The sequence below is a fragment of the Phoenix dactylifera genome, chromosome 11, assembly GCF_051530095.1.
Source record: "Phoenix dactylifera cultivar Ajwa chromosome 11, Ajwa_hap1_PhDact_Kaust_v1.1, whole genome shotgun sequence".
Classification (NCBI taxonomy): domain Eukaryota; kingdom Viridiplantae; phylum Streptophyta; class Magnoliopsida; order Arecales; family Arecaceae; genus Phoenix; species Phoenix dactylifera.
The window spans coordinates 20,129,202-20,251,425 of record NC_143200.1 but is presented as its reverse complement, the minus strand read 5'-3'; the positions used below and the strand labels follow the sequence as shown (position 1 = coordinate 20,251,425).

Sequence of the window (122,224 nt, the reverse complement as noted above, 5' to 3'; positions counted from 1 at the left end):
GAGCCCGAAATTTTTATGGATGGCAATTTATGATCTGATCCATCAACTCAACTCGATTCACTTTAAGTAGGTTTGGATTTGACATAAACGGATTAGACCGTATATGGATCAACTCATCTAAACTTGTCTATTAAAAGAGTTCGGTTCATACTTAAATCTTTGATCCGTTTAATAATTAGGTTGTGTTATGGGCCAATCCGTTTAATATATTTAAAATCTGTTTTATCTGTTAGAATCTGCTTAACATGTTTCTGACCAATTTAACCCGACCTGCTTGACTTGTTTAACCTATTTAAATCCACTTAACTCGTCTAACTCATTTATCTTGTTTAACAAATAGGTTACGTAGGTCGGATCAGGTTATTTGTTTAACAAATAGGTCAGATTTAGATTTAAAATTTTGATCTATTTAATAAATAGATGAAGTTGGGATTGATAAATTTTTGACCTGACCTACATCCAATCTTATCTGTATCCGACCTAATTCAATTGCCACTCCTAAGTATCTTGCACTCGCAGCCGGGAAATTCATATTTGGAATGCTATAATTCTATGAAGCAGGAAACTCTAACATGGCTCACGAGTCACGACAGAGGGCTCCACCCACGCATGACACTCACACGCCTTCCTTGCACCAATCTTTGATTGCCACGTAGGATGAGAGTAAGGGATGAAGCAAGGACCAATCAAAATACTGAAGTTCTTTCAAGAATAATAATTGTTGGGGGAATATGGTTTTTTTCCCCCAGTGACACAATTACCCCTAAGGAGTCGCACAACCGCCGACCTTGGACAGCCGAAGTCGGCGTCCGACCTCGGAACATCCGACCTCAGAGCCTCCGACCCGAAAAATTTCCGACACCCGAGGTCTATTCTTGTCAACCACCTACTACGGCCGTACCCCTCTGAGGTCCGGCCGAGGGCCATGCCCTGCCACTGCCCTGGCATTTATTACGCATGACCCCTGCAAACCCCCGGTTCACTCAATAATTAATGCGGATCTCCGGCTTACTCAACAATTAATGCGGATCTCCGGCTTACTCCACCATTAATGCGCATGGCTCCTGTTATCTACGGACCCGCAACTCTCCACGGCAAGTCAGCCCAGGAGAGTCCAATCAACGATGATAAGTCTCTGATCTCGGCCATACCTCCGACATCAATGCAATGATTCGCCCGATCGCATGCTACCTCGGGTCGTACGGCGACCTCACCTCCGACATCAATGCAATGATTCACCCGACCGTTCGTCAGTCCAAGCAGCATGCCGAGCTGTACGAACGGCCTCGCCCTATCACATCACAGGTACACCGACCCCCCTTATAAAAGGGAACCTCCGCTCCTCAGAGGGGGGTTGAACATAAAAAAACCCAAAAATATACTCCCTGCTTTCTCCTTTCAACACTGATTGCCTCCCTCTGACTTAAGCATCGGAGGGCCGGCGCCGGAAGACCCGGCCACCGGCTTTTTTGCAGGCACCCCGACGGAGGACGCCGCCCGCCGACGGACAGCCACTCGACCGCCGCTCCCCCTCTTTGACCGGCGATCGCCCCCGGGTCTAATTTCCAGCAACAGTTGGCGCTAGAGGAAGGGTCCGAGTCGCGATCATGAAGTTGAGAAGTAAGGGAGCCTCCAATGCTTCCCGGCGTCCCCCACAGAGTCCTGGACATTCCGTCCAGAATTCACCTACTCCGGCGGACCCGGCTCCCCAGGTTCAGCCGGAGCAATTCGATGCTTTGGTGCAGCAAGTTCAGGCCCTGGCTGCTGCTGTTCAAGGCCTGCGACGGTAGGAGGTCTTACCAACGCCTCCCCCGCAGGCCCAGGTTTTGCCGGAGCTTCCTCCCAGCGGCCCGATTCTTCCAGGCCAGAACCTCCATGGCTCCTCCAGGGCCAACAACGAAGGGCGGGCCTCGCCCCAGAGAGAACAGCCAGGGGAAGGTCCGAACGGAAGACCCCAACCCTCTGAAGCCGAGTCAGCCCCGGGCCGTCGTGAGCCGGAGCAAACCACGGTGACGATTCCTCGGGTCGGGGAGCTCGACAGGAAAGTCGAGCACTTGGAGCGCCAGATTGAAGCGCTCCACGGCAAAAAGGCAAGGCAAGAGGGGGATTTCGAATTTACCACCAAGTCCCCCTTTACCCGCCAAATCGACGATGAGCCAATCCCTGTGAGGTTCAAGATGCCTCATGTGGAGCCCTACAGTGGAGTCACCGACCCCCTCGACCACTTGGAGAGCTACCGGGCTCTCATGGCCCTACAAGGATCCTCGGAGGCCGTACTTTGCAAGGCCTTCCCGGCGACTCTTCGAGGGACAGCTCGGCTTTGGTTTTCTGGGCTAAAGCCGAGCACGGTGTCTTCCTTCGAGCAACTCGGCAGGCAGTTTGCTACCAATTTTGCCGCAAGCCCACGCCTAAGGCGGACGTCGGACTCCCTCCTGGATATCAAGCAGAAGGAGGGGGAATCCCTCAATGAGTACCTAGACCGCTTCACCGCCGCCACGTGGGAAGTCCGTGGGCTCGACCAGTCAATAGCCATGTCGGCTCTAAAGACTGGGGCCCGCTCTTATCGATTCCTCTTCTCCATCGAGAAGAATTTCCCGGCCGACTTCACCGAGATGTTGGCCCGAGCTCGGAAGTACGCTAAGGCTGAGGAGGCAATTGCCTCCAGGCGGGGTGCAATCGAGCCCGTCTCAAGGAAGCAGAAGAAACGCCGCGAGGAGCCCGGCCGACAAAGAAGCCGATCCCCCCGTCAGGAGAAGAGCCTCCCCCGACTGAGGAGTCCACCTTGGCAGCGGGGACAGCCACAACGGAGGACCTCGCCTCGCCCAAGGTCTCCACCCCGGCCTCGGGCGTTCCCAGGGAGGTACGAAAATTACACACCCATCAATGCTCCCCGGGCCGAGATTTTGATGGAGATTGAAGGCCGGGACTTTTTCCGACCTCCACCTCCCATGCGGGATACGGGATTCCCGCGCAATCCCAGGAAGTACTGCCGCTTCCATCGGGACCATGGGCACGACACGGAGGACTGTATTCAGCTCCGAGACGAGATCGAGGCGCTTATTCACCGTGGAGTGCTCAATCGGTTCATACGGAACCGACGCGAAGAGAGGAGGCCGGCAGAAAACACCACGCCCCCTGAGAATCCAAATGACAACAGGCCCATTGCCGGCACCATCAATGTCATTGGGGGAGGGACTTCCGCTGGAGGGCCAGCCCATGAAGCTCCCCCGAAGCGCCCACGCGCTTCCGAAGCCATCTCGTTCTCAGACGAGGACTTGGAAGGGGTTGAGACCCCTCATGATGATGCTGTGGTCATCTCCATGATTGTAAATAAGTTTGATGTAAAGCGTGTCTTAGTTGATAATGGGAGCTCGGCTAATGTTTTGTATTACCATGCCTACCAAAAAATGGGATTACCAGAAGGACATCTCCGAAAAATTAATACCCCACTAGTAGGGTTCACCGGAGATTCGGTCCCAGTTGAGGGTGAGGTCAGCTTTCTTATTACAGTCGGCCTCGCTCACCAGGAAAGCACCGTGAGGACGGACTTCCTTGTAGTCCGTCAATGCTCAGCCTATAACGCCATCCTTGGACGGCCAGGGCTAAATGCCCTCCGAGCCGTGGTCTCGACCCACCATCTACTCATGCGATTTTCCACCGCCCAAGGAGTAGGCGAGGCCCGCGGGGACCAGCTGGTCGCCAAGCAATGTTACATGGCGGCTCACAAAGCGAAACAACCAGCTGAGGCGCTGCCTCAGGCGACGGGCCCCTCGCTACCCATGGAAACCTTGGACGCAAGGGACGACCTTTGGAAGAAGCAAGTAGAGCCTGGTGAGCTCCTCGTTCGAGTTCCTCTACGAGAAAATTTTTCCGAGCTAACCGTGCAGGTCGGCTCCGGCCTTAGCGTCCGCGAAAGGGACCACCTCATCGGCTTCCTGCGGGACAACGCCGATTCTTCGCCTGGTCACCCGCCAACGTACCAGGAATTGACCCTGAGGTCATGACCCATCGACTCCAAGTAAAGCCGACCAGCAGGCCCGTGAAGCAGAAAAAGAGAGGCTCCATCCCAGAACGACAACGAGCTGCAGCTGAGGAAGTGGATAAACTCCTTGAAGCTGGCTTCATCCGGGAGGTCTCCTACCCAGACTGGCTCGCCAATATAGTCCTCGTGAAGAAGGCCAACGGGAAATGGCGCATGTGCGTGGACTACACCGACCTGAATAAGGCTTGCCCGAAAGACAGTTTCCCCCTTCCAAGCATCGACCAGCTCGTCGACTCCACCTCAGGACACCAACTGCTGACTTTTATGGATGCCTTTTCAGGGTACAATCAAATCCGAATGGCGCCAGAAGACGAAGAGAAGACGGCCTTCATCACCGACAAGGGCACCTATTGCTACAAGGTGATGCCCTTCGGCCTAAAGAATGCTGGAGCCACCTATCAGAGGCTGGTCAGCCAAATTTTTAAAGACCAGATCGGCCGAAATATGGAAGTTTACGTGAACGATATGCTGGTGAAGAGCCGAGCGGCGGAGCACCATGTAGCTGACCTCAACGAAACATTCTCCAAGCTCAGGAGGTACCGGATGAAGCTCAACCCAGCAAAGTGCGCGTTTGGAGTTACCTCAAGCAAGTTCCTGGGTTTCATAGTGACCCAGCGTGGGATTGAAGCAAACCCCGAGAAAATTCGAGCGCTGCAAGAGATGGCGCCTCCGAAGATAGTCAAAGAAGTGCAGCGGCTTACCGGACGAGTTGCCACCTTGGGGAGATTTGTCTCCCGATCGGCTGAGCGCTGCCTCCCATTCTTCAAGATCCTTAAGCGGCCAAAGGACTTCCTGTGGTCAGAAGAATGCCAGCAGGCCTTTGAAGAGCTCAGGCGCCTCCTGGCCTCTCCCCCGCTACTCACCAAGCCACAGCGGGGCGAAGTTCTTTATTTATATCTGGCCGTCTCCCCGGTTGCGGTGAGCTCGGTCCTTGTCCGGGAAGAGGACAAGCTCCAAAAGCCGGTCTACTACATCAGCCGAGTCCTCAGAGATGCCGAGACCCGGTATTCCAAACTGGAGAAGACAATTTTTGCCCTTGTCATCTCGGCGCGGAGACTCCGGCCTTACTTTCAAGCACATACAATAGTCATACTGACCGACCAGCCTATGAAGCAAATATTGCAAAGGTCGGATCGTGCGGGGAGGATCGCCAAGTCGGCGGTCGAGCTCGGGGAGTTCGACCTCGAATATCGGCCCAGGCCGGCCATTAAAGCTCAAATACTCGCCGACTTCCTCGTGGAATGCACCTTGCCAGACGACCCCGAGCCACCGTCTGCACCTATGGAGACAGCCCCAAGGCTGCCATGGGTCCTGTATTCAGACGGATCCTCAACTTCGGGGGGTAGCGGAGCTGGACTCATCCTCACCAGCCCGGACGGAGTGGTGGCCGAGCAAGCCTTGCGCCTCGAGTTCCCCGCCTCAAACAACGAGGCAGAGTATGAGGTGCTCATTGCTGGGCTCAAACTAGCGAAGGAACTGAAAGTAGAAGACCTGAAGGCCTACAGCGACTCCCAGCTAATAGTGAGCCAAGTATAGGGAGACTTTGAGGCAAAAGAGCCATCAATGCAAAAATACCTTCAAAAAGTGCGGGAACTTACGTCGGCCTTGGGCTCCTTCAACATCCAGCACATCCCCAGGGCGGAGAACCTCAGGGCCGACCAGTTGTCCAAACTGGCGACATCCCGCATGAGTGAGTTTTCCAAGGAGACAACGCTCGAATATCTTCGGACTCCCAGCACAGAGGAACCCGAACCTACCATGTGCATCGACTTCGAGCCGAGCTGGATCGACGGGTTCGTTTGCTATCTCTAGGACAGAACCCTCCCCCATGATGAGACAAAGGCTCGCCAGATCAAGCGCCAAGCTTCCCGGTATGTCCTATACGAAAACAAGCTCTACCGTCGATCATTTACTTCTCCTCTTCTCCGATGTCTCCGCCCCTCTGAGGCGGACTACGCCCTCCGAAAAGTCCATGAAGGAATTTGTGGGAATCACCTGGGAGGCCGGGCGTTAGCCTATAAGATCCTACGGCAAGGATAATATTGGCCCACGCTCCAAAAGGACGCGATGGACTTCGTTCGGAAGTGCGACCGGTGCCAACGGAACGCCAACATCCAGCGCCGGCCTTCGGCCCTGCTAACTTCGATCATCGCCCCCTGGCCGTTCGCCCAGTGGGGGATCGACATTTTGGGGCCTTTTCCCCTGGCCACCGGGCAGAGAAAATTTCTAGTCGTCTCCATCGACTACTTTACCAAATGGGTTGAAGCTGAATCCATAGCCCGGATCACCAAGCAAAAAATGCGGGATTTCGTGTGGAAGTCCATAATTTGCAGATTCGGACTCCCCCGGATCCTTATATCTGACAACGGTCGGCAATTCGACAATGTTCACTTCAGAGAATTTTGCTCCGAGCTCGGCATCGACCACCGCTTCACCTCGGTCGCTCATCCCCAGACAAACGGGAAAACTGAGGTAACAAATCGTACCATTTTGCAGGGACTCAAGGCTAGGCTTGATCGATCCAAAGGACAGTGGGTCGAGGACTCATACAACGTCCTCTGGGCATACCGGACTACGTTCCGATTGCCCACAGGAGGGACCCCCTTCAACCTAGCATATGGCACAGAGGCCGTCATCCCGCTGGAAGTCGGCCTCCCTTCTTCAAGGGTGGAACACTATGACCCCGACTCCAACTCTTCCCGACTCAGAAATAATCTGGATCTCGTTGAAGAGACACGAGAGATCGTCCGGGTCCGCATGGCGAGGTACCAGCAGAAGACGGCCCAATACTACAACTCCAGAGTCAAGCCCAAGCTCTTCAAAGTGGGGGACCTCGTCCTCAGGAGAGCCGAGGCTTCTCGGCCAACTGAGCAGGAAAAGCTTGCCCCAAACTAGGAAGGGCCATATCAAATCGCCCGAGTACAACGACCCGGGGCATACAAATTGAGATCTCTCGAAGGGATTCCAATTCCACGAAGCTGGAACTCCGAGAATCTACGGATGTATTACCAATGAAACCCCTAGGGGTTCTGTGCAACCAGGAACACGGACTCGATTCTCCTCTTTGCAATGATGTTGCCCAGAGATGGTCACCCAAGAGGGGGGTGAATTGGGTGTTTTAAAAGCTTTTGACTAATTAAAAATAAAACACACGAATATATGCACTAAAGTAAAGAAGGAGGAATAAGAAAGGTCAATCGCAAACACAAGGTTTTATAGTGGTTCGGAGCTTCCACTGCTCCTACATCCACTCCCCAAATCACCTTTGGAAATTTCCACTATAATCCAAGATTACAGTACGGTAGTTTTGCGAGTTCACTATCCAACTCGTTGTTTTACACCGGGCTCACAACAAACCCTAAAACCCCCAATTTCACTTAGGCTTGGGACGCCTTTCCCTTGTTCCAAGTCCCTTGACTGGAACAAGCACCACAATGAAAGAGTTTACAAAGGAAAAGTAAAGCTCTAAAAAGCAAATCTGACAATTATGAACAATAGAACCCGGAAGAATCCTTTTGCCGTTGGAAGCGTGAGAAATGTTGATTCTTCCGATGTGGACCGCGTAGGGTTGAGTGTGAGCTTTGAATCCCGAGCGTACGAGAGAGGTTGAGCTTGAAATCACTTGGGAAGCTTGAAAACACTTGATTTCTTCACTTGAATGCACTCACTCCCTTGAACTTTTCTTTCTTACTTTTCTCTTGAATGATCTAGCTTTGGGTTGGTGAAGAGTTGTTGAGAAGCACTTAAGAGGTCCCTTTTATAGCCCAAAAAAAAGCAAATATAGCCGTTAGAGACAAAGTAAAAAAGATTTGAAATTCAAACCAAACCTGAAAAGCTGTCAGTCGCGTCCCAGGCGCTCCGGGGACGTCTCCGCTTCAACGAGAGACGTCTCGGCTACAAGATTTTACTTTTTACGTTGTCTGGGGTCGACTCGGCACTTTAAGGGGACGTCTCGGCTTGTTTGTACTTTTTGAATGGGGACGACTCCGCTGCTTTGGGGACGACTCCGCTTCTTTATCTCTGAAAAACATGTCCTCTGGAATTCCCTGAGAGAGTCGACTCCGCTCCTTCAGGGGACGTCTCGGCTTGTTTGCACTTTATGCATGGGGACGACTCCGCTGTCTCAGGGTCGACTCCGCTTCCTTATCACCGAAAAAACCATTCTCTGGAAAACCCTGAGAGAGCCATCTCCGCTATCTTGGGGACGACTCGGGAAGTCTCCTTTTTACTTGCGAGGACGACTCCGCGTACAGTGGGGACGTCTCGCGCATATCTCTTGAAAATTGCCATTCTGCCGCAACTGAGAGAGTCGACTCCGCTACTGAGAGAGTCGACTCCGCTAGCGCGGGGACGACTCGGCAGGTGCCGGAGACGTCTCCAAGTGTCCCAGTTCTTTCTGTTTGTGCCAGAGACGTCTCTGAAACTATCCGGAGACGTCTCGGCTGTCCCTGATCTGTTTTCTTTAACTCAAAATATTCTTCAATAAATTCATAAAAATTATGGGAACTTGCCTAGACATTTCTTAACAATATTCTCAATTAATCACATGAATTCCTCAATTAAATTGTTAAGATAAATGGAATAGTGTTTTGTATTCATCAAAATCCATTAGGGGGTCAACAATCTCCCCCTTTTTGATGATGACAAAACACTGAGTATATGCAAAAATTTGAAGTTTAAACATATACACAGTATTTGATCAGATGTACAAGTATAATGTTTTGATTAGAGCTAGATACAGTGTGCATAATTGCATGGGATTGAACTTTATAGCTCTTAAGCAATTTTAGCATATCAACTGAATTTGAATCAAGTTAAAATGAAATATTGATGCTGAATTTGAATCAAGTCAATATTCTTCAATTTTATCTTTTCTAAATCAACTTTGGAGTATGATTATAAATTTTGCATTCCATATTCAATATCCATATTGGTTCTTTCTATATATCTACTCCCCCTTTCAATTATATCTACTCCCCCTTTCAATATCTCCAGATTCAATATCTACTCTCCCTTTTTTGTCATCAACAATGAAGGGGACAAATTATCATTAGGTGCTTAAAACTCAATTCATAGTATATTATAATTAACCACTCAAGGATATTCAAGTTATCTTTATTAAAGAGTTCAGCATTCATTTTACTCCCCCTTTGATATTCAGGTTGTGCTCCCCCTGTTTCATATGCTTTGATAAGTTGTGCCAAATTTGAATACATAATGTATGTTATGAGATTCTTATGACACATCAAGAGGCACATTCATATTTACATATACAGAGTTGGAAATGTACACAGGGTTGCAAAAGAAATTGTATGTCATTCATATGTCATTGTAAATCTTCGAAGTCAGTACATAGTCAAAAGAAGAAATCATTACAAGTATTGATTTCTAATACAAAAAGTGTTTCAAAATAGCCTAGGATTTACAAAAAGAAGAGCCTGCAAAATGTCCCTCATCGGCGACGTTGCTCATGGGCCCTACCAGCTGTATTTTGTTCATAAACCTTACAAGCTGCATCTATGAATGCATTGATGGAATCCATGAGGGTCTTAAATTGATCTCCCTGTGACTTGTGGAAACCTGCCACAAGTGCTTCAAACTCTATGGTTGCCATTTCAATTCTTCCTCTGAGTTGGGCAACCAAGGTGCCCACGTTGCCATCTGGTTTTGTCAGCTCTTTGAGACTCTTGGAAATGCTCCTCAAGCTGTCCTTGAGCTCTATTGATCTGATGGTTTGGGTGGCACCCACACCCATTATTTCTTGTGTTGTAGCTTCAATTTGACTTCTAATATCCTTCATCTCTTGTAGAAGCCCTTCATGTGAAGCTCTGATGGGGGCCAACTCTGTAGAGATCATGGATCTCATCTCCTCCCTCATCTGCTGGCAAATGGCAGATGCTAAGGTGCGCATCTGATCCTCTCACAGGAAGGAGGGCCCACTAACTGGAGGAGGTGGTGGCATGGATGTGGAAGGTCCAGCTGAGCTGGAGGGTATATCAGGGATATCCAAGTGGCTAGGTGGAGGAGAGTGATGGTCAGACTCATGATGTGGGTTCTCGGGCTCTAGGATTTGGGCTTTTCTCTTTGGTACCTTCACCCACGACCCATCTATCTTATGAAATTCCATTCTTCTCATTGTGCCCTCATTATAATAGTCGGTGTTTCTCAAGGGCTTTGCAGGTTCATTTGTTGGAATGAAAACTTTGAAGTATTTGAAAACTAAGGTAAAGATCATGCCGTAGGGTAAACTAAACCTAGAATACCTATGACATAGGGCAATGTAGTTTAGCATAAGTCTAGGGAGGTTTAGGGGTATCCCTAGTAGGATATGGTGCATTATAACTAAATCTCGCTCCGAAACAAAATCGAAGCGACCGGTTTTGGGAAATAGGACCCGGTTGACAATACTTAAAAGAAGTCTCATCTCTGCATTTAGGTCCTGGGAATTGACAACATCAAGAGGGCCGCAGTCCTCTCTTCCTAAAAGTAGATTTAGGGCTGATTCCCTTTGGGGATGTGAGGTTGGAGCCTCACCGTCCTTAGGGATTTGTAAGACAGTGGATAGGACATCTTCATTGACTTCTACTAATGTCCCTCGGACATATGCAGTGTACCCTATGTCCCCTAAGGCCATATTGCTAAAAAGTTCTCTAACTAGGCCGGGGTAGGTCGAGGTATTGAGGGTACAAAAGTGCTCCCACCCTTGGGCTCGGAGTCTCTCTCCAATAGAGAACCCCTCATGATCTAAAAATGAGAAATCTATGTACCTTCCGGTCGTGACTGTGCGATTTGCACAGAAAATAGTCGTGGTTGGCGGAGCAACCGGAGGAGACGGCGCGGAGGGTTCTTCCCGCCGTTCCTCACCGTCGGCCGCTGCCCTAGGTCGCCTTCCACGGGTCGTCCTAGCCTTCTTTGGTGCCATGGATGCTAGGGTTTGTGATGGAGAGCAAACGGAGGCTAGGGTTTGAGGTGGAGAGCAAATGGAGGCTAGGGTTTTTCGTTTTGGTCGGGGATGAAGGAGAAAGCTCGGGTCGGCTCGAGCTATTTCGACCTATTTTAAAAGCCCTCATTCGGTCCCCGAGACGTCTCCGCGACTAAGGCGAGACGTCTCCCCTGGGGGGACGTCTCTGCGATTTGCCAGAGACGTCTCCGGCACTGAAAAATTTCAGACTAAATTCTATCTTCTCCCAATTTTTGTTTAATCACCCTAATCAACATGATCTCTTTTGATAAACTTAGAGTGAATTTGTTTGTGATCCTCTCCCTTAATGATACATCCTATAATAATTTGATAATAATTTTTGAATTATTAATATTGAAATGAGGAATGTTTGACCAAATTTCGAATACCTATGAAATAGGCTCTGAAAATATCTCCATGAAGAGTCCAAGGGAGGGTAACCATCCTCCGGAAAGTCAAACAGTTCGTCATTTAGCTTACATGAATTCATGTTTTCACTTATGTTTACCTTGAGGTTGATTACTAGTTTGCGCAGCAAAACAATGCAATACAAGTTCAATTCATTTGCTAGGATCATACAAGCTCAAAGCATTCCTTAAGAAGTTGAATCTTTCTTTACAAAGGGGCTTTGTAAAGATATCAGCCAATTGATTTTCAGTACATACATATTCAATCATCACATCATTTTTCAGCACATGATCCCTAATAAAGTGATGCCTAATCTCTATATGCTTTGACTTAGAGTGTTGGACAGGATTTTTTGTTAAATTAATTGCACTTGTATTATCACATTTAATTGGTATATTATCCATTTTGATACCGAAATCTTCAAGTTGTTGCTTAATCCAAAGAACTTGGGCACAACAGCTTCCAGTTGCAATGTACTCAGCCTCAGCTGTGGACAAGGCAACTGAATTTTGTTTCTTGCGAAACCAAGAAACCAAATTGGCACCCAAGAATTGACATGTGCCACTTGTGCTTTTTCTGTCGAGTTTGCACCCAGCCAAATCAGCATCGGAATAAGCAATTAAATTTATGTCAGATTGTTTAGAATACCATAAGCCTACATTAGATGTCCCTACTAGATATCTAAAAATTCTCTTAACAGCTTGCAAGTGTGATTCCTTAGGACATGCTTGGTATCTAGCACACATACAAACACTGAATAATATATCTGGTCTACTAGCAGTAAGGTAAAGTAGAGAGCCTATCATACCTCTGTACAATTTGCAGTCTATACTTTTACCTTTTTCATCTTTGTCAAGCTTGCAACTTGAGCCCATGGGATGCCCCGAGGTTCGACCGTAGAGTCTCAAACTCCCTCGACCTCGAGAAGCGTCGCAGGTCGACAGTTGAGGATGATAGTGTTATTTTGATGATTAACAAGCAATTATGTAGAGCATGCTATAAGTTAAATTGATACTTCATTTATAAGTTCATTACTCTCAGTACATTTGTTTAATTGAGAATATATATATGGTCTTGTTCATTTGAATGAATCTAACCTTAAGAATGCAGCAAAGTGTGGATTGAGTCGACCCATAGGTTGATTGGGTCGACCCCGGCACATCGAGGAATCATCTGGCACACTCCTGCAAAAACAGCACAAATGAACAGTGAGTTGGGTCGACCCAAGGTAAGCAAGAGTCGACCCAACCTCCAAAGAACCTCAAAATGCAAAGGAAGAATGCTCTCTGGATTTACTGAGAGGGTCGACCCAAGAAGAAGTTGAGTCGACCCAAGTAAACCTTGAGTCGACCCAAAGAAAGGTTGAGTCGACCCAAGTGAAGAAAGGCTGAAATTCAAGGTTCTGATTTTCCTGAGTTTGGGTCGACCCAAGAAAAATGTTGAGCTGACCCAAGGTTTGAGTCGACCCAAAGAAAGGTTGGGTCGACCCAAGGCAACAGAAGGCTGAATTTCAAGTTTCTGTGTTTTCTGAGAGGGTCGACCCAAGAAATGGTTGAGTCGACCCAAGGCAAAGTTGGGTCGACCCAAGGACAGGTTGAGCCGACCCAAACACGGGCTGAACATAACGGCTAGTTGTGCAGAAATGCTTTTTGGACTCCCAACGGCTATAAACGGCTAGTTTCTTCAATCCAACGGTTAGAAAGGACTATTTGGAGGTTGGAGAAGTATTTAAGAGGGAGTATTCATCAGAGGAAGCAAGACTTGGGGAAAATACATCAAGTGCATTCAAGAGAGAACCCTAGCAAGGCAAGCTTCATTCAAGAGCTTCATTCAAGAATCAAAAGAAAGGGATTGAGCAGATTCAAAGAGGCATCAAGAGCTCCTTCCCCCATTGAAGAGTGAAGCTTCCTTGACAAAGAAGAGCAAAGCAACTTCAAAGCGATAATTTCTTTCTAAACTCTTCTTTGTTGTTCATATTGTCTTATATGCTCATTTAGGAGTTAAATCTTTTATTTTCATTTGCTTAAACACTTTGTAAAGGTTCGTTGGTAAGCCCGCAAAACCAACAAAGGTTTTTGGTGAACCCGTAAAACCAAAGTTGTATAGGTTCGTTGGTGAGCCCGCAAAACCAACAAGGTTCTTGGTGAGCCCGCAAAACCAAGTGTATAGGTTCGTTGGTGAGCCCGTAAAACCAACTAGGTTTTTGGATTGTGAGCCCGGAAAACAATCCAACTGTAATCCGTGTGATTATAGTGAAATCCCAAGGGTACGCTTGGGGAGTGGATGTAGGTGCTAAGGAGAGCACCGAACCACTATATATTGTGGTGTTTGTATTGTGCTTGTGTCTCTATTTTCTCTTGCTTTACCTTCTATTATTGCATTAGCGTAACTCACTAAAATAGCTTAAGAAAGCATCCACCACACTTAATTAAGAAAGTTTTTAAAAGCACCAAAAGTTTAAAAGAAACCAATTCACCCCCCCCTCTTGGATTGTCACCTTGGGCAACAACAGTGCTTTCCCAGACCCCTCGACCTTGCGCACGACACCTCGACAAAGTTCGGAATGCCCCGAGGTTCGACCGTAGAGTCTCAAACTCCCTCGACCTCGGGAAGCGTCGCAGGTCGACAGTGCGTTCCCAGACCCCTCGACCTTGCGCACGACACCTCGACAAAGTTCGGGATGCCCCGAGGTTCGACCGTAGAGTCTCAAACTCCCTCGACCTCGGAAAGCGTCGCAGGTCGACAGTGCGTTCCCAGACCCCTCGACCTTGCGCACGACACCTCGACAAAGTTCGGGATGCCCCGAGAGTTGACCGTAGAGTCTCTAACTCCCTCGACCTCGGGATGTACCACCGGACCAACTGTAAGCCCGAGCTCCAGGCATTGAACTCGATTCTCCGACTGAAGCCAGAATGCCCCGTGAGTCGACCGTAGAGTCTCAAACTCCCTCGACCTCGGAATGTACCACCGGACCAACTGTAAGCCCGAGCTACAGGCATTGAGCTCGACGCTCCAACTGAAGCCGGAATACCCCGAAAGCCGGTCCCAAGCTTCCTCGACCTTGGGACGACGGAATCTCCAACGGCAACCATTTCTCCTATTATGCCGGCGTCCCCGAAAAGTGAACCCCGAACAAAAGAGCGCCCACAAAAATTAGTCGAGGAGCAAAGCTGCCGACCTCGGCCTGGGAGAAGCGCGACGCGGAAGGTCTGTCGCGTCATCTCGACATTCTCGAGAGCTGAGTCGACCACGAGCCAAAGAAGGCTGCTGAGTCGACCTGGAGCGCTTAACTCCTACTGCACAAGGTACATCCTACATAATGATTGCCTCGCTATATTTATCTACGTATTGTCGGCAAAACCCCAGCTAAAATCTGGCCAAGGTCGGATTGCTCCTGCGAGTCGGCGAACAAGGGCCTAATTCGGCCCCCATATACGGACTCCGATGCCAATCTATGAAGGTAACCTCGACCATGAGCGTATTAATCGAGCTCAAGAGGGCCGAGATGTTTTCCATAGGTTTCGATCCTGCTCGCCGAAACCTCGGCAGGGACCAAGGGCGATAGCTGTGAAAGCCCTGGCGACGATCTGATTAGCGGCTCATGCTCCCCTTCGAGGGGACGGCGCTAACCCCTTTTATGAACCCACGGTCCGAAAGCCGAGCTCGAAAAACTCGGCTAGACCGCCAAGTAGTGGCCTGGGCAAATTTAGCACGGCCCCACTAGGCAGCGACAGGCCCGAACCCGGTGCCTCAAAAATCTAAGAACTAAACTCGGCGGCCTCCGCGATCCTCGGATCCGAGCTACAAGACTTGGCGAAATTTTCTAAAATCTAAGCTCGAAGCCTCCCTAGTCAGCATAATCGGAGTTCGGACACCCAAACAAGTTAGAGGAAAGGAAGGCAAAACATGGCCAAAAAACATGCCTTTATTAATAAGCAGCCCGAAGGCTCGGATACAAAGTCGAGAGTCGGCAAAAGTACCGACCTCGTTCACAAACAAAATAGACAAGGGGAGAAAGGTAAACACGGAGAGATGAAAGGAAATCTTTTCATTAACAATAAAGTGCCGAAAGGCTAAGTACAAAATTAGAGGTCGACCGATCAACAGTTTCGAAGGCCGACCTCATCTACAATAAGAAAAGAAGAAAGAGAGTCTGCGCCCTAAGAGGCGGCAGCAGCATCGGCGTCGCCCTCCGGGTCATCTATGGCAATGACCTGGGGGCCTTCAGCGGTCGCGGGCTCGGCGCCTGTGGCAGGGACCTCGGCAGCCACCCCAGGAGCATCCCCGGTAACTCCGCAAAGGGGAGACTCCGCCACTGCCAGCGTCGCTTAGTCCGCCTCAACTTCAGTAGACTCCTCCTCGGGCGCGAGGGCATCAGGAACGTCGTCGTCGGAGCCATAGCCCAACCTCATCCTCGGACGAATCGTGGAGAGGTCGAATTGGGGACAGAACCGAGCCATCTGTCTCCGGAAGTTCTCGAAGCCGCGGAGGAACCCATCCACGGTTTCCTCCTCTAACATGTCGCGGAACTCCTCCGACTCCTTGAAGAGCTCCACGGCATTCTCGGCTCGCTCGAGCGCCTTCTTCTCCCGGGCCTCAAGCTGCCCGATCTTGAGGCGGGAGACCCCGGCCTCGTACTTGAGGCCCGCGACCTCGGACTGGGCCTCCCCCAGTCGCGCCTCCGAGGTGCGCAAGGCCGACTTGGCCAGTGAATGGGCGGCCCTTTCCTCCTCGAGCACCTCGACCACTGCTAAGCGCCCGGCCTCAGTGGCCTCCCTCCGCGCTTCGGCCTCGGTCAGCGCTGCCTCCAACTCGGCGATTCTTTTCTTAGCTGGCTCCAATTGCCGGCTAACTCGCCGAGTCTCTGCTTGACACCCTTGGGCGATGAACACCAGGGTGTCGATCTCGTGAATGTGCTGCACGGGAAAAAGAGGAAAGCACTTATGAGCTGAAAGACCTACAATATGTTCGCCAATAGCTTAAGGAAAATTAGGAAAATAGCTTACCCGAGCGGTATTACGGTAGGTACCGTCGACGATCTCTTCCAGCGGTATGTTCGCGAACTCAGCCCGGTCCGCTGGAAGCATCGCACGCCGAAACACGGCACGTGCGACATCGGCATCATGAATGGCCGAGCTCCCCTCGAGAAGTGGGGATCCCGGCTCGGCCGACTCCTCCCGCCGGGCCCTTGAAGAGCTCGGCTCCTCCGAGCTGGGGACCTCGGAGCCTCTGGTCGGCGCGGGTCCCGGGCGCCGTAAATGAATGGGGGTCGGCCTCCCCCGCTGGGCGACGGGAGCGGGACAGAGAGGGGCAGTCGAGCCTGTGTTGCCGGCGTCCGGCGTCCGCCCCTGATCAGTCGCAGAGGCCCCCGCCTCCGTGCCTCTCGCCCCGGCCGATGTGGAAGCACCGACCGACCTCGACTTCTTCCGAGGCTGGGGAATTGCCCCCCCGGCCTCGGCCTCCCGCCTCTTCAGTCGAGAGAAGAGGGACGTGCTGCTGGTCAGCATGTGAGGGATGTCTGAAACCAAAAATTTTTCCAAGTATCAGACCGCTGTTAGAAAAAAGAGAGAACAGGTAAAAACAAAGCGATGCAACTACTCTTACCCTCGGGGCGCGCCGAACTTAAGCCCACGCTCGCCAAGGCGCCCTCCCGCAGGAGCTCGGTCAGGTTGAACCCCTTCCCGAGGGCTTGCAGGGAATCTAAAACCCTCAGCTCCCCCCCCCCCCCCCGAGGGATCGGAAAGCCTATTGAGAGCTTTCAGCCGCGGATGCCCCCACTGCGGGTTAAACCCCCATGGCACCTCGGACGCAAGAAAGAAAAATTTCCCCTTCCACTCATGAATAGAGGAAGGGGCGCCCTGGAAGAGTGACATAATGCCCCGAAAGGCAAAATATAGCCACCCCGCATCCGCCGGGTTTTTCTTTAATAAAAAACATCGGCGGAAAACACTCACCGAGATCGGGATCCCGTGCCCGAGACACAAGGACAAGAACCCGATTATGGTCCTCCACAAGTTCGGTGCAAGCTGTGCTGGAACGAGTTGGTACTCTACCAGCAAGTTGTTCACGAACTCGTGAACGGGGAACCGCAGGCCGGCCCAGAGCGTCTCGCGATAGACCGCGATCCGACCTGGGGGCGGCCGCGTCACCCTGTCCTCCGGCCCCGCGGTTTCGAAACGAAACCCAGGCTGGAAGAAGAACCGGGAGCAGATCAACTCCAGCTCCTCCCCCGACAGACTTGACCCAACTTCCTCTGGGCCAGAACCCATCTTACAGAAAAGCGAAATAAGCTAAAGGAAAGTGAAGAGGAGGAAGAAGAAGAACCCTAGCTGGTACAGGGTGGAAACCTATGGGAAAGTTGCCGAAAATCGCTCCGGGCACCGTCGGCAAGACTGGGTTAAGAGTGGGAGCGAGGGAGAAGACGGCAAAGACGAAGGGCAACCAAACGGAATTTTTAGGGCAGATTCGTGGGGTTTATATAGACCCCCCTAACGGCCCAGATCGGTGGGCTCGGTTCCCGCCCCCCGTCCTGATTGCGCCACGTGTCGGCCTCGGAAGCCGAAGCACCACATTGAATCCAGAGCAATAAATCGGGTACAAAATCGAAATGCTGTCCCATCGGATCTCGCGGCCTCATCATGGGTCCGCAGAATCGGATCACCTTGAAAGACGAGCGGACGTCACTCCCGCTCCCCTCATTTAATAAGACTCCGGGACACGTGGAGCACCGATGTAGCCTCCACCTCCCCAAATCAATGATCCACTAATACGAGATCGGGAACGTTCGACCTCAGATCACGCCGCGTGTTCATTTTGAAGCACGAAACCGCATACTCATTGATGAGGGGGGCCTCGACCACGAGATCGAGGCGCCGCCTCGTCGGGCCCGGGGACCCTCATCATGGGTCCGCCGCACGAAGCGACCTCGAAGCACCAAAGGGCGCGGGTTCCGTCATAAAGGCTCCAAGAAGCGTAAGGGTGCGAACGTGATTCCCTCCAACTTTGATAATAATCTCTACTTCCCGCGTCCGAGCCTGCAAGCCGCCCGAACTCGGAAGTCGGGGGGTAGTGTTGGGGGAATATGGTTTTTTCCCCCCAGTGACACAATTACCCCTAAGGAGTCGCACAACCGCCGACCTTGGACGGCCGAAGTCGGCATCCGACCTCGGAACATCCGACCTCAGAGCCTCCGACCCGGAAAATTTTCGACACCCGAGGTCTATTCTTGTCAACCACCTACTACGGCCGTACCCCTCTGAGGTTCGGCCGAGGGCCATGCCCTGCCACTGCCCTGGCATTTATTGCGCATGACCCCTGCAAACCCCCGGTTCACTCAACAATTAATGCGGATCTCCGGCTTACTCAACAATTAATGCGGATCTCCGGCTTACTCCACCATTAATGCGCATGGCTCCTGTTATCTACGGACCCGCAACTCTCCACGGCAAGTCAGCCCAGCAGAGTCCAATCAACGATGATAAGTCTCTGATCTCGGCCATACCTCCAACATCAATGCAATGATTCGCCCGATCACGTGCTACCTCAGGTCGTACGGCGACCTCACCTCCGACATCAATGCAATGATTCACCCGACCGTTCGCCAGTCCAAGCAGCATGCCGAGCTGTACGAACGGCCTCGCCCTATCACATCACAGGTACACCGACCCCCCTTATAAAAGGGAACCTCCGCTCCTCAGAGGGGGGTTGAACACAAAAAAACCCAAAAATATACTCCCTGCTTTCTCCTTTCAACACTGATTGCCCCCCTCTGACTTAAGCATCGGAGGGCCGGCGCCGGAAGACCCGGCCACCGGCTTTTTTGCAGGCACCCCGACGGAGGACGCCGCCCGCCGACGGACAGCCACTCGACCGCCGCTCCCCCTCCTTGACCGGCGATCGCCCCCGGGTCCAATTTCCAGCAACAATAATAATATTATCAGATATCCTTTAATGTCCTACTGACATTAGGCATCCAATGCTCCTCACAACTCATTCTACCGGTCGCTATGATTATAGTATGTCTGATATACATAATCAAACGAGGTACAGTGAAGAGCAATGATTTTATGATCTACTGTTTATTTATGTGAATAATGTGGTGCAGGACTTCATGAGTAGGTCTTGATCTCATGGTGTGCGATGCATTAAATTTAGAATTAGTAACTAAGATAAGCTTCCATGTTTTTTCCTGTCTTATTTAAAAAATGAGATAAAGGATCGCTGCAATCAAATGATGGAGTGATAATGATGCCTCGGTTTCGATGTTTGAAACTAAAAATGGCAGTTTATTGAGGGCATGTAGTTAGTATGACCAAATAATGATGCCTACCATATTGAGCCAACTTGTTTTGGACACAAAGCTAAGCTTAGTAATATCTCGTTGAAAGTGAGGGTTAGGCCATTGATGCTCCATCGCAAGTATGCTTAATGGTGAGGCATGAGATGAATGTTGTTAGAATTGTACTGCACTTGTTCATATTGCCAAGTATTTCATTTTAATACGACATGTTGCTAACATGAGGTACCCACTATTTGGAGTTGGTTATCATGATCTTTCCATTATTTTAGTTTCGACATCGGTATTTATAAAAAATATCTATGTAAATTGTATATAATATATTGTATTATTTATGTAAATGCATTATTGTTGTAGTATTTATGCAAATGCACAAATGTTCCTTCTCTATGTCTAATCTATATACTATAGAATTTTTGTATCAGGACTTGCATGATAATGTTGTGGTTTTCTATTTAACAAAATAGGCATACATTTCTCATCTATAAAGACATTTGAAGTCATTTGTTCTTTAGCATAGTTTATACTAGCAATTTACCATCCCACAACCAAACTAATGACATACCAGACCTTGTATCTAGACCATGCTAGTATAGAATCGGTACATCTAGTACAAAAAGTTGGTTTGGCATATCGAAACTTAATACATCTTCCGTATTGAGTCTTTCTTCGATATCGGTACAATATAGTATATGCCTGATGCAAGACAGTACACACTAAGATGCCAAACTATATTCCATACTACAACTCAATTAATTATTCCTACCAAACCTTCAGCATGAAAACTTTGATTTTTTTTTTTTGCTAAGAAAGGCAAAATTTGGGTTCAACCTTCAAAAGCATATAAACAAGCTTCCAAGACAAGTGACTTCTCCTTCTCACAGTCAACATACCCGAAACCTGTGAGGACTTGTTTGAATTTAAACTAGTACAGGGTTATGAACATATATAAAGCCTTTCCAAATTTAGACTTTTTTTCCCTTCCATTCTTCATCATATTCTAAGATTACTAGGATGATGAAAAGTTTCCAATTTCTAGTAATTCATGTAATATATATCGTACAAAGAGTGATACGATAGGTTACCAATACGACCGGACATATCCTATATAGTTTCCTCTCACCATATACTAGTAGTATATATTATTATGAAAATTATATGCTACTATATTTGTTTTCATCGCATCACATATAGCACATACAAGTTGCACTGATGGTGCACTTAAAATTACACAACCAATTTTATCCGCTTTCGACCTTGAGCATATCAATATTATAAAATTATGTGTTAATATATTTGTTTCCATCCCATTACATATAGCATGTATAAATTGTATTGATCATATACTTAGGAATTACACTTGGCCAATTTTATCCACATCCTACCTTCAACATACAGAAACTTGCTTACATACTTGCACAATATTTCAATTAATATATATGAGTGTAATATCTATCATGCATAAAATGATTGAATAAATTACCAATAACATTATAATAACATATCTTAAATTACAATATAATTTCCTGCTTTACAACTATAATATTTTAGTATTACATTTTAGTATTATTTCATGCTATCATAGCTTTTCTATCTTGCTATAAACCAATAAACTACATGTATAACCTCACATAAGCCTTGATTGGACATAGCCATTTTGCTATCAAATTCTAGTGGCATTTTACAACTAGCATGCACAAATACTATACGATATAATAATAACTAAAAAATTACAATCTAAATTTAAATTAAAATGCCATATAATTTATTGTACAATATTGTATATTAAATTATGTCGTAATTGATATAATTTACTGTAATACATATCATGCATAAAATGATTGAATAAATTATCAATAATATCATAACAATATATCTTAAATTACCTTATTATATTTATATGCTTCACTGGTATAATGTTCTAGCATTACATTTCAATAATATTCTATATTGTTATGCTTTTTCTATTATATTTATTTTATCATAGGACAGAGCTATTTTTTTCCTATCAAATTCTAATGGCACTTCACAACAAATTCACATAGGAAGGAATAATAATATTAATTTAAATTAAAAGACTACCATAACTTAATATAAAATACTATCTTATATTAAATTATATCGTATTACTATAATTAGAATAATGCAACATATAATATCAATATTATACTATACCACACTTCTCTGCAGCATAATTTATAATTTTTAATATTTAAATACCATATTACATCAATTGCATAATATACTACTAATCATATATTAGTTAATACTTTATTATATCATATTGTATTTTACTATATTCAATTTCAATAATCTATATTGTTGCAATATATAATAAAATGTTGATTTATACATAATATATCAATAATATAATATGATATCTTTATATTTATTATTTAATTCTATTGCTATAGAAATACCTCATTTCTCATGGAAATACCTCAACTTGATTTTTACACAATGGAGACTTTGAGGGTTTGCCCAATTTAAAAAAAAAATTATCTATTTCAATAACTAATCACCAAAAAACATTTCAAATAGCATTTCTCATTCTCGTCAGCATCGAAACGTTTGTTTTTTTTCAAAAAAATCTATCATTACTTGATATAACTCTATTTTTAAACAGAAAATAAATTATCAAAGCCGGTATAAAATAATATCTTTGCGGTAACTTTTTCCTTGTCCTCCAGAAAGATCCAAAAGATAGCGGTAGGTTCCAAGCTGCAAGCGAAAAATTTCTTCTGCTTCTGCTCCCACCGCCTCTTCTTCTCTTTTCTGTTCTTCCCTTTCGCTCGCTTGCTGTGGGCGCGATGGCGTCGTCGTCCAGCAGCGGGCTGACCTTCAAGCTCCACCCGTTGGTGATAGTCAACATCTCGGACCACTACACCCGCGTCAAGGTCCAGGACCAACACTCCTCCTCCGCCGCCTCCCCCGCCGCCGGCGCCGCCTCCAACGGCGGCGCTCCGGCTCCCTTGCCCCGCGTCTTTGGGTGCGTCATCGGCGTCCAGCGCGGCCGAACCGTCGAGATCTTCAACAGCTTCGAGCTTCTCTTCGACCCCGTAACCCACACCCTCGACCGCGCCTTCCTCGAGAAGAAGCAAGAGCTCTGTAATCACGCCTTCCTCTTTCTTCTTCTAGTGTTTTTCTTCTCTCTCGCGTTCCCCTCTTCTATTTTTTTTCCGTTCTTTCGGTCATAATCTTCTCAAGAAAAAAAAAGGAAGGAAAAAAGATCAAGATATGATACAAGTTAGGGCTTTCTCTTTTCTGATGCCAGGCTCCTTTTTAATTTTTTTCATAGAAAATATACTTTTTAAATTCTTGGATTTTTTGATGTAGACAAGAAGGTTTTCCCAAACTTTTTTATTCTGGGGTGGTATTCGACCGGGAGTGATGCCGAAGAATCAGATATGCAGATTCACAAAGCTGTAAGTTTGGCATTGCCTTTATATATATGTATAAAATATGCTGTTAAATTATTCGAGAGTTAATTTTATGTTGATGCTAGTTGAGTTTGGATTAATTAACGGGGTTATTTGTTTATTGTCGAGAATGATCATATATCAGGCTGAGTTTTGAATCCATGTGGTCATGCTTATACAATGTAGTAAATATCACTGTAGCAGAACAAATTTTCCTGGTCTCTGAAGATATTAACATGTTGAACACAAAGGTTCTTTGTAAGCTCTTATGATCCCTTCTAAATAAGATTTGATTAACCCATATCTATGAACTTACAAGGAAGGCATGAGATGGTTTGAGAATGCGAAAGGATGTTGGCTTGGGAAGATCATCTCTTGGAATGTGGTCAGCTTACCTGAAACTAGTCTCCTATTGCTTACGTTGTTGGATGAGGCATTGGCATCCCACTCCCTCTCTCCCTTGGGAGGAAATGGACAGGTTTCAATTCTTTGCAGAAGTGTAGTTGTCTTAACAAATTAAAAGCCATAAGGAGGAAGAAAGCAGCTAAAAATCTTGTGTATGTAGAGTGGAGTTGAATATTTTCCATTTCAAGAGTTTGATCACGAGCCGGTAAAAAGGACAATAAACATAAGGTTAGGATGTGATTTAGTCGTAAAAAGATATTAGTGTATGGTTCAGTTGAAATATGTTGGCTTTTTAGTTTTTTTTGTGTGGCACCAGTATGTTTTTATTCTTCAATAATGAAGGTGAAAATAATCATGTTTGATGTTTCATTTATGACTATTGTGTTTGTGGTGTTTTTGGCTACTTCAAGCCTAGATGACCCATGGTTAGGAAGCTGATTTAGATTTGACTGAGTTGAGACAAATTGAAATAGATTATCATTGAGGGTGATTTAGTTGTCCCCTACACATTATTGGAGAAGCATATCTGTGGAATGCTACCCGAAGCATGTAAGTCTTGAAACTCTGTTTGGAGTTTGATTGGGTGCTGGATTCCTAGACAGTTGCTTAATCCTTATGATGAACTTTTTTGAATAGATCAGAACAGGTTATTGCTACAATGTTTTTGCTTTTTATAATCAGAGTTTGTGTTCAAGTACTATCCTACATTTTTTTCTTGTACAGTAAAAATAGATAAGTTTCCTCTTTTTTTTTCTCTCTCTAAGGATTGTATAATTGTTATTCTATGTCTTGCCCCACATGATCGTGATAATTGTAGGGGGAATTAACCATGCTAATATTCTTATAGATTTGAGATAACATGACTTGAAAAGGTCGGATCACTCGAGTTTCTGAGATAATGTTGTAAAGGGGATGAGGAGACATTTAAACATGTTAGACAATTATCTTAGATGGTTTAGGAGTTCAACATATCTGGGTAGTCACCAGAGATACAGAAGTTGGGTATAAAAGGAGAGTCTACTTGTTAACTGAAAAGAGACCCAAGGGCTTGAAGTTATGATATGGGAACTGGTTTAAGAGCGAGAGAGGATTGCTTAGATGCAAAACGAAAAAAAAATTGTTTGGCTTGATACATAAATGTCAGAAACTAGAAATGCATTTATGGTAGTTTGGGTGGGGTGGGAATTGACCTCATGGTGTACCTACCAAAATCTTATGAGGTGCTTATATTTATGGTGTTGGCTTTACATGATTGAGTAGGTCACCCTGACTCAACACAACTTGGATATAAATTCTGTAGTTGGTGTATATTTAGATGACACAGTTCTAGAGAATGTGGGGTAGTTAACATAGAGAATAGATTTTCTGATTAGGTATTGGGCTTTACAATTGAGTAGTTGCAGTTCAAGTAGGCAGGGTTGCTATGCCACATGGAGTGCTTGCTTACTTGGATCAGCTAGCTTGCTGTTAATTGAACATAAAATGTCGTAAAAGCGAGAGAGCAAACAAGGACCAGCTTGAACTCATGAGGTTGTGGTAGATATTGAAATATTATTTTAGATGTTGCTGGCGTTGAAAGGAAAAAAAATCACAGGCTTACACAGTTTGAGTGAATTTCTTACCATGAATCTATGCTCATGCTTCTTATTAGGGTGACAAATTAATGAAGGAAGTATCCAAAATAATCTTCTTGAAGAGGGAGTAGGGTTGAGTATGATGGTCTGTAACGACGGAAGGACACTTCCGAGAGAAATTTGTGGAGGTGAAAACTTCAGAGACTAGGCAAACCTTCATGTTGGGATGTGGAACTATGGAGCAATGCCATTGTTACGGGTGATAAGATTCAACATAACTAACTAAAATGGAAAATGTTCCTCTGGAGGGGCTTGCAGTATGACGATGGATCAACCTTCTCATGGTTGCTGATGTAGTGACTCTCAATTAGAGTCCTGCTTAAATACTACGTTTGATTGCTGATTATAGATTTGAACTTTTGAGTTCTAGTGCTGAAAATCAACAGAAAAGGTTGCAACTATGTTTTGAAGGTGGCAAGTTAAGTCGCAATTGAAGATGGTCCACCAAAAGAGAGAGAGCCTAGGGAGAGAAGAAAAAATTTGACTGGCCATCCTAGTGATGACTTAAATAGGGAGGACCTTTAGACAAAAGGTCATCTAAAAGGTTCTTAAAAAAAATGCTAATATATAATATTTATTTCAATAAGATCCCTAAGACTCAAAAATTAATTTCTAAGATGCCAAAAACATTACAAAAGATATTTGAAATTTTGAAAATTTAAATATAAACCCTTAGAATGCATTATATGCATCTACTGCATGGATCATCTGTAAGACCTCTTTGATGATGTCTGATGGTGTGCTCCATCATTAGACCAAACTTTATCTCTTATCATGTTTTACTGGATGAACTCTAACTTTATTTCATGATTTGATTGATGAATAGATGCTCCTGAGGGGGTTTGTTTGATGACCTTGATCCTTCTCTTGTGAACTTTCACTGCTGAGTGTTTGAAGTTAAGATAAAAGAGATCATATATTGAGGACTTGAACAAATCAATCGGTTTCAAAATAATAGTTTGATTTTGATGACTATTTTACCTCTTTTGAATATCTGATGTTTGGACCTTTTGGTGCTCTGGTTGCAAATTAGTAAACACTTAAATCTTGCTGATCTCTGATTATGAGATCATTGGCTGTTGATCTTCAATCTTGAAATTTTCTTCAGTGAGATCTTCTGTCTCAAAACTTTGAAGCAAGGTTCACCGATTTGGTACCGGATCCCGTACCATTATCATGTTCGTATAGTGTCAGTATTGCCCGGTACGGGGATTGATTCGGCATATCGAGGCTCGCTATGTCTTCTATACCAAGTCTCGGTTCAGATACTGTTTGCCTAGTATGACGAACTATGCCTTGAAGCAATTGATTTGCAGGGGTTGGAACTTCATTTGATAATATGTGAAGGACATTGAGTTTTGATGCAACCATTCGCTTCCATATTTCATGTAATCACTTATCTATTTGCTCCTCCAACCTTGGCTTTTAATTCTTGTCGATTGGCAATGATTGTATGATCTAGATGTTTGAATCTTCTTTTGAGTTGTAGATGCCATTATTCAAATTGTCCACAACTTGTCCCATGATCTGTGTGCGACCACATGAAAAGATCTTGCAGCTTAGATAGTGAATTTCAGAACTTTGATACCAATTTAGTGTGGATGGATGTTTGGTTCCATCTACAAAGGATCCATCTGAATCTTTATGCATTCCAGATCAATCTTGCTAAAGATTCATAAGAGAGGAATGATGAACATCGCACAAGTGAATTTTCAAACCTCAGCTAAAAGGGATCAGAAGCAAAAAAGAAGAATAGAAGGGACAGAAGGAGAAAAAGTGAAGCATTTTTATTAAACTCATCAAAGTTACATTGGCTTCTTCTTTCTATAGCCTAAAGTTGACCCCAAGTACTAGTCAATGGGCAATCTGATAACACCAGTATTAGGGGGCTGTGCTTCAATTATAAAGGGGAGAAATAGGGGTTTTTGGTAGCTCAGGCGGCTGGCATGAAAATTTTGATATGTTCCTGAGAATTAAAATTTGAGTTTTTTGTAGACCAACTTGAAGGTTGTTCTGTTCCTGTGAGTCTTTTTTTCACTGCAGGAGTATGACCCTTCCATTTGAGATTTCATTTACGTGTGGAAAAGGGAGAAGAAGAAAATAACTTAGGGGCAATTCTGTTGTTTTTTCTAGTTCTTTTAGCCCTTAGTATCTTTAGTTATTTCAGAAATATATTTTGGCAAGGTTGTTAAGACTGCATCATGGGACTGTGACAGATCACTGGTCAGTATGGCATATACTATGGTAGGTTCCATACTAATGCATGGTTCATTCTGCACGGCTGGTAACCTGTATGGACACAGATTGGTGATAGGCTGGTCCTGGATTATGGTATTTGAATTGCTGGATCTATGGGTTTCTTTTTGGGCGTGAGACTGACGTGGATAGTGTTGAGGCTGGTATATCAATAATGATGTCACTTCAGATCTCTTATTAGTTGTGCTGGCGTTCCTCTATCAAACACTTGTGACAAATCATGCTTTTTGAGTATGTGATTCTGAAAGTCTTTCTCGTCTCATATGAGTACTTGATCTTGCCTTGGTCATACATGTTCATATTGTTTAGACTTTTTTTAGTTACTTGATTATTTGGCTGTAAACTTACATGTGTTATGGATCTTTTAACATTCATGTCATAAGTAGCATAATTCACAAAATTAGTGCTAGGGCAAAGAAAGTTAACTTTAGGAAAAGGAGATTGGTTGTGATAGTAATATTCTTGTATGTAACGGTATATCTGTTATTCTCCACCAACTGTTTGATGTGAGTCATAATAATATAATATACTTGTTCTATTATGGATTATAGAAGACCCTGTCCTTCTTGCTTCCTATTTACATATGCTATATTTTTAGAACTCTACTATTTCTCTTGCTGTTTGCATGAGGAGGTTATTACTATAGTAAGCAGTTGTTCTAAGTCTCATGCTCTTTGCTAACAAGACATTTTTTGAAACAGTTGATGGATGTTAATGAAAGTCCTATTTATGTCCTTCTGAATCCTTCGATCAACCATGCTCAAAAGGACCTTCCAGTAACCATCTTTGAAAGTGGTGTGTTCTTGCCCCTAAACCTTCTTTTGTTTTCCTCTTATTCTCATTTACAGTATGTGATGCTTTGTACAGCAAAGACTCAAATCTTGCCAATCTGTTTTTTGTTTTCTTCCCTGAAAGAAAAAACAGAGGCAAAATTTGTTAAAAATTCATTGTCCAGTTATCTATGATTATGCGCGTCTGTCTCTTTTGTTACTTCAAATAAGATTTTAAATCATGGCAATTTCATGCACTTTCATCCTTGCAAGTTGCAACATCAGTGGCCCCCTCCGCATCTCTGTCTTTCTCTATAGGGGGGGGGGGAGCCTTGTACTGTTAAATTTTACTGTGTAATGCCACTTGTGGGCACCTTTATTTAAAATTCTTCTCATTTCGTAGTGTCCAATAATTGCTAGGGAATATGCCTTAAAAGGAAACCTCTCTATTTACGCTTCCTTGGTATGTAAGAAGTTGTGGGTCGGACATGCTGAACGTGGTTGGGAAAAGTTGGTTTTGTCATGACGCAGATTATGAAGAGCAGCAGTGAGATGCATTTCTTCTACTCCTACACCTGTTAAATGTAACCTCCCACCTTAAAAATAAGAGAGGATTTTTTTTGGAATTGCTTCTCTTTTATAGGTTGTGAAATTTTGTGTCGTATCCTTGTTCCTTTTTCGGCCACAGGGCTGAAACCACTGATGGTCCCTCTATCTGCCTATTTTCATGCTTCTGCACATATGGTTAAGTTGTGAGTAGAGTGAAGGATTATAAAGAACTAGATGAAATAATGGTTATGCTCCAAGAGAACCCCAGCTTTTTTTAATGATGACTTCATGATTTTATCCTTCAAAGCACTAGTTTGCTAGTATTGGTAGGTACAAAATAAAACATAAAGGGGCATCCCACTGCACGATGTTCCCACCATTACGGGGTTTGGAGAGGGTCAGCTATATGCAGCTTACCCCATGTGTAGAGAGGTTGTTTCCATGTTTCAAATTGGTGACACCCAATTCGCAGTGAGCAACTTTGCCATAGCACCAAGGCCCACTGCCCCACCCTCTAGATAAAAAATATGTTTTATTTTTAGATAAAAATAAAAACATATTTTAAAATTTTCTTTTTTAAAAAAATCCACCTTTTTCCATATCTCATGATGATTTTGATGGTGGTTCAATCGTGAGCATATATGCGAATGAAGCAGCTCTAAGGCACTTACTTCTGTGTTATTTCGTAAATAATGTGACTATCTAGTATCGCTTGCCACATATTCATTTCAGTCCAAATCTACTAAAGCCTTTAGTGGACTATGTGATCTCCAAAATAATAGAACCATGATAAGACCAACATATGTTGCATGATAATCTGTAAGGATTTTTTTCTTTCAATATATGGCAACATAATTCAGCCCAGTGATGCATGATCAGGTCTTTGTAGTGTTGATGGTGATTTATGTGAAGGGGTATATTATGGGGCTTGTTGAATTATTGCTGGAGATGAGGACCTTGCCAATTTTGCAAAATGGTGTGAAGATTTTCTCTTTACCTTAGATTCTGCAAAACCCATCTACCTTTCAGGTTTATCTAACTTCATATTAGGGGGACCTGCCCAAATTTGATGCTAATTGATCAAACAAGATAGAAATTTGGTATTTTTTAAGGTTCAAGAGCATTTAAGTTAGGGTACATGAGAGCGAGCCATGATTAAGAAACATTTGTCTTATGCTTAGATGTTAATTCTTGTGGGACAAAATCATTTGTGATTTCAGCAATAGATGAGGCACTATAGAAAATAGATGAGGCACTATAGAAAAGATATGAGGCACTATAGGAGGAAACATCAATCTAGGTGTTAGTTTTGATGAAGCAATAGTAGGAATTAACAGTTCCTATGAAACATGAGAAGAAACTAGGGATTTTTTTGTAAAAAACTTAAAGACATAGGATAAAACTAGAACGAAGCAGCAAAATTGAAAAGGAGATAAAAAAGTAAGTTCTGTGGATTCATTATCACCATATAAACCTAGGACTCTTGGTTAAGTAATCATCACCAACAAGTATTGTGTATGATTTTTCATGCACTACAACATTGCTAGCTTGCAGTTCATGTAGCACACGTGGATGCAGCTTGGTAACTGCACTGCATCAAAACTGGTTGCATAGTGAGTTGCCAGGTGCTTGCATAATGCCCAAGTGGCTTGTGTGTTGGCCAAGACCATATGGATTGTTATCAAGGGTGGCAAATGGGTCGAGCCGGGCCTGATGTGGGGTGAGTTGGATACTGGTTGGGTTGGATGCAGATTGTGTCAAATATCTATCAACCCAAACCTGGTTTGTTTACTAAACCAGTCGCAGTCTAAACCAGAAACCAACCTTTTTATTAAACAGTTAACCCGACCCAACTTGCATAACTTGTTTAACAAACGGGACAAATTAGGTTAAATGGGTTTTAGGTTGGTTAAACAAGCCTTTAATGGGTTAAATGAGTCTTAAATGGGTCAAATCACAACTTGGCACAGCTATTAAATAGGTCAAAATTGGTTAAATGGGTCAAGACTCTAAACCTGAACCTGACACACTTAATAAATGGTTAGGTCAGGTCTACTTGCTTACAGCTTGGTCCCATTTATGCTTGATAGCAAACTTGAATTTGCTTAAATTGGGACTGTTGCAGGTCAGTTTGTGGGTCGGGTTGTAAATTGCCCCCCTTGATTGATGGCTCGTGATTTGACAAGCCATGCCACTTACCAACATAGGAAGATTTGATGGCCGGTGGAAGAGGGGGGGGGGGGGTGGCTGGAAAATTTTCATTATATACTTTCTATAACTGCACAAACTCTTCCATAGTTAACTCTCCCATGAAAAAAAAAAACCCACCCAAGCTTATGTTTCTACAAATACAATACATCCTCATATTTCAGAACTTGAGAAGAAAATCGAACCCCTATCCCATTAGCTTCCAAAAATCGAAATTCTCGATTGTTGGATCCAGGATAACCAAAATTGCTGCTGCCTTAAATTTTAAAAAGTAGAAACACATTCTAATATGGAAACCTAAGCCAAATCCTTGTAGATTTAAATTCTCATGAGTCAATTGATGGAACTCAGCTTACCATAGATACAGCCTCTCTTGAAACTTTTCCTTTTGTTTTTCCCACAATCTGCTTGCCTCCTTAGTGTTCTTACTTCAGTCGCACTTTATCATCTCCGCCATTGAATGCCCATCCATGTTAAATGAGAGCAAAAGAGAAGAACAGGGTTTTTTAGCGGAGTGAAGGATTTTATATGCTTAAAGTAAGTGATCTCTACTTTAAAAATTGATTTGATAATACAAAAAATTACTTTATCAAGTTTCATTTTCATTTAAATACGAGATTTATGTCTAGATAAATGCATTTGTTATTTGAGGAACTTTGTATGTATGTTGAAGTCATAGTAAATTCCCACTTTAAGCACTAAAATTGATTGGTGAGAAGGAACAAGTTTAGGGATTGAGTGACTAATAGAGTGTAACATGGACATCTAGCTTGCTCGACTGTTCTGGATTACACTAATGAAGCTGTATTGGTAGTTAATACCATTACGTTTGAAGCGCAAGAGGCCATTGGCATAGAGTTCTGACAGTTCTGATGCATTATGGTCTTATTGTTATATTGGAGATCTTGGAGGATCTGTTAGTCTTGGAGATCTGAATGGTTGATGGCTTGATGCTTTTTTTTTTTTTTTGGCAATTGCTAGCAAATACTTGATATGGATGTTGGATCAGAGATGAGAAGTTCTAATGTTGGTACTCTAATTCGGTATATTCAATTTAAGATCTAAAATCAGTAGCCTTCCAATACATTGCAGTTTTCCTAGGTCCATATTGGTAGAGATATAGGGATCTATACTATAAATTTCTAGTCCATGTTACGATCGTAGTCAGCATGATCACCTTCATTGGGCTATTGAAATAATGCTCCAAAATATTTGCTTCTGCAACCTGTGCTGTGTCATTTTTTTGTTATTTTCCTGTTTTACCATTTGTTTGGAACCATAATAATGTATGCAACCTTTTCCACATAAGCTTATGAAGAACTATATGTTTATTGATTCATAAGTTGTTTGATTCACTAGACCTTGTAAAAACTGATAATCCTTTTAATTCTTGAGGCTTTCTTTGGGAATTAATATTTGCCTATCCTATTTCTTGAATGTTTTACAACCCTTGTGTTTAAATGATAAAAGCATATTTGTGTTACTATATTTGCACATTGTCTTTTTATATATACCTTAGATCATGGTGCTATTCAATGCATATATCCAAGGTAACACATTCTTTCTTCCCTAATAAAAGTGCATTTTAGATTTCTTTGGCAAAATCAAAGTTTGATTCCTTGTTTAAACTTCAGTTTGATACCACCTTGTTTCTCATTTTGCGTGGGGGTCTGGTAAATCGACCTCTTTCCTGTTGTTATCTAAGTTTTATAAATAACACATTCCAACTTCTTAATCTTGTAAATTGCATTAATGCATTATATTAGTTGTGACTTATTCAGTTTACCGGACGTGTACCAAAACCATTGATGAAGTGCTTGAGATTTCTTTTTCAAAATGATGGTTTTTATATCAGTGATTCCGAAGTGCTTTTCTGGATTTAAACCTCTTTCCCAGAAAGCATGCCACACATGGCTCAAGTTTTAACTCATACTACCTTATTTAAAATCAGAAGTCACCTTACCCAGTAGATTCGAAGTGGAAATCTCTTACATAAAGCCTATGCAGATTAAACTGCTATATAACAGTTTTGAGGCCTATGACATTCTAAAATATTGGCATGACAACTTGCTTAAAAACAAGACGCTATAATTTACAGTATCTTGTTGAACTCAAACATAGACATCTTACCAGAAATCCATATGGTGGAAATAGTGAAGCTAATATGGTTTCCTTGATCTGTCACTGGAAAATGATCTTCCCATGATGAAACAGGGAGATTAACTTCACATCTTGTTAGCAGGCTGCATCTTAACTGTGTTTTAAGTTGGTCCTTAGTTCCCTCAATCTGGTTTGGTCAATCTATATCATTGAAACTTTAATTTAATTGTGTTCTATGGTTTTAATTTGATACACTGACCTGCATTTGTGCCACCTAATAAAACTGATTTGATTGCAGCAAGGAAATAATTATTATGATTTGGATTCTCTCTATTTATTTTTCTTAGTTTCAAAAGTATTTAATTCTGTAATTTTACTGACAATTGGCCTTCTATTCTGGAAATATGTCATTACTTTCAAGAGTTGCACGTCATTGATGGAATTCCTCAGCTCATATTTGTTAGATCAAACTACACCATTGAGGTTGGTCTTTTTCTTTCCATTTACTTACATTGCTATCTAGGTGAGGCAGCAAACGTTTATCAAAATTGACATTTTTCTCCCAAAATTAAGACAGTAGAGGCCGAGCGAATTTCAGTTGATCATGTAGCTCATCTTAAGCCATCTGATGGTGGCTCGGCTGCAACACAATGTGAGGTTTCTTTCTTCAACTGAATTTATTATTTCATTTTATATTTTCTATTGTCTTTTTCTTTTGTATTTATAAATGTATTATGTGAGCAGTGGCTGCCCATCTGACTGGCATGCATAGTGCCATCAAAATGCTAAATAGCAGAATTAGAGTTGTTCATCAATATCTGCAAGCAATGCAGAGAGGTACATTTTTATGACTTGAAATCACCTTTCAGACTTCTTAAATATTGCATTATTTTCAATTTCATTTGTGAGTTTCATGGACAATTTCCATTGGAGTAATGCTAGGGGGTGCCTGTTTCATGCATGCGAAAGGGCCTCCTGCCAAACATGGCAGGATGGGATTGGCGTGACTCATGGGAATTGGTGCAACACACGGGGGGAGGGTGGTTTGAATATGGAGTTGCCAGGCCAGTTTTTAGTTGGCCCAAGGAACTCTTCATGTGTGTTAGCATCAAAGCATTTTCGTTCTTATAATACTTGGTGGAGGTTCTTTATGCCATGCTGCTTCGAGTTTACATCAATTTTCTTTTGTATCCTTTCCATTGCATTCCATTTTTACAAAATCTTTATGCTGAATGCTGTTTTTTGCATTAAAGTGCACTTCTTGCCACTATGTCCTGAATAGTAGAATCCAGTCTTATTTATTTTTGTGATGAATGGCTTTAGTGTGAAACATTGAAAACTGGTGAATGGCTTTAGTGTGAAACATTGAAATCTTGCAACTTTAGAGCATGGAAAAAAAGATTGAAAATAATCAGAATTCCTTTTGCACTTCTTTCTACTTACTGTGCTGTAACTTTTAATTGTTGTTGATGGTGTGTTTCCTTGAATTTACAAGAATGCTCATAATTATAAAACATGCAGGTGATATTCCTCTTGACAATTCATTGCTTAGACAAGTCTCGAGCCTTCTGAGAAGATTGCCAGCCATGGAATCAGAGAAGTTCCAAGATGATTTTCTGATGGTATGTATTGAACAGATTGAGGCATGCCAACTTTGCTTTGTGCATTTGCTTGTTTTGATGCATTAGACTTCTATTCCACTAAGCTGGGCTACTTTGGCATAAATCCTACTTTTTGCATATAAGATCATGATCATGACAGTACTATTGGTTTCAAGCAATATAAGTTCATATTTCTTTTCCAGATGCTATCTTCTTATTATCCATCAGTAATTCAGTAACCATATTGATTTTTCATCTACAGGAATTTAACGACACACTTCTCATGACCTACCTAGCTATGTTCACAAACTGTTCAAGGTATGCAAAAAGTCTCTTTTACTTGTAAAGAAAGAGAAAATGGTTAAGAGTTTACATAAATGGAAGACTTAGATTTTGAGTCGCCCTTTTGTAATGCAATCGTGTTCTCCATTAAGTAGGATCACATAAATTAGAGGAGAAGAGAGAGGGAGGGTGAAGACAGCAATGCCATTTTATATTTGCACTAGATGATCTATTAAATAGTAGCACAGAGGATCTTGAAATGGGTACATGGCAGTTTTGCGTCAACCTAAGGACATATTTGGTTGCAAGAAATGTGCATCCAAGTGGTCCCTTGAAATTTTGATCCGTGATCCCCACCCTACAGTTAATAAGATGCTCGTTTATTTGTGTACAAATTCTTTTTTAAGAGGCCCATATGGGAACTAAAGTGACTGTCTGCTTGCTTCTCTGCCACTGCCAGTAAAATTAACATATGCATATATTTGTTCCAATGAAATCTGAAAGCCTATTGTCTTGTGAGATTTTATTCTTTTGCATTTGTTTGATAGACATGGAAATTTATAGATCTGGGGCTGTTGTCAAGTTATTTCAGGCATGTGATAACAACTTGTTCTTGAACTCTGCAGTACCATGAATGAGCTGGTTGATAAATTCAACACAACCTATGACAGGCAGAGTAGAAGGGGAGGCCGGACTGCTTTCATATAGCTGGTGTGCTTGTTTTACTGGCATTCTGTCTCGAAGTTTTTCCTTCATTAGTTGGTTCTAGAGTTAAATTTTCTTCTCAGTTATAGAAGGGGTGATCATGTGCTTCATACTTTTTGTAACTTCTCATTTTTGCTGTTGATGCCTCCAGATAGGAGGGTAAAGTTTTTAACCTTGTTTTTCAAATTTGTTTGTGCATCAAAGATCCATCGCATGGTTTGGGTCGTGCATTCTAGATTTCAGAATGTTTTGCAAACTCGAATTCCCTTTGTTCTTCTCAACAGGTGGTATTGAAGTTTGAAGAAATGAGAATGGAATTTGTCATGTGTTTGTTTATCTCCATAGCTCCTCGTACATGCAATGCGTGTGCCATGGACATCAAGTAATCATTTGCTATTTGTGGAGCACATATTGGGATTCTGAGTATATATTAGAAGGCTAGCAATGATGGATGATGAACTTATTGGTCAAATCAACCAAGTGCTGTCATGGGTTGATGTTTGCTTGGCGGCGGCGGCGGCGGCGGCGGCGGCGGCGGCTGCTGTTGTTCTTCTTCTTCTTTGTACTATGGCTGCTCACCCTACTCTAGTGCAAGACCGGCCAACAGAATCAAAGACTAGGACGTGGCTCAGGGTCGAGGGAGGGGCCCTCTGGTGTGGCCAAAGCACCTCTTCAGAGTGTTGCGTAGCATAGGATGCAATTTAGTCTGCAGCCCTGTTCGCCTTCCAGTATATATGCGTTATTTAGAAGGCGGTGCAATCTCTCAGCATGAGTCGATATCACAAAGTAGGGGACTACTCTTACCCCTCCATTTCTTCTCTCGTATTCAATCGATCGCTATAGCCGAGTCTTTTTCTAGAATGATGTGCTCAGTCTTTAACTTCTGTCTTGCATAGGAGATTTTTTTTCATGCTGCCCTGAGCTCCGCTTCTATAACTGAAGGTCCGTCAGTCCGCCGTCCATCAGCAACAATCAACTGTGAATCGTGGACTCTGGTTACAAAACCCACAACGCTCCTATTGCTAGCTCTTGGGCCACTACAATTGAAATTCATCTTTAGATACCCGCCGGGGGGGGGGGGGGGGGGTGACCTCCAAGACGCTTCTAGTGTGGGTCATGAGTACCATCCTTCCATTCAGTCTCGCTTAGACCAGCAGCATTTTATACCTTTGCAATGACGGCACCCACTGGAATAGCATTTATTTTGAAAAATACAATCCAAATCCTACTGTTCGCAATTGTGGTCTCCTATGCTTTGTGCTATCGTAGTGCCGCATGAACCAGTACTGGCTAAACCTGCTTTTGTGCAATCCAAGTAGCAACGGAAGCTGAACCTGTTTGAGCTATTGCTTTACGGACCAAATTACCAGCAAAAAAAAGGAGATAGGCGGCTCAATATCCCCAACCATAGCTCATACGGCCAATAGATTTTGCATGATCTACTTGGCCTAAAGCTATCATCAACAAACACGTGCCATGCTCGTTAATGTGTCCCCTTTTAATAGCAATAACTTGGCTCATAATTAGGCTAAAACAACTTCACTTAGGGCAAGTCCTTCGGTCTAAATTTTAATTCTTTCTTGCATTGTAAATTTTTTTATAACAGATGAATGCTATTGTTCTAGAGATGTGGGTGAAATTGGGTCACGTACTGACCTTTTTATCCAAAGAGTACCTTGTACCATATCAAATAATCTACAAATCGTATATATCAGATGAGGTGCGCTAAAACTGAAAAACCGTTGCGGATCAAGAGAGGAGATGAATAGTCTGGATCATTTTGTAAAGAGATACCACTATAAAATCTTTCCCTATAAGACACATTAATATGAAAATGAGACCCTCAGCATAAGTAGAATGGTAGCAAAGTTAGCTTCTCTAAATTCTTGGGTTAAATTCAGTCGGGGTTTCTTTTCAATAAAAGTTTCATGTCTTGTAATACTAAGTGAAGCTTAAACAGACACTAGTTCACATCGAGCATAGAAAAAATTCATTAATTCAAGCACAAAAACCTTTTCTCAAGTGGCCACAAGCACAAAACTGATAGCCTGCTTTGCAATGGCAGTTGGAATAGGTCTATTCTAGTCATGGTTTCTTTTTCGGTAACCATCCCTCAGCCTAATCTCGAATGCTCCACCTTTTTCATCTGGAATGAAAATCATCATGGGAGGTCTTAGTTAATAATCAACTGCCATCAGAGAAGAAGAAAAAAGAAAAGATAACTGCTTCCTTTTTCTGAACCTCGATACCAGGCATGGAAGCACCATTGTAGCATCAACTTCATACTTCGAGAAAAGAGTCTGGTCCTGAATGACTCCAAGATGATTTAGCCTTCTAAACTGGACCTTGCTAGAGTCCATTCTCTTCCTGCTTCACAAGATATAAAAGGAGATGAGAGAGAAATATCAAATCCTGCTCTTGATGTAGGAAATGCAAGTCGCTACAATTGTCGATGCTTCATGTCCGAAGGAACTTTTCAACATCAGCAGCACTTCCTCTCGCTAGCTATCCTGAGTAAGAGGGGGAGGAATTTAGGTCTGGCATGGAAAACACCATATTTTCAGATGCAAAGAGTCCATCAAATAGCCATCCATCATTTCATCTCCGCTGTACTTCTTGAACTTACACACAAATGGTCAATACCAAATTTATATTGTCAGATAAATTCATGTCAATGCATGAAATCCAGCCTTGCAACCCATCTCACAGCCCTTTGTGCAAATTGTTAGGCATGGTCGGTCTCTTGAAAGTTCCACAAATCTGTTTTCGCTTTCATCCAGCAACCTAGTGTTTCCCACACCAAGCCAGCGTAGGCCACGGAAGAAGGGAGGGGCAAGTAGCCAAAAAGAAGCGTTTGACAACCCACTACAGCTATAGAGATCAAGCTTTCGAAGTGGTCTTCTTTTGCCCTCAAATGCTTCCATTGAACCCAGAACTGTTATAGAAGCATCAGTGACATAGAAACAACTCCGGATGCTGAGGTTGGTGATTTCTCTACAGACCTCAGCAATAGTAGACATACCTTTATCCGACAATCCAGGCAGGTAACCCAGATCAAGAGTTGATAAAGTTCTCCTAATAATGCCATCCTGATACAACAAAAGCGCTATCCCTCTATCTGTGATCCTTTTGCAGCCCCTTAGACATAAAGAAGCAATCGGGCAACTCCCATGACCAAGGGCTGCTAAACCACTGTCAGTAATATCAGCTCCACCAAGATCCAATGTAGTCAATTTACAAAGTTTTGAAATTGAAATGAGCCCAACATCTGCAGTGCTTTTGCATCCTGAAAGGTCCAGAACCTCCAAATTTCTGCATAAGGATAGAGATTCTGCAGTTTCACTGGTTACAAGATTGCAGGACAACAATCTCACTTCAACAAGGGAGTTTGTGGCATCAGCAAGATTGTGAAATGCCAAATCTGACAAGAAAAAAGCATTGACGACCTCAAACCTTTTCAAGTTCTTGCAGGAGTGAAGAAAAGATACATAGCCTGCATCGGTCACTCGAGAAAATCCACCAAGTCTTACTGATTCAAGTCTTCTACATCCCTCAGATAGGAGGAGAATACCAACATCATTCACCCTTCTGAAAGTGGCTGGGTAATTTTGTCTACTCCGTGTAAGCGAAAGGCTAGTCAAATTTCTACAGGAGCCTAGAGACTGAAGCCCTCTGTTGGTCAAGTCATTGTGCAAAGAGGGCTCCCCCAGTGGTTTATCTTCAAGACACAGCCCAACCAATTGAGGAAGACTGCTTGCAATAGCTATAAGAAGTTCATCTTTTATTTTATTTAAAACAAGAGATAGCGACTGCAGTCCATTACTATTGGGCCTTAGAAAGGAACTGCCAGCACCAGCTAACGATGCGGTTGAATTCCTATCAGCTCCAGCTTTGAGGACAAGCAGCTTGGCTTGCCTATCAGATATAGGCTGCAACAGCAGAACTCTAATGGTTTTCGGAAGGATGAGCTGGCTGAATTCAACATAACATGTGTCACCATAATGGTCATGGAACTTTATAGACAGAGACTGCAAAGCAGCGGAAACAAATTAGAATATATGAATTTAACACATCACTTTCTGCTTCAAACAATATGTGAAAAGAAACTGAAAATTTGGAATCTTGTATTTATAAATTTTCACCTCCAAGTACAAGCATCCCTCGAGCATCTTTGCTATGGAATTGTTGCAGTCATCAGGTGATTCAACATCACATGGACATACCATTTCCAATGATAAAAGTCTGACATGGTAAAAAGATGACTTTTCAGGCTATTTTCAGTCCTTTCTCATATATGCAACTATGTAAGATCCTAACTAAAGGGAATACACTCATCAAATCAATGAAAATTATGTCAAAATAAAGTCACTGAACAACATTGAGTGATTCCATATCGCATTTTGTATAAAACTATAATTTTTTAAAAAAATCATAGCATTACTAATCTTCTGAAGTCAAATTTACCTTGCTGTATGTTTGGAATAACCTATGCCATGAGTTTTAACTTTTCAGTTCATTAAGAGAAGTTGATCATTTTTTCGTAGAAAATAGACAAGAAAGAGTTCACATTATGCATGTAAATAGCTTGTCATGCTTTACTAGTTACTGCAATATCAAAAGTGAACATCGAGTCAAGTATCAATGCTCTTGCTGATAAAACATTTCGTATTCGACAAAATTATTGCATTATATATCAGATGAACTGATCGTTGAAATATATAACAGAAATAGCAGGATTCTACAGAAGTTGACTGCAATATTTTTTTTCTTTTTCTCGATCATTTTTTTCTTTTTCTCCATTAGCATAAACCAAATCTCTTACAAACGGTCATTCTACAATGATTCGACAGGCATCAACATATGATATGGAGGGTTTCTTACTTTCTTTTATACCCTTCTTAATGCTTCAAGTCATCTATATCTTTGCATTTCAATTGTATTATGTGGTGGTGGACCTCTTTTCTTCATAATATCTATACTATGTTTAAAAAGGACAGTTTCAAAATTGGGGACCATTCTGTTTAGATTCAGTCTATCATTTTTTCAGAAAGTGCCTTGCCTTGCCACCATTGGTGAGCACAACTGTAGGTATGGATGGTGATCGCAGGGAATGCACATGTGACATGCTATGCGCCAGCCTTGCAATCACCGTCGCTCGAGATTGCACTTGCCTAGTGGCAAGTTAAACCTGTTTGCTTTTTTATACCAACAATAATCATTCTTTCTAGATTAGCAAAGCAATCTTCCATGTATATAAATAAGGAAAAAATTTAAAATCCTAGTTACAAATAAATAAGGAAAATTCACCTAGTTACAGTTCTGGAAGTAAACAAATAAAGAAACAAATCAAAAACCCTGGCTTCCAAAAAATAAGGGAAAAAATAAACAAATAAGCTGCAAACAACTAAGGAAAAGGCCATAATAAAAAAATGTGAAAGGAAACAAAAAGGGGAAAAATTGAAAATACTAGCCGCAAGGGAAAAAAACTAATAGAAGATATCCTTTTTGGTGACCATACAAAAAAGAAACTCCTTTCTCTCTGTTATTCTCTCACTTAAACACAGGGAGAAAATATATCATAATAAAAAATTGTAAGAGTAAACAAATTAGAAAAATTAAAAGAAGGCTGCAAACAGATAAGGACAAATCTAATTACAAAAAAACCTGATTATTTTTAATATTATTTTCATATTTTAATTTGGTATAATTTAAAATTTTATATTTTTCTTAAACGTGCATTGCATGTGTTCAGTTGCTAGTGAGCATGAATTCCTTTCCCCATATGGTGGAAAAGGCCCTTCATTTTGTCTTATTGCTTCCCATGACACAGAATCGTAATATATGCAACAAAAAAGTAAAAAAAAGTCTCTACTTGGAAGAGAGATTGTCATGTTATACAACAAAACTGAAATAAATTCAGCTAACTCTAAAGAAACATATCATTCAAAATATTAGACTTCATATTCTTTTGATCAAAATCTTTCGAATGCACTTCACATACATTTCTTCTACACTGATGACCGCTAACTCAATTGTGATTCTATAGAGCGCTTAATGTTCAGACAGAAACTGAGGCTGGTGAAAATTTTGAAAAGCCTGCAAACTACAATTTTCATATTTTGTTTTCGAAAACCCACAAGTTTTATGCATTTCTGAGTTGGAATATTTATTCTTTTAATTTTTTATAGCATTATTCTTTTTGATTTATGCTAGTTTGATCGGTCGAAGGAATATCGCATGAACCATGGGAAGTAATATGAGTAGGAAATAAACATGAGATTCATTGACTTCCCTACTTAATCACAAGTTTATATTATAAGAATCCATAGTGTCTACTTTTCTATTTACTAGACCTATTATAATAAAACTTGAGACAGAAGCACTTCATTTTGATAGCTTTGAACATAAGGAACAGCATAGCCCATCTTTAAAATGACAGAACTTCATAAAATCACCTCTATTTTTGTTCTCTACATCCGGAACCTTAACGGTTGCAGTCAAATATATACTTTCTTCATTTATTCCACTAAAATTTCCACATCCTGCTTACTTTAACCATGCACTATAGAAGGCTTAGTGATGCTTTAGGTCACCATTTCTATAGAGGGGAGGATTGAGTCCTCTGTGTATTGGCAGGGGCACATTTTTCTTTTCAGATGACATCTATTGACTTCCATTTAAGCTTTCCTAAAATCCTGAACTCACACTTTTTGAATGAATTATATCATAGGTGGCAAACAACCAAGCTATAGCATGTCCAGGAATCAATTTTGTTCTAACATATTAAATAATTGCAATTATATCTTTCAGGTAAGACAAAAACATCATATTTAGCTCTTCATTCAATGGTTTGATGTGGTCTATGGAAACTAAGATCCATACCTTAAATTGGGGCACTTTCTGCTGATGGCTGTGAGAATATACAAAGAGAACCTGAAGCACTTAAGCAAAACAAGTTCTTGGAGATGTTCCTTGCCAAAAACTTCAATTGAAGAATCATCTAGCTCAACACAATCAAGGGTAAGGCTTCGAAGCATTCTATTATTAGTCAGAACTCTATTCAGGATCTGGACAGTATGTGAAAACCCCTGCAATAACAACAACCAATATTTTAATAAGAAAGACGAAGGAATGTCTAGATTATACTCAAACATCTATTCAAAATCTCAGAGCTGCTAGAGCTGCACACATGCAACCAAACTCTGTCCACATGCTGAACAACCACAATAAAAGCACCCTCTTAATGTGGGCCCTACATATAATATATGTGAGGCCCATGATTCAAGGGCAGCAAGGTGTGCATGTAGGCAGTCTTAGTCTGGTCTATTCCTAAAATGCATAGGTAGGTTTAGCTTTTCCCGCATTCTTCAGCTCTACCTCATAAGATGAAGATTATATGCGAAGATTAAATTTTTGAATGATGAAAAGGAGAGAGCAAAGTGCAATTTGATAATCTACACTTGTTTCTAAGGAAAAATTATAAAGATAAGAGTAGTTGAAAGTGCTGAAGTAAGCAAACTGAAGTTACAAGGCACATCAAAAGGTCCAGCCACCTGAATGTCAAACCTGTCTTGCCACCAAAATAAAATAAAATGCCCAGAAACTATATCGTTCGCATGCCTTTCAATTTTCTAGCCAAACCCCACCTTTTAATTAACCGAGCTTTAATGTGCACGAATAAGTTAGGAATTTGATGAGAACCACTATGAAATTATTACCTACATAGTGGATAGGACATGTTTCTAACTAAACTAATTTCTAACACAGAACAGGCAAATCTGTTGCACACCAAACAACACCCATTTAATGTACCATGGACATTGGAAACCAAATTAATCCATTGTTCACACAATAGGGGAAAATCTTTCTTATTCAAAATTTTAAGAAGATACATCCTAAATAAAGAGTCAACAGGTCCAAAAAATTAAAAAAAAAACATTTTTCTTTTACCAGAAACATTATTGACCAGACACAATCAAGAGGGCATCTAAAATATCTGAAAAGCGTATGCAACTGTCTAAAATTGTAGACCCATTAAGTTGTGCAGAAGAATCACAAAACCAAAGATCCATCTCACATAGAAGCGAGAAATCTGCACAAAGATTACAACTTTACGACACCCAACTAGTTATTCTCGCAAGATGGGTGAAGAAAAGGAGCAAACGTGTCAAGAAAAAGGATTTGGGAGTACTCACAGAGAGGTCGATTGTGGAGATGGTTGAGAGAACCTGCGACACCGAGAACCGGAGAGCTTTGCAGGCGGGAGCCGCCGAGCACAGAGACTCCAAGTCGAGCCTCCCAAATATTTCCAGTACTAGGCTCTGTGGTAGCCTCTCTATCAGCCCCCCATCGCCGCCTCCTCGTACCACCTTCGCCATTTCCGACTGCGCTGAGAGACTCTTGGCGCACGGAGCTGCGGATTAATCTTGGATTAAGTCCGTATCCTGTTTAAAAAGTAAAAAATCGGGGTGAAATGAAGAGATGAAGCAAACCCTAGCAAAGATAACAATGATAACAAGTGGAATTGAGGAGAGCTAGATTTTGGGATCGGTTACCTGCTCTCAAGTAGTGCCCTTCGAGACGGCTCAGTATCTGGGGAACGAGTTGGTCGCCATCGTTATGGATTCGACTCGAAGTAGACGCGAGGGAGAGCGGACGAGGCGACGGCGCAAAAGTCGCCTGGAGGGCTCTCCCACAGGTCGCACGTAGGCCTGTTAGCGGGCCGGCCCGGCTCGTAGTCCAATAGGCCCGAATTCGACCTGAGCTCAAAATGAACCCGTTTAAACTCGAGCTCGAGCCCGAGCAACCCACGAACCCATTTGACTAACGAAGTACTAGCCATTGGGCAATCTGATAGCACCAGTATTAGGAGGTCGTGCTTCAATTAAAAGACATGTTAGCTAGATAAAGGGGAGAAATATGGGTTTTTTGTAGCCCAGGCGGCTGGCATGAAAATTTTGATATGTTCCCGAGAATTAAATTTTGAGTTTTTTGTAGACCAACTTGAAGGTTGTTCTGTTCCTGCGAATCTTTTTTTCACTGCAGGAGTATGGCGCTTCCATTTGAGATTTCATTTACGTGTGGAAAAGGGAGAAGAAGAAAATAACTTAGGGGCAATTCTGCTGTTTTTTCTAGTTCTTTTAGCCCTTAATATCTTTAGTTATTTCAGAAATATATTTTGGCAAGGTTGTTAAGACTGCGTCATGGGACTGTGACAGATCACTGGTCAGTATGGCATATACTATGGTAGGTTCCATACTAATGCATGGTTCATTCTGCACGGCTGGTAACCTGCATGGACACGGATTGGTGATAGGCTGGTCCGGGACCATGGTATTTGAATTGCTGGATCTATGGGTTTCTTTTTGGGCATGAGACTGATGTGGATAATGTTGAGGCTGGTATATCAACAATGATGTCACTTTAGATCTCTTATTAGTTGTGCTGGCATTCCTCTATCAAACACTTGGGACAAATCATGCTTTTTGAGTATGTGATTCTGGAGGTCTTTCTCGTCTCATATGGGTACTTGATCTTGCCTTGGTTATGCATGTTCATGTTGTTTAGACTTTTTTTTTAGTTATTTGATTATTTGGCTGTAAACTTACATGTGTTATGGATCTTTTAACATTTATGTCTTAAGTAGCATAATTCGCAAAATTAGTGCTAGGGCAAAGAAAGTAAACTTTAGGAAAAGGAGATTGGTTGTGATAGTAATGTTCTTGTATGTAACGGTATATCTGTTATTCTCCACCAACTGTTTGATGTGAGTCATAATTTACTTGTTCGATTATGGATTGTAGAAGACCCTGTCCTTCTTGCTTCCTATTTACATATGCTATATTTTTAGAACTCTAATATTTCTCTTGCTGTTTGCATGAGGAGGTTATTATTATAGTAAGCAGTTGTCCTAAGTCTCATGCTCTTTGCTAACAAAACATTTTTTGAAACAGTTGATGGATGTGAATGAAAGTCCTATTTATGTCCTTCTGAATCCTTCGATCAACCATGCTCAAAAGGACCTTCCAGTACCCATATTTGAAAGTGGTGCGTGCTTGCCCATAAAACCTTCTTTTGTTTTCCTCTTATTCTCATTTACAGTATGTGATGCTTTGTACAGCAAAGACTCAAATCTTGCCAATCTGTTTCTTGTTTTCTTCCCTGAAAGAACAAACAGAGGCAAAATTTGTTAAAAATCTTTGTCCAGTTATCTATGATTTTGTGCGTCTATCTCTTTTGTTACTTCAAATAAGATTTTAAATCATGGCAATTTCATGCACTTTCATCCTTGCAAGTGGCAACATCAGTGGCCTTTTCTCCCCCAACCCCCTCCGCATCTCTGTCTCTCTCTCGGTGGGGGGGTGGGGGTGGCTTGTACTGTTAATTTTTTACTGTGTAATGTCAGTTGTGGGCACCTTTATTTAAAGCGCTTCTCATTTTGTAGTGTCCAATAATTGCTGGGGAATATGTCTTAAAAGGAAACCTCTCTATTTACACTTCCATGGTATGTAAGAAGTTGTGGGTCGGACATGCTGAATGTGATTGGGAAAAGTTGGTTTTGTCGTGGCACAGATTATGAAGAGTAGCAGTGAGATGCATTTCTTCTACTCCTACACCTGTTAAATGTAACCTCCCACCCTAAAAATAAGCGAGGAATTTTTTTGGAATTGCTTCTCATTTATAAGTTGTGAAATTTTGTGTCATATCCTTGTTCCTTTTTCGGCCACAGGGCTGAAACCACTGATGGTCCCTTTATCTGCCTATTTTCATGCTTCTGCACATATGGTTAAGATGTGAGTAGAGTGAAGGATTATAAAGAACTAGATGAAATAATGGTTATGCTCCAAGAGAAGCCCAGCCTTTTTTAACGATGACTTCATGGTTTTAGCCTTCAAAGCACTAGTTTGCTAGTATTGGTAGATACAAAATAAAACATAAAGGGGCATCCCACTGCATGATGTTCTCACCATTACGGGGTTTGGAGAGGGTCAGATATACGCAGCTTACCCCATGTGTAGAGAGATTGTTTTCATGTTTCAAATTTGTGACACCCAAGTCACAGTGAGCAACTTTGCCATGGCACCAAGGTCCACCCTCTAGATAGAAAATATGTTTTATTTTTAGATAAAAATAAAAACATACTTTAAAATTTTCTTTTTAAAAAAATCCACCTTTTCCATAGCTCATAATGATTTTGATGGTGGTTCAATCGTGAGCATATAGGCAATGAAGCGGCTCTAAGGCACTTACTTCTGTGTTATTTCAGAAATAATGTGACTATCTAGTATTGCTTGCCACATATTCATTTCAGTTCAAATCTACTAAAGCCTTTAGTGGACTATGTGATCTCCAAAATAATAGAACCATGATAAGACCAACATATGATGCATGATAATCTGTAAGGATTTTTGTCTTTCAATATATTGCAACATAATTCAGCCTAGTGATGCATGATCAGGTCTTTGTAGTGTTGATGGTGATTTATGTGAAGAGGTATATTATGGGGCTTGTTGAATTATTGCTGGAGATGAGGACCTTGCCAATTTTGCAAAATGGTGTGAAGATTTTCTCTTTACCTTAGATTCTGCAAAACCCATCTACCTTTCAGGTTTCTCTAACTTCATATTAGAGGGACCTCCCCGAATTTGATGCTAGTTGATCAAACAAGATAGAAATTTGGTATTTTTTAAGGCTCAAGAGCATTTAAGTTAGGGTACATGAGAGCGAGCCATGATTAAGAAACATTTGTCTTATGCTTAGATGTTAATTCTTGCAGGACAAAATCATTTGTGATTTCAGCAATAGATGAGGCACTACAGAAAAGAGATTTAGAGGAGGAAACATCAATCTAGGTGTTTGTTTTGATGAAGCAATTGTAGGAATTAACAGTTCCTAAGAAACATGGGAAGAAACTAGGGAATTTTTTGTAAAAAACTTAAAGACATAGGATAAAACTAGAACGAAGCAGCAAAATTGAAAAGGAGATAAAAAAGTAAGTTCTATGGATTCATTATCACCATATAAACCTAGGACTCTTGGTTAAGTAATCATCACCAACAAGTATTGTGTATGATTTTTCATACACTACACCAACATTGTTAACTTGCAGTTCATGTTGCACACATGTGGATGCAGCTTGGTGACTGCACTGCATCAACACTCGTTGCATAGTGAGTTGCCAGGTGCTTGCATAATGCCCAAGTGGCTTGTGTGTTGGCCAAGACTATATGGATTGTTATCAAGGGTGGCAAATGGGTCGAGTCGGGCCGGATGTGGGGTGAGTTGGATACTGGTTGGGTTGGATGCAGATTGTGTCAAATATCTATCAACCTGGACCTGGTTTGTTTACTAAACCAGTCACAGTCTAAACCAGAAACCAACCTTTTTATTAAACAATTAACCCGACCCAACTTGCATAACTTGTTTAACAAATGGGACAAATTAGGTTAAATGGGTTTTAAGTTGGTTAAACAGGCCTTTAATGGGTAAAATGAGTCTTAAATGGGTCAAATCATGACTTGGCACAGCTATTAAACAGGTCAAAATTTGTTAAATGGGTCAAGACTCTAAACCTGAACTTGACGCACTGAATAAATGGTTAGGTTGGGTCTACTTGCTTACAGCTTGGTCCTGTTTATGCTTGATAGAAAACTTGAACTTGCTTAAATCGGGACTGTTGCGGGTCAGGTCCGCAGGTCAGGCGTAAATTGCCACCCTTGATTGATGGCTCGTGATTTGACAAGCCATGCCACTTACCAACATAGGAAGATTTGATGGCTGGTGGAAGGGGGCGGTGGCTGGAAAATTTTCATTATATATGCATTTCTATAACTACACAAACTCTTCCATAGTTAACTCTCCCATGAAAAAAAACTTACCCACCCAAGCTTATGTTTCTACAAATACAATACATCCTCTTATTTCAGAACTTCAGAAGAAAGTCCAACCCCTATACCATTAGTTTCCAAAAATCGAAATTCTCAATTGTTGGATCCAGGATAACCAAAATTGCTGCTGCTTTAAATTTTAAAAATTAGAAACACATTCTAATATGGAAACCTAAGCCAAATCCTTGTAGATTTAAATTCTCATGAGTCTAATTGATGGAACTCAGCTTACCATAGATACAGCCTCTTTGAAACTTTTCTTTTTGGTTTTGACACAATCTGCTTGCCTCCTTAGTGTTCTTACTTCAGTCGCACTTTATCATCTCCGCCATTGAATACCCATCCATGTTAAATGAGAGCAACAGAGAAGAACGGGGTTTTTTAGCGGAGTGAAGGACTTTCTATGCTTAAAGTAAGAGATCTCTACTTTAAAAATTGTTTTGATAATGCAAAAAATTAGTTTATCAAGTTTCATTTTCATTTAAAATACGAGATTTATGTCTAGATAAATGCATTTGTTATTTGAGGAACTTTGTATGTATGTTGAAGTCATAGTAAATTGCTACTTTAAGCACTAAAATTGATTGGTGAGAAGGAACAAGTTTAGGGATTGAGTGTAACATGGACATCTAGCTTGCTCGACTGTTCTGGATTACATTAATGAAGCTGTATTGGTAGTTAATACCATAACATTGGAAGCGTAAGAGGCCATTGGCATAGAGTTCTGACAGTTCTGATGCATTATGGTCCTACTATTATATTGGAGATCTTGGAGGATCTGTTGGTCTTGGAGATCTGAATGGTTGATGGCTTGATGCATTCTATATTTTTTTTGCAATTGCTAACGAATACTTGATATGGATGTTGGATCAGAGATGAGAAGTTCTAACGTTGGTACTCTAATTAGGTATGTTCAATTTAAGATCTAAAATCATTAGCCCTCCAATGCATTGCAGTTTTCCTAGGTCCATATTGGCAGAGATATAGGGATCGATACTATAAATTTCTAGTCCATGTTACAATCCTAGTCAGCATGATCGCCTTCATTGGGCTATTGAAATAATGCTCCAATATATTTGCTTCTGCAACACGTGTTGCGCCATTTTTTTGTTATTTTCCTGTTTTACTATTTGTTTGGAACCATAATAATGTATGCAACCTTTTCCACATAAGCTTATGAAGAACTATATGTTTATTGATTCATAAGTTGTTTGATTCACTTGACCTTTTAAAAACTGATAATCCTTTTAATTCTTGAGGCTTTTTTGGGAACTAATGTTTGCCTATCCTATTTCTTGAATGTTTTACAACCCTTGTGTTTGAATAATAAAAGCATATATAGTTCTGTTACTATATTTGCACAATTGTTTTATATATATACCTTAGATCATGGTGCTATTCAATGCATATATCCAAGGTAACATATTCTTTCTTACCTAATAAAAGTGCATTTTAGATTTCTTTGGCAAATTCAAGGTTTGATTCCTTGTTTAAACTTCAGTTTGATACCACCTTGTTTCTTATGTGGGGGTCTGGTAAATCAACCTCTTTCCTGTTGTTATATAAGTTTTATAAATAACACATTCCATCTTCTTAATCTTGTAAATTGCAGTAATGCATTATATTAATTGTGACTTATTCAGTTTACTGGACTTGTACCAAAACCATGGATGAAGTGCTTGAGATTTCTTTTCCAAAATGATGATTTTTATATCAGCGATTCAGAAGTGCTCTTCTGGATTTAAGCCTCTTTCCCAGAAAGCATGCCACACATGCCTCAAGTTTTAACTCATACTACCTTATTTAAAATCAGAAGTCACCTTACCCAGTAGATTCGAAGTGGAAATCTCTTACATAAAGCCTATACAGATTAAACTGGTATATAAAAGTTTTGAGGCCTATGACATTCTTAAAATATTGGCATGACAACTTGCTTAAAAACAAGACCCTATAATTTACAGTATTTTGTTGAACTCAAACACAGACATCTTACCAGAAATCCATATGGTGGAAGTAGTGAAGCCAATATGGTTTCCCTGATCTGTCGCTGGAAAATGATCTTCCCATGATCAAACAGGTAGATTAACTTCACATCTTGTTAGCAGGCCGCATCTTAACTGTGTTTTAAGTTGGTCCTTAGTTCCCTCAATCTGGTTTGGTCAATCTATATCATTGAAGCTTTAATTTAATCGTGTTTTATGGTTTTAATTTGATACACTGACCTGCATTTGTGCCACCTAATAAAACTGATTTGATTGTAGCAAGGGAATAATTATTATGATTTGGATTCTCTCTATGTAATTTTCTTAGTTGCAAAAGTATTTAATTCTGGAATTTAACTGACAATTGGCCTTCTATTCTGGAAATATGTCATTACTTTCAAGAGTTGCACGTCATTGATGGAATTCCTCAGCTCATATTTGTTAGATCAAACTACACCATTGAGGTTGGTCTTTTTCTTTCCATTTACTTACATTGCTATCTAGATGAGGCAGCAAACGTTTATCAAAATTGACATTTTTCTCCCAAAATTAAGACAGTAGAGGCCGAGCGAATTTCAGTTGATCATGTAGCTCATCTTAAGCCATCTGATGGTGGCTCGGCTGCAACACAATGTGAGGTTTCTTTCTTCAACTGAATTTATTATTTCATTTTATATTTTCTATTGTTTTCTTCTTTTGTATTTATAAATGTACTATGTGAACAGTGGCTGCCCATCTGACTGGCATGCATAGTGCCATCAAAATGCTAAATAGCAGAATTAGAGTTGTTCATCAATATCTGCAAGCAATGCAGAGAGGTACATTTTTATGACTTGAAATCACCTTTCAGACTTATTTAATATTGCATTGTTTTCAATTTCATTTGTGAGTTTCATGGACAATTTCCATTGGAGTAATGCTAGGGGGTGCCTGTTTCATGCACGCGAAAGGGCCTCCAGCCAAACATGGCAGGATGGGATTGGCGTGACTCATGGGAATTGATGCAACACATGGGGGGAGGGTGGTTTGAATATGGAGTTGCCAGGCCAGTTTTTAGTTGGCCCAAGGAACTCTTCATATGCGTTAGCAGGCACCTCGAAGCATTTTCGTTTTTCTAATACTTGGTGGAGGTTCTTTATGCCATGCTGCTTCGAGTTTACATCAACCTTTTCTTTTGTATCCTTTCCATTGCAATCCATTTTTACAAAATCTTTATGCTGAATGCTGTTTTTTGCATTAAAGTGCATTTCTTGCCACTATGTCCTGAATAGTAGAATCCAATCTTATTTATTTTAGTGATGAATGGCTTTAGTGTGAAACATCGAAAATTGGTGAATGGCTTTAGTGTGAAACATTGAAATCTTGCATCTTTGTAGCATGGGAAAAAAGATGGAAAATAATCAGAATTCCTCTTGCACTTCTTTCCACTTACAGTGCTGTAACTTTTAATTGTTGTTGATGGTGTGTTTCCTTGAATTTCCAAAAAATGCTCATAATTATAAAACATGCAGGTGATATTCCTCTTGACAATTCATTGCTTAGACAAGTCTTGAGCCTTCTGAGAAGATTGCCAGCCATGGAATCAGAGAAGTTCCAAGATGATTTTCTGATGGTATATATGTATTGAACAGATTGAGGCGTGCCAACTTTGCTTTGTGCATTTGCTCGTTTTGATGCATTAGACTTCTATTCTACTAAGCTGGGCTACATTGGCATAAAGCCTACTTTTTGCATATAAGATCATGATCATGACAGTACTGTTGGTTTCAAGCAATATAATCTTTTCCAGATGTTAGCTTCTTATATTATTCATCAGTAATTCAGTAACCATATTGATTTTTCATCTACAGGAATTTAACGACACACTTCTCATGACCTACCTCATGATGTTCACAAACTGTTCAAGGTATGCAAAAAGTCTCTTTTACTTGTAAAGAAAGAGAAAATGGTTAAGAGTTTACATAAATGGAAGGCTTAAATTTTGACTCAGGCCTTTTGTAATGCAATCGTGTCCTCCATTAAGTAGGATCATGTAAATTAGAGGAGGAGAAGAGAGAGGGAGGGTGAAGACAGCAATGCCATTTTATATTTGCACTAGATGATCTATTAAATAGTAGAACAGAGGGTCTTGAAATGGGTACATGGCAGTTTTGCATCAACCTAAGGACATATTTGGTTGCAAGAAATGTGCATCCAAGTGGTCCCTTGAAACTTTGATCCGTGATCCCCACCCTGCAGTTAATAAGATGCTCGTTTATTTGTTTACAAATTCTTTTTTAAGAGGCTTCTATAGGAACCAAAGTGACATTGTCTGCTTGCTTCTCTGCCACTGCCAGTAAAATTAACATATGCATATATTTGTTCCAATGAAATCTGAAAGCCTATTGTCTCGTGAGATTTTATTCTTGTGCATTTGTTTGATAGACATGGAAATTTATAGATCTGGGGCTGTTTGTCAAGTTATTTCAGGCATGTGATAACAACTTGTTCTTGAACTCTGCAGTACCATGAATGAGCTGGTTGATAAATTCAACACAACCTATGACAGGCAGAGTAGAAGGGGAGGCCGGACTGCTTTCATATAGCTGGTGTGCTTGTTTTACTGGCATTCTGTCTCGAAGTTTTTCCTTCATTAGTTGGTTCTAGAGTTAAATTTTCTTCTCAGTTATAGAAGGGGTGATCATATGCTTCATACTTTTTGTAACTTCTCATTTTTGCTGTTGATGCCTCCAGATAGGAGGGTAAAGTTTTTAACCTTGTTTTTGAAATTTGTTTGTGCATCAAAGATCTATCGCATGGTTTGGGTCATGCATTCTAGATTTCAGAATGTTTTGCAAACTCGAATTCCCTTTGTTCTTCTCAACAGGTGGTATTGAAGTTTTAAGAAATGAGAATGGAATTTGTCATGTGTTTGTTTATCTCCATAGCTCCTCGTACATGCAATGCGTGTGCCATGGACATCAAGTAATCATTTGCTATTTGTGGAGCACATATTGGGATTCTGAGTATATATTAGAAGGCTAGTAATGATGGCAGATGAACTTATTGGTCAAATCAACCAAGTGCTGTCGTGGGTTGATGTTTGCCTGGCAGTTCCGGTTAGGTTTAAATGGGATACCAAAGTATTGCGTAACAGGTCCAAACTCCCTACTACGGATTCTTGACATTATGGAGGGTCGAAAACTGTACCTGAAATGCCTGTTATCAATTGCAAAGTTCGGCGGAGAAACATCCAAAGTTTCAGAATTAGTTTAAACATTTCTACCTTTCTCATAATCCATCATAGGTGGCAGTCTGTATGGTTGTCAGATACCCCGTTGCAAGCTACTGCAGATTAAGTTCATGCTGTTTTGCGTCCAGGAAGATCTATGTTCTGACTTCAAATGGGCTTCGAGATGTATGGCACCTAATATCAGATCCCTTGGGTCGGATTCCTTCTTTATTGCAATCTTTTTAAAATTCTATGGGGTATTCTTCAAATTGAACCGGAACAGTTTTACGGTACAGAACAATAATGGTTTCTGTTATTGATTTTGGATCCATCGGCGAGGCAATCTGCCTCTGATTCTGAAGTATTCGCCTGAACATATACTGAAACTCGTCTGATCAGACAGCGTCACCGTTCAGATTTTCAACTGAAAAGTTGATGCCCAACTCCTCATCTGATCAGACAGCTTCACCGTTTAAACTGAAAATTGAAAATTGCAATCCCAACACCTGCCGCCGTGGAGAGTTGCTGATCCGCATAGAAAAGCTCATCGGACTGGATAGGGTATTGAGAACAGGGCAGAAAAAAAGAGCCTCGTGTAGAATAGAATAACCTGTCTTCTTTATGCCTGGGTTTTGAGCCCTCTGAGTTGGATTTCTCAGAGGCCGCCCATCTGAGTTAGACTTTTCAAAGTCCAAATCTGAGTAGGAGACTACTTCTTAGCTTTTCCTTACTGGATGGGGTGTTACAAAAATCTCTGACCGTAAGCAGTGCTACAGTTTGGACACTTGCACCATGGCCACCGTACGTTTCCTCTACATCTGAGTGACTACCTCTGAGTAGATCAGGTAGTTTTGTTGGGGAAGCCTTTTTTTAGAAGAACCGAGGTTGCAAGTAGCAATGAGGTTGCCAGTGACTTGCACCCCTTTGGGATACCAAGATGCTTCTAGTGTGGGTCATGAGTACCATCCTTCCACTCAGTCTTGCTTAGACCAGCAGCATATTTATACCTTTGCAATGACGGCACCTACTGGAATAGCATTTATTTTATGCTACTGTTCGCAATTGTGGTCTCCTATGTTTTATGCTCTCGTAGTGCCGCATGAACCAGTACTGGCTAAACCTGCTTTTGTGCAATGCGAATGGCAACGGAAGCTGAACCTGTTTGAGCTATTACTTTACGGAGCAAATTATCAGGAAATAAAAAAGGAGATATGCGGCTCAATATCACCAACCATAGCTCATACGGCCAATAGATTTTACATGATCTACTTGCCCTAAAGCTATCATCAATAAATACGTGCCATGCTCGTTAATGTGTCCCCTTTTAATAGCAATAACTTAGCTCATAATTAGGCTAAAACAACTTCACTTAGGGCAAGTCCTTCAGTCTAAATTTTAATTCTTTCTTGCATTGTAATTTTTTTATAATAGATGAATGCTATTGTTCTAGAGATGTGGGTGAAATTGGGTCACGTACTGACCTTTTTATCCAAAGAGTACCTTGTACCATATCAAATAATCTACAAATCGTATATATCAGATGAGGTGCGCTAAAACTGAAAAACCGTTGCGGATCAAGAGAGGAGATGAATAGTCTTGATCATTTTGTAAAGAGATACCACTTTAACATCTTTCCCTATAAGACACATAAATATGAAAATGAGACCCTCAGCATAAGTAGAATGGTAGCAAAGTTAGCTTCTGTAAATTCTTGGGTTAAATTCAGTCAGGGTTTATTTTCAATAAAAAGTTTCATGTCTTGTCATACTAAGTGAAGCTTAAACAGACTAGTTCATATCGAGCATAGAAAAAATTCATTAATTCAAGCACAAAAACCTTTTCTCGAGCGGCCGCAAGCACAAAACTGATAGAAGCCTGCTTTGCAATGGCAGCAGGAATAGGTCTATTCTAGTCATGGTTTCTTTTTCGGTAACCATCCCTCAGCCTAATCTCGAATGCTCCACCTTTTTCATCTGGGATGAAAATCATCATGGGAGGTCTTAGTTAATAATCAACTGCCATCAGAGAAGAAGAAAAAAGAAAAGATAACTGCTTCCTTTTTCTGAACCTCGATACCAGGCATGGAAGCACCATTGTAGCATCAACTTCATACTTCGAGAAAAGAGTCTGGTCCTGAATGACTCCAAGATGATTTAGCCTTCTAAACTGGACCTTGCTATAGTCCATTCTCTTCCTGCTTCCCAAGATATAAAAGGAGACGAGAGAGATATATCAAATCCTGTTCTTGATGTAGGAAATGCAAGTTGCTACAATTGTCAATGCTTCATGTCCAAAGGAACTTTTCAACATCAGCAGCACTCTTTAGGTCTGGCATGGAAAACACCATATTTTCAGATGCAAAGAGTCCATAAAATAGCCATCCATCATCTTCATCTCTGCTGTACTTCTTGAACTTACACACAAAGGGTCAATACCAAATTTATATTGTCAGATAAATTCATGGCACTGCCATCCATCCTTGCAACCCATCTCACAGCCATTTGCACAAATTGTGAGGCCCGGTCGATCTCTTGAAAGTTCCACAAATCTGTCTTTGCTTTTAGCCAGCAACCTAGTGTTTCCCACACCAAGCCAGCGTAGGCCACGGAAGAAAGGAGGGGCAAGTAGCCAAAAAGAAGCGTTTGACAACCCACTACAGCTATAGAGATCAAGCTTTCGAAGTGGTCTTCTTTTGCCCTCAAATGCTTCCATTGAACCCAGCACTGTTATAGAAGCATCAGTGACATAGAAACAACTCCGGATGCTGAGGTTGGTGATTTCTCTACAGACCTCAGCAATAGTAGACATACCTTTATCTGACAATCCAGGCAGGTAACCCAGATCAAGAGTTGATAAAGTTCTCCTAATAATGCCATCCTGATACAACAAAAGCGCTATCCCTCTATCTGTGATCCTTTTGCAGCCCCTTAGACATAAAGAAGCAATCGGGCAACTCCCATGACCAAGGGCTGCTAAACCACTGTCAGTAATATCAGCTCCACCAAGATCCAATGTAGTCAATTTACAAAGTTTTGAAATTGAAATGAGCCCAACATCTGCAGTGCTTTTGCATCCTGAAAGGTCCAGAACCTCCAAATTTCTGCATAAGGATAGAGATTCTGCAGTTTCACTGGTTACAAGATTGCAGGACAACAATCTCACTTCAACAAGGGAGTTTGTGGCATCGGCAAGATTGTGAAATGCCAAATCTGACAAGAAAAAAGCATTGACGACCTCAAACCTTTTCAAGTTCTTGCAGGAGTGAAGAAAAGATACATAGCCTGCATCGGTCACTCGGGAAAATCCACCAAGTCTTACTGATTCAAGTCTTCTACATCCCTCAGATAGGAGGAGAATACCAACATCATTCACCCTTCTGAAAGTGGCTGGGTAATTTTGTCTACTCCGTGTAAGCGAAAGGCTAGTCAAATTTCTACAGGAGCCTAGAGACTGAAGCCCTCTGTTGGTCAAGTCATTGTGCAAAGAAGGCTCCTCCAGTGGTTTATCTTCAAGACACAGCCCAACCAATTGAGGAAGACTGCTTGCAATAGCTATAAGAAGTTCATCTTTTATTTTATTTAAAACAAGAGATAGCGACTGCAGTCCATTACTATTGGGCCTTAGAAAGGAACTGCCAGCACCAGCTAACGACGCGGTTGAATTCCTATCAGCTCCAGCTTTAAGGACAAGCAGCTTGGCTTGCCAATCAGATATAGGCTGCAACAGCAGAACTCTAATGGTTTTCGGAAGGATGAGCTGGATGAATTCAAGATCACTTGGGCCATCATATTGGACATGGAACTTTATAGACAGAGACTGCAAAGCAGCGGAAACAAATTGAAATATATGAATTTAACTCATCACTTTCTGTTTCAAACAATATGTGAAAGGAAACTGAAAATTTGGAATCTTGTATTTATAAATTTTCACCTCCAAGTACAAGCATCCCTTGAGCATCTTTGCTATGGAATTGTTGCAGTCATCAGGTGATTCAAGCTCACATGGACGTACCATTTCCAATGATAAAAGTCTGACATGGTAAAAGGAAATTAACTGCAATCCAAAGAACATGGATGATAGTACAAAATGAAGTAATAACTTCACCATTCCCTCCACAACAGTCAATCAAATTAGATTCGACTGAAGCCACTGCTTATTTGAGCTTGAATAAAACAAGCATGGAATATGTAAGAGTTAAGGAGCTAAATGACTTAATTAAAGCTCAAAATTATACAAACACATATTTAGTATGTGTAAGAAGCCAATTAATGGAATTGGAACAAAAAATTGATAAAAATGCATAATTTCTTTAAGAAAGAAATTCAAACCTTGAGAAAACTTAAGGGAATAAAAATAGAAGAAAAACAGGAAGTAATAGAACTTCCAATGATACAACCACCAATTAAGGTAGAAGGTTTTAAATTACAAAACCAAAACTCTGAATTTCTAGAATTACTAGAAGACAGGTTGAAAAAATTACATATTGGAACAATAAAGGAGAATCAAATGGATGATTCTGAGTCTAGTAAATTGGAAGAAGTTTTCCAACAAAATGTTGATCTGAGTAATGATTCAAGTCTAGAAAAATTAGAACAATAATTAAAATGTTTTAAGATTAATAATCTAGATGAATTATCAGAAATTAATCAGGTTAAATATGAACCAGCAAGGTTGGACCATTATTATTATAATTGGCCAACACCGGCAGATGCTCTAATTGAAGAAAATCAGCCTCATTTTCAGAATTCCTATTCAGGAAGACACATCTATGAATGGAACATAGATGGAATGAATGACAAACAGATAATAGATATCATACACAAAATGATGATGTATGCAACTGTTTGCCAAATAAATGGTAACACAGATCATCAAATTGTTCAGTTTATGGTAACTGGATTTGTGGGACAACTAAGAGGATGGTGGCAAAATTATCTCACCAATGACCAAAGAACGAAATTTTAAGTCATCAAATTATAATAAAAATCGAGCCAAATCAGGCAGGAACCAGTAGTGTGGCTACTACTAAGCAAGATGCAGTGTATACACTAGGCCTTGCAATAGTACAAAATTGGTTAGGTCATGAAATATCAGTGACCGATAGCATCAAATCATTATTAATCAACTTAAAATGTCCAACTTTGACCCATTTTAGATGGTATAAAGATACTTTCCTTAGCAGAGTCATGCAACTTACAGACTCTAATTCAGAAAGATGGAAGACCAAATTTGTAGAAGGTCTACCTCATTTATTTGCAGAAAGAATCAAGAAGATTCTAAGAGATAGATATAATGAAACTTCTATTGACTATCAAAATTACACCTATGGACAATTAATAAATGTTTGTGTCCAACAAGGATTAGCTTTATGCAATGATTTAAAGCTAAAAAAAAAGCCTAAGAAGCAAAAGCTCACAGAAAAATATTAATTAGGAGAATTTTGTGACCAATTTGCCTATGACATGGGCGGCCAAGAAAATCCAATAAAAAAGAAGAAAAAACATGTTAGAAGAAAACCACATAATGATAAGTGGTATAAAACTCGAAGAAAGAAGCGTAAGGAAAAACTCCCTCCTAGAGAGAAAAGACCTAAAAATGAAATTAAATGTTTTAGGTGTGGGAGATTTGGTCATTTTGCAACTGATTGCAAATTAAGAGATAAAATCAATCAATTAAAGATTGATGATCATTTAAAAGATCAATTAGCAAAATTAATGCTAAACTCTTCATTAGAAGATCAAGAAAGAACTAATAATAGTTCCGCATCAGATGATGAGATAAACATCATCTCCTCAAGTTCTTCCTCTGAGTCAAATTCTGATTCAGACATCTGCTGTTGTAATAAATCAAATTGCAACAAGACTATTGGAACTGACTAATAGTCAAGAAGAAATTCTTAAGATATTAAATCATGCTACTAATAACGATACGAAAAGAAAGTTACTAGAGTTCTTAATTGAGAAGAACCCTAGCATTGACAATTCAGGGCCAAAGATACCCAGCCCAGGATATCAGTTAAGTGAAGTCCTGAATAGATTTTACTCCTCTCAAATGAAAGAGAAACCAGTTTCAATAAATGAATTAAAACAAAAGGTTAGCCAATTAGAAATAGAAATTACTCTATTAAAAAAGGATAACCAACATATTAGATCTAGACTTTTAGATCTAGAAACATCAAAAGAATCATCTTTAGATAGAAAAGGAAAGAAAATTATCTTTCAAGATACTGATGGCTTACCTGAATATTTAAATATGTTAAAACAGGCAGCCAGTCAAAAATGGTATATCAAAATTGATAATAAAATCAATCAAAATCATCTTTTGCAAAATATAATCTCTTATTGATTCTGGTGCAGATTTTAATTGTATCAAAGGAGTAGTTCCGAAAATCTATCTGGTTAAGACTACTCAATTAGCTACAATAGCTGAAGGCACTAGATTGCATATTTTTGATAAATTTCAGATGCATATATCAGTACAAATGATATGGACATTCAAACATCATTTGTCATAATCAAAAATTTGACCCATAATGTCTTTCTACGAACACCTTTCCTAGACAATATCATACCTATCAATAGGATAGACAAAACAGGAATCCTTATTGAAAAACAAGGCAAACAAATTAAGTTTTCTTTTGTAATTGACCCTCAGACAAAGGTCATTAACGAAGTAAAAGAACTTATTCAAAAGGAGAAACTATTAATCTCCTCTCCGCAAAGCAAACAAGACTTTAAATTAAAAAGTCTCGGATATATTCCTAACTATTATACAGCATCAGTCAATGACTATAATCAGTTAGAAAGAATTCCGCAATGGACACCACAGCAGGAGGCCATGGTGAGTATGAAAAAAGGAAAAATTGATAAGGTAAAAAATTTGCCTTGTAATCAAAATGCATCAACTATTGATGCTATCCTGAAACAGGTAAAGTATTATACATATTATAATACAAGTTTTGAGGATAATCCTCCCTAATATATGTGTTTTGCTAGAACATATAATCGAGGCAGAAAATTTACTGCTCGATATGTCAGGGGACGCAGTGCTAATGCACTTCCCATGAGTACAGAAAATGTTCTTGCTCATTATGATCGGGGACGCAGTGCCAATGCACTTCCCACAAGAATTTCACAAATTGTGAACTTGGTATTCTATTTGAAAAAGGATCAAAAGAATAACCAAAATAGCAAATTTCTATCCCACAATGAATCATGGTGTAACCAACTTCATTCTTTAAGCCATGTATTACAGGAATAATATCTCGATACTTAACTCCAGAGAAGTAATCTGGAAAGGTATATGAATCATTATTATAATGAAGATAATCTGAATAATTGATGATTCATCGAGTCAAGAATAATATTGACTCATTAGCAACAGAATGGTAATAACCAATTATGGTTAAAAGTCATAATTGCAACTGCCTCTATAAAAAGTAAGGCAGCCAAATTCAAAAAGACAGTCATGTGATCAGCCAAAATCGTAGCTGAGTCACCAACCATTGTCCCGAAGGAATCTACTTTCGGCAGAAACACATCAACTTTGTGTCTACATCAGCACAGCTTTTGGCAGAAGATATCCCCTCCAGCCAACAAAGAGAATCATCTTTATTAAAACTGCTTAATGTCAAAATAGCTTTGCCAGCATATCACTGCGGATGAAGCGATATCTTCTCCAGCAAGCAAAAGGAATCTACTTTTTCAAAAAGCTACTTTTATAAAAGAAGCTACAAGTCATATCAAGTCAATTTTGTCTTTTCTTCAGGCGGAAAGAATCGCTTCCGATCAGAGAAAATGGAAGATGCTTTTTGAAAAGCTACTTTGTAAAAAGCACGATGCCTTGCTTTATTTTGCTTTGAGTTTTTTCAGTCCTTCCTTTTCTTTTTTTAAGTCGAATCATTGTTTTATCTGTCGGCCATGAGCGACAGACTAACTTTCGGACTCCAAAATAGATTGGAATCCACCTTTATAACTCGGTCTATAAGAAGAGATGCCCTCGCACTTGCAAAGGCGGAAGCTTTCAGACCTTTGGAGTAATTGAATTTCTTTTCTCCAACTCTGAGCTTGCGTTCTTCCTCCTTCCGCTTTCTCCCCACTTTTGGTATTAGAGCCAAGTTGGCATTGTTCAGTTCATAGGCCTAAGCCCAAGAGGGAGGCTACTGGTAGTACCTCGAGCCAGACCGTAGTAGGCAACTATTCTTTGTGAGGGATCATAGGCCAAGGCATAAGCGCCGAAGAAAGGCCTTATTGAGCCAACCTCATGGGGGTAGGGAACTGGGCATAGCCAGAATGGCTGGCTAAGTGCATCTGACAGTGCTAGGTGCATTAAGGTATGGATGTTCAGACCTTAATCATTTTATGTTATGTTTTTTTATTATGATTCATAGACTAAGGACATGAACTGGTTGTCATAATCCATCGTATGTTGAATTATGTATCGTTCAAACTGAAGTTATTAGAATGACTAGCGGGTTACTAATCTCAAATATCTACTATACTGTTTGAGTTGAGGTTGAGGTTAGGAAGGCGTGTTTGCCCGTTGATGCCGGGGTGGCGAGTAGGGCATGTTGGGGCATTTTGTTGCCATGTTCCTGAAGACCACCTCAGAAACAGTACAGTATGAAAATAGATTGATTGGAGACCCAGGTTGTAGTTAATTCTGCGATTAAAGTTTGAAAGGTATATAGTTCAACTAGATTAAAGGATTTAGACACCATATCTTCATGGTGGTAGTATTTTGAGTCTTAGAATCAAAAGAAATGATCATAAGATGAAAAGGTTAAGATCCATAACATGATAGCTTTATGCATAGAGCACTAGCCAGTAAGCCAAAGTCATGGAAAATAAGCCCAGGTTCAACCTCTAATGATAATAATGAATATAATCTAGTAAAATATGCTGAATCAATAGAATATCCAAAATATTTGGATGAATTAAACAATTGGACAATTCCAAAGGTTAATCCAAGCCAAATCTATAGAAAAGAATGGCTTGAGATTAGTTCAAAAATGATAGTAAAAACTATTGAAAGAACTATCCCAGTGAAATAACAATCTGAAACATTTAAATTGTTAAATGAAGATGATATCAAAGCATACCGAAAGAAGTATAATTTTATACACATCGGTATGGTACAGGTTTCATTTAAACCTTTAATTTTTCTAGGAATTGATTCTAGTATCATGTCCATAATTAGGGACGGAAGAAGCAATGATTTCAAATCATCTTTGGCAGCAGTCGTAGAGACTAGTCTATGCCATGGACCAATTTATTTTAACTGTTTCCCAAACTTGAATTTGTCCTTAACAGATATAAATCTATTGAATGCCTTAGAACTTAAGGTAGTTACACATGGGTATAATTTCATACTTGGATCAAAGGTCATAGCTTTGAGCTATAGAATTTATTATAAAACTCTGACAACCCTAGCACCTAGAATCAGAGAGGTGAATGTTCAGAAAGGGCTAACAACTGTAGTCCAAACAAATCTTAAATTATCTCATGTGATAACAAATAAGTTGATCAAATGGGAAGATATACATTTTCCAGAATTTTGGAAAATAGAAGAGGTAGTAAACCCCAAGCCTATATTAAATGAAAATATAGACCAGATTATCCAACTGACAAATGGGTCGGTAGAAATTATGTTCCAAAACTCAAGTAGAAAAATACATCTACCAGAAGTAACAAGATCTTTATCAAGTAGATCTTATGAGCCATATCAGGCTAGTATTCCTACAAGAGCTTCAACTTCTCGAATGAGGAATGAAGAAATTGAGATAGTTGAAAGAATAGGAATAAGTAGGAATGATATTCCTTATGGAATTTACTCTAAGGAAAAGGGTAAGGAATCACCGACCCCATCAGAAATGAGTTTTGACTAAAAGGAATACACTTTAAGATCCTAACTGAAAAGTCATTTCTGATGACCAACCACATTAGAAATGATTTAAGATTTGTTTGGACTACAGTTGTTAGCCCTTTCTGAACATTCACCTCTCTGATTCTAGATGCTAGGGTTATCAGGTTTTATAATAAATTCTATAGCTCAAAGCTATGACCTCTAATATAGGTATGAAATTATACCTATGTGTAGCTACCTTAAGTTCTAAGGCATTCAACAGATTTATATCTGTTAAGGACAAATTCAATTTTGGGGAACAGTTAAAATAAACTGGTCCATGGCATAGGCTAGTCTCTACAACTGCTGCCAAAGATGATTTGAAATCATTGTTTCTTCCGTCCCTAATTATGGACATAATACTAGAATCAATTCCCAGAAAAGTCAAAGGTTTAAATAAAACCTGAACCATACTGATACTTCTTTCGGTATGCTTTAATGTCATCTTCATTTAACAATTTAAATGTCTGAGATTATTGTTTCACTGGGATAGTTCTTTCGATAGTTTTTACTATCATTTTTGAACTTATCTCAAGCCATCCTCTTCTATAGATTTGGCTTGGATTTACCTTTGGAATTGTCCAATTGTTTAATTCATCCAAATATTTTGGATATTCTATTGATTCAGCATATTTTATTAAATTATATTCATTATTATCATTAGATATTGAACCTGGGCTTATTTTCCATAACTTTGGCTTACTGGCCAGTGCTCTATGCATGAAGCTATCATGTTATGGATCTTAACTTTTTTATCTTATGATCATTTCTTATGATTCTAAGACTCAAAACACTACCACCATGAAGATATGGTGTCTAAATCCTTTAATCTGGTTGAACTATATACCTTTCAAACTTTAATCATAGAATTAACTACAATCTGGGTCTCCAATCAATCTGATTTCATACTGTGCTGTTTCTGAGGTCGTCTTCAGGAACATGGCAACAAAATGCCCCAACACGTCCTACTCGCCACCCCGGCATCAACGAGCAAACACGCCTTCCTAACCTCGACCTCAACTCAGACAATACAGTAGATATCTGAGACTAGTAACCCGCTAGTCATTCTAATAACTTCAGTTTGAACGATACATAATTCAACACACGATGGATTATGACAACCAATTCATGTCCTTAGTCTATGAATCATAATAAAAAACATAACATAAAATAATTAAGCTCTGAACATCCATATCTTCACGCACCTAGCACTGCCAAATGCACTTAGCCAGTCATTCTGGCTATGCCCAGTTCTCTACCCCCATGAGATTGGCTCAACAAGGCCTTTCCCCGGCGCTTATGCCTTGGCCTATGATCCCTCACAAAGAATAGTTGCCTACTACGATTTGGCCTGAGGTACTATCAGTAGCCTCCCTCTTGGGCTTAGGGCTATGAACTGAACAATGCTAACCTGGCTCTGATACCAAAAGTGGGAAGAAAGCGGAAACGGAAAGAACGCAAGCTCAGAGTTGGAGAAAAAAATTCAATTACTCCAAAGGTCTGAAAGGTTCTGCCTTTGCAAGTGCGAGGGCATCTTCTCTTATAGACCGAGTTCCCAAGGTGGATTCCAATCTATTTTGGAGTCCGAAAGTTAGTCTGTCGCTCATGGCCGACAGATAAAACAATGACTCGACTTAAAGAAAGAAAAAGAAGGACCGAAAGACTCAAAGTAAAATAAAGCAAGGCATCTTGCTTTTTACAAAGTAGCTTTTCAAAAAGCATCTTCCTCTTTCGCTGATCAGGAGCGATTCCTTCCGCCTGAAGAAAAGGCAAAATTGACTTGATGTGACTTAAAACTTCTTTTATAAAAGTAGCTTTTTCAAAAAGTAGATTTCTTTTGCTTGCTGAAAAAGATATTGCTTCATCTGTAGTGATGTGCTGGCAAAGCTGATTTGATATTAAGCAGCTTTAATCAAGATGATTCTCTTTGTTGGCTGGAGGGGATATCTTCCGCCGAAAGCTATGTGCTGATGTAGACACAAAGTTGATGTGTTTCTGCTGAAAGTAAATTTCTTCGGAATAATAGCTGGTGGCTCAGCTATGATTCTGACTGATCACATGACTGTCTTTCTGAATTTGGTTGCCTTACTTTTTATAGAGGCAGTTGCAATTATGACTTTTAATCAGAATTGGTTATTACCAATTCTGTTGCCAATGAGTCAATATTATTCGACTCGATGAATCATCAATTATTCAGATTATCTTTATTATAATAATGATGCATATACCTTTCCAGATTACTTCTCTAGAGTTAAGTATTGGGATATTATTCCTGTAATACTATTCTTCATCTATGGCTTAAAGAATTAAGTTGGTTACAACGTAATTCATTGAGGGATAATAATTTGCTATTTTGGTTATTCTTTTGATCCTTTTTCAAATAGAATACCAAGTTCACAATTTGTGAAATTCTTGTGGGAAGTGCATTGGCACTGCGTCCCCGATCATAATGAGCAAGAACATTTTCTGTACTCATGGGAAGTGCATTGGCATTGCGTCCCCTGACATATCTAGTAAATTTTCTGTTTCGATTATGTCCCTGCAAAACACATATGTTAGGAAGGATTATCCTCAAAACTTGTATTATAATATTTATAATAATTTACCTATTTCAGGATAGCATCAATAGTTGATGCATTTTGATTATAAGGCAAATTTTTTACCTTATCAATTTTTTCTTTTTCCATACCATGGCCTCTTGTTGTGGTGTCCATCGCGGAATTCCTTCTGACTGATTATAGTCATTGACTGACGCTGATGCTGTATAATAGTCAGAAATATATTCGAGACTTTTTAATTTAAAGTCTTGTGTGCTTTGCTGAGAGGAGATTAATAATTTCTCCTTTTGAATAAGTTCTTTTACTTCGTTAATGATCTTTGTCTGAGGGTCAATTACAAAAGAAAACTTAATTTGTTTTCTTGTTTTTCAATAAAGATTTTTGTTTTGTCTATCCTATTGATAGGCATGATATTGTCTAGGAAAGGTGTTCCTAGAATGACATTATGTGTCAAATTTTTGATTATAACAAATGATGTTTGAATGTCCACATCATTTGTACTGATATATGCATCTGATAATTTATCAGAAATGTGCAATCTAGTGCCTTAAGCTATTGTAGCTGATTGAGTAGTCTTATCCATATAAATTTTCGGAACTACTCCTTTGATACAATTAAAATCTACACCAGAATCAATAAGAGCAATTATATTTTGCAAAAGATGATTTTGATTGATTTTAATATCAATTTTGATATACCAGTTTTGACTGGCTGCCTGTTTTAACATATTTAAATATTCAGGCAAGCCATCAGTATCTTGAAAGATAATTTTCTTTCCTTTTCTATCTAAAGATGATTCTTTAGACGTTTCTAGATCTAAAAGTCTAGATCTAATCTGTTGGTTATCCTTTTTTAATAGAGTAATTTCTATTTCTAATTAGCTAACCTTTTGTTTCAATTCATTTATTGAAACTGGTTTCTCTTTCATTTGAGAGGAGTAAAATCTATTCAAGACTTCACTTAATTGATATCCTAGGCTGGGTATCTTTGGCCCTAAATTGTCTACGTTATTAGGGTTCTTAATTGTAACTTTCTTTTCGTATCGATATTAGTAGCATGATCTAATATCTTAAGAATTTCTTCTTGACTATTAGTCAGAACATTTATAGTCTTCTTATTTACTATTGATTTCCAATAGTCTTTGTTGCAATTTGATTTATTACAACAGCAAATGTCTTTGTTGCAATTTGATTTATTACAACCCTTTTATGAAATGATTTTTCAGGCTATTTTCAGTCCTTTCTCATATATGCAACTATGTAAGATCCTAACTAAAGGGAATACACTCTCTTTTCCCACTCGTTAGGGCAGCGGTTGGAGAGGTAAAAGCTCAATTTGAGGAACTCCTATTTCGTTTCCTCCATCTAAGCGAGTGCCCTGCTTTGATTCCAGAGATGTTTCCGATACAAACAGCAAAACGAAGAGGTCGAACGAGATGAGCTGACCGAGCAGCCAAAACCATCCAACGGGTTCCGGAACCAGAAGAGGACCAGGTAGAGAGTTCGCCGATGGAGATACCTCTAACTAGGAGGACCTTCAGGACAAGGGATTCATTTCTTTCATTAACCTATTCTTGCGTTTATTATCCCTCTTTCCGGCGATCTCAACCGGAGCCTTTGTGCTTTCGCTTTCTGAGTTCTCTCTAAAACTAGTTGTGTCTATGCTTCCTTTCTGCGACCCCATTTTGCTGTGAGCTATATTGGCAGGAGAACTGAGGATCAATTCCATGAGTGGCTGTAAACTGAGAGAAAGCTGATGAGACATATTCTCCCCCTGAATCTGAGCACAAAACTGGAATCCGATGACAAAAGAAGAAATTCTCAACCTTAGTTTAAAAAAGCTGAAAGCACTTAAGCACCTCTGGTTATTAATAAAAAAATTTTTTTAACGATATAGGTTCATTGCTGTGCTTACACACTAGGCTACCCTTCTTCGAAAGCTCCGCAGGACCACCTATCACTAGTCTTCGGCCGGAGGAGTTTATTGCACAAAAACGCCGGGACGCTGGCTCCCGCAGAGGGAAAACAGCCTGTTGACCTCAAACCGCCCGAAAGTTTGTTTGGGCCTGTCAAGTGGAGCCCCCGCCTCCCTAAATAAGGTAAAGGCGTCGACTTGAGAGCCTTCTCAATTAGCACTTTCCAAAAAGGGAATTCTTTCCATCTCAGGGAAAGGTAGTGATTGAGACTCTGGGAATTCACTCTCACAGCACCACCATAAGGAGTAGACCTCGAGAGCTGGCTACCCTTCGGCTGGCCTCTTTAACTAGAAGTGATAAACAGGCGGAGGGCTTTTTCAAATCTCAAACTTATGAAGCATCGGATGAAGCGAGAGCTAGCTTTTTAGCTGAATCTAGGGCAGAGGCCACAGACGGTAGCAAAGCAAGAAAAGAAGGAAGAACTCGTCAGGCAAGAAGGGACTTTTCACTCTTTTGAGGCGATGTAATAGAAGATGCAGACTTCGGGCAAACAAATGAGTGAAGTTCCTGTTCTGGAATGTCAAGCCATTTCGAGTAGATGTCGGCATTTCCTAAAGAAAGCAGTTACAGTAGCAGTAGGAGTAGCCCCCGGAGCGCTAACTCGAAAATTATGTCAAACTAAAGTCACTGAACAACATTGAGTGATTCCATATTGCATTTTGTATAAAACTATAGTTTTAAGGGAAAAAAAAAAAAAAAAAACATAGCACTACTAATCTTCTGAAGTCAAATTTGCCTTGCTGCATGTTTGGAATAACCTATGCCATGAGTTTTAACTTTTCAGTTCATTAAGAAAAGTTGATCATTTTTTCCGTAGAAAATAGACAAGAAAGAGTTCACATTATGGATGTAAATAGCTTGTCATGCTTTACTAGTTACTGCAATATCAAAAGCGAACATTGAGTCAAGTATCAATGCTCTTGCTGATAAAACATTTCGTATTTGACAAAATTATTGCATTATATATCAGATGAACTGATCGTTGAAATATATAACAGAAATAGCAAGATTCTACAGAAGTTGACTGCAGTATTTTTTTTTTCTTGAGCATTTTTTTTTCTCCAATAGCATAAACCAAATCTCCTACAAACAGTCATTCTACAATGATTCCACAGGCATCAACATATGATATGGAGGGTTTCTTACTTTCTTTTATACCCTTCTTAATGCTTCAAGTCATCTACATCTTTGCATTCCAATTGTATTATGTGATGGTGGCCCTCTTTGCTTCATAATATCTATACTATGTTTAAAAAGGACAGTTTCAAAATTGGGGGCCATTCTGTTTAGATTCAGTCTATCATTTTTTCAGAAAGTGTCTTGCCTCGCCACCATTGGTGAGCACAGCTGCAGGTATGGATGGTGATTGCAGGGAATGCACATGTGACACGCTATGCGCCAGCCTTGCAATCACCGTCGCTCGAGATTGCACTTGCCTAGTGGCAAGTTAAGCCTGTTCGCTTTTTTATACCAAAAATAATCATTCTTTCTAGATTAGCAAAGCAATCTTCCATGTATATAAATAAGGAAAAAATTTAAAATCCTAGTTACAAATAAATAAGGAAAATTCACCTAGTTACAGTTCTGGAAGTAAACAAATAAAGAAACAAATCAAAAACCCTGGCTTCCAAAAAATAAGGTAAAAAATAAACAAATAAGCTGCAAACAACTAAGGAAAAGGCCATAATAAAAAAATGTGAAAGGAAACAAAAAGGGGAAAATTGAAAATACTAGCCGCAAGGGAAAAAAACTAATAGAAGATATCCTTTTTGGTGACCATACAAAAAAGAAACTCCTTTCTCTCTGTTATTCTCTCACTTAAACACAGGGAGAAAATATATCATAATAAAAAATTGTAAGAGTAAACAAATTAGAAAAATTAAAAGTAGGCTGCAAACAGATAAGGACAAATCTAATTACAAAAAAACCTGATTATTTTTAATATTATTTTCATATTTTAATTTGGTATAATTTAAAATTTTATATTTTTCTTAAACGTGCATTGCATGTGTTCAGTTGCTAGTGAGCATGAATTCCTTTCCCCATATGGTGGAAAAGGCCCTTCATTTTGTCTTATTGCTTCCCATGACACAGAATCGTAATATATGCAACAAAAAAGTAAAAAAAAGTCGCTACTTGGAAGAGAGATTGTCATGTTATACAACAAAATTGAAATAAATTCAGCTAACTCTAAAGAAACATATCATTCAAAATATTAGACTTCATATTCTTTTGATCAAAATCTTTCGAATGCACTTCACATACATTTCTTCTACACTGATGACCGCTAACTCAATTGTGATTCTATAGAGCGCTTAATGTTCAGACAGAAACTGAGGCTGGTGCAAATTTTGAAAAGCCTGCAAACTACAAATTTCATATTTTGTTTTCGAAAACCCACAAGTTTTATGCATTTCTGAGTTGGAATATTTATTCTTTTAATTTTTTATAGCATTATTCTTTTTGATTTATGCTAGTTTGATCGGTCGAAGGAATATCACATGAACCATGGGAAGTAATATGAGTAGGAAATAAACATGAGACTCATTGACTTCCCTACTTAATCACAAGTTTATATTATAAGAATCCATAGTGTCTACTTTTCTATTTACTAGACCTATTATAATAAAACTTGAGACAGAAGCACTTCATTTTGATAGCTTTGAACAAAAGGAACAGCATAGCCCATCTTTAAAATGACAGAACTTCATAAAATCACCTCTATTTTTGTTCTCTACATCCGGAACCTTAACGGTTGCAGTCAAATATATACTTTCTTCATGTATTCCACTAAAATTTCCACATCCTGCTTACTTTAACCATGCACTATAGAAGGCTTAGTGATGTTTTAGGTCACCATTTCTATAGAGGGAAGGATTGGGTCCTCTGTGTATTGGCAGGGGCACATTTTTCTTTTCAGATAACATCTATTGACTTCCATTTAAGCTTTCCTAAAATCCTGAACTCACACTTTTTGGATGAATTATATCATAGTTGGCAAACAACCAAGCTATAGCATGTCCAGGAATCAATTTTGTGCTAACATATTAAATAATTGCAATTATATCTTTCAGGTAAGACTAAAACATCATATTTAGCTCTTCATTCAATGGTTTGATGTGGTCTATGGAAACTAAGATCCATACCTTAAATTGGGGCACTTTCTGCCGATGGCTGTGAAAATATACGAAGAGAACAGGAAGCACTTAAGCAAAACAAGTTCTTGGAGATGTTCCTTGGCAAAAACTTCAATTGAAGAATCATCTAGCCGAGCACAATCAAGGGTAAGGCTTCGAAGCATTCTATTATTAGTCAGAACTCTATTCAGGATCTGGACAGTAGGTGAAAACCCCTGCAATAACAACAACCAATATTTAATAAGAAAGATGAAGGAACGTCAAACATCTATTCAAAATCTCAGAGCTGCTAGAGCTGCACACGTGCAACCAAACTCTGTCCACACGCTGAACAACCACAAAAAAGCACCCTCTTAATGTGGGCCCTACATGTAATATATGTGAGGCCCATGATTCAAGGGCAGCAAGGTGTGCAATTAGGCAGTCTTAGTCTGGTCTATTCCTAAAATGCATAGGTAGGTTTAGCTTTTCCTGCATTCTTCAGCTCTACCTCATAAAATGAAGATTATATGCGAAGATTAAATTTTTGAATGATGAAAAGGAGAGCAAAGTGCAATTCAATAATCTACACTTGTTTATAAGGAAAAATTATAAACATAAGAGTAATTGAAAGTGCTGAAGTAAGCAAACTGAAGTTACAAGGCACATCAAAAGGTCCAGCCACCTGAATCTCAAACCTGTCTTGCCACCAAAATAAAATAAAATGCCCAGAAACTATATCGTTCGCATGCCTTTCCATTTTCTAGCCAAACCCCACTTTTTAATTATACTGAGCTTTAATGTGCACGAATAAGTTAGGAATTTGATGAGAACCACTATGTAATTATTACCTACATAGTGGATAGGACATGTTTCTAACTAAACTAATTTCTAACACAGAACAGGCAAATCTGTTGCACACCAAACAACACCCATTTAATGTATCATGGACATTGGAAACCAAATTAATCCACTGTTCACACAATAAGAATAATGATAAAAGGGAAAATCTTTCTTATTCAAAATTTTAAGAAGATACATCCTAAATAAAGAGTCAACAGGCCCCAAAAAATTATAAAAACATATTTTTCTTTTACCAGAAACATTATTGACCAGACACAATCAAGAGGGCATCTCAAATATCTGAAAAGCGTATGAAACTGTCTAAAATTGTAGACCCATTAAGTTGTGCAGAAGAATCACAAAACCAAAGATCCACCTCACATAGAAGCGAGAAATCTGCACAAAGATTCCAACTTTACGGCACCCAACTAGTTATTCTCGCAAGATGGGTGAAGAAAAGGAGCAAACGTGTCAAGAAAAAGGATTTGGGAGTACTCACAGAGAGGTCGATTGTGGAGATGGTTGAGAGAACCTGCGACACCGAGAACCGGAGAGCTTTGCAGACGGGAGCTGCCGAGCACAGAGACTCCAAGTCGAGCCTCCCAAATATTTCCAGTACTAGGCTCTGTGGTAGCCTCTCTATCAGCCCCCCATCGCCGCCTCCTCGTACCACCTTCGCCATTTCCGACTGCGCTGAGAGACTCTTGGCGAACGGAGCTGCGGATTAATGTTGGATTAAGTCCGTATCCTGTTTAAAAAGTAAAAAATCGGGGTGAAATGAAGAGATGAAGCAAACCCTAGCAAAGATAACAATGATAACGAGTGGAATTGAGGAGGGCTAGATTTTGGGATCGGTTACCTGCTCTCAAGTAGTGCCCTTCGAGACGGCTCGGTATCTGGGGAACGAGTTGGTCGCCATCGCCATGGATTCGACTCGAAGTAGACGCGAGGGAGAGCGGACGAGGGGACGGCGCAAAAGTCGCCTGGAGAGCTCTCCCGCAGGTCGCACGGTCGGACGGCGTTGGACTCCGGACAACAACAACAACAACGACAATAATAATAATAACAATAAGAATAATAGGAATAAAAATAATAAGAACATAATAATAATAATAATAATAATAATAATAATAATAATAAATATTTTTTTTGGTTTATGCTCACATACTCAAACGTGAATACAAACAAAAAAGCCGGAAAAAAGAAGACACGGCATAAAAATGGAGCAATAAAAGAGGCAATTTAGTTCGTGATCCTGTTCGCTTTTCGGTCCATATGAACGGTTTGAAATTCTATAAAATTTTATAAAAATTATCGTTCTACCGACCTGCCTCTTATATTTTCATCCTATTTTTTAATAAAATTCCATAGATATTGCTCCTTCCAACTGCTAAATATCGAGACTAATCGTAGCTCTAACGTTCTTTTGATTCTAGCTCTTCTTAATAACCCGTGACAATTTCCAATTGCCATCATCTCCCGCTTAAGTAAGTTGCATGCTGTTCTTTGTAATTTGGATCTTCTTCACATTGCTTGTGTATGAATTTGCAGAAAACTTCATAATAACAACGACTAGCCTTCTTGATGGTTTTATTGGTCACACTGGCTAAATATTTCTCATATAATATATATATTGTAAGTTAATTTGCACCTCCTTGTACCTTTCTATATGTGCCTGTCCCATAACTTTTCCACTTCAATATTTTCGCATACGTTGACAATCATATAGTTTAGTTGTGCATGCTACCAATATTTAAATGTTTTGTTCTTCTTTTTAAACTTAGCCACAATCATTTATTAATTTATGGATTTGGGTTTCACAAGGGGCATCAAACTTTGATCTAGTCACTGATGATGCATAATTAGAAAGTGAAAATACACGTTGGCCTCATTATTGCATGGTTCAACTCTGGAGGTCATCATCATTTTTTTTTATGCTTATCATGCAATAATGTGGAGAGGCTGCTAAACATGAATGCAAAAGGAAACACTTATTACAGACCCTCTTTTGTTTAGCAAATTTTGGTAAGACAATTAATTTATCATGCTGCACAGAAAGATACTAGTTCAGTATTAAACTAAATTGTGTAGAACCAAATTCATCAAATAACTTGTAACTTGTGCAATCTATAAGATATTGGATTTATGTATCCTGATCTGATCCATTAAAGATTAGGAATGTTTTATCACCAGGCCACAACTTATGTCTAACTCTTTGTTTGATTAGGTTTTCATGCTCCCCTAACTAGGAATAAATTATATTCTACACCTTATGCAGCAACATAACGAGTGCATGATGAATAGAGTTTACCTATACGAGATGCATTCTGGGCGCAGACTGTATCCATTTAGAAAGAGGCTCGACCATTGTGATTGAGTGGGTTCGAGATCGGAGGTGCACTGCAGAGGAGAGGCCGCTGCTCCATGACATATGCCGACCTTTGGGGGAGTGTAACTTTCACCTGATCACTCATATTTATAGAGAGGCAAACTGTGCCACGGACTGAGTTGTCTCATTTGCTGCATATCACTCGGAAGATTTTATCTGGGTGGACCATGCGTCCATGATGGAGCCTCTTTGTAGTCATTTGTTCTCTATTTTTGTTGGCTGCATTCATACTCGACGGGTGTGAGCTGCCGTTGTACCAAAAAAAAAAAAAAAAAAGCTTACAGAAATAAGATGGCCTGATTAGCATGATGTATGGCCATATGTTGCACATGGTGCAGATATAATTTTTCTTAAACTTATTTATCTTCGGAAAAAAAAGAAAAAGAAAGGGAAGGGCAAGCAAGGAAGAATCAAGATAAGAAGATGCCTGATCCAAAAGGGATAAGATGTCCCTGCTTCTGTCCCTCCACCTTCAAAATTAAACAGGCATGGCCTTGCGAGTCCACCCTACGAGCCTGACCAGTCCTTTCCTTCTTCCTTCTCCCTGCTCTCACTCCAACCTCTCCAAAATCCCCCATTTCCAAACCCTAAGCCTAAAAAGCCGAAGCTTTCGGTCTCGGAAACTCAAGGCCCTTCCCAGGGGATCGCGCTCCCCAACGATAACTGCAGCTCTCCCTCCCCTCGATTTAAACGAGGACAACATCCGCCAGGTCCTAATCGACGCTAGATCGGAGGCAAGTAGCTCCTTTTTGGTATTTTGGGCTTAAAGAACGATCTTTTGTATAACAATTCTATTTTCCTGTAATTATATGAATCAGTAATAATGTCCTCAATTGCATAGTTTGGTTAAATTTTACAGTCAACGTGCATGCATGAATGGGCTCGGCGCCTTTTAATTTAACCAATAGAAGGAATATGTTAAGGATAAAAATTAGTTTACCATACGAATTTGAGGTTGGATATAATATTGGATCTGGATACTTTATACTTCTCTGTTTTTTCTATCTTTTGCAGGGTGTTGGGCATATATGTTTGTTGTCCATAATTTATATATTATGGGACTTGTTCATCAATGACAATAACTATGACCTTTCAGAGACTAATTGCATGTTTTTCATGTTCAGTTTGCACAGATATTTGATTCCTCAGTCGGCATAACAGGTAATCTGATAGTTTACATTAAGCGTGTTCTTCTCTGTTTAAGTGTTCTATTGATGCGACTATAAAAATGTTTTTTAGGTGAAGTTGATCTTGCTGAATTAGATGGCCCCTTTGTTAAGCTTAGACTTCAAGGCCGGTTTTGGCATCAGCGAGCTATAGTCCTAGCACGGCTCGGTAATTATCTCAAGAATAGGATCCCGGTAAGTTACTCTTTATATAGTGTGTGTACAAAACTGACATATTGAAGATAGCATTGACATGAAGTTGATTTGGTTAGGAAATTTTGGAGGTGGATATTGAAGATGAGAGACAATTAGATGACAGTCCAGAAAATTTTTGAGGCATTGAGGCTTGGGTGGTTATTAGCTTTTGTCTTTTATAGCAACAGTGTAATCAACTTAGAATATCTTTTATTTTGGTGCTTCGTGGCAAAGCTTTCTCAAAATATGGTTTAAAAAGATCATGTTGTTGTTCTAATCTTGGGATGTTTTATGATTTAAATTGCATTTGCATTTGTAATATAAAATAGTTTGTATATAATAAATGTATGAACTTGTCAACAATATTATCTATTTCTAGTTTTTCCAGATTCAGGATTAAAGACTGCCTTGAGCAATGAGCTCAAAATCACTTATCTAATTGACACAAATCACTCCTCCTTGTGATTGATTGGTGGAAGTTCTACTCCTGTATATTGGGTCAGGTAAGTGTTGAGTCAGCTTAGCATGCTCTTATGAAGACGTTCCCACTTCTCCAACAAGGATACTATGGCAGTGTGCTGTTGATAGTTCTTGGGTATATGACAGTAGCAGGAGTTTTGGCATGTACTTGGAAGGATCTAATTTCAAGTCAAATGATACATGTAAAAGGAGGAGTTTCAGATAATTAAAGTTAGTATTCTATAGTGAAATAGTTTATGTTGTGGTTGACTTACCAACTGGAGGTAGCAAAGGATTGCTTTTGTCAACAATTTCTTAGTTATATAGGAAGATGAAGTTAGATGCAACAGTCTTACTGATCTGAGTTTTACCCTTATGCTCTTGCAAATTCACACCATCACTTGCACATTCTTCTGCTTTGTCGTAATCTTTATCAAAGCCACCTTCCATCCTAAAATGAAAAGTTAACAATAAGAAGATTGTAGCAAGATCAAAAAGAAGAATGCTTGGTAGCTCATGTATTACCCTAGTAAGGTACTTTCTGGACTTGAGGTGTGGAGATAATCTTAGAAACACAAAGGTGTGCAGTTGATGCCTTTTATCCTTTCTTCCCTTGCTATAGAAGTTCTACTGGTAAAGTTAAGTGAGCATAAGTGAGGAGAGTGATGAGTATTATTATGTATAAGCAAAGGCCTACTGCTTCCCTTGTGTAAAAATTAAGGAGAAAATATTGCAAAGCACAAGTACTATACTAATAAACTTGATGTCTTGTTTGTGTTTCTAGAAATATATCAAGTAAAACAGACAAGTAATCAAAAATATTTTGCATTATCGCATTTAGCACAATGTCTAATTCACAAATACTATTCCATTATATCTTGTACTTTTATGCTATCTTGAATTATAGAACTTTTTGGTACTTTTACCGAAGACTTTGCATTAATACTTAGTCATGCTTCCATTCTTTTCTTTGTCAGAGTTCTAAATCTTTCTTAATCTATGCCTACATTAAATTCTTATACAATAATTTATGGATCAAACAGTTATGAAATGCTAACAGAAGCAAAATATTATAGCATTTATTCAAAAATGTTGAGTTTCCTGGTATCAACCACTGATACAATCAGACACGTGAATTTTAGAATCTTATTAGTTTTTATTAAGAACATGATTGTTTTTGGCTTGTGCCTTTTCATTTTGTTTTCTTTGTTCAATCTACATTTTAAATTTTATAAACATATTTATTGTTTATTAGCCAAGCTTTACTGATGAATGTTTTCTCATTAAAGTTAAAAGTTGATTTTCTCAGCCCACTCCACAGGCATGCAAAAAAACAAAAAGAAAGAAGAAAGAAAGAAAGAAAAAAAGGTGCTGTTTACTTGGACTCTATATCAACTTACTGGGCATCTATACCCATAAAAATAGTCATAACCATTCATATGTATCATTTAATCTTGATACTGATCATAAATATAATTTGAAATATTTTACTACTAGTTAATTAACCAAGGTTACCTCGACTTCGTTTGGCTTATAAATCTGTATCAAATATGTATCCAACTCGGATATGTATGAGATACCTCAATATTGTGAAGTTCTAGAGTTGTCACTTTCAAAGATTGGTGGAGAGTTGAACTCTTCCAACAATGAATTTGACCCTTCATAGAAGTGAGTATTTATTCTTCTTAATGATTGGCCAAGGATGTAGGTATTGAAATTATTGGGAAGTTTGAATGAGAAACATCTTTATTGAAAGACCTCAACAAACATTATCTCTGTATTGTTTATTTTTAATGTTTAAACAAACGATATCCATGGCATAAATATATGTATAATTCAGTTAAAACTATAATTTTATCCTATGTATCCCCATATCTTTTTTTCTCCCTTGCTGAGTTAGACACTGGGATATGCATCCGAATCCTGTTCTCATATCCATGTCTGTGCAACACTGTAATTAATGGTTGCATTTCTTCGCCTAATATATCTGTTTTCCCAATTGAATGGCATAGCTTTATAAACACTTAAATAGAAAAATCTAGTCATGGTCACATACTGCAGTAAGAAAACAATGCATGATGATATGGAATAAGGCAAGGGAAAGACGCATAACATGTTCTATACATATGCAGCTTAAGCTACAGGCAACCCTCATGAAGAAGGGTCTTGAATTCAGGTAATGGGCCGGTTAAAATGGTAGAAGAGCAAAGAAGATTTTTGAGTGAAAGTTAAAAAATTACAGTTGCTTTTCACCTAAATTGACTTAACCATGATTGGAACTGATCATGAAGACATGCCGTAGGATTCATATAGCAAATATTTATGGTTATATTGCAATATCCGTTTTTGTTTTTTTATTGAGTTCATTTATTATTCGTTGCTTTTTAAAGTCCATAACAAATTGAACTGAAGTGCATAGTCTGGACTCGTGCAGTTTGTACCATTTTCAGCTGAAGCAATTTCTGCTGCTGTTTTCAATTTCATTTGATCATTATAATATCTTGGCATGCTCGAAGCATGTGATTATTCAGCAAGGTGCTTCTGCAGCCACGTAGCCGCACAACGCACACAAAACATTTGCATTACAATCTTAGAAATATATCAGTTTTTTTGTATTTTCATACATATATTCTATGAGTTTGAATAAAGCTAAAGAAGGATCCAAACCTCCTGTATCTGCGCACCAGCAGAACTTTGCCCATGTCAGTTATTATCTTTCACTAGTATTACTGATTATGCCAACAGAGGAGACTTAATTTAAGTAGTTAAACGTTAATGAGAGCCCTTCCTCATCTCCTTCCATGCCAAGTTAACCTTCAGATTGTAACTTCCATGAAACTGATTTCAATCTTCTATGTGTTCCTCAAATCCTATATTTGGTTAACTGGTTTTGTGGATTAGTGACTGTCCTGTTTGATTCTCATTTCATTTTGTATGATTCCTTGGAGATTTAAACTTCAAATTTTGGACTTTAAATATAGCAAACCAATCTGTCTTCCAGGCTGCCTTGAGAGTGAGTTGTGTCTGCAATTTGTCATCTGATTCTCATAATCGAAGGCGGGAGAGATCCAGTGATGTCAACAACAATAGTCTATAGCCGATCTATGATATGCATATTGTGACCTAAAAACACATATTTGATGCCCCACAGATTTCAGTACATTCCATCAGAAAACTTAGAGCAGCTTGCAAGGTAGAAGACTTTGCAATTATTGTTTTAGGAAAATTTCATATTTATCTATTGGAAACCCTTTTTGGTGAATCCTGTTATGTCGAGATGTTTCGTCATGTAATTCCCATCAAAGAGGTATGTGCTTGCAAGGTGAAGTCCAAGTGATCCCTTAAGATATGCTGTTAAGTACATGCTAGTTTGTTGTACATCAAAACAGAGAAGCATCGCTTAATGACTAACCATGTGGTGTTTTTAGGCCATGTTTTGACTGCAGCTGGTATCCAAGTGGATAAGTAAAACTTGAAACCTTACTGATTCTTGTATTCCTGAAAGCATCGCAGAATTAAGAAGTTTGGTTGATTGGTTCCATTTTATGGCTATCTATGGAAAGCGGTAAATTATTACAAGCTGAAGAAAGGGGAATTTAGATGAGCTGTAGGAATTAAAGTATCAAAAGTTGGCATACTGAAGAATAAAGGCCTATTATTTTTCCTGTTGAGGGAACGCCTATTACTTTAAGATGGCAATAAAGCCCAGTGAAGTTCCTTGCATATGATAAAGAACTGACTGTGAGGGTTTGGGCTTTGTGTCCATGATGGTGTCATCTTATTGAGAAAACTTGTTTTAGATTTAACCACCAGCCAGGAAAAATTCGTGGTATTTATCATAGAACTTGCATTTGTTTATCATTCACCTTGAAGCTGGTAAAATGGACAGGATAGCTGATGCTTGTGTATAAAGCATACCTCACTCACTACCCTTCTCATGAGGTGGTTGTCTTCAGCTTGCTGTTACCTACAGACTTCTAATCAAGATGTTGCAATATTGTTAAAAAGGAAGATTTAATGAGTGTAAATAAATAATAACACTCTTTGAAGGAAATCAACCATGCGTATTGGTTGGTATGACTGGGGCTCTTGTATTAGCTCTGGTGGCAGTATGATGTAGCATATTTTGTTCAATGATGTGTTTGTCAGCTGAATAATTTTCCTTTTATTGCTTTCTCTGGTCCCTTTTCAAGTTTAGACCACATTAACAAACTGATTGGAAAATTCTCCATGATGGTGTGATTACTAGGATGTATTTGATGCCACGAAAATTCTATCTTTTTTCTTCATATTTATAAATTTTAGATAGCCTCAAAAAAATATAAAGGTTCAAGATTTTCTCCACTAATGTAAATTGGTTGAGGAGCTTTTTGCCCTTTTTGTTTTCGACCGCGCTGGGGAGGTATAATCCTTTGATAAAAGTGATTCTTTTAAAGATTTGTTTCTTTTTTTCAAAATATGAGAAATAATTTTAGAAAATGATTGTTTAAAAACATAGTTAATAATTCAAATACTAGGTTTTTCAACAATGCATCATTTTTTGCAATTAGATAGAAACATTCCTGACACCGCCCCATTATTGTACTTGCCCATTCTCTTGGTCTAAAATTTCAGGAAAAAAAAATGTGGCCAACATATATTTAAAAATTTGAGTAAATTACAAAGATCCGTGAAGTTTTCATTTTTTACAGTTACATCCAATAGTCTGTAAAATCTACACTTATACTCAGTTAAATTAACGGTATTAGTGAATCTAATTATTTTAGGTGAAAAATAAAAATTACCTCTAAGTGATAAGTAAATTACAAAAAATTTTTAAAATTAGGAATAAATTATACTTACATCCAATACTATGAAAAATCTATGCTTATCCTTCTGAGATTTATTTTTATTCAATACTTTAACCTATAACTTAAATAGACCTAAATGCCATGTTAGAAAATCTTTTTAAAAAAATTAAACTAGTCTTAACTGATATAACCAACATCCAAAGAAGAGAACAATTGTCAGGCGCTCTTGGTTTGGAGCTTGATTTTAATGAATTATTAGAAAACAATCATGCATCAAGGAAAAAAGCAATCTGCACCTACGACAAATGAATACTTCTAAAATTTTCTACTATAGGAAACTAGCATCAAAAGTTTTGTCGCTTGAGTCCGTCTATCCATACTAGGCTATCGAAATGCAACTAATGCACCATCCAAAAATAAGAATTTTCGTGCACGTACTAATTTGGATCTTTTTGATAATAGACTACTAAAGCTATCATAGTTCTATATTTGTAGATATAGAAATTCTCATCCACAACAATAATATTAAGAAATCATGTCTACGGTATTCGACAAGTAGAACTCGAAATCAGCAAATAACACCGACATTTCCGATTTGTATGACGTGATGGGTGGAGAAGCAAGAACAAAATCTGATCAGAAAGAATGCTCGTTATTGGATGCTGGTCGGAAAGAATACTCGACGCCAGATATTGGTTGGGAAGGAAGCTTGTTGTCTGTTGCTTGTCGGGAATGGACACTCATGTGTTAGCATCCCTCATATGTCATGAAAATTTCGAAATAATTTTCAGATTGCAGCGGAAAAACATATGCGGAATCCGTTCATCGCATGAACGTATTTTAAAACCATTCGTTTGTAGATAGATTAGAATTAAATTATTTTAAACCATTTTAAAATCATTAAGAAGATCAGATCTTCACCTTGTGCGGGTAGATGGTCTCCGCAAATCTAATTTACGTGGTATTTGATCAAGGCTCAGTGGAAGCCGCACACGCGTCCGGCCTCTACAGGTATCCACACGAAGTACTGACTCGATCGAAGCCTTTGGATCTCACCGGGGTGCTAGCTCCCTTGCAGAGATGGCTATGGATGGCTGAAGTCCTCTCCTTTGAATCAACCTTTGATTGGCTTGAGAGGAAGAAGAAGAAGGATGGATTTAGGAAGAAGAAAACAAGACCCGCAGCCTTTCTCTTTTTCTTCCTTTTTGGAACCAAGATGAAGAAGGAAGAGGGCGTCCCAAGCTTTTCTTTTTCTTCTCTTGATTGTGGCTCAAAGGAGGAAGATGGAGGAGGGTGCTCACGGCTGGAATGAGGAGAAAAACATTCATTTTGGCCGAAATTCCATGCTCCCTTTTTAATTGCAAAGGGATAAAGATGAGCTCCTATTTTTTAGGAGCTCATCCTTATCTCTATTTCATGCCACCTAGGAGGGGCATGCGCCCCTCCTTTTTCTCCCACGCATGGCTCAAAGGGAGGGGCATATTTCCCTCCCTCTTATCCATTTAAATCTGCCACTTAATCAAATTAATGGGTGATTTAATTTGGGTCTAGTGCATGAGTCCAATCCTAGTCAAAATAGGACTTGTATGGACCTATATCAATTTCCTCCCAATCCTAATCTAATTAGGACTTAATTGAACCATGACTCTATTGAACTCTTCAATCCTAATCCAATTAGGAGTCATGAAATTAATTAGATTAAATTTAAAATTAATTAGGACTTAAGAAAATCCTAATCTAATCAGGACTTGTTCAAATTTCAGCCCTAAGACAATTAGGACATTAGAAATCCTATTCCAAGTAGGACTCTAATTTAATTTGAAATCCTAATCCAATTAGGACTCCATGATTCCCACTCCAAGTAGAACTCATGATCAAGTCCAATTAATTAAATCCAATTAATTAAATTAAATTACAATCCGCTTGCAATTATTCCTTCTTCTAACCACTAACTCTTAGCGGATTTTCATTTATCAATCTAATTGATTATTTGTGATTCTTAATCACAATTCAACCATTGGATCGATCAATACTTCTAATGTGTGTGACCTCATATGTTCTATTCTGACTGGTAGTGAGATATATTGCGATCTCTATCACAATATCATTGAAAACTCCTTTCAATGGATTGAAACAATTTCAACTCAACTCATCAGGGTTTATCAACCATCAAGATGATCCCTGTGAGTCTCACCATCCACCAGTGACACCTAGCAGTATGTAGTGGCCACCCAGCAGAATAGAATGATGAACCTCTAGGTGCAGTTATCGTATGATACAGTCCTTCTATCGTGGATCCCTACAGACCGGAGGTCATGGATAACTCGTCAAACCCCGTCGTCTGTCATATGTCTAGATTTATTCGACTTGAGTTCGATAGTGGAAAACTCTTTGTCCACTGTATATTATTGCCCTGGCCAAGGTCTTAGAACTCTGTCTAATAAATCACATAGGATCACTCCTCTTCTATCAAGGTCGATAGATTCCATGTAAGTGCATATCCTACTCCTACAGTGAACCTACTGCAGCCAATCTACACAACAAGGACCCATATGACTAGAGACCATGTATATGTGCAGTCAAACTACAATAACCTCACTGTGAGTAGCCGAAGCACCGCAGGTCAAAGGACCAGTCATACTACTGCAACATCAAGTAAGTCACTGACGAGTGGATAGACATCCAAGTGACTTCTTGTCTTGGTCACGCTCAGTACCCTTGTTCTCTAACAAGCACCTGCACTCTCACTTCAGTGTCCCTATACTGTGGACTCGAGTCTCGTCCATCCATAAGGAAAGCGATCTGTGCACTGATCGGATCGATCACCGTCCTCGTGATGATCCATTGATCAGGAGCATTTAGAAATTAATCACCAATGATACATGGCTCAAATTCTCAACTCTTGAAAATATGTATCATCATCTTAGTAATTTCTTGGACGATTCATAGACACATAAACAATATGAATAAAAAGATGCCCATTTATTATTCAATAATAATAAAGTCAAGTACAAATTTATGTCCCAGAATAAATAATGTGTCTGCCAGATTGGCTTCTAGGGCATACATCTAACAATCTCCCACTTGCACTAAAGCCAATCAGCCATATATCTAAGTCCCATCTTCTCAAGGTGGGCTTCAGTCTTCTGCTGACTTAGCTGTTTAGTGAGCGGGTCTGCCACGTTATCCGCGGAGTCTACTCTCTGTACCTCGACATATTTCTTCTCGAGGTAGTCGCGTATGAGGTGGAAACGCCGCTCTATGTGCTTGGACTTCTGATGAGACCTTGGCTCCTTAGCGAGAGCTATGGCGCCATTATTATCGCAGTAGAGTGTGATGGCATCTGATGGCATTACATCTAGCTCTGCAATGAATTTCTTGAACCAGAAGGCTTCCTTTGCAGCTTCAGAGGCGGCGATATACTCAGCTTCTATGGTAGAAGCAGCAATGATCGGTTGTTTGGAACTCTTCCAATTTACCGTACCACCATTGCACAAGAACACATATCCAGATGTAGACTTTCTATCATCAATATTAGTCATAAAGTCTGAATATGTGTATCCTTCTACCTTTAACTCCGATGCTCCTCCAAAGACCAAGAACAAATCTTTAGTTCTTCTTAAGTACTTAAGAATGTTCTTCACAGATGTCCAGTGCTCTTCGCCTGAATTTGACTGATATCTGCTAGTGACACTCACAGCAAGGGCTATATCAGGTCGTGTACATAGCATGGCATACATGAGGCTCCCTATTGCAGAAGCATAAGGAATCCTGCTCATGCGTTGAATCTCTTCAGATGTGTTGGGGCACATCTTTTTGGAGAGATGAATCCCATGCCTAAGGGGTAATAGACCCCTCTTGGAGTTTTTCATACTGAACCTCTTCAGTACCTCCTCTATGTACATCTTCTGTGATAGGCCAAGCAACCTCTTAGATCTATCTCTATAGATCTTAATCCCCAAAATGTAGGATGCTTCCCCAAGGTCTTTCATGGAGAACTCTTTTGACAACCAGACCTTGACCGAGGTTAGCATGGGAACATCATTCCCAATCAAGAGGATGTCATCCACGTACAGTACGAGGAACACGACAGCACTCCCACTAACCTTCTTGCAAACACACGGTTCCTCTTCGTTCTTGATGAAATCAAACGATTTGATCGCATCATTGAAACGAGTATTCCAACTCCGAGATGCTTGCTTTAGTCCATAGATGGACCTTTGCAGCTTGCAGACCTTGTGATCTCCATCACTGGGAGTGAAACCCAAAGGCTGCTCCATATAGATATCTTCATCAAGATATCCATTCAGGAAAGCAGTTTTCACATCCATCTGCCATATTTCATAATCATGAAACGCTGCGATGGCAAGCAATGTTCGAATGGATTTTAGCATGGCTACAGGTGAAAAAGTCTCCAGATAGTCAATGCCTTCGCGCTGACTATACCCTTTCGCCACTAGCTTTGCCTTATAGGTCTCTACCTTTCCATCCGAACCTATCTTTCTTTTGTAGATCCATTTGCATCCAATAGGTACTATACCTTCTGGTGGATCTACTAAGGTCCAGACTTGGTTGGAATCCATGGAGTCTATCTCTGACTTCATGGCTTCCAGCCATTTCTCGGAATCGATATCTGATATCGCCTCGTTGTAGGTATTGGGATCCTGTACATGTTCCCTATCTCCGATGAGAAACATTTCCTCGGTGTCCTCTACTAGTATACCTAAGTATCTATCGGGAGGATGGGAGACCCTACTAGATCTACGAGGTGGAGGAAGTACTATGTGTACTGGCTCTATGTGAATAGGTTCTATAGGATTCATTACTAGTTGCTTTTCAGAGGCTCTCTCTTCAAGCTCAATTTTTCTCCCACTGCCTCTATCAAGGATAAACTGTTTTTCCAAGAAGACGGCATGTCGGCTCACAAACATATTGTGATCCTCTGAGACGTAAAAATTGTATCTTAATGACTCTTTAGGATATCCAATGAAACGAGCACTTATGGTCCTAGACTCTAACTTGTCCGCCTGTAGTCGCTTGACGTGGGCCGGACATCCTCAAATCTTGAGATGACCAAGACTCGGCTTCTTACCATGCCATATCTCATACGGTGTGGTAGGTACGGATTTAGAGGGAACTCTATTCAATAAATAAATTGCGGCTAATAAGGCATCTCCCCAAAGAAACATAGGTAGATCAGTGAAGCTCATCATGGATCGAACCATATCCAATAGAGTCCGATTCCTCCTTTCTGACACCCCGTTGAGTTGAGGTATACCCAGAGGCGTCCATTGTGAGACTATGCCATTCTCCTTGAGATAATCCCGGAATTTCCCACTAAGGTATTCTCCTCCTCGATCTGATCGAAGAACCTTAAGGGTTTTTCCAGTCTGTTTTTTTACTTCATTTCTGAACTCTTTGAACTTTTCAAAAGACTCAGATTTGTATCTCATAAGATACACAAACCCATATCGTGAATAGTCATCGGTAAAGGTAATGAAGTATGAATAACGACCCCTGGCTAGCACATCGAATGGGCCACACACATCAGTATGTACCAGGGTAAGTATTTCAGTGGTCCTCTCCCCATGTCCTACAAAGGGTAATCTAGCCATTTTTCCTTGAAGACAGGACTCACAAACTGGATACGACTCGGAAGTCAATGGGCCAAGAAGCCCATCTTTCTCCATTTTGTTCATTCTGTCCTCTCCAATATGACCAAGCCTGAGGTGCCACAAATACTTCTGGTTTATCTCATCTCTGGATCTTTTAGATCCTATGGCACTCATTACTTGCTCAGACACATTCACAGACACATCAATATGCAAGTGATAGAGACTGTCAATCATGAAACCACGTGCAACTAATTTATTTCTAAAATAAATAGAACAGCAGTCTTTATCAAATGTCATAATATGACCATCATGTGCTAAACATGAAACAAAAATCAAATTTCTGCTAGCAGCAGGGACATAATAACAGTCTCTAAGTAATAAACTAAATCCAGACGGTAATCGCAGAGGATAGGTGCCCACAGCTACAGCAGCAACTTTTGCCCCGTTGCCAACCCGAAGGGTCACTGCACCTTCCGCCAGCCTCCTACTTTCCTTTAGACCCTGCATAGTAGTGCACAAATGAGCACTAGAACCAGAATCTATAACCCAACTAGAAGTAGAAGAAACCGTAAGGTTAGTTTCAATCACGAGCAAGTCTAGCATACCTTCAGAAAGTGTATCCTTTTTGTTCTTCAGGCTCTCGAGGTATGAAGGGCAGTTCCTTTTCCAGTGGCCGTTGACGTTGCAGTGGAAACATTTTCCTTTGTCATCAGCCTTTTTCTTATGAACTTCCTTCTTAGGCTTTTTGTCTTTCTTGTGCTTCTTTGCAGGCTTCTTATTCTTCCAAGTAGACTTTCTCTTGGAACCAGAAGTCAGCTCAGCAGCCAGAACAGAGCCCCTTGAACTTTTCAAGGCCCCTTCAGCAGTTACCAACATGTTCAACAACTCGGTCTTCGTGCATTCAATTTTATTCATATGGTAGTTTACTATAAACTGACCAAATGAATCAGGAAGGGATTGTAGGATCAGATTTATTTGCAGTTCCTTATGCATGGACATACCGAGCTTCTCAAGCTCCTCGAGGTCCTTGATCATAGTCAAACAGTGATCGTGGACAGACTGCCCCTCGCGCATCTTTGCCTTGAAGAGCCTCTTGGACACTTCAAAGCGTGCAGTGCGGCTCTGCTCACCATACAACTCTTGCAGGTGAGCCAGTATTTCTCTAGCAGTCTTCATGTTCTCATGCTGGCATTGAAGTTCGTTAGTCATGGATGCCATGATATAGCACTTGACCCTAATGTCGTCATCAGTCCACTTCTGATGCGTCTCACGCTGATCATCAGTAGGACGTGCTGGTAGCCTAGGGATATCATTCTCGAGCATATATCCTATTTTCTCACAATTAAGAACAATTTTCAGGTTCCTAAGCCAGTCTTTATAGTTGGTTCCGGTCAGTCTGTTGGTCTCAAGGATTTAGGTTAAAGGGTTTGAAGCTGACATTGTGATCTGTAGAGAGTAAAGATTCTAGTTAGACTTTGTACTTGAACTTAATTTGTTCTAGGAACTTTTAAAACAAATATGCTCCCACTATTTTCTCGAATCCCTCATACTCCCCTGATGGAGAAACGAAAACCCTACGCGACTAGGATTTTTAGTGGGTACTGCGGTCTCACCGATTTACATGCCGCCTCACCTAACAGTTATTGGTGACACATAAATGGATGAGTGTACAACTCTTGTACAATGCTTCTCAAGCATATTGCAGTGGTACTTGGTCTCTAAGTGATGAAGACCTCACCTAACAGTTATTGGTCCCATTACTTAGTTAAGTCAGACCCACCATATAACTGCGGAAATAAAGTCGTCATTGGGTCCTCACCTAACAGTTATTAGTGCCCAACCCCACCTTTACCCCACAACATCTCATGTCTAATAGAGAGGTCCAGTCCCCCGATGCAACTTGCCCACTGTGTCCAGCCGAGACAAATCAACACCGAAAAGACCTTAGCAGCTCTACTACGGTGGAAGACCTAGGGACTTAATATTGCATAATCAAGTCTTAGTGTTTGCAACTTGAGTTCTTCATAAGAGGTAATCGAACAATTGGCCAGGTAAGCAGGTGGGAGGCTCCCCTTACTCAGAGAGTAAGGTCCTAATTAAGTAACCACCTTATAGGCTTGCCTAGACACCAATTAGATCAATTAATCTAATATGACTAACTTATGTTGGTTCACCCTCGACTGATTAGGGAGGTTTCGATTTAGGTCTCACTCGATCGCGTATTCACATCTCATGCAAATATAAATCTACCCGCATAAACATAAGCATTAAACATCCAGGCATTTATCAAAAATAAAATTAAATGGTGATGATCATGGATCCAGGATGGGGTCATTTTACAAGCACATGCACGTCAATTGGTTTGATCGTCTTCAACTCTTGACTCGATCTTGATCCTCTAGGTCCAATTGTGATCAACTCCTTGATCCATCTTCAATCAACCCTTGATCTCGATCCGCGCATGTTGAGCTTGTTGATGTACATATCGATCAACCATCGACGTGCAACACACATCACAGATTACATCCCAGATTGTTTTAAAAATTAAATAAAAATAAAAATAAAATTACAACCCTTTTCATGAGACACGCAGGTCTCTAATACATGAATTTAAGATGCACGCAAGCATCTAAAAATTAAAATTACATGCATCACAGAACATCGCAGAACATTTCAGCACATTCAAAGGGTCCATCCATGATCATCACCATACGCATCACATGCATAAAAATTATTTTTCAGATCTGATATTTAACTGATTATTTCATCTCATGACTTGCTGATCATGCTAGATTTGACCCTAAATATTTGTAATCACATTATCAAAGCTTTAGAATCATTAATCTAAGCATCTAATAATTAGTATGCAGAAAAATCAGCAAGCTGAAAATTCTGCATACATAAATTTCAGCAGGCATAATCCATTAAATTTCAGATCTAAAATGCCTTGAAAAATTTAATTCTAATCTTAATCTACATAACCTGGCTCTGATACCACTGTTAGCATCCCTCATATGTCATGAAAATTTCGAAATAATTTTCAGATTGCAGCGGAAAAACATATGCGGGATCCGTTCATCGCATGAACGTATTTTAAAACCATTCGTTTGTAGATAGATTAGAATTAAATTATTTTAAACCATTTTAAAATTATTAAGAAGATCAGATCTTCACCTTGTGTGGGTAGATGGTCTCCGCAAATCTAATTTACGTGGTATTTGATCAAGGCTCAGTGGAAGCCGCACACGCGTCCGGCCTCTACAGGTATCCACACGAAGTACTGACTCGATCGAAGCCTTTGGATCTCACCGGGGTGCTAGCTCCCTTGCAGAGATGGCTATGGATGGCTGAAGTCCTCTCCTTTGAATCAACCTTTGATTGGCTTGAGAGGAAGAAGAAGAAGGATGGATTTAGGAAGAAGAAAACAAGACCCGCAGCCTTTCTCTTTTTCTTCCTTTTTGGAACCAAGATGAAGAAGGAAGAGGGCGTCCCAAGCTTTTCTTTTTCTTCTCTTGATTGTGGCTCAAAGGAGGAAGATGGAGGAGGGTGCTCACGGCTGGAATGAGGAGAAAAACATTCATTTTGGCCGAAATTCCATGCTCCCTTTTTAATTGCAAAGGGATAAAGATGAGCTCCTATTTTTTAGGAGCTCATCCTTATCTCTATTTCATGCCACCTAGGAGGGGCATGCGCCCCTCCTTTTTCTCCCACGCATGGCTCAAAGGGAGGGGCATATTTCCCTCCCTCTTATCCATTTAAATCTGCCACTTAATCAAATTAATGGGTGATTTAATTTGGATCTAGTGCATGAGTCCAATCCTAGTCAAAATAGGACTTGTATGGACCTATATCAATTTCCTCCCAATCCTAATCTAATTAGGACTTAATTGAACCATGACTCTATTGAACTCTTCAATCCTAATCCAATTAGGAGTCATGAAATTAATTAGATTAAATTTAAAATTAATTAGGACTTAAGAAAATCCTAATCTAATCAGGACTTGTTCAAATTTCAGCCCTAAGACAATTAGGACATTAGAAATCCTATTCCAAGTAGGACTCTAATTTAATTTGAAATCCTAATCCAATTAGGACTCCATGATTCCCACTCCAAGTAGAACTCATGATCAAGTCCAATTAATTAAATCCAATTAATTAAATTAAATTACAATCCGATTGCAATTATTCCTTCTTCTAACCACTAACTCTTAGCGGATTTTCATTTATCAATCTAATTGATTATTTGTGATTCTTAATCACAATTCAACCATTGGATCGATCAATACTTCTAATGTGTGTGACCCCATAGGTTCTATTCTGACTGATAGTGAGATATATTGCGATCTCTATCACAATATCATTGAAAACTCCTTTAAATGGGTTGAAACAATTTCAACTCAACTCATCAGGGTTTATCGACCATCAAGATGATCCCTGTGAGTCTCACCATCCACCAGTGACACCTAGCAGTATGTAGTGGCCACCCAGCAGAATAGAATGATGAACCTCTAGGTGCAGTTATCGTATGATACAGTCCTTCTATCGTGGATCCCTACAGACCGGAGGTCATGGATAACTCGTCAAACCCCGTCGTCTGTCATATGTCTAGATTTATTCGACTTGAGTTCGATAGTGGAAAACTCTTTGTCCACTGTATATTATTGCCCTGGCCAAGGTCTTAGAACTCTGTCTAATAAATCACATAGGATCACTCCTCTTCTATCAAGGTCGATAGATTCCATGTAAGTGCATATCCTACTCCTACAGTGAACCTACTGCAGCCAATCTACACAACAAGGACCCATATGACTAGAGACCATGTATATGTGCAGTCAAACTACAATAACCTCACTGTGAGTAGCCGAAGCACCGCAGGTCAAAGGACCAGTCATACTACTGCAACATCAAGTAAGTCACTGACGAGTGGATAGACATCCAAGTGACTTCTTGTCTTGGTCACGCTCAGTACCCTTGTTCTCTAACAAGCACCTGCACTCTCACTTCAGTGTCCCTATACTGTGGACTCGAGTCTCGTCCATCCATAAGGAAAGCGATCTGTGCACTGATCGGATCGATCACCGTCCTCGTGATGATCCATTGATCAGGAGCATTTAGAAATTAATCACCAATGATACATGGCTCAAATTCTCAACTCTTGAGAATATGTATCATCATCTTAGTAATTTCTTGGACGATTCATAGACACATAAACAATATGAATGAAAAGATGCCCATTTATTATTCAATAATAATAAAGTCAAGTACAAATTTATGTCCCAGAATAAATAATGTGTCTGCCAGATTGGCTTCTAGGGCATACATCTAACATCATGGTGGGGTGGCGAAGCGAGAAAGAAATTCTAGCCGCTCAATCTCGGAAAGAAAAAGACTCTTGAAAATGGAAGACTTCGAAGAGCTCTGAGAGTTAGAAAAATGAAAGAGAAGCCTTATTTTCTTATAGAGGTAGTTTTGACTTTTTTACAATTGATAAGCGATTTCACTAACGTTGTTTTTTCAATTTAACTGGGTGCAAATATAGTTTTTACACAATATTGAATATAAGTGTAATAAATATAAATTTTAGAAAAGTTTTTATAAGATTATTTTGGTTATTTTAAAAAAAATTCTGACGTGATATTTAGTTTCTATTAAAAAATTAACGATTTGACTAACATTCTGTTAAATTAGGGATTAAAGTATTGTATAAAAATAAATTTTAATTAGATAAATATAGATTTTTCATATTGGATGTAAATATAATTTATTTCTAATTTTAGAATTTTTTTTTAAAATTTAATCTAAAAATTATGCACAGATTGTTTAAAAGCTATGTTGTTTTTTTATAAAACTATATAGTTTAAGTTTTTGAAGCAAGTTTTTAGAAACCTGCGTAATAAGAAATCTTCGGAACTTGTACAATATTTATTCGTGAACTGTACATAGCGCTTTGATATCTGCGCTGAATCCTTCTTTCGTGCTAAAGATGCAGCCCCGATCCGCGTGGAAGATGCTCATTTCTGGGAACTGGGAAGGGGTAGGGGGGTGTTTTCCATGCGGTGTTCCGTAGAGCGCGGAGGTCATGCCAAACGGCGGGCAAAATTTGTACCTTTCTCTCCCCCTTCTCTGGAAGAATTTTGCCATCTCGAGAGCCATGCCTACTTTATTGGCACCGCTTATCTTTTGCTTTCTGCCTTCCATTGGGGTTTTAAATTGTTAAAGCAAATGCTATGAGACAATTTAGGTTAATGCAGCCAAGGAAGATGGCATTAGGTCATCTCCATGGACCTCTTCTTTTCCCCAACTCTTCCACATTAATATAATCCTCTCATACAAGTCAATATGGAATTCGATGCCATTATCAAGTCCATTGAGAATGATTAGAGAAAGGTGGCATGACATGATAAAGCCTTTGGCCTTCTTCACTAGAAGGATGTCTGTATATTGTGGAGTGGACATCATGTAAACTAGCACAATTATTCACCACACATACATGGTTGCATAGTTTTGGCCATCTTAACCTTCCTTCTATCAAAGATACTGGAAGGATGACTTCTGCAAGTTTTTCAATGGCCTTTAAAGCTTGCTAAAAGAAAAAAAAAAATTAAATAAATTTTTCAAAAAAAATTATAACGATGCTTTAAAGCATCGTTATAAAAAATATTAGTGGTTAAAAGCCGTCATTTTTAAGCATCGCTAACTATCCGACGCTTATAAGCGTCGGCGGTAGTTAGCGACGCTTTCTAAAATCATCGATAGATTTTTTTTTTTTTTTTCAACTCTCACATTGCCAACGCTTTTGTGATGCTTTATAAAATACTGGTAATAATATTAACGATGCTTATAATTAAGCGTCAGTATAAACGATAAAAAACATTAGCAATGTTTTTTTTTTTTTTAGTGACACTAAGTATACTAAAAAAAATTAATTAACCAATTCCACTCCCTTACGCCCTTCCTTTGGGAGCGCCGTGGGAAAAGAAAGCTTTCCTAGGCTTCAATTCTTATGCTCTAATCCCAAGCTCATTATTTTTGAATTTTCCACTATATCTTAATTTTGGAAGGTGTTCCAGGAAGCAACATGTCCCTTCGCACTGAAGTCGCATGATTAGTTCTTGTGCTGATTGTGAGGTTCACATGCATGCCACGTCCCTCTTATCTAGTTGCATTACTTTTTGTTGGCAGGGATCCCACAACACCATTGTTGGTTGCAATATTCGTCCAAGTTCATCCCTTTCCCATCGAAAAGTCACCTTGTATCATTACTTGCAAGTTCCACCCATTCAAGTTTATTAATTCCCAAGTTTGCTCTGGCTTTTGCCGACATGCACAAATACTTAAATGCAAGCACACCGGATATTATGGGAAAGCACAGCATAAAGGAAATAAACAAGGCTTCGCTAGAAGCTAATCAAAGCTTGTGAGTTGGGTTCTTTCTAGTATTAATTGAACCTGACACCGGCCAACGCCAACCACCACCTATCTCTTTGCATGGCATTGTTTAAATAGGACTAAATCAATGCAGTCAGTGAAACCCAACGTTACCACTATACTATAATCTCAATAAAGAAACATATATGGTAGCTTCTTCCCAAGAGGAAGATCAGGGCCTCACTTGGAGACAAGAATATGTGGACAACTGAGACTAGGGGAAGAGTTATGAATGCAAACTGAAGATATAAATCAAAGAATCCTAGTGATGCAGGAGAGGTAGAAGACAAAAGATGTGTATATAGTTAATTAGTTATATATTTCATGGATGGGTAGAGAGAAGGAACTTAGCATGGCCGATAGGATAAGGATCCACATGCCTTGGAGTGCAAGGACTGGGGATTCTATTTATTTAAGAAAGAATGCACCATTTAGTCCTGAAGGTCCTGAGCATGAGGCTAAAGTGACTTCCAATTCTTTCTTTGTGCAGGAAGAACAGTGCTACAATCCAAATAACGAGAAGTCTTCCCTTGTTGTATGGTGGACCTGCACATTTTTTAGGAGGAAAATGTGCTAACAATTCTAGGCATTTGCATTGTGTCTAACATGTGTTCGAAGGGCTCTTAATAGCATGGTACACTGTATCGGTCCGAACCGAATGGTACAGAACGTACCATACCGTATCGATATCTGGTATGGATAGTGTACCGACACTTGGTATATTAGAGCGTATGATACTGTACTAGTATGGTAGCAGTATGGAGTTCGATATCGAAACGATAAATCTTGCTTAATAGTCTGATTAAATAAATAAATAAATTTTATCAAAAATTCAAAATTATCATTGTTGAATTACAGGCTAAGTTATTTTAATTTTAATTCAAAATTACGACAATTTTTCAGACTTTACATCATTGTGTTGTAATGATATTCCGGAAAAACAAAACGAGTCACTATTATCATAATAATTTTTTTTTTTCAAAATTTGCTAGCTAGTTTTTCTAGCATATGAAGCCTTCCTTTTTTAATTATTCTTAGAATCTGATACAAATTCAAGCTGCTCTCCTTAATAATGAACCCCTCTAAATATTGAGAATAAACTAGATTTCATCTATTTTATTCTTGATTCTAGCTCCTTGTCCTACCCCAATTGGGACGCATCCACTCCTATACTCCTCTTTAATTAAATCCTTAGTGATTTGCCAACCTTTGGCTGAGACTTAGAAAGACCTTGTAGGTCACTGTTTCATCTGAAGGAACAAAGGCAGCGTTCTTTTCAAGTAAATTGGTGACGGTAGGAAGGTTTGCTGCCGCTTTCACCACCGGCGTGTGCAGCCAAGGACAGGCCATCCAATGGATTCCGAGGCTGGGAAGGTCCCAACGGACGCGAAAGTCTTTTCCAAAGCAATTTAATGTAAGTCAAAAAATACGGAGCAAAATTGTCCTCATCAGAAAAATTGGAAGAATTAGAGGGGCCTTGGCGACAATTTCAACAAAATATCCCTTGTGCTGGAACAGGAACACTTTGGCTCTATTATTTTATCTTTGAATAAAATGTAGTATCTCTAATGATAAAACTCATGATGAGGTTTTATAGTGGAACAAGCGGCCAATCTTGAGGGGCCCTCAACAGGCCATTAGAATCTAGCAGGAAACATAAGAAATGATTAATAATAGAATTGCTATAATTCATTCTAGATAATTTAATACTAAATACTTATATATATATATATATATATATATATATATATATATATATTCTTTGATGAATGGAACTTCTTATAAAGACTTAGCCACCTAGTATATGATTATACATACATACATACATATATATATATATATATATATATATATATATTCTTTGATGAATGGAACTTCTTATAAAGGCTTAGCCACCTAGTATATGATTATACATACATATATATATATATATATATATATATATATATATATATATATATATATATATATATATATATATATATATATATACATACACACACACACACATACATACATACATACATACATACATATATATATATATATACACATACATACATACATACATATATATATACATACATACATACATACATATACATACATACATACATACATACATACATACATACATATACATACATACATACATATATTATATATATATAATGTGTGTGTGTATATATATATATATATATATTAGGTTGAACTTAAGATCTTTTAAGAAGCTAGATAAAGCAAAAGATATAAGCAATGCTTAGGTGGGAATTAAAAGTAGAGGTTAAAGATAACTTGAGGAAGATTTAACCACGGTGATCGAGTGGATTTGAGGTCGGAGATACGATGCTTGTTCTAGACTACTGCTCTACGACATTTGCAAGCTTTTAGATGAGTGTGGACTCTTTCGGGCCAAACATGACGAATAGCATGGTTGATTGGGTGGCCTCATTCGCGGCTCACTATTTTGGAGGCTTCATTTGAGTAGACCATATGTCGGTGCCTCATTTTCTATATTATTCTTTTTTCCTGATTTTATTGGCTGCACTCACACCTATCGCATGTGAGCCGTTGTTGTACCAAAAAAAAAAAAAAACTTAGCAGCACAAGAAAGCTAAAGAATTTCTTCTTCACCTAAAAAATTATAAAATTTATATGCATGCACTATCCTTATGTGACCTCAATGTGCCATTATCTAAGTTCAAAAATGTTCCATGTTAAAGAGATGGGAATATTTTTCATATAATATTCAATAAAACTTATGAGATTTTAGATTGTTCTGTTCCATTTTTGATTATGCGGGACAGCAAAATGATTTGGTCTGATGGCAGGCTGGAGGAATTCCTTGTGCTGATCATGTCTTTTTGTCCCCTTGCTTTATTCACAGTTGGAGCACCAACTTTGAAAAATAATAAAAAAATCTATTGGGCCCCAGATGTGGGTCTTCGCGGTGCAGGCCTGAGAAAATCGCGACTGGGTTCCGTGGACGGACGACCCTCCCCCTTCCACGTGGCACCCCGACACGCCTAGGTCCCCAAATCTTATCCCTCCCCAACCCACCTCCAAAATTGAAAAAAAAAAAACAAAAACAAAAGGCGTTCATACATAAGAAGTCGCCGCTTATATCGTAATCCCCATGGACGAGGCGGCGGCGCCCCCGCCAGATCGGGATTCATTTGATCCTCATTAATGGGCGAGGATAAACCTACCGCGGTGGCCGTGAACTCAAATCTCCCTTGCTCCTCCAGCATTTCAACGTTCTGTTATTCCCCTCTCCGAGTCCAGCTCTTACCCCTGTTCCTTGCCCACCATGGTGCATAGTGTACACCAAGAAGTTATTTTTTTTTCCATCAATGTATTTTCGGCTATAATTTTAATTAACAAAAAAATTATTTTTTTATCTATTAAATTTTAAATATTTTATATATTTTAAAATATTTTTTTGTAAGAAGTCTATTTTAGAAGAGTTGTGATTTTTCAAAAGAGAGCATCGGTTTCCAAACAAAATACGGTGTTTCTGAAATCTTATGTATTCGGTCTTCCTGATGGAGTCTATAAATAGACTTCTCGGGATTAATCAAAACAATCCAATCCAATCTATCTCTTATTTCTGATACCCTGTCTTTCGAGAATTTTTTTCAAAAAAGAGTTATTCTACTTTTCAACTTTTTGCCTTTTTTTTTTTTTTTTGGGTATCTGAAGGAGTCAGTCAGATCAAGCCTATCCAACGAAAGTGCCTGTTGGTGGAGGATCAAGCTGAGTAAAGCTGTTGTACCTTAGGAACAAGATCGCTGCAAACCTGCATATAGGGAGTGAGTCATGTCTTTAGGACTGTGTATCACATGCCTCAATCCATGCAAGCTCTTTTCAACCTTCTTATTTTATTTTAGTAGATTATTTTTTTATAATACTTATATAAAATAAAGATATAGCAGTTTTTAAATAAAATACTATATTTCTAATATTTTTCTCATCTGACTGGTGGTGGTATTGCCTGTTTGCAACTCTAAAGAGGAAGAAGACAAGGTTTGCGCAAGTTTGAGGAGGAAAGCCTCTCGAGTCTGGGTAGGCTACTCGCACCAAATTCTTGCGCTATTACATCAAAATAAGCTAAAAAACTTGTCCTCTACCTCTGAACTCAGACAGCGACAGAGGCACTGCCGAGGACCTAGTGGATCTGCCGCTCTTTTCCCCACGGTGGTCCTCTTCTTGGATGCCATCCCTCTCCAAAACTTCAAGTCACCAACACCACTGATACCGAATGTTTTAAGGCAAAGGATATCAAAGAACAGAAGAGGAGAAAAGCTTAATAAAATATTAGGAAATAGTAAAGAGGAGAAGAATACATAAAGGAGGAAATGGGAATGAAATGAAGAGGGAGGTGACTTGGTGATAGGCTTTCTATAGGTATCACTGGGAGATTGAGAGGGGTGAAACATAAAAAAACCAACATCTCCTTGCCTTTATCCTCCCAAGGCACACACATCGATATCGGCAACTTTGAGGCTGGCTGGAAATGGTTTATCTAAAAACTGTTATATTTTTATTTTATAAAAGTATTATAAAAAAAATTTATCTACTAGAATAAAATTAGAAGATTAAAAAAATCTTGCCTGAATTACGGCGTGTGATATATACTGTCCTAAAAATATGATTCACCAATACCACTAACAAGCACGATCGTTATCTCCAAGGTACAGTAATTCGGCTCAGCTCGATTCTTCTTTAACGAGCACGATCGTTGTGGATGCTTGATCCGATCGACTCCTTCATATGCCCATAAAATAAAAAATATAAAATAGAAAGTTAAAGGATAGAATAACTTTGTGTCTGTAGAAAAATTTTCAGGAGATAAAATACTAATAAAAAAAAGAGATCAGATTATTTTTGAATTGATCTCCGAGGAGTCTATTTATAGACTCTATCCGAAAGACTGATAGACATGATGGTTCTGAAGATACATAGTGTTTTAAATAAACTGCATTTTTTCGGAAACCAACATCTCTTTCGAAGAATTTTTCATTACATCATTTAGATCTTCAACCATCTCAACGACAAGCCAAAGAAGGATCGGGCCACAGACTTGCGATGCAACCTCTTGCACACCTCTTTTCCTTCTTCATGGGTATCACCTCTGCAAGGGACCCCGAGGAATAGCAAGTGCTTCTTGAGCTCGAGGACACCACTGCCCAGTTCAAGAGGGACTATCACCTCTGCAACACCCTCAACTACCTCATCGCCCCCTTTAACATCAAATGCCTTCCCCTCCTCATTGTCCTCCTTGACTCGATTGTAGGATTTTTTACTTCCTCCACGCTATTGTCGTCATCATCTTTTTGGTTTTAGTTGAAAAGAAGAACAAGAAGCGGGAAGGATCAAACAAGTTACAGAGATAGATATACTTCCATTTTCTTGTTATTATAGTTGTTGTTGATGCTATGATTTGTTAGACTTTTCCTTCTGATTTGCAATGCTTCGTAGTTTAAGCTGATGTTGTAGCTTTTTAGCAAGTATTCTTTTATCTTAATGAGATTGCTTATTATCATCATCTAATCAATAATTGCTGGCTGGTGGTGTCGTGGGAGAGATGAAGAAAGGAGAACACCAAGGAAAGTCAAGAAATTAAAGGATATTTTAGTTCTCAAGAATATCACATAATCGTTACATGATGCATTTTTACAAGCTAAAGATATTAAGGGTTTTATTGAAAATTTTGAAACAATCGAGGAGGCAAGTAAAAAATTCATCGGAAGTTGAGGGGTGTTCCAATAATTTTACTAAAAGACTATATAATCCTCTCCTTTACTTGTAAAAAAAAACCAAAAAGTTAATAATATATTATAGTATAGTATATATTCACACAAAGGGCAGAAAAAAAAGAAGAACAATAAGCGAAGCATCAAATAAGTCATAGACATAGATATACTTTCATTTTCTTGTTATTATAGTTGTTGATGATGCTATGACTTGTTAGACTTTTTCTTCTGATTTGCAATACTTCGTAGTTTAAGTTGATGTTGTAGCTCTTCAGCAAGTATTCCTTTATTTTAATAAGATTGTTTATTATCATCATCTAATTAATAGTTGTCCAATGTAGGAGAAATGAAGAAAGGAGAATACGGAGAAAAGTCAAGAAATTAAAGGATATTTTAGTTTTTAAGAATATCACATAAATGTTAGATGATGCATTTTTAAGAGCTAAAGATATTAAGGGTTTTATTGAATATTCTTAAACATTAAGTAGAGGCGGCAAGTAAAAGATTCATCCGAAGTTGAGGGGTGTTTCGGTAATTTTATTAAAAATATATAATCCACTCCTTTAGTTGTAAAAAAAAAAAACCAAAAAGTTAATAATATATTATAGTGTAGAATATATTTAGAAAAAAATAGATTAAAAAACAGAAGAAGAAGGAACAAAGACAAAGGGCGGAGATAAAGACAGGTCGCCATGATGGCTTTGAGTTCCAACGAATCCTTCCTATTTCGCGGCCGCACTCCCTCCTCGGTTAAATCGCTTTCTTTCTCTCTCTTCTCTCTGGGCTTCTTTGCTCTTTTTTTTTTGTTGTTATTTTTTCTCCCTCGCTTGTCTTTCGTCTTCGGTGCCGTGGGACTGAGAGCTCCTCTTGGGAGCGCCCAATCATTGGTTTTTAGGCAGCAGCCCCTTCTGCTGATTTTGAGGTGATTGGGTTTGTTCCCCTTGCTTCCCACCTCCCTTTCTTTTCCATTGGGTCGATTTTTTTCCCCCATTTTTCTCTTATTTTGTAGATTTCTTTCCCCTTTTGTTAGTGAGAGATTTGGGCGATTTAGCGATCTGAGTTTATTTATTGTAGTCTAAATCTGCTCCATTTGCGGCCTTTGTGCTATATCGTGCTTCATTTCGATGGTTCTGGCTCTTTCGGGCCGTCTTGGTATTTTAACGCGTTTTTGGTGCTTGTGCGATTTGGGTGGTTTGGTTGATCGAGTTCTCTTGGTAGCTTCTTAAAAATCGGAACTTTTTAAATCTTCATTTTTCCTTCTCAGCGATCGAGGTAGAATTTTAGAGAAAAATCTCTTTCGTTTTTATTCAGTTGGTGCGGCAATTGCTTCTCCGAGGAGGAATTGAAGGTGGGGTTTGATTATCATTTTCTCATTTTGGAAGCTGAATTCTTTGATTATCGATATAACCTGTCGCATTTCCTTATTGCTTGGACTGAGCTGAAACCCGTTTCTTGTTTTGCCATATTAGATCAAAGAAGCCTTGTTTCCGAACTGGGGGAAGGATCGAATCCATCATGGCTGGGGCACACGACAACGCCACCATGATCGATGACTGGACGACTCTTCCGAATCCCAGCCCAAGGACGTTTTTGTCCACTTTTTTGAACGAGGAATACGGTTCGAGATCATTCTCTGATCTCTCGGCAGAGAATGGGAATGAGGGGCCGCCGCCTGGATCTGAGAAACAGAAAACGTTTACGGATCCAAAAGAAGAAAAGGTTCAGGTGGGGGTCCAGTACTCGAGCGATCTCTCATTAGCACCGAGCCTGTTCGGTGCCCGCAAATCAAGCTCGCAAGGGGGTCTTGCTGAGAGGATGGCGGCAAGGGCCGGATTTAATGTTCCGAAGCTCAATATGGTTCGCATTTCATCAGCCAGCGTGGGATCATCATCCTCATATGTTCAGTCTCCTTATCTGACGATTCCACCTGGTCTCAGCCCGACAACATTGCTGGAGTCTCCAGTTTTTCTTTCTAATTCTATGGTACGGTTCATACTTGATATCCTTAATTTGTTGTTGTGATATATGAGAATTAATATGTTATTAATAGAAAATTGAGCAAATGGAGATTGTAAAGCGAATCTAGGACATGATTATGAAGAGTGGAGGAATCCATCAATGGATTTCATGCTGTGGAAAAGTTCTAGTCTCTTAGTTAATGTATTTTGAAGTGTCATTTACATACCCACAAAAGAATTTGCCATTGGATACGTTTCAATCTTGCAGCTGTCAATTTCCTGGCCAAAAATTGAAGTTTTTTGTGAGTTTTTTGGGGTTTAATAACTCAGAACAGAGTGCTTGATAGAGTTGGTGAATGCGTTGGAGAATGTGTGCACATAATTATCCTTCTCCTTGGGTCATGGCATTTGGGTTTACCTTTATGAACTCCCATTATTATGTTAGTGCTTTGTTTGCTATGTAAGCATAATTTTGCTTCAGTAATTATCTGATGGCATTACTATGTGATATTTATGGAAATGTAAGCAAGAAATGTAGTTTTAAATGCAAGTATTCTTGTACAGATCTTGAGAGATTCAACAAATAAATTGTAAACATTATTGAATTTGATTTTTATGGTATGTAACCGCTTTTATATTGCATATGTACGCACGCACATGCAAAGCATTTTGCAGTATAATAACAATTAAAATAGAAAGTTATATGATTTGTAAAAAAATGAGTTAGAAAATGTGTAATAAGTTTCACTATGCTGAATTCTGATTGTATGTATTTGTACTCAGTGTTTTAAAATGTGGTGCATGAGGATGCAGATGCGAATGTGGTCCCTTGATGCACCGCATCACCTGTTACTACAATAGGAGCTGAAAAGGCAGTCCAATTAGCACTATACAGATGTATATGCAGCTCAATTAGCAGTGGCCTGTGCAAATGCAGCTCACTTGGCTCAATCAGCTATATATGATCCACTTAGCATTATGGGGCCTGTGCAGATGGATCATATTCAAACCAATGGTTAGGTTGGATGTAGGTTTCATTATGCTATAATTGTTCCTAGTATTAATTATTAAGTCCTAAGTAATAAGCACTAATATTAATTGTGATTATTATTGGTTTTGAATTTATTTATCCAATATTATATTGTTGTTTTTATTGTACTCAATCAATTTTATTGTCTTATATAGTTAAAACATATTAACCGCATATGTGCCCATATAATACTGCATATGCACTACGCAGTCTCTTGACCGCCCGCATAATGCAGCCGCCTTTTAAAACTATATGCGGAGTTTCAGCCAGTTAATGAGTTTACAAACTCTGCACTTTGCAGTGTATTGCATATGCCCTACATTTTGGTGAAAACAAATTAGATCACCCCATGAGGAACAAATATATGGCACCCCCTGAGATACACAAAATGGCATACTGGCTAGAAAATAGCTTTTTGTTTAGAGGCCAATTTATGTTGGTAACATGGTCTCTATGTATCTACTATGTCACAGCAAAGTCCTAATTATCTTCCTTTATTGGTGGTTGCCTTAGTTAATGGATATTCAACGATTAATGGATGTAGGAGCTTTTTCATTAAGTATTAATGTAATTGTCAACTAAAGAGTCTATTATTTCCTTCTATGTTGATATGTTTTCTTAACTTTTGTAAGTGAGTAGCATATTAAGTATATTTCATGACAACAACTTGGATCAATTATGTGCAAGTTGTGTCGCCTGACCTTTTTGGAATTGTGATTTCTGCAGGCTCAACCATCTCCAACTACAGGAAAGTTTCCAATTGCGCAGCATGATAATTCAAACACAGTCACAACCTCGGTTTCAGCATGTCCTAATAAAAGTGAAGATTACTCACTCGAAGATGTTCGTGAAGCTTTTGCCTTCAAGCCTCATCTGGATTCAAGTTCCTCATATTTTTCAAGTGCAGAAAAGAAGGTAATGTGCTGGATATGTGATCTTTATTGTTGCTTTGAATATATCCCTCATTTTCATGCTTGGTATGATCGGTACGGAAGCATACCGGTGAAAACCGGATCGGTTTGCACCGGTACATCTCCGGGACTACTTTGTACCGGCGATGCGCGCAGTGGCCTATTTGACCACAGCGACGTGCGTTGTCGCCAGTTCGGCGACAGCGGCACACGCCATCTCCAGTTCGGTGATAGTGCACATGCGCTGTCTTCTCTTCCTTTCCGCTGTTCGGCTATAAAAGCCGAACAGTTTCCACAAGGGAAGGCCAAAGAAGGGTTTCCCGAAGGGAAGGCTGAAGAAAGCTTTCCAAAATTGATTCGGGAGAAAGGAAAATTGAGGTGAGAGAGCATTCTTCTCTTTCCAAAAAAAATTCAGTGAAGGCTAATTAAGGTATGATTTTTTTTCTTATCTTTTTTCTTTAATATTTTTTTAAGGGGCTTAGAAAAAATAGCTCAAAAATTGCAAAATAAGAGGAGATTATGCCAAATTTTTTGATTTGGACATGATTTTTCTATGAAGGATGTGCATGTTGACATAAATATTTTTATTTTTCAGAATTTTTAAAATTAATTTAAAAATATTTTTAAAATTAAAATATAATAACAAATATAAAAAAATAGAAAACATTTTGAAAAAATAGTAGTACATTCTACATAATTCAAAGTAATTTTTGAGGTAGAAATCTACTTTTTCTGAATTTATAATAAATAATTTTTTTAACTAGAAATTATAAAAGGTTAAAAAATAAAAAAATAAAAAAATTTACCGTTCTCGTAGGAATGAAGTAGGATCCATAGATGTATCATGTTCCGAGTTGTATACTGGATCCTATTATCCGCAATCTCAGACAGCCTATGGATATGGTGCATCGGAGTCATATTCTGGTGGCTGCTACCCTGCACAGCCCGAAGCGTCTCACAGGTTGGATTTTGCTGCCGACATATTCGGATGAGCCCCTCCACAGCCATATTATCAGTAAGAGGACACCTCTTAGAGTCAGAGCTTCAGCGAGAGATCTAATAGTTCTTATAATCCGATGCGCATTTCTCAGGAATTGAGTATATAAGACTATAACACCGCTTGGGTAGAGGGATGGGTTGATCTGCCTCCTTATTATGCTGATGATTCATATATCTACGAGAAACATCGCTACTCGATCCGATTTTAGATATCCGAGAGTACTTTAAAAGTATGTAATTGATTGTATCTTGATTTGAAGATATTTTATGTTTATTTTATGATTTGTATTATTTTAAAGTAATAGGATGCATCATCTAGCTTAAACCGGGATCATAGAAACATCATAAAACATAAAAAAAAATAATAAAAAAGGTCAAATTAGACTTAAATTATATAAAAAATTGGAAAAGAGAGAATTTTCAAAAAAAAGCTTGCGGAATGCCAAACCAATGGTATCGGTTCGGTACGGCCTGAATCAGTACCGAACCGGTCCGGTAGCTTTCATGAGTTGCTTTGCGAAATTGTGTTTTTCTAAAATAGATCATAATAAGAAATTCACTTAATGACTTTCCATCCATTTTAGAAACTAGCAAGATATTAGAAGTAATTTAATGAATATACATATGCCTGTCAATCAATTCTGGGTATATGAAAAGTTATCCTGGTAAATCAGTCTCAGTAGGAAGCCATGATGAGGTAAGGTCCAAAAGGCTAACAGCAAACTTTTTTCTTCTTCAAAAAGACAATTGCATTGTAAGGCCTTGTTTTTGGTTTTGATTTATTTTAATATTTTAGTTCAGTTTGTAGGACTCGTTATGTTACAAACATCACAAATTGCAAGGATAGGCTTCTTTTTATGCTTATATTATTAGCTTGCCAATTCCACATCTGAATATTTATTACATAATTTGGAAGATGTTAATTACTTGAAACTGATCTGCTCACTAGACTGCAAAATCTTTTAAAGTGGCATTCATCATTTCTGTGGTAATTCTTAAAGGTGCAGGCCAAAGCTTTTCTTTAATCTATTTTTGCTACTTTTTCTTTTTTGGGTTCTGTCTTGTTGATTCATTATGGTCAAGGGTGGTTGATGTCAATGGTGTGAGGAGCTGTTACTACAAAGGTAGCCACTGCCTTTTGATTCTCATAGATGATTTGACTGATGACATTAAAGAGAATCTTGCATAGCGCATATTTTTTGGTAGTATTGTTATCAGATGAGGACAATGGTGAGATGGAGGAAAGTCGAAGATAATGGTCTAGGTTTCAGTCAAACCAAATAAGAGTACATGTTGTCAGATGTTAGGAAGAGCTCAAATGAAGTAATTGACAAAAAGATGACTCTAGACTGATCATCTCACAATCTAGGTTCTACTTAAATATCGGCTAGAAGAATGGAAAGAAATACAATAGAGTAACTTCATGATGGTTTTTTATTATAGATACGTCTAGAATGTTGTTTGCTTGCTTTTGAAGTTGTTCATGATTAAAAAGAAAGGATACTGGTGCATAGCAGGAATGATTCTGTTGAGGTTGATATGTGTTAAAAACCAAGAATATATTTACCAGGAGGAACCTTGATGAGTTTTATGAACAAGGAATAATACAGTGGAGAACGTGTGTTGCCAAAAGCAGAAGGAACTGCACAATGGCCTGGGTGCATGTGGAGCAATCAGGAATTTTCTTTCTTTTTTTGCCATGGTTAAATCAAGAGGCTAGTTAAGAACATTTGTGCTCTGAACCAAACTTCTTTGTTTTAAATATTTAAGGGGTGCTAGTGCTAATTAGTTACCTAATCAATATTATGTTAGATCTTCCTTTTGTCTTGTTCTTATTGGAAAAAGGATGATCTGAAGTTGTTAAATTACATATGAGAATGCTTCATAAAAGGATGCAATCCATAATAGGAACCATTTTTATAAATCAGTTATCTTCATACAACACATAGCCCAAACAGTTATTGTTCTGGTTTGTGGATATGGCTAATTCCATCATGCTCTGCAAAAAGGCACCCTTTTACCCATGAATACTGATCTCTGGAATAACAGTAACCTTTTCATTATAGTGCTAGTCACTCTTAAGAACGCTTTTTTTCTTTCATACACCTGCCATTTATTGCCTCATTACTCCTAACCCATCTAATCAAAATATTCGATCTTTTCCAGTACATCATACCTTCAGTACATGACACCTTCTGCTAATGTGGCATTAACACTGTTTATTAATTTCTGTGACACAAGCTCATAAGATTTTTATAGCAGTGAATTTGTAACAATCAAACTTAGTGCAAAACATTTCCCCAGAATGCAGATTAGCAAAGGCCACCATTTTCAGTCAACAATGCACATCGTAAACTTCTTATGGTGATTTATGTTGAAGGAAAATAGACCCTCGTGAGCTTTCTTTAGTATGTAGCCTAGTATTTGATTCCTTGGTCCTCTCCATCACATCTTTGTTCACTTCAATTTTCCTACAAATTGTGATTATCCGGACATGTGTTTACAATAATGCATTTTCAAAATCCTGCAAAACAGTGCTTGTCTCTTTTTCTCTCTTTCCAAAATATATCCATGAATTAGTTGATCCTTCCATGGCACATATCATTTACTGATTGTGCTCTTTAATGTTTTCTATGGATTCTGTGGCTTCACATTGGCCTCTTTTCCATGTGTGCACCTTGTAATATGGTGCATGAAAGAGATCGGTAGGTTCTAGCAGTGGTTGCATGCTGAAATTTTAAAATTTTTCTGTGACTGCACCTGTTCGGATTGCCTACGTACCCTTCACAAGAGGGATCAAGCCACACGTAGTTCTTTTAATTTAAAAATCGCAGCGGAAAACATTGAATTAAACATTTTAATTTTAGCATGCATAAGAAATCAGATTTCAAAACATCGCTACAAAACACATGATAGATATGCCGGAATTGTTTAAACAATTATGCTAAATCATTTGTATGATTAATATCAGATTTGAAATTAGATTATTAAGTTCTAAACTTGACTAATCTATGATCCAACTAATCTTCGAATACCCATTGAATAGGCTCTGAAGATTACTATGTGAAGAGCCCCTGAAGAGATTTAACCCTCGGGGATTAGATCTTATCTAAAATACTGGTATCAGATTTATACCTTTGCAAAATCAGAATATAATGGATCAAATGCTCGAGCTTCGCAGCCACACAATCGTCTGGCCTCCACGAGTAATCTATGCGAAGTTCCTGGAGAGATCCAATCCCGCGGAAGTGCTAGCTTGCGCAGATTTCTTGAGGCTGAAATTTGATCTTCCTAACACTATCAACCTTTGATCTGCCTTCTTGGAAGAATTTGGAGGAATGGTTTATAGGGAGTGAAGAGGACTTAGATCTGATCTAAAGGCTCTTATCAGGGATCCTTAACACTAATCACATACATTCAAATTTCAGATCTAGCTAATCATGCATAATCAGCAATTAAATCATTCATAAATCTACTTTTGATCTGATCTAAACATATTCATAATTTCAGATTTAATTGCAATGATTAAAACATAAAAGTTTAAACAGAGATCCTGGCTCTGATACCACTGAAAGAGATCGGTGGGTTCTAGCAATGGTTGCATGCTGAAATTTTAAAATTTTTTTGTGACTGCACTTGTTCGGATTGCTTACGTACCCCTTCACAAGGGGGATCAAGCCATACGTAGTTCTTTTAATTTAAAAATCGCAGCGGAAAACATTGAATTAAACATTTTAATTCTAGCATGCATAAGAAATCAAATTTCAAAACATCACTACAAAACACATGATCGATATGCCGGAATCGTTTAAACAATTATGCTAAATCATTTGCATGATTAATATCAGATCTAAAATTAGATTATTAAGTTCTAAACTTGACTAATCTATGATCCAACTAATCTTCGAATACCCATTGAATAGGTTCTAAAGATTACTCTGTGAGGAGCCCCTGAAGAGGTTTAACCCTCGGGGATTAGATCTTATCTAAATTACTGGTATCGGATTTATACCTTTGCAAAATCAGAATATAATGGATCAAATGCTCGAGCTTCGCAGCCACACAATCGTCTGGCCTCCACGAGTAGTCTATGCGAAGTTACTGGAGAGATCCAATCCCGCGGAAGTGCTAGCTTGCGCAGAATTTCTTGAGGCTGAAATTTGATCTTTCTGACACTATCAACCTTTGATCTGCCTTCTTGGAAGAATTTAGAGGAATGGTTTATAGGGATTGAAGAGGACTTAGATCTGATCTAAAGGCTCTTATCAGGGACCCTTAACACTAATGGCGTGATGGACTTAGAGGAGGAAGAAGTCGGCTAGATTGAATGCTGAATTTTTTCATGCATGAACTAGGGTTCCTCTCTTTTCTTTTTCCTTTCTTCCTTCCTTTTTTTTCCTCTTTTTCTCTTAATTTTGGCCACAAGCTGATGGAGGTCCTTTTAATGTCGCCCTCCACTTCTCTTCACATGCCAACCTTCCAATACTTTGGGAGGATTTTATGGGGTTTTGAATTCAAAATTCAAATGCTTGTTTCATGCGTCAACATATGATGAAGCTTGATCTAATCTAAACTATTCATCATGTCGCCACTTTCTTCTTTCAATTTCGAAATTCCCATGCCCGCAATCAGATTAGAGGGTCATGAGGTGATTTTGTGGTGTTTAAATTCGAACTTTAAACTTAATTAGAAGTGAGATAAAGATCAGGATGACATATGCCATGAAGAAAGAATTTGATCTTATCCAATTCTTTTCATGAATTTATCTCTCCATTTCGCCCCATCTGATGATGAAGGAGGTCCTTAATGTGTGCCACATATCCCATGGCACCATTAAATAAATTAAATTATTTTTTTAATCATATTTAAAAATTAATTCATGGCACCATGCATGGATATGTGACGTGGATTTCAAGATCCGTACAGTTTCAGATCAAACCCATTTAATTTAATTAAATTCTAACAATTAGGATTGTCCAATTACCTTGGGTTGAACCTAATCCAATTAGGTCAATCCCTAATTAAGCACAAATTTAATTTAATTTAATTTGGTCAACCTAAATCCTCTTGATTCAATCCTAATCCAATCAGGTCAAAAATCCTGATTGAGCCCAGAATTGAATCCAATTCAATTGGCTCATCCTTAGTCCATTTACTCAATCAAATTGAGTTTATTAGTAATCTAATTACTAATTAATTCTTCAATAATTACTTTAATTATTTTATAAGATAATTTGCCAATTGAATTGATCAAATTATGCCTGAATAATTCTCAACCATCCATCAGCTATCTTGATCAATCAGAAAAATTCTATGCGTGTGGTCTCATAGGTTCGAACCTAGGCCTGTAGTACAGGAACGACTTTCTGCACGAATCGATGTGACCGTTTAGCAATGGTACCCGACCTCTGGATAGGCCGAATATATGCGAAGCAAATATTCTGGAACTCTGGACTATGATTACTATATAATTCATCCCTTTGACTCTTAATGCTAGGATGACCTTAGAGTTCTGTTAACTCTGTAATCAGTGCATCCATGATGTGATTCAACTTTAGAAGTCATGTGACTCCTCACAAGGATTATCTTGGCCAAGATTTTGCTAAATTGAACACAAAGCATTATCTCCTGTTTCCAGGAGGGGTCAATTCCATCTTGACTCACTGATTTCGCAAGTACTTGACTACACCCAGTAATTTTCCGTCCTAGTTAGAAATTTTGCTAATCCGGTACCAAAGTACAGTGAGTTGCTTGCTAATCACTGTGGTGATCTCAGGTCTGAGGGATACTTATACCCATATCCATTCGGAACATCTCTGAAACTTGGTTGGATTATTAGTTCTTATCAATGATTGAAGAAATAAAAGAAAGGGATTAAAACTCCAAGTTTTAAATGTCGCTTACTCTCCGTCTAGCGAAGGTGCCCGGGCAGGGCTTTTTTTTCGGAACACTCTGACAGTAGAGTGTTCCGAAATTGGTCACGTTCAGTGAAATGTACTCCTACACTTCATCTGTGTGGTATATCAATGTCTCTACACTCCTTGGTTAAGAGGACAACCAACGTATATGTCTCACAACGACCTAATCTCGATAATGCTGTCGTCCTAGTAATAATATATCATTTGGTCGCGAACAGGTTTAAGGACTTGAAGATAAATCCTCCTTTATCATAAAATAAGTCCTAAGGACTTCATCATATAAGAGTTCATTTGAAGATGTTCAATAAAATGATGAATAATGCCAAATAACATTTTATTAATTTGTCAATTCATTTACAAAATTCAATCATCAATATGTTGACGATTGACTTTTAGGATACAATTCCAAACAGTGCAGACATGTTTAGTATATGGGTGCAGAACATGTCCCTCTGGTATAGTATAACTAATATATACTTGAAATCAGACCTCCTTATGTCAATATAAACATACCCAAGTACATAATTTAGTAGTTCTTAGCTATGACTTATCTGATTCAGCACTGTGCTACTGTGCTGTGTATTGATCTACTAACAGAAGCCCATTTCTATATGACCTCAATTTGTTGAAGAGAAGAATTGGTTCCAGGTAACATAAGACAAATTCATCTTTATGCAATCAATCAATTTATCTAACAAGATGGTACTCAAGTTGATCCAACTTTTTCTGCTTTAAAATGTTTACAGAAATTATAGATTAAGTTATACTCTGGAGATGAGTAGCTTCCTACCAGCCCGGGTTGCCATATTCATAAAAGCTGACAGTTCTTTTATTGCTTTTTGTGCCCCCTCTAATACTTGTGTATATAATCTGTTGTAAATTTGAATATTTGTACAAATTAATGCTTTGTGAACTCTCGTGTATAACATGTGTGCAAATTGCTTCCTAGTATTCCATCTGATTAGTTCTGTTACTTATAGGGTGTTTCAACTGTTGATCAGCAGCAGTCATTACCAAGTATAGGGGTTTCTGTTCAATCAGGAAAACATATTCAAACACCAAGTCTAGAAACTGGCACTTTGAACTTGCAAAATCAACAGCAATTCAACCTTCAGGCTGGCTTTTCTGACTCAGTTGATAGAAAAGATGCCACTGATGACATCATGTTCGACCAGAGGATGTCTGATTCCTTTATGGGAAATGGACATTCACCACCTCCTGATGACCAACAAGATGGTGAAGCTGCTCCAAAAGGTGAACTTTCTTCTGTGGCTCTGGGTGCACCTGCTGAGGATGGATACAATTGGAGAAAATATGGGCAGAAACAGGTAAAAGGTAGCGAATACCCACGGAGTTACTATAAATGCACCCATCCGAATTGCCAGATGAAGAAGAAGGTGGAGCGCTCACATGAAGGCCACATCACAGAGATAATCTACAAGGGTGCTCACAATCACCCCAAGCCTCCTCCGAATCGCCGATCTGGTGTTCCATCCTTCCACCCATTCAATGATCCACAGGTTGATGGTTCAGAACAACCTGGTTCACAGGCCAGCTTTGATGGCAAGCCCTTATGGGCAACAAGCACACAGAATGGAACTGGAGGCCAAGAATGGCGAGGTGATGGCCTGGAAGCAACATCATCTGCTACTGTTGCTGCTGAACTCTGCAACCCATCTACATCCATACAGACACAAAATGGCCCTCGCTTTGAATCCCAGGATGTCCTAGATGTTTCGTCTGCTCAATCCAATGAGGAAGAGGAGGATGATCAGGCAACTCATGGCAGTGTCTCACTGGGTGGTGATGGTGAGGGGGATGAGACAGAGTCAAAAAGAAGGTTAATATTCCTTAGCTTCTTAATGATAACTTCTAGTTAGTGGCTTTGGAAATCAGCTTAATTTTTTTAAGCTTGCTCTGGTTTAGATTATGCTGCATTTATTATTTTGGATTTTTTCCTTTTTTTGTTTTAGAAAGCTTGATGCTTGTGCAATTGAAATGAGTGCTGCTTCTAGAACAGTTCGTGAACCAAGGGTTGTGGTTCAGACAACAAGTGAGGTCGACATCCTTGATGATGGGTATCGTTGGCGCAAGTATGGACAAAAGGTGGTCAAGGGAAATCCAAATCCAAGGTATGCCACGACACTATATATAGGCCTGTCCATAATATCAAGTAATGCTCCTTCATTAGTCATTGTAAGCTCCCTGCAGCAAATGCTCTGGTCTACTTAGTAATCTGTGTAGCATTGGTACTTGCTTTGGTCATGTTGGCTAAATGATATAAGAAAGCATAAAGAAATTTCTATTGAAATGCAAATGATTTCTGTTGGCTGCATTCACGCTTGTCGGGTGTGAGCTGCCGTTGTACCAAAAAAAAAATATATATATATGATTTTTTTTTTTGGTGCAGGAGCTATTACAAGTGCACAAATCCAGGATGCACAGTTCGAAAGCATGTGGAGAGGGCATCGCATGATCTCAAATCAGTGATTACAACCTATGAGGGAAAGCACAACCATGATGTCCCTGCTGCAAGAAACAGCAGTCACCCAAACTCTGCACCCTCTGGAACAGCCGGCAACTCTGCTTCCCAATCTCATAGCCTTCACCGAAGACCGGAGCCAACCCAAGATGGACTGGTCAGGTTCGATGCCCCTACACCACTTGGCACATTTTGCCTGCCTGGACGGGAACAGCTAGGACCAGCCGCCGCTTTCTCTTTCGGGATGGGTCAGCAAGGCCTGGCAAGGCTTGCGATGGCTGGATTAGGCCCTGTGGCCTCAATGAACATGCCGGTTCTTCCTCCGGTCCATCCTTTTCTGAGGCATCATCAGGCTTCTGAAGCAGGGTTCAAGATACCAAAAGGAGAGCCCAAGGAGGAACCCATTTCAGAGTCCAGGCCGCCAATATCAAATGGAGGGTCAGCATATCATCAGATGATGAGCAGGCTACCTCTAGGACCTTAGCTGTAAATAATATGTTGAGAAAAATAGATGTTCCCATACACCTGAAAAAGTGGGGAGAGAAAGTTCTTGTGCTCTTTTTTCTTCTAGGTGCAGAGAATGCAAAACACCCTTGCTTTCTTTTTGATAAGTGGCACAATTTATAGCAGAATATTTGGGCAGTGGTTCCAATGTTGATTGAATTGTATTATGCTAAAGGAGATAGAGCTTATCAAGATTCTGCCATATATCAAATCTGTAGCTTTCATCCAGTAATCCAAGATTACTCTTATTATACAGTTTTACAGAAGCCAGAACCATACAACTAGTAAGGTGGCGCGCAACTCTGGTGGATTTGGAGCCCTGCTACTGTCTGGAGGATAGAAGATTTGCGAACCCTCAGGGATGAGCATGACATGTAAGTGGTTTCTGCGGGACAGATGGCTTGCGAGGTGAAGACCAAGCTCATGTGGATGGCTGCAGGACAGATGGCTTGCTAGGTCCTGATAGACCTAGCACATTGCTTTGTGCTTACTCGACTGGACCAGAAGCCCAAGTGGTTGGCTATAAAGCTTCAGGGATTTCTCAAAAAGCGCTTTAGATTTAGGGAATTCAGTGATATTTTGAAGTGTCAGGTGAATTGTAGTGAGTTGGGTGTAGGAATTTCTGTATTTCTGTAAGCCTTTTATATGATGTTTGAGTGGTGCATGTTTCCCCATTTCAATTTAGCTGGCATTTACAGAATTGAGTCCAAGATGTTTTGTTAAATATCATTGAGTCAAAATAGAGCGTTTGTGGTTGAACTTAAATTATAAGTTGATCTATTTTGAAGAACATTTTGTAAAAGTGGGTCGTTCTTATTAGCATAATATTATTTTTTTTTTACCTTTTAAGTGCAAGGAGAAAGCCCTTTCTTACAAGAAAGATGTGGCAACGAACAGTCTATATAAAAGAAAATGGCTGGTTTTTAGAGAGAAACTCTGGGGAGGGAAATCTCCTCCGAGGTGTTAATGGCTAGTTTCCATTAGTGAAGAGCTCGGCGAGGTCGTCGCCGGTCAAGGCGAAGGGGCACACCGACATCGCGTCGAGCCGGCCAGTTAGAATCTTTGAGGGGCAAGCGTACGGCACCCGGTGGAAGCACGATGGCTAGGGTCTCGCAGTCAGCTCGACGTCTCAGGGGAGCTCTTGTTTTTCTTCACTAACGGTCTTCTTCCTTGCAGGGTGGCAATTCCACAACCATGAACCGGAAGAGGAAACAGCCGGCGTGGAAGAAAACGGAGGGAGTGGCGAGGGCAGCGGTAAGTCTAACGGGCGTGGGGAGAGCTCCGGCACCTGGTCGAGACTGGGACTGTAGGTGACTCAATGGCCCACGGCCGCGGAGGTGGAGCGGCTGAGTCATCGTTTTTCGGTAGTCTTGACACTACCGGAGGAATTCATTGCGGCGGCTCGGCTAGAGTGGGAAGGGCGGGTAGCGGTAGTCTACAGCCTTGGCCGTCGCATTCCGGCAGAATGGGTGGCCAAGGATTGAAAGAATAGATGCCCTACAAGCCAATCACAATATGTATTGCGAAAGATTTTTCTTTTGATTTATCCAAATCATGTACATGACATTTAATTATGAATAAAGGCATTGTGTTTCATCATACGCTGTTTATTATATTTGTGATGAACCCCTTATATTAGGATAATGGTTTTAGGGCTATGATGAGATCATACTAGTGAGACATAAAATTCTAAAATTCTAATCTTAAATATTCGCAGTCGTTGGTACATTGAGTCGGGGATCAATATTACAGGAAAGACTGGCACGTCTTATGTATGCTCGATGCAGAGGGTGATTGATCTCACAATCACTTGTGTGGAGACACTAATACAAAGATGTGGATGCTCATTAGAGGAATGAGTTCACTGAATTGACCTGCCAAGAGAATATCTTATGAAGTCTTACTTACATGTCAAAAGATGATTTTCTTAGTGGGAGTTGTGCAACTGATCCTTTGACCTGAGATCCCCATGGTATCTTCTGCACATAAATCCATATTTTAGTTGACACTCATTCATGACAATAAGTTGTGTACGAGGTCTTCTGGATATGGTGGATTGTTTACGAAGATTATGAGTAGGTCAACAAGGAATCAATCACTTCAAGTAAGAGAAGATCGCATCCCATTTATTCTAATCATATGATAATTCAGGAAGTCTTTGATCAAAGTAGAATGAAAATTAGAAAGAGTTTCTAATGTTTCATGATTCAAATTATCATTAGAAGATTAAGAGAAATATGAATATGAAATTGAGTTTGACATACATTCATATTCGTATACATATTCGGAATGTAGTTTGATTGAAGGATTGAATTGCACGGTAACTTGCTACTGAAGGGTATTTTTGGTATTTCCACCAAATTTCATATTTTTCGGGTAGACATGACACGTTGCTAGACGTCAATCTTGTCTTATAGGTTTGATCGAATTAAAGAGTTTAATTTGATCACCAATTAGAAAGGATTCTAATTGTAAAGTTCGGGTGCGCGCAGTTTGGACCTAAATCAGAAGAGTTCTAATCAAGTTGGGTCAACTCGCACTCACACCTATTGCTGACTATGTATGGAACCCAATGGGTCACACACAAGAAAACTTGTCAAGGGTCTAATTGCATTAGATCATGTTTGCAAGATAAATATCCCAGCAGGTGTTGCAAACCCTTAGCTCCTGATTCGAATTGGATTTGAATCTGATTCTTAATTGATCTAATTTGATTAGATCATATCCTAATATGGGTTAGCCAAGAGTTGGCACCTAATTGGCTTGGTTTGATTCTAATTGGATTAGATTTGATAAATCATTCATTTTTGACCATTAAATCTTCATCTACCGTTGGATGAAGACATAATGGTGAGTTGATTCAAACTCAATTAGATTGGGTTAGACAAGGGCTACCACCTTTGACCATTGGATCTTTATCCCACCGTGGATGAAGACATAATGGGTCAAGTGAATGGCGCCTTGCATTGGAGCCCTTGGATTATCATCATGAAAGATCAAGAGGTGAGGCGTGATGGACATGTGATTGGCATGTGATGTTGACTTGGTCAAAATATGGCACCACATGAAAGGACATATCATTTGATACACCTCCTCACTTGATCTGCACCTTCTCTTATTTGATATGGCCCTTTAGATGATGGCCTTTCATGAAAGGATGTGTGGATGGGATGCATCCTTGGAGATGCATCCCCATGCCTATTATAAATAGGCTAGCGCTCCATGGGTTTTATCATCCCAATCCACCGTATTCCTCTGTTCCTTTCTTTCTTACATTGGTTCCCTTCTTTCTTACATTGCTTCTAGTGTGTCCTAAGCCAAGACAAGGTGGTAATCTTTAGGATAGAAGGATTAGAAGAAAATTTAGAAAGAAGAAGAAAATTAGAAAGGAAGGAAAGCAAGCCAATAGAGTTCTTTAGAAGAATTTTCTGCATTAAGGATCAAAGTCTTTGGAGCTAAAGTCTTGAATCAAGTTTTCGTGTGGATCACCATTGGAGGGCGGACGCTTGGACGCCTCGTGGAGATTATTCATATTGGATTAGCGTTAGAGGTATTCTTCTATTCCTACATTTATATTTATATATTATTTGATTGTTACCATTAAGGTGATCTAGGCTTATAAGGGTTTCATGTTAAGGAACTTTATTAAAAAATTTTTAAAATTCCTAGCTTCCACTGCCCATTATGATATGTTAGAACCCTTCAAGGATGTGGCTGCCCGAGCCAAGCTAAAGGAGGTGGTGGCTGTCCCACTCACGGACGACCACCTGGCCTTGAGGTTCCGATCGACAGAGGATCGGAACTGGGCCCTTAGCGAGGACCGTGGGTGGTGGCGGGGCAGCTCCTTGCCATGGGCCTTTGGGTCCTGGACTTCGAGCTCAGGGAGGACGCTGTGAAAACGGCGTTGGTGTGGCTCCGCCTGTCTCGCCTGCCGCTGGAGTATTGGTCGACGTCGACCATCCTCGACATTGCGGCCCGGGCGATCCAGCCGATTGCGGTGGATGGGATCACTGAGCAACGACAGGCAATGAGGTTCACCCGGGTGAAGGTGGCGGTCGACGCCATCAAACCCCTTATATCGGGGGTCTTGATCCAAGGGAAGATGAAGGTGCGATGGCAGCCCTTCGTCTTCGAAAATGTGCCGGTTCTCTGCCTCCATTGTGGGCAGATGGGACACTTGGAGGTGGCATGCCGTCTTCTGGTGACTGTCCGAACGGAGGAGAGCCTGCCCTCTGTGGTGGTGGACCTGGGGGGCGGGCCTAACCCTCCCGGTGCCGGGGTGGAGGCCCAAGGGCCAGTTTATGGCCCTTGGATGGTGGCGACGCGGCGGAGACTCCCGCAGAAAAACCGGCTGCCGCAGCCGAGGGAGACGACCGGGCCTGAACCAGGGCTCGAGTCGTCCTCGACTTGTCTGCCATCTCTGGTGGCTCGCCTGACCTCACCGATGTCCCCGTCGGACACCGACGGCTGGCAAAAGCCAGTGAAAGTCGCGCACCGCCGGTCGCCACGGGCTGGTGGGGGGACGGGTTGTACCCGAAACCCCCCTTCAGCCCTCTCCGGGTTTACTCGGCTGACGAGCCTGAGGGGGGCTTGGCCGAGTCAGGGGACTCGGGGCCAAGCAAGGGAGATGAGCCAGAAGTTAGCCCGGCTCCCTTGCGGGCTGTCCCGGGGCCCAGCGAGCTGAGTGAGGCCCGCGCCAAAATGAACAAGCGGCCCAAGCCGTCCGTAGGCCTTGGTCCGCTACAGGGCCCATTCAAGGCGGCCCAGCCGGCTACTACTGTGCCGGCCTAGCTCGCCCGGGCCCATAGGGCGGGGCGCGGGGCCCATGGGCTGGGCACGGGGCACATGGGCCGGCAGGTGCGCCTCGAGGGCCCGCCACGCGCCGCAGTCAAGCCACGCACTCGAGGTGCGTGGGCCACGCGGGCCCAGCCAATCCGCATGCCCTAGCCACATTGTAAGAGTCGGGCTCGTGAGCCCAGGCCCCCCAGGCCCAGGATATAGTGGGCCCACAGGCCCAGGCTATGGTGGGCCCACAGGTCCAGTCAGCCTTAGGCCTGGGACCTAGGCCGAGTGGGACTTGCAGGCTTAGGAAGAGCCGATCCTGGATAGGTCCCTCGAGGAGCCAGCGGGGCCTTTCCAGTACAGCCCACCTTATCAGAGACTGGATTCGGTGCTGGGGACCCCTCTGCCCGCAAGCCAGGTCTTCCTTACGCGGGGCCTGTTGAGTGAGTCATGGCCGTAGGACGTACATGAGGGCTTTGGGAGAGGCTCAGATGGGGTCTTCCAGTTTGGCTCTCCGACCCTAAAATTGGGTAAGCAGTTGGAGGCTGCTCTCGGTGGGTGCGAGGCCGGGGGCCACCTTGTGCCGCACCTTGAGGGGAGTCTGGCTGAGCCACTGTCGCCACGAGAGGGTGCGGTAGGGGCACACCTAGTAGGGGCACCCTGTGAGGGAGTCGTGCATGCAGGAGGCAGTGGCGATTGCTTTACGGGCAGCGTGTCGCATCCGGTGCATGCGATGAGGACGAGCAGCGGGGCGGCCTAGGCCGCAAGTTTGAGGTAGCTCCGGTGGCCCAGGGGAAGGATGAGTCTGAGGCCGACTACGCGAATTGTGATCCATGAAGATCCTAGCCTGGAATTGCAGGGGGGCGGCCAAGCCATCTTTCATGTCTTTCTTTAAACAGTTAATACAGGTCCACTGTCCGGAGATCTATTTTTTTTGTGAGACTCGGTTATTTGGCGATGGGCTCGGTCGACTGAGGCAGCCCCCTGAGGAAGGACTGGGAGACCTATGCAGTCGATTCCCAGGGGCTGTCTGGTGGCATTTTGGTCCTGTGGAGGTGGAGGGTGGCGACAATTATTATTTTCTACAACTGCTCCCAATAAGTAGTAATGATCGTGTCGGAACCTGATGCTGATCCGTGGGTACTGTGTGGTGTGTATATGAGCACGGATTACAGGATTAGGAGAGTTCTCTAGCAGGAGATCACCAATCTAGCCGCCCAAGGTATCCTGATGGTGATAGTTGGTGACTTCAACTGTATCCAGAGTGTGAGTGACAAGAGGAAAGGTGTAGGTTTCATGGATAGAGTGGACAGGAGGGAGTTTCATGACTATATGTCGCGAAACGGCCTGGTGGATCTAGGTTTCTCTAGACCATGGTTTACCTGGTGCAACAATCAATCTGGCAGTGCTAGGGTTTGAGAGCGATTAGATAGTGCTTTTGCGTCCCTAGACTGGATCCTTCGATTTTTGAGGATTCTAGTATTATTTCGATGCTTACAAAGCCATTGAGGCCATATGGAAGTGCTAATGTCATTTACGCAAATGCATATGTACATAAGAAAGAAATGATACATTCTCGATACGCTCGATACATACTCGATACATTCATAAAACATCATGGATACAAGATCAAAACAACTCTCAAGAGTAAATTTCGAGATAAGGGTTATAGTAGAGCAAGAGAGAAAACTTAAAAATTGATTATGATAAAGTTTCAAGTTAAGATTACCTTAAAGGGTAATTCTGTAATTTTTACTATTAAGAGAATAAAATCTTATTGTGTCTAGCATCCTAATTTGCTCGGAATATCATATTGTTGTTTTAATGTGCATAACTAACCTTCAAAGTACAGAAAAACATGCTTAGAGTCGACCCCAATTAGTTTGGAGTCGACCCCGATACATTTGGCACGCCTTTGGAACACTTGGCACAGAGTAGGAGTCGATCCTAGAAGAGATGGAGTCGACCATGGCACGTTTTAGAAACATTGTGGCACATATGGCACAGATGAACAGTAACTCGGGTCGACCCCAGAAAAGCTCGAGTTGACCCCAGTCCCCAGCTTCAGCCACTGCAAAAACAGCTTTCTGAAATTGACTGAGAGGGCCGACCCCAGAAAAGCTCGGGTCGACCCTAACACGGCTGACAACATAACGGCTAGTTCTGCATAAGTACTTTTTGAGCTCCCAACGGCTATAAACGGCTAGTTTCTCCATTCCAACGCTAGAAAGTCATTTTTGGAGGTTGGAGAAGTATTTAAGAGCTACTATTCATCAAAGGAAGGCATCTTGGTGGAAATTGAAGTATACATTCAAAAGAAAAGAAAATCCAAGAGAGTTTCATTCATTGCTTCATCTCAAAATCTGAAAGAAGGTGGCTGAGCAGAATTCAAGAGACTTCAAGAGCTCTACCAACCCTTGAGGAGTGAAACAATCTCAGCAAAGAAGAGAAGAGGATCTTCAAAGCGATAATTATATTTTAATCCCTTCTTGAAGTGCATATTTGTTATATTTGCTCACTTAGGAGCTTTAAGCTTTATATTTTTCATTCATTATAAGATTTGTGGTGAGCCCGTAAAACCAACGGTGTAGGTTGTTGGTGAGCCCGTAAAATCAATGTAGGTTGTTGGTGAGCCCGTAAAACCAACATAGGTTGTTGGTGAGCCCGTAAAACCAACGGTTAGGTTAATTGATGATCTCGTAAAACCAATTGTAAGAATTTTTGGATTGTGAGTCCGAAAAAACAATCCAACTGTAATCCGAGGAGTTATAGTTAATTTCCAAAAAAATGCTTGGAGAGTGGACGTAGATGCTTTGGGGTGCACCGAACCACTATACTTGATTGTGTTTGCATTGTGTGCTTCTTGGTTTATTTTCTTTACTTAAGCAATTGCTCTAGCTTAAATTCTAAAAGTAACTTAATCACAATTGTTTAGAGCTTTACTACTATTGCTTCCACTGCACCTATATTATCACATAGGCCAAACCATATTCACTTAAAAATTAATTTGAGGCCTTAAAATTTAGAAAACCCAATTCACCCTCCCCTCTTGGGTTGTCACCTTGGGCAACAATTGGTATCAGAGCAGGTACTCTATAATTTCTTGCCTTATGACTTTGACCTAACCGTCAAAGAGCCAAAGATCATGACAACTCAAATAGATAGTTTTTTAGGAGAGGGACAATTAATTGATAGACCTCCACTATTTAATGGTATAAACTACACACATTGGAAAGCACGCATGCGCATTTTCATTCAAGCACATGACTACGATTTATAGATTATCATAGTCAATGGGCTACACACAAACACTAATCATGATAAGAAAATGACTCAGCAAAATGCAAAAGCCATGAATATTCTATATTGTGCATTGGATGATAGTGAACTTAACAGCATATCTTTTTGCATAACTGCTAAAAAAATATGGAGTATGCTTGAAGTTAAACATGAATGCACTAACATTTCTAGTGAATTTGAAACTAGCTCCAAAGAAGAAGAGTAGCAAACTAAAATTGAAAATCTATGTTTTGTGGCACATGAAGATGAGGTATGTACTCGAATACAAAGTGATTTCTCATTCAAAAATCAAGTACATACTGAAGCTCAATCTGATTTTACATTTGATGAACTTCATGATGCTTTTTCTGATTTATACTTAGAACACAAGAAGCTTAATTTAAAGAATAAGAAGCTTCGTTTAAAGAATAAAAAGCTACATCTAAAAATGT

The 122,224-nt window shown here is 39.8% G+C and overlaps 6 protein-coding genes across 18 annotated transcripts; 4 read left to right on the top strand and 2 right to left on the bottom strand.

The window, feature by feature from the left end:
- The first annotated feature begins 22,393 nt into the window (after positions 1-22,393).
- On the top strand, positions 22,394-35,978 carry LOC103711994 (COP9 signalosome complex subunit 6-like). The gene is made up of 9 exons (XM_008798356.6): positions 22,394-22,815; positions 23,044-23,132; positions 28,123-28,216; positions 33,470-33,531; positions 33,622-33,700; positions 33,793-33,885; positions 34,570-34,670; positions 34,912-34,967; positions 35,558-35,978. The coding sequence occupies exons 1-9, from the start codon at positions 22,518-22,520 to the stop codon at positions 35,637-35,639; spliced, it is 954 nt and encodes a 317-aa protein (XP_008796578.3). The 5' UTR covers positions 22,394-22,517; the 3' UTR covers positions 35,640-35,978.
- A 1,509-nt stretch (positions 35,979-37,487) lies between these two features.
- LOC149751643 (F-box protein At-B-like) lies at positions 37,488-44,339 on the bottom strand. 2 transcript variants are annotated; one of them, XM_089926058.1, is made up of 5 exons: positions 44,192-44,339; positions 43,832-44,080; positions 42,519-42,724; positions 39,779-39,878; positions 37,488-39,664 (listed from the first exon to the last, which is right to left on the bottom strand). In XM_089926058.1, exons 2-5 carry the CDS (start codon positions 44,012-44,014, stop codon positions 38,303-38,305), a joined length of 1,851 nt encoding a protein of 616 aa, XP_089782184.1. In that variant the 5' UTR covers positions 44,015-44,080; positions 44,192-44,339; the 3' UTR covers positions 37,488-38,302. The 2 variants fall into 2 exon arrangements, with proteins under 2 accessions (XP_089782184.1, XP_089782183.1); XM_089926057.1 differs by lacking the exon at positions 44,192-44,339 and having other exon boundaries at positions 43,832-44,185.
- Positions 44,340-45,010: 671 nt separating this feature from the next.
- Positions 45,011-53,423, top strand: LOC103722390 (COP9 signalosome complex subunit 6-like). Its single transcript, XM_089926059.1, has 8 exons — positions 45,011-45,161; positions 45,590-45,683; positions 50,908-50,969; positions 51,060-51,138; positions 51,231-51,323; positions 52,017-52,117; positions 52,356-52,411; positions 53,009-53,423. Exons 2-8 carry the CDS (start codon positions 45,593-45,595, stop codon positions 53,088-53,090), a joined length of 564 nt encoding a protein of 187 aa, XP_089782185.1. The 5' UTR covers positions 45,011-45,161; positions 45,590-45,592; the 3' UTR covers positions 53,091-53,423.
- A 2,004-nt stretch (positions 53,424-55,427) lies between these two features.
- LOC103711993 (RNI-like superfamily protein) lies at positions 55,428-73,187 on the bottom strand. 2 transcript variants are annotated; one of them, XM_017844004.5, is made up of 5 exons: positions 72,971-73,187; positions 72,611-72,859; positions 71,299-71,504; positions 57,647-57,746; positions 55,428-57,532 (listed from the first exon to the last, which is right to left on the bottom strand). In XM_017844004.5, exons 2-5 carry the CDS (start codon positions 72,791-72,793, stop codon positions 56,165-56,167), a joined length of 1,857 nt encoding a protein of 618 aa, XP_017699493.2. In that variant the 5' UTR covers positions 72,794-72,859; positions 72,971-73,187; the 3' UTR covers positions 55,428-56,164. The 2 variants fall into 2 exon arrangements, with proteins under 2 accessions (XP_017699493.2, XP_088563278.1); XM_088707152.2 differs by having other exon boundaries at positions 72,611-72,828; positions 72,971-73,161.
- Positions 73,188-74,917: 1,730 nt separating this feature from the next.
- Positions 74,918-80,977, top strand: LOC103711985 (uncharacterized). 4 transcript variants are annotated; one of them, XM_026806552.4, is made up of 4 exons: positions 74,918-75,234; positions 75,625-75,661; positions 75,740-75,861; positions 79,322-80,977. In XM_026806552.4, the coding sequence occupies exons 1-4, from the start codon at positions 74,989-74,991 to the stop codon at positions 79,415-79,417; spliced, it is 501 nt and encodes a 166-aa protein (XP_026662353.2). In that variant the 5' UTR covers positions 74,918-74,988; the 3' UTR covers positions 79,418-80,977. The 4 variants fall into 4 exon arrangements, 3 of the variants coding, with proteins under 3 accessions (XP_026662353.2, XP_008796567.2, XP_008796566.2); XM_008798345.6 differs by having other exon boundaries at positions 76,250-80,977; XM_008798344.6 differs by lacking the exon at positions 79,322-80,977 and adding an exon at positions 75,939-76,248.
- An 18,115-nt stretch (positions 80,978-99,092) lies between these two features.
- LOC103711983 (putative WRKY transcription factor 2) lies at positions 99,093-114,513 on the top strand. 8 transcript variants are annotated; one of them, XM_088707149.2, is made up of 7 exons: positions 99,093-99,445; positions 101,221-101,257; positions 101,379-101,892; positions 103,624-103,812; positions 111,706-112,565; positions 112,699-112,857; positions 113,136-114,513. In XM_088707149.2, exons 3-7 carry the CDS (start codon positions 101,425-101,427, stop codon positions 113,689-113,691), a joined length of 2,232 nt encoding a protein of 743 aa, XP_088563275.2. In that variant the 5' UTR covers positions 99,093-99,445; positions 101,221-101,257; positions 101,379-101,424; the 3' UTR covers positions 113,692-114,513. The 8 variants fall into 8 exon arrangements, with proteins under 8 accessions (XP_088563275.2, XP_038972793.3, XP_088563276.2 ...); XM_088707147.2 differs by lacking the exon at positions 99,093-99,445 and adding an exon at positions 100,554-100,831 and having other exon boundaries at positions 101,174-101,257; XM_088707148.2 differs by lacking the exon at positions 99,093-99,445 and adding an exon at positions 100,691-100,831.
- Positions 114,514-122,224: the final 7,711 nt, after the last annotated feature.

Excerpts from the sequence above, each read along its gene's own strand:
- LOC103711994 (XM_008798356.6), top strand. The coding sequence starts at position 22,518 with ATGGCGTCGTCGTCCAGCAGCGGGCTGACCTTCAAGCTCCACCCGTTG. Across the intron at positions 28,217-33,469 it reads AGTAACCATCTTTGAAAGTG|AGTTGCACGTCATTGATGGA; the intron begins GTGTGTTCTTGC and ends ATTACTTTCAAG. Across the intron at positions 34,671-34,911 it reads TCCAAGATGATTTTCTGATG|GAATTTAACGACACACTTCT; the intron begins GTATGTATTGAA and ends TTTCATCTACAG.
- LOC149751643 (XM_089926058.1), bottom strand. The coding sequence starts at position 44,014 with ATGGCGAAGGTGGTACGAGGAGGCGGCGATGGGGGGCTGATAGAGAGG. Across the intron at positions 42,725-43,831 it reads TCTCCACAATCGACCTCTCT|GGGTTTTCACATACTGTCCA; the intron begins GTGAGTACTCCC and ends TTGTTATTGCAG. Across the intron at positions 39,665-39,778 it reads AGGGATGCTTGTACTTGGAG|TCTCTGTCTATAAAGTTCCA; the intron begins GTGAAAATTTAT and ends GCTGCTTTGCAG.
- LOC103722390 (XM_089926059.1), top strand. The coding sequence starts at position 45,593 with ATGGATGTGAATGAAAGTCCTATTTATGTCCTTCTGAATCCTTCGATC. Across the intron at positions 51,324-52,016 it reads TCTGCAAGCAATGCAGAGAG|GTGATATTCCTCTTGACAAT; the intron begins GTACATTTTTAT and ends TAAAACATGCAG. Across the intron at positions 52,118-52,355 it reads TCCAAGATGATTTTCTGATG|GAATTTAACGACACACTTCT; the intron begins GTATATATGTAT and ends TTTCATCTACAG.
- LOC103711993 (XM_017844004.5), bottom strand. The coding sequence starts at position 72,793 with ATGGCGAAGGTGGTACGAGGAGGCGGCGATGGGGGGCTGATAGAGAGG. Across the intron at positions 71,505-72,610 it reads TCTCCACAATCGACCTCTCT|GGGTTTTCACCTACTGTCCA; the intron begins GTGAGTACTCCC and ends TTGTTATTGCAG. Across the intron at positions 57,533-57,646 it reads AGGGATGCTTGTACTTGGAG|TCTCTGTCTATAAAGTTCCA; the intron begins GTGAAAATTTAT and ends GCTGCTTTGCAG.
- LOC103711985 (XM_026806552.4), top strand. The coding sequence starts at position 74,989 with ATGGCCTTGCGAGTCCACCCTACGAGCCTGACCAGTCCTTTCCTTCTT. Across the intron at positions 75,235-75,624 it reads TAATCGACGCTAGATCGGAG|TTTGCACAGATATTTGATTC; the intron begins GCAAGTAGCTCC and ends TTTCATGTTCAG. Across the intron at positions 75,662-75,739 it reads TTCCTCAGTCGGCATAACAG|GTGAAGTTGATCTTGCTGAA; the intron begins GTAATCTGATAG and ends AATGTTTTTTAG.
- LOC103711983 (XM_088707144.2), top strand. The coding sequence starts at position 100,602 with ATGATGGCTTTGAGTTCCAACGAATCCTTCCTATTTCGCGGCCGCACT. Across the intron at positions 100,832-101,378 it reads CCCCTTCTGCTGATTTTGAG|ATCAAAGAAGCCTTGTTTCC; the intron begins GTGATTGGGTTT and ends TTGCCATATTAG. Across the intron at positions 112,566-112,698 it reads GAGACAGAGTCAAAAAGAAG|AAAGCTTGATGCTTGTGCAA; the intron begins GTTAATATTCCT and ends TTTTTGTTTTAG.